General features: G+C 46.2%; 1 protein-coding gene across 1 annotated transcript; it reads left to right on the forward strand.

Annotated features, from left to right (window-relative positions):
• The first annotated feature begins 15,508 nt into the window (after positions 1 to 15,508).
• Positions 15,509 to 101,428, forward strand: LOC144819167 (uncharacterized). Its single transcript, XM_078677139.1, has 5 exons — positions 15,509 to 15,985; positions 21,944 to 27,372; positions 44,358 to 44,574; positions 66,931 to 67,091; positions 100,811 to 101,428. Exons 1-4 carry the CDS (start codon positions 15,509 to 15,511, stop codon positions 67,060 to 67,062), a joined length of 6,255 nt encoding a protein of 2,084 aa, XP_078533265.1. The 3' UTR covers positions 67,063 to 67,091; positions 100,811 to 101,428.
• The last annotated feature ends 42,751 nt before the right edge of the window (positions 101,429 to 144,179 follow it).

Genomic DNA, 144,179 nt, shown 5'->3' on the forward strand with positions numbered 1-144,179 from the left:
CTTCTCAGCGACGAGCAGTGCGTAGCAATGGCAGCCTCCTTAGGCTTCTCAGTGCAAGCAGTGTTTAGCGATGGCAGCTGCCACAGGCTTTTCTGTGCAAGCAGTATGTAACGATGGCAGTGGTCACATGCTTCTCAGTAAAAAGCAGTGCGTAGCGACGGCATTGGCCACAGGCTTGTCAGTAACGAGCAGTGGGTAGCAATGGCAGCAGTCACAGGCTTCTCATTGATGAGCAGTGCGTAGAGATGGCAGCGGTCAAAGGCTTCTCAGTGATGAGCAGTGCATAACGTGGCAGCGGCTATAGACTTCTCAGTAACAAGCAGTGCATAGTGATGGAAGTGGCCACAGGCTTCTCAATTACAAGCAGTGCATTGCGATGGCAGTGGTCACAGGCATCTCGGTGATGAACAGTGCATAGCGATGGCAGCAGTCACAGGCTTCTCAATTACGAGCAGTGTGTTGCGATGGCAGTGGTCACAGGCATCTCGGTGATGAACAGTGCATAGCGATGGCAGCAGTCACAGGCTTCTCAATTACGAGCAGTGTGTTGCGATGGCAGTGGTCACAGGCATCTCAGTGATGAGCAGTGCATAGCGATGGCAGCAGTCACAGGCTTCTCAATGCGAGCAGTGCATGACGATGGCAGCTGTCACAGGCTTCTCAGTGATGAGCAGTGCGTGGCGATGGCAGCGGTCACAGCCTTCTCAGTAACGAGCAGTGCATAGCGATGGCAGCAGCCTAAGTCTTCTCACTGTGAACAGTGCTTAGCGATGGCAGCTGCCACAGGCTTCTCTGTGCAAGCAGTGTGTAGCGATGGCAGTGTCCACAGGCTTTTCAGTGATGAGCAGTGCATAATGATGGCAACGGTCACAGGCCTCTCAGTAATGAGCGGTGCATAGCGATGGTAGCAGTCACAAGCTTCTCAGTGATGAGCAGGGCATAGTGATGGCAGCAGCCACAGGCTTCTCGGAGGGGTTATTGTGGGAACAGCACTCAACAGATACCAAAAGGTGAATTACAGAAGTTGTCCAGCTTAGCGAATATCTTTGTAAAACGATAAATACCTTAATACACAGTAAAATTCAATACTGCACATTACACAAAAAGCAGCAGTGTGTAGCAATGGCAGTAGTCATAGGCTTCACAGTGACAAGCAGTTCAGTTCATAGGGATGTCAGCTGTTACACACTTCTCAGTGACGAGTGTGAGAAGTTAGCCTGGCATATGATGTCTACTAGTTCTAGTGGGCACCTTGCACCAGTCTAATCGACCCTTAACGATGCTGATTGTAAAGTCAACCTTATGGAAAGCTATCCTAGGGGTAGCAGTGATGAGCAGTCTGCAGGCTAAGACTTAAGAGAGCGAATTAAGCGAGTTGTTTTACCAATTATAATCCCTTGAGTACCAAATGAAAGCACACCACACAAGGTATATATCAAATATATATGTATGTGTTCTAAACACAACCCCTCTGCACTCTTTATGAGGTCAGAGGTAACAGGACAATACAAGTTACTTAATTAGCATAGGATAAGTTGCACAGTATTCGTTTTGCCCTAGGGGCTTCAAAAAACATATACTAAAATAGTGGTATAAGAACCATGTGAAAATTAGAATGCAGGACTGGGGCCTGTGGATTCGTGGGGGCTACTCTAAACAACCAAAGGTTAGGATGTAGGAGGCTAACCGGGAGACGCATGCAGTGACTAAACACAGCCGCGGGTTACCATTGACTTTCTAGGGGAAACAAATAAGTTACATATATACAATTTAAGGACACTTCTTAATAAACTACGATGGAAACCTTTTGGACTTAGACACTTGGATGGCCAATAACCTTGGGACTACCAGAGTACTAGTGTTACCTCATCACGGAAGCCGGGTGCATGGGTCTCTTTAGGTGTCGGGTTTAGTCATCGATTTCAATGGGGATCTGCAAAGAAGTGCTGCAGGCGACCAGAGGAAAAGTGTCTGGGTGGATCCAAGGGTGGATTGAAGATCTGTAGAAGCTAAAAGCAGAAGGGACAGAGTCTGGGGCACTTGCCAGTGACCCGGGCGGCGATAGAAAGATGCTACCAGATGTCAGTTGATTTCAAGTGAGGAGCTGAATCTTGTCTCTTCAGCCACGAGGACCAGGAGGTGTCGACGACAACCAGGAGCTGGATTCGAGGTGACCCATGAAAGATATATTTGACTGCAGCATCGGGATCCGGATTGGATCCAACAAGCCTTGGCAAACGCAACCCACACAGGAAGTCAAGATGGGCTTCGGTGCAGACCAGCAAGGTCTGAGGCATGTCTCCTTTGCAGGAAAGTTGGAGCAAGCTTAAAGCAACCAGAAAAGCAAGTAAGATTCAAAGAAAAGTATTCGGAGGGCTCACTAGCCAATGGGCAAGGAACTGCAAAGACGCATCAAGCTGAAATGCAAAAGTGGGGCCCACGGTATACTAGTGGAGTGGGGGCCTCTGTGCTTCCATGCAAATAGTGCACGGGTCGGGGGCTTCAAGCACCCCAATGCACAGCTTAAGATACCTTGTGAAGTAGGTGCAGCTTGCAAAATGCAGGATGTCCAGGAGTTCCGGTCCCAAGTCTCTCGTGTCTGCCACGGGTCTCAGCTTTGCTGTGTGCAAAGGAATGTCTGGAAGTCTGTGTCCTTTGTCGCAGATTCTTTGGGATCTGGCAGGAGCCTAAAAAATGCAGACCAGCAAAGTCGGTGTTGGTGCCTGTTTGAATACGAGTGGTCACTCCTTGACCACAAGGGAGATAACTTCTGTCTTCCAGTCGTAATGGAATGTTGAAGGTCCAGGATATATGTTTCAGAGTTTCATCCAGGGTAATCTAAAGTCCTAGGGACTGGGCTCCTATACTTATACTAACTTTAGGGGATGGTCTACCTTTAAGGTCCGGCCTATGGTTGGACCTCGGAAGGGGGTGGTTACACCCCTTTCCCTTTGTCCAGTTTCTCACCAGAGCTGGGGCAGAGTGCCCCAGCAACCAGTTTGAACTGGGAAATGCATGGAGCACCTAGTGTGCCCCAGGCAGTGTCTGGAAAGCATTCACTGAATGCAGCCCTACCTGCCCCAATACACTAAAACCTGCCTGGGGAGGTGCTGGCACCTCCCTGGACAGGAAACCTATTGTCCAGGCCTCCCCTTCTGGAGTTTCCTCTAGCAGCAGGAGGGAAGACTCATGTCTGTGGCAGCAGCATCCATTTTGTGATGCTGAGGCTCTGTTTAACTTGAACCGGGTTTACCAGTAACTACATGTCTTCTCCCTCTAGAAGGGTGGGATGCTACCCCCGCTGCCAGAACTGGCGGGGGTAGTATTTCAAAGTGTTTGACACCTTACACAACATGTTTTGAGAAAGCCAAACCAAAGTTATAATTAACCGCGAGGATTATAATGCACTTAAGAGTATATGGTAAGGCCATATCATAGAACAGCTATAAGGAGATGCTTCCAAAAGCTGCAGAGGGGCTCAGCTCATGCGAGGGCACCCTCTCACCTAAAACCAAGCACTCTGCCTCCAGATTTGTTACGGCCTGCCATAGGAGTGACCTATATGTGCCTATCTGTCTATATGTATATATAGATATAGGTATACTATATCTAAGTAAGGGGTGATTACAACAACTTACCCAGGCTGTGTGTATAGACCTTTGGTGTCAGTTTGGAAGACAAACCAGGGGTGGCACAATACATGCTGCAGCCTCTGGTAGGCCTAGGGTGCACCTATGCCCTGGGTACCTATGGTACACTAACCAGGGGCTCACAAGGGTGACCCAGTAACCAATTTCGTAATGCACCTAAAGTGCATGGTATCAATTTAGAGAGAGAACAGCAGGCTGTGGGCCTGATTAGCAAAGGATTCCTCAGGGATTACGAATAGCCCTCAAACCGATGCTTTGCAAAAATAACAAGAAATTTGTTGAAAAGTGGTATCAAATTCTCAACAAATGTTCATTGGACCTCATTCTTCTTATTATTGTAGAATTAGCAAACGTATTAAAAGAACTTGAGGAGGAACTTGAAGGTATAAAAAGAGAATTGAGCAAACATGAAGATCTCCAAACACTTTTAGAGGATATTAATAAGAAATTGGATAAATACACTAAAGAAGTCAATGACCGAAAAGTGCGGAAATATCGTCGTGACACAATTGACTAGAAACTTGAAGAAGTGTACACGTGGGCAGAAATTTATAACCAGAAGAAATGGCAACAACCTCAAAAGAGATCAAATACTGGTTTCTCGCAAGAAAGCGTAGTATCAGAATCAGATATCGCTCAGACAAAAAAAACAATCTCTTCTATACCGAAACCAATAGAGAAAAAAATACAACCAACTCATTTGCAACAACCAGCTTTTTTAGAAGTAAGTCCCGCAGCCAATGCACCTCCTCAATCAGGAAAACAAGGAGAGGAAAGAGAAACCGAAAAAGAACGAGTCAGGCGAGTTACAAGAAGCCAAACGAAAGTGACTTAGTTATTAACATCTCATCTAAAGAACTCACCGGCAACCAGATTGCGATTTTAAATAAAGGTACCTCATTCGTTCTAACCTACAGATCAAATTTACCCAAAACTGAGATAGCCTTGTTTAAATTTTTCAGAAACTTGAAACTACGTTATTTCTTTAAAGAAAATCAAACAACATCTGAGAACGAACCCGATTTCACTTCAAAGAATTCAGACCCAAGAGTGCGTTTTTTGCACCATTCACTCATAAGACTATTGAAGCCTATGAAAGAACAGTTCTCACAGAACTTCAACAGATGAAATTTGTCAAACCTAAGAGAACAAACCTTTCAACATACGAATGGAACATCCTTAAAAACCTCAGTCAAGACGGTAAACTAACTTTTCAACGCGCCGATAAGGGAGGAGCCCTTATCGTGATGGACACTAATTTTGACATTCAATGTGTCAATCTACACGTCCAAGACGAGCACATTTACATACCACTCGAATCGGATCCTACCAATGACTACCAAAAAACTTTCCAATCGATAACTGATCATGCCCTGGAATTGAAATGGATTAACAAAAAAAACCACCAGTTCTTTGAGACAAAATTTCCGTGGCGCCCTAAGCTTTATATGTTACCACAAATTCACAAAGACTACAAAAATCCACCATTCAGACCCATAGTCTCTGCCTGTGGCTCCATCTCCAAACCGATAGGAAAATGCATAGACTGGTATTTACAACCCATCGTTCAGAAAGGGAGTACATACATAAAAGAAACTACGGCTTTTCTAAATCTTCCCAAGGATGTAACTTTAACTTCAGGATCAGACTATTGGTTGTGCACTATAGATGTTACATCACTCTACACCTCAATCCCTCACAGCGAAGGCCTTGAAGCCTTAGAATGGAGCTTACTAAAAAAAGATATTGAACACACTCAAAAAAAATTATATTGGAACTGATGCATTTTGCTTTATTTCATAGTTATTTTGAATGGCAAGGTAACTTCTACAACCAATGTAATAGAACATCTATCGGTTTTGGGGGGGCTCCCTCATATGCCTGTATCTATATGTCAAAATTTGAAACTGACCATATTTTGAACAACTCTGACTGGAAAGATAACTTGATCATTTTCAAACGCTTTATCGACGACATCTTTATCCTATGGAAAGGTGACAAACAGAAACTAGAAAGCAACATTGCCATCATCAACACACGGAATGAGAGAATTAAGTTTACCCACAATATTGATAATCAATCTATCGTATTTTTAGATGTGAAAGTTAATATTGCTGATTTCAAATTCATCACGAAAGTCCATACCAAACCGACAGACAGAAATTCGAGTCTTCTATACCAAGTTTCCATCCAGATACATTGAAAAAACATCTTCCCACATCTCAATTCATCAGACTCAAGAGGATAACATCTGACCCTAACCAGCTAGAAACAACATTCGATGAACAAATCACTAAACATCAACAGAAAGGATGTCCTCAAGATGTCCTTCAAGAATCAATCAGAAGAGTTCAAAATATGCCAAGAGACAAATTGTTAACACCGAAATTGATTACCTCAGAAAACAAAACAGTCTGTGTTCTAAAATTTTCTACAGAAGCTCCCATTGGGGTTTAATCAACATGGAACCAGACCTTCAAGGTTTATATAGCGACCACATCACATTTGCTTTTCAAAGGTCGAAAAACTTGAAAGAAATTTTAACAACGACAAAAAAACATAAGACTAATTACAAAGGAATGTCCAAATGTTTGAATTGCATACATTGCAATAATGTCATGGTCGGGAACACCTTTATGCACCCTACAAAAGGACATGAAATACATTTACAACATACCAGCACGTGTGATACCAATAACACAATATACGCAATCAAATGCCCTTGTGGCAAAATTTATGTAGGACAGACCGAAAGAAAAATTAAGGTTTGTATAACATTCAAGCATATAACACTAAATCTACGGTAGCCACACATTGGATAGAAGCTAATCATCAAATATCTCAACTTAAATTCACTATTCTGGAGGCAATACCACAACGCAGCGACATGGAACCAGTTAAGCAAAGACTGAAAGCTGAATTTGTCTGGATAAAAATAACTTAGCAACCAACAGGGATTAATGATCGTATTGAATATTCATGTTTTTTATAAACTGCACGATAAGAGGAATATTCCCCATGTCCTTACAGACTTATCAATATATCTGCATAAATATTCCAGAAGGGGTCATATAATTGATTCACTATTGATATATGTAGTTTTTTGATATACATCCTGTTATCATGATTATTCCAGAAAGTATGCACTGTATGAAACGTATAAGCATTGAGATTTACATTTCTCTATGTTATCTGAACCACTTTTTCTCTTTTTTTTCCCTATTTTTGTAACACAACTTTATTGAGACCCTCACTGCTATTGTTTTGTTCGGAAAAATATGTACGTCATATTTCTATATTTCTTGATCACATGTAAATACATTTCCCTAAATTACATTTTATCATTTCCTTTGTTAACACTTCCTTTTACTTCCTAACCTCCATTATATACAATCACACGCATCGCGTCTTTCACCTAGTATTTTTTCCCTCTTTACTGAAGCTGAGCTTCTCATATCACAAGACCGCTCTTTCGGCTCTATTTGACTTCACGCTTCGGCGTAAGTTCCTGTATACCTATCGCTACGAAAGCACCTGATGCTATCCTTCACGTCTATTCCTAGTAAGTTCTGATACTGTTCTACTGCCTTCATAGCTGCTTTTTTTACAGTTGCACCGGTTTACTTCCTTTGCATGCCGCACTCTGGCATTATTTAATCTCTTGTGGATTCATCACTTTTTCGAGTAAGTTCGGACATTTACTTTCAGCTTGCACGGTCCGTTTCTTTTCCGCTGTACCACTTTATATTTCTCGCATGCCGCTCATTGGCACCTTTTTGTTTTTTGTTCACTCGTCACTGTTCATACATATCATTTTCAATCACGTTATCTCCTCAGCCAGTTTAACTCTTTACACTCTGAATGCTGCACCTTACACCTATCGGTTAATACGCACTCAGGGGCATATTATCAAGGGGGTTTATCTCCGCTTTTGTGGCTTTAAAAGCCAAGAAAGTGGAGATAAAATTATCTCCCTATTACCTAGCTGTCGCTAACACCAGTTAGCGATAGCTAGTAGGAGATAGCGACCATCTTGGGCCCCACTTTGCATGTCAGTGATATTTACCACTAATGACATGCAAAATGGGCGTACGATTATGAGATTACCTAAGGAAAAAACTCTTGGATCATTTATTGAGTAACCTGAAAAAATAAGTGAAGAAACTTCAATGTCTCCCCCCTCCACATATTCGTTCTCAGTTATTTCAAGAAACGGCAAGGGACCGTGTGACAGACGTTCGCGCCACAGCTCAAAAGAAGAATACATTTAGAGAGATTCACCTTATGGATCAAAACCTTTTGAAGCAGCCACAGGATTCTCAGTACAAGCAATGTTTAGAGATGGCAGCGGTCACATGTGTCTCAGGGACAAGCAGTGCCTAGCGATGGCAGTGCTCACAGGCTTGTCAGTGATAAGCAGTGCGTAGCGATGGCAGCAGCCACAGGCTTCTCCGAGGGGTTAATGTGGGATTATCACTCAACAGACACCAAAAGGTATAACACAGAAGTTGTCCAGCCTAGCGAATATCTTTGTAAAGCGATAAGTTCCTTAATACACAATAAAAGTCAATACTGAAGATTACGCAAAAAGCATCAAGTGCTCAACGTGTTTGCTGTGGGAATACTGCCTCCTGGGAAGGATGCCCTTTTCTGCCCCTTTTTACTTCCCTTAGTCGAAGGCAACCAGGTGTAATGTTCAGCCTAGGTGCAGCAGTGCCCTCAACCTGTTTTTGTGAGCAACCCACAGTTCCTCTGCAGTAGGCCTCACTCTGGCCACAAGCTCTTCAGTCATGGTCCTCCCACTGTGGGGAGAGAGTCAAAAACCGTAGGTGCATAAAGCTGTTGGTCTACTTTTTCTGAGTGGATGTGGACCTGGTAGGAGTATCCAGAGGCAATGGCAGGTTAGCAGCTGTCTTCACTCAGCAGCCCTTACATCAGCAGCACATGGGCCAAAAGCTTGTACCAGGGCCTCCATCATTCTCAACAGGTTGCAGTTTCGAAGGTGTGGAGACACCAGCTCAGTCACTTCAAGTGCTTTAGTGCCACAAAGGAGGCTGAGTCCAGTTGGGCACACTTCGAGTCTGCACCTCAGCAGCAGCACAGTCACTTGGGCGTACAACGGCTAGTGCTTTGAGGAAGCAGCTTCAATTATAGCAGCTTAGTCTGTAGGGGCACATTTTAGGTTACTGCTAGTGGGACTTTATGGACACATAATGAAGGTCGATAGATGCAACTGCAGAGTTGAAAGGTCAATCTGCTTGGTCACACTTCAGCAGTGGCACAAATCCTCGGCTTTGGTAGCAGTAACCAGCTCGGGATGGGATGCTTGCTTGGCTCTGTTTCATTGTCCATCTCAAGCCGTCTTCCAGGCTCAGCCACTGTCTAGAGTGATGCTGCTAACAATAGGTTTGTCTCTGGCTGGAGTACTCATCTCACAACAGAGACACAGAGTGGTGTGAGCATTCTGCACCTGGATACCACAGCCACACTTGAAAGTGATCAGGAAGAGAAACAAGGGACCCTTCTCGCTCTGATAAGTGGACCTGCAGTCCAACCCTTTGCCTCTGCCATCCACCAAATAACAATATTTAGGGAAAACAAGTCAACAACTCTCTGCAGAAAAAGGAATTATCCGAATTTTTAAGGGGGAGAGAGCCTTCTCTTTCCTAAATGTATTGGCTGGCATGGCTGTTACCTCTCTCTGCTCCCATTAATGTCAACAATACCTATCTACAATCTGGGAGCTAACCTCATCTCTACCATGAACACATGAACAGTCCGGGGGCATCCAAAATGGATCCAACAGGCCTCCTTCAGTTTGATTCCCCATGACATGCATGTACATACATACATACATATATGAGATCAGGCTAATAACACAGAGACCGGATTCACTTGTAGCGGTGTAATGTTACAGGAGTGACCCGGTGTGAGAAGTTAGCCTGGCATATGTTGTCCACTATTCTAGTGGGCACCTTGCACCAGTCTAAACGACCCTCATGGTGATGGTTGTAAAGTCAACCTTATAGATCAGCTATCCTAGTGGTAGCATGAACCAGCAGTCTTAGGCAAAAACTTCAGAGAGCATGTGAAGCCAGCTGTTTTACCATATATAATCCCTTGAATACCAAATGAAAGGACACCACACAAGGTATACATCAAATATATATGTATTTATTACTAACACAACCCCTCTGCACTCTTTCTGAGGTCAGAGTTCGAGATACATTACAAGTTACTCATAAGCATACTATAGTGGAGAAGCGTGGCTCAGTGGATAGAGGCGGCGGACCCAGAAGCTGACATCGACCGTGGACCAGGGTTTGATTCCCCGCCTCGGCGGGTCTCGGGCTCAAAAATTCCACGGACTCGACAATTCTCGCTCTGGTGCCTACTCAACTCACGGGGTCACACTCTGCGACTCTGGGCAATAGCTTGCTTAATCTCCACTACGGCCCCTCGCGGCGGGATGCCTGGCTTTCACCTTGTGGACACCCTGCCGGGGTTTCTCACAGGGGAATACCAGGACGGGTTCCCTAAGCAAGCACCGGGACGCTTACGGGTAGCTGTGCGCTTTACAAGTCCAACACATTTACATTTACATTTACATAAGTTGCACAAATACAATCCTGCCCTAGGGGCCTCACGAACCATGTACTAAGTAAGTGGTATAAGAGCCACTTCAGGAAAGGTGAATAGGCCTAGGGTCTAGGGAATCGCTGGGGCTACACTACAGGACTAAAGGTTTGGAAGTAGGAGACCCTCGGGAGATACGTGCAGTGTGGGAACACAGATGCAGGCTACCATTGACTTACAATGGAGAACGAAGAAGTCACAAAGTTACTGATTAGGGACACTTCCGGGTGGACTACGGTGAAACCCCATTAAACTATGACACTTGGATAGTCAATACACATGGGAGTACCAGAGTACTCGAGTTACCTCACCCAGGGAAGCCGGGTGCATAGGTGTCTTTTCGTGTCGGGTTTCGTCGATGCTTTCAATGGAGACCTGCAAAAGAAGTGCTGCAGGCGGCCGAAGAAATAGTGTCCGGGTGGATCCAAGGTTGGATCAAGGAGCTGAAGAACCTGAAAGCAGAGGGGACAGAGTCTGGGTCACTATCCAGTGACCAGTATGGAACCAAGATTAAACCAGGTGATGTCACGATGCAAACAGGTGAAGAGGAGAAGCTTGTCTCTGCCGCCATGAGGACCAGGAGGCGTCGACGACAACCAGGAGCTGGAGTCAAGCTGTTCCACAACGGCTCTAGTTGACTGCAGTGTCGGTATCCGGATTGGACCCAACAAGCCTTGGTAACCGCAACCCACACAGGAAGTGAAGATTCACTTCAGTTCAGACCAGCAAGGTCTGAGGAGCTTCTCTTTAGGAAGGATGCTGGAGCAAGCCCAGAGCAACCAGGCAAGAATTGAAAATTAAAAGGATCATCTTCAGGGGGCTCACTACCCAATGGGCTAGCAACCGGGAAGATACATCAAGCTGAAATGCAGGAGCGGGCCCCATGTAGCACTCGTGGAGTGTGGAGGGTTGAGCTGTGGTGCAGACGTTGCTCAGGTCTAGGGTTTCTTGTGCCACAATGCACAACTGCAAGTTTCCTCAGGAGTCAATGCAGTTAGCAATTTGCAGGATGTCCAGGGAGTCTGGTCCCACAGATCTCAGCTTTGCTGTGGATGTGGGTCGGAGTCCAAGAAATCTGGAAGTCCAATCCTGAGTAGCTGAGTCATCAAGTTTCATCGGGAGTCTCGACAAAGCAAACTAGAAAGTTACTGGTGGTGCCTGTTTGGACAGGGTGGTCAGTAGGGCTGCGATGAATCTGGCTGATAAGTTCTGTATGATCTGCAGACTCTTCGGGAGGTGTGAGGTGACTCCTATGTTGAGTGCATTCCCTAGTCAAGTTGGTTGATGACTAGGGTTTGAGTGACGGTTTGTCTGGAGCCATCTGAAGACGTTACAGAGCATTCAAAGACTGAAGAAGTAGGCGGAGGAGACTGTGTTGATCAGGATTTTCATGGTAAGCTTGCTGCACAGTATGACACCTAGGTTACAGGCACGATTTGTTGGAGTGGGTGAGGGTCCTAGTTCAGAAGACCACAAGGAGTCGCTCCACAGGAAGGTGTTGTTCCAGAAGATCAGCACTTCTGTCTTGTCAGTGTTGAGTTTTGGGCAGTTGTCCTTCATCCAGTCGGTGACACTTGGAATTCACCTGCAGAAGCTCCCCATCATGGTTGAGGAGTTTCCTGATAGCGAGAGGATGAGCTGCGTGTCGTCAGTTTAGGATATGATGTTTAGTCAATTGGTTCTGACGATGTTAGCCGAGGGAGTCATGCAGGTGTTGAACATTGTAAAGCTGAGGGACGTGTCTTGAGGATCTCACAGGTGATGTTCTTAAGTCCAGAGGAGAAAGTTGTAGACTGACTCTCTGGGTTTTTCCAGTGAGGAAGAAGGAGATCCATTTGAGGTCATCTCCTCGAGTCCAATGTGGTGAAGCCTTTTGTTAAGGGTGTGGTAGGATATGGTGTTGAATGCTGCTGGGAGGTCAAGAAGAATTAGGGCCGCTGCTTATCCCTAGTCGAGGACGGTTCTGATTTCACCTGTGGCAGTGATCAAAGCATGTCTGGTGTTGTGGTTGGTGAGTAATCCAGAAAAAAAAATGTACTCAGTGATTCGTACATCTGCACACACATCTAAACACTTCCCTGCAGATTCACTCATTCATGCTAACAAAGATCAATATAAAACTATTAAATATACTTATACACCTACATCGACATTACACACCAGCACACATCCTATTCTCTTATGCAGTCATCCTACTCGCTTATGCAAACAATTGATCGTACTTACATTTACTCAGCTACATACTTAGTGTGTTAGGAAATCACTATTACAAGTATACAGTTTTCAATACAGTCACTGATACAATCACTGAGTCTTATATATACTTATTTATAAACAACAACTGTCACATACAGTACCTTTTATACTTCTACTTTGTTTGATATTTATCATTGAGAAATATATTTACTCATCAGCATTCTCATAAAGAGATTCAGTCACACAAACAAGTGTTTTCACGTGCAGTCTTAACCTCATATACCTCCTAAAGCAGCTATTTACACATCTTTGGACAGTCACACACCTCCCACTCAACCACACACACACATTCACTATCCCATACAAATACTTACTTAACTAATTAATACTAATATAAACTTTCACACACCTAGAAATCAACTTATGTAGTAGTTTACACAACAACAGATAAAGTAAAACAGAGATCCACACAATTGAATCACTATCCCATATATTTAGTGAGACACTTTAAATTACTCACTTAGACAGTCGATCACAGTGCTACTAAATCCATCATTGAGACACTTATACATCACTCATTCGTCAAGGCTCATTGTTATATATATAATACTTATTTAAATATCGAACCAAACAACATTCACTGGATGATGCCATCAGTGATGTCATCAGTCTTGTCATTTGAGATATCATCAACCACAGCCTGCAATCCTTTTTACAGAGACCGGAGCACGGACCACAAACTGAGTGCTTGAAAGTTTCTTTTATTAAATGTCAGCCATTACGCGGTGGCGCCCTGACAGGCCTTGATCACATGACATGCTCCACAGCTTCATTTTGCCTTTTCAACCCGTTTCTTAAAGTGATAAGTGCACATAGTTATAGTCAATGAGGTCAAAAATAGATTTTTAGTTGAATGTGTTATGACATTTTATCACCTGTTAATTGGTAACGATTGAACATCATAAATTCATGTTTGAATACATACAAACCATTATTAAGTCCTTGTATAAATACAGTAGATTTTCAATTCAGGTTTTGTTAATTCATCCATGAACATATAAAATCATGAGTGAACGTTAATATATGTCCCAATATCTTATATAAAACATGTACATATGTTCATCAGTTAGTCGTTTTGAAATGCCTAAAAAATTGTCGTTTGATGTTATTGATTGCCCATATCTAATAATTTGACCTTTTAATTAGGAAATAACATTTGACTTCTTGTATTCAAAAGTCCATATAGTAAACATCTCAAGTGCTAGTGCAATATGAATAAACCCTCTTCATTAATGGGTCCAGTGCTTCCAAATTTTCTTTATATTTTTTTGGATTCTTAGGCCTTGCTATGGGTATGGATGTGATTCAGAGACAGGTGTATAGATCTTCCGTAATATTCAAACTGCCTGGTTGTTTGTAATCTAGGTCAAGGATATAGCAGGTTTCTAGTTGGCGTAGAATCCTTCCCTGTTTCCTCCTCTCCTGTTAAATTAAAAAATTAAACATTATGTATTTTTTTACAATGTAAGGAAAATATATTACAAACAAAAAACAAACAAAAAAAAATAATATTCATAAATATTGAAAAACAAAAACATTATGATATAAATGAAAGCAATATAAAATAATGCATTAAATATTAAAATAAATAAAATGTATTACAATTAATACATATAAAATTCCGACTACAAATATATAACAATAGACACATTCTTATAGTAATAATATATAATATTTACTATTCCCGCCTCACACAACACAACAGTAATAAAAATGTTCATTAAATAAAGGTAAGGAGGCGTGGCTAACTGCTGAGTATTGCAGCCGCACAGTAAGTGAGCTCCGTGCCAGGACCTGCCTAATCCTAGCAGTTTTGGCTCCTAACTGCCACCAAACCTTCTGCCGAGTGAGCACTTGCGGATCGGGTGGGCACTCACCCGGTAAATCGCTGCTGTGAGCTGCCGGCCTCTCCCAAATACCGAGGAGGGCCTTGCTGTTGGGGCTCGACTGAGGATGAGTGGAGGAGTCGGAAGCCGGGACTGGTGCTGGTGTGACACTCTAAGCTCCCGCTGCCGCTGTGGCGCCCCCGTGACCAAGGAGGGGAGGATGAAGGGGAGGAGTGGGCGATACGGAGAGCGGGCCTGGCCCGCGGGCTTCTGAGGCACTTTGTAAAAGTGACCCTACCCTGTGGCCTACCTGCCTCCCTGCTGACCCCCCGGCTGAACTGGGGGCATCTGAGGTCCTGTGCTGTTTTTCCGCGCCATCTCCTGCGACCAGACCTGGGAGTCGGAGCCAGTGCGTGTGTAGCGGCACCCTGCCTGCAGCTGCTGCTGTACTCCTCTGACCCTGCAGTACCAAGTAAGAGCGACGCTGTTTGGGGGCTATAACCGCTCCTCCGAATCCCCTCCAAACTGGCAACACTGTGTGCACGTGCAACCTGGGAACTGCGGGAGCAAACGAGGCCTGTCTCTGGCGCTTCCACTGCCATCCCCTAACCGAATAGGGGAGCGCCCAGGGGATTGTTGTCGGCAGTACACCCACTATACTGCTGCCGCTGGATGACTGTTGTTGACTGTGTTCGCCGATGGTGTTTGCGCGCTGGTCCAGCCCCCCTACACAATTCCATTCTGGACACTGGGTGCATCATTGGACACTGCTGCTGTGGGGGAGCTGCCATATGCCAGGCCAATCTCAGGGGGATTGATGTGTGAGGACCAGGGCCTGCTGAGCTATCCCTGTGGGAGGGGGACAACCTACTTGAGGCCTGAGACATCTCACTCAACCTACTATGACCCACTGCGAACTCCTCGGCCACACGCATTACCTGCCCCCCCCCCACGACATGGTGTATACTGCTGGAACCCCTCTGCAGGACTAGGTGTGGAGACGGCTCTGGGTGAGCCTAGCCTCAAGGTTTCAAGGGGTTCTCACGTCCTAGGAGTGAGCCTGTGAGGGGCCATCCGTGTCAATGCTGCAACGTCCTATTTGGACCCCTCCACCTGGGTGCTGCCAGGAGGGCGACACCGATGGAACTGAGCACTGTTGGCTGTTGTGAGAATGTGGTGGGCCTACATTCGACCACTGGATGGAGGACCCCCTGGCCGGTGAAGAGAATGCCCATAACAGTTGAGGGCGACCATGCCATCCCCGGCAGCGTCAATCAGCTGCTTCCTTGGGGCCTGCAGTTAACGCTTCATGAACATACTACAATGGGCCATCCCAGGGCCAAGGGGACGCATGCTGGTGCTGCTGCTACTCAGCAGATTGATGACACTACGCCTGCCATGCAGACGCCTAACAGTGTCGACCTTGTCCTAAAGGAGGTGCGCGACTCACGACAGGCCATTGAGCAACAACTTGAAACTGTGACAACGGGGTTCACCCTCCTGAAAGCCGACCATGCCAAGCTAGCTGCGGTTGTCAAAGATAACAAACTCACTCTGTCGGAGCTGGTGCCACAACACAAGGAACACGGTGCACAGATTGCACAACTCCAAAAACAGGTTACAGGAGCGCAAGAGAGGGCGATCCAGAGGGACGTGCCCGGCGCAACAAGGTCTACTGGAGCGATGCGAGGGAACGGACGCTGCTAGATTCATGGAACAGTGGTTCAGGGACCACGTGGCCCTGGAGGGCCTCTCGGAACTTTTCTGCGTAGAAAGGGAGCTCATAATGCTGACAGGCAGACCAGCGGCAGGAGCTCACCCCCCGCCCTTGATTGTCAAAGTTCTGAATTCTAGAGATCGAGACATCCTGTTGCAAAAGGCTAGAGAACTGTCCCAAATACACTATGAGAACCAGTGGATATCCGTGTACCCAGACTACACCGCTCTGGTCCAACGCAAATGTTCCCATTACCAAGATGCGAAGAGGAAACTCAGGGCACTGAATCTCAAATATGCACTGCTGTTCCCAGCTAAGCTGAAAGTGATACACAATCCTTTGAAACCCCTGACAAGGTGGAAGAATGGCTTGAAATCATATTCCCCCAGGCGGATCTGGGCCCTCTTCGCAAACAGTCACTGCCTCTCCGAAGCCGAGGAAAGTCCGCAAATCGAAGCACCTCAGGGGGGAGCTTGCAACAAATCCAGGATTCCCACACCTATCTTTTAAAGGTCATTAGGAGCATTCTTCCTTAAATCCCCTCCTTTCTTCAAAAGTCCACTGCACTGATTTTACCAAAATTAGATTATTGCAATGGACAATATATGTGAACATGCCGCAAACATTATTGGAAAAACTCCTGATCTTACAGAATACAGAGGCACCCTTGATTTTCAGTCTTTCCAAACACCACTCAGCCTCTATGGCACTCCACGAACCCCGCTGGCTGCTTATAAGAAAGGAACCCCTGAAGGCACTCTACGAACCCCGCTGGCTGCCTATAAGAAAGGAACCCCTGAAGGCAGTCAACAAACCCCACTGGCTACCTATAAGAAAGGAACCCCTGAAGGCACTCCACAAACCCCGCTGGCTGCCTATAAGAAAGGAACCCCTGAAGGCACTCTACGAACCCCGCTGGCTGCCTATAAGAAAGGAACCCCTGAAGGCACTCTACGAACCCCACTGGCTGCCTATAAGAAAGGAACCCCTGAAGGCACTCTACGAACCCCGCTGGCTGCCTATAAGAAAGGAACCCCTGAAGGCACTCTACGAACCCCGCTGGCTGCCTATAAGAAAGGAACCCCTGAAGGCACTCTACGAACCCCGCTGGCTGCCTATAAGAAAGGAACCCCTGAAGGCACTCCACGAACCCCACTGGCTGCCTATAAGAAAGGAACCCCTGAAGGCACTCCACGAACCCCACTGGCTGCCTATAAGAAAGGAACCCCTGAAGGCACTCCACGAACCCCGCTGGCTGCCTATAAGAAAGGAACCCCTGAAGGCACTCCACGAACCCCGCTGGCTGCCTATAAGAAAGGAACCCCTGAAGGCAGTCAACAAACCCCACTGGCTACCTATAAGAAAGGAACCCCTGAAGGCACTCCACAAACCCCGCTGGGTGCCTATAAGAAAGGAACCCCTGAAGGCGCTCCACGAACCCCACTGGCTGCCTATAAGAAAGGAACCCCTGAAGGCAGTCAACAAACCCCACTGGCTGCCTATAAGAAAGGAACCCCTGAAGGCGCTCCACGAACCCCGCTGGCTGCCTATAAGAAAGGAACCCCTGAAGGCGCTCCACGAACCCCGCTGGCTGCCTATAAGAAAGGAACCCCTGAAGGCGCTCCACGAACCCCGCTGGCTGCCTATAAGAAAGGAACCCCTGAAGGCACTCTACGAACCCCGCTGGCTGCCTATAAGAAAGGAACCCCTGAAGGCACTCCACGAACCCCGCTGGCTGCCTATAAGAAAGGAACCCCTGAAGGCACTCTACGAACCCCGCTGGCTGTCTATAAGAAAGGAACCCCTGAAGGCACTCTACGAACCCCGCTGGCTGCCTATAAGAAAGGAACCCCTGAAGGCACTCCACGAACCCCACTGGCTGCCTATAAGAAAGGAACCCCTGAAGGCACTCCACGAACCCCGCTGGCTGCCTATAAGAAAGGAACCCCTGAAGGCACTCCACGAACCCCGCTGGCTGCCTATAAGAAAGGAACCCCTGAAGGCACTCCACAAACCCCACTGGCTGCCTATGAGAAAGGAACCCCTGAAGGCACTCCACAAACCCCACTGGCTGCCTATGAGAAAGGAACCCCTTGAAGGCACTCCACAAACCCCGCTGGCTGCCTGTAAGAAAGGAACCCCTGAAGGCACTCCACAAACCCCAGTGGCTGCCTGTAAGAAAGGAACCCCTGAAGGCAGTCAACAAACCCCACTGGCTACCTATAAGAAAGGAACCCCTGAAGGCACTCCACAAACCCCACTGGCTGCCTATAAGAAAGGAACCCCTGAAGGCACTCCACAAACCCCGCTGGGTGCCTATAAGAAAGGAACCCCTGACGGCACTCCACAAACCCCACTGGCTGCCTATAAGAAAGGAACCCCTGAAGGCAGTCAACAAACCCCACTGGCTACCTATAAGAAAGGAACCCCTGAAGGCACTCCACAAACCCCGCTGGGTGCCTATAAGAAAGGAACCCCTGAAGGCAGTCAACAAACCCCACTGGCTGCCTATAAGAAAGGAACCCCTGAAGGCGCTCCACGAACCCTGCTGGCTGCCTATAAGAAAGGAACCCCTGAAGGCGCTCCACGAACCCCGCTGGCTGCCTATAAGAAAGGAACCCCTGAAGGCGCTCCACGAACCCCGCTGGCTGCCTATAAGAAAGGAACCCCTGAAGGCACTCTACGTACCCCGCTGGCTGCCTATAAGAAAGGAACCCCTGAAGGCACTCCACGAACCCCGCTGGCTGCCTATAAGAAAGGAACCCCTGAAGGCACTCCACGAACCCCGCTGGCTGCCTATAAGAAAGGAACCCCTGAAGGCACTCTACGAACCCCGCTGGCTGCCTATAAGAAAGGAACCCCTGAAGGCACTCCACGAACCCCGCTGGCTGCCTATAAGAAAGGAACCCCTGAAGGCGCTCCACGAACCCCGCTGGCTGCCTATAAGAAAGGAACCCCTGAAGGCACTCTACGAACACTGCTGGCTGCCTATAAGAAAGGAACCCCTGAAGGCACTCTACGAACCCCGCTGGCTGCCTATAAGAAAGGAACCCCTGAAGGCACTCCATGAACCCCACTGGCTGCCTATAAGAAAGGAACCCCTGAAGGCAGTCAACAAACCCCACTGGCTACCTATAAGAAAGGAACCCCTGAAGGCACTCCACAGAATCGCCGTTGGCTGCCTATAAGAAAGGAACCCCTGAAGGCGCTCCACGAACCCCGCTGGCTGCCTATAAGAAAGGAACCCCTGAAGGCACTCCACAAACCCCGCTGGCTGCCTATAAGAAAGGAACCCCTGAAGGCACTCTACGAACCCCGCTGGCTGTCTATAAGAAAGGAACCCCTGAAGGCAGTCAACAAACCCCGCTGGGTGCCTATAAGAAAGGAACCCCTGAAGGCCCTCCACGAACCCCGCTGGCTGCCTATAAGAAAGGAACCCCTGAAGGCACTCCACAAACCCCACTGGCTGCCTATAAGAAAGGAACCCCTGAAGGCACTCCACAAACCCCGCTGGCTGCCTATAAGAAAGGAACCCCTTATAGGCACTCCACGAACCCCACTGGCTACCTATAAGAAAGGAACCCCTGAAGGCACTCCACAAGCCCGGCTGGCTGCCTATAAGAAAGGAACCCCTTATAGGCACTCCACGAACCCCACTGGCTACCTATAAGAAAGGAACCCCTGAAGGCACTCCACAAACCCCACTGGCTGCCTATAAGAAAGGAACCCCTGAAGGCACTCCACGAACCCCGCTGGCTGCCTATAAGAAAGGAACCCCTGAAGGCACTCTACGAACCCCGCTGGCTGCCTATAAGAAAGGAACCCCTGAAGGCACTCCACGAACCCCACAGGCTACCTATAAGAAAGGAACCCCTGAAGGCACTGCACGAACCCCGCTGTGCTTGATGGAGCCTCTGTTGATCCTGGAATGCACTAGGAGTGGACAGTGGAGGTTGAGCTGTGCTTGGTGGAGCCTCTGTTGATGCTGGAGTGCACTAGGAGTGGACAGTGGAGGTTGAGCTGTGCTTGGTGGAGCCTCTGTTGATGCTGGAGTGCACTAGGAGTGGACAGTTAAAGGTTGAGCTGTGCTTGGTGGAGCCTCTGTTGATGCTGGAGTGCACTAGGAGTGGACAGTGGAGGTTGAGCTGTGCTTGGTGGAGCCTCTGTTGATGCTGGAGTGCACTAGGAGTGGACAGTGGAGGTTGAGCTGTGCTTGGTGGAGCCTCTGTTGATGCTGGAGTGCACTAGGAGTGGACGGTGGAGGTTGAGCTGTGCTTGGTGGAGCCTCTGTTGATGCTGGAGTGCACTAGGAGTGGACAGTGGAGGTTGAGCTGTGCTTGGTGGAGCCTCTGTTGATGCTGGAGTGCACTAGGAGTGGACAGTGGAGGTTGAGCTGTGCTTGATGGAGCCTCTGTTGATGCTGGAGTGCACTAGGAGTGGACAGTGGAGGTTGAGCTGTGCTTGATGGAGCCTCTGTTGATGCTGGAGTGCACTAGGAGTGGACAGTGGAGGTTGAGCTGTCCTTGATGGAGCCTCTATTGTGTGGGCTCCACAACCATGTAGTCAATGAATAAACCATCTCTACTGAAAACATCAGTCTACGGCGTAATTACTACACAGTTAGTAGAGTGGTTGTCATCAGAAGATCTAGTGAAGCTCACTTTTTCTGAGCCGCTGGCTCCTTTGAGGGTGTCACATGAACTGAAAGAGGAGCAGATGAAGATCTTCTGAGAAAGGGAGATGGTTTAGCCTTGTCACTCGACCTATCAGCACTTAGTTTCCTGGAATGGGATTTTGCCCCCTTTGGATCTTTGGCATATGAGGCAGAATCCTAATCTTTGCTCCTTTTAGAGGACATACAACCTCTTTCATCGCTCTCAGAGTAAGAATTTAACTGCCTTCTTTTCTCTGGAGCCAGAGAAGTAATCTGGCCCCCAGTCTTTGAGAGTTTTCGCTGAAAAAGTACGGCAGTACTTACATTCCTTTGACCTGTATTGAGGGTACAGGCAGCATAAGAACCTGCTTCGTGAATATTCTGAATATCGGCAGAATTTCCCACAGGACTGGCAAGGCCTTAAAGCCTTTTTCTGGTCTCAGACATTCTCCCAAACCTAGAGAAACAGTCTCTCACACTGTACCTAAGAAGTAGCTGGAGGTTCAAAAAGTCACCAAATATCTGACAGGTAAAAAACTCAAAGCTCAGACACTCTAACTATCACTCAATGTGGAGTAAGACTCAGAGGTATGGTGGCACTGCAGAGGAAGAGTGTCTCTGGATCTCTGCTCTGATTGGCTAAAGTTTGGATTCTTTAAAACAAGTTCAATAGGTTAACAATTAATATTGTTTTAATGGGTTTTCTAAGGCCTATCTACCCACAATGCTGTTATACTGCTTTTGCTGTGGGACTCCCACCATGACAACAGGGAAGATTCAAGCTTATGAATCTATGTAAGATATAAAACTGGAGAACTTGATGGTTTCAATTTGACTTTATCGCAAAGTCACCTGATTGGCAAATTCAGAGGGATGGGGGATGTATAAAACCACAGGCTATCATTGAATATGTTTTATAACAAAGTGCACCATTGGTACAAGCACATTACACCTTCCAGTAACACCGAATTATCACACACTAATTAAATCAGCACACACGCATAGTAAGTGAATGATGACTTTTAGACCATATCAATATTTTAAAGAGAAAACAATTTAATATTTAGGAAAGGAGAGAGCTCATGCTAGACTTACAAGGCTGATAAAAAGGCAATCAAGCAGTCCTACTGTTTCGGTGAAAATAGAGACCTGGTTGATGCTATAAACTGATGAGGTAAATAAAATATATTTCTTTTCATTGCAGGAAAAGAACGTTGAGGAGAAGTTTGAACAGCTCTTGCTTGACATCAGCATCAAAGAAGAGAAGGGTATGGAATCCCAGGACATCGGTGACCGGATGAGAACACTACAGCAGTACCTTGTAGCCCAGTTCCTGATGAAGAAGGACATACCCATCTGGTGTCACAGAGGTTTGGACAACGCCTTTTATGTTGAGAATATTTCACTCACTGAGCAGTTGAGTCTCCTTAAAGCAACAATCCAGGTAACACTGAAAGAAGAGGGAATAACACAGTCCTCAAACGAGACAAAAGACATATCCAGCTTTCGTCTTCATATCATAGAGGAACTGTACAACACAAACAAGACCTTAGCTGGGAAACTATCAAGAGCTGTCTTTTCTGAGCTTTCCTGCACCAGCCAAGACTTTCTTGGACACATATTATTCAGTGGAACCTGGACACCAATCCAGGCAGTTCAATTCACTCTGAAGGTGGAGGAGAGCAGCGTTTCACAAGAGAAGGTGGAGGCCATCCTTCAATGTGTGCAGACATATCTGATTGATGTAAACACAACCATTGCATCTTTGAAGGAGCAGGATCCTGTGCTGGTTCTGCGGCAACATGTAAAAAATGAGAAGGACAAGGATTTAAAAACCATACTAGCGGAAATAAGGAAAAACAACTATCCTGAAAAGGTTCTTTCTATCCTGGACCAAGTGCTCAGTGAAGTTGGAGCTCGGCTTCCAGCATTTGAAACCATAGATCTGGATGAAAATATGAAGAAAGAAGGTATAGCCATGACCAGATGTATGGACTTTGAAAATCCTGATATTGAGAAACTGGTGCAAATGTTGATTGGTTTGTGTGTGGCTGTTCAGGACACCACGACGATTGTAACTCATTCAGGAGAGAAGCTTGAGGGCTATTTCCCACGCATGACTCAACTCGCATCTCTGTTGACTCTTCTCATTTCTAAAGACCCTGCATGCAATGGTTGTCTTTTGGAGATCTCTACTGGAGAGGGTAAATCTTCCATCGTGGCCATGCTTGCGCTTGTTCATGCCATCCGAGGGAAGAAGGTTGATGTTATCACAAGTTCACCAGTGCTTGCCCATCGTGATCAAGAGGAATGGATCAAACTCTACAAGATGTTCGGTGTGTCTTGTAGTGTTGTACCACCTCCAAGGTTATATGAATGTACCGACTCACGAGAAAGTGACAAGGCAATTAAAAAGGCGTATGCAGCTGATATTGTGTACGGCACTGTTGGGAACTTTGCTGCTGACATTCTAAAACAAGAGTTTGAAAAATGCAAAACCAGAGGAGATCGGACTTTTGACATATCCATTGTGGATGAAGTGGACTATATGACCTTAGACAGTGGCGTCCAAGTCACATACCTTTCACATGCAGCAACAGGAATGCGACACTTAGAACAACTGCTGGCAGCCATCTGGGCCAAGATATGTACTTGCCAACGCATCCAGGAGGCCAAAACTGGTGACACTCTTTGGGCAACAGGAACACAATACTTTCACAAAGCTGCTGCAGCAGCTGTCATGGGGACAAACACATCAGAGCATTTCTCCTCCCTTGACATTCTATTGCCGGGACTGCAGCTGGGGTTCTTTACTGAAGAGGATGTGAAGAAGCTTCAATCCATCCTAGTGGAGTCTGATCAGCCAATCACTCAAGCTCCACAAGACTCTGCAATCAAAGAACTCATGGATAAACTTGGGCCGGCTCAGCAGCGAGATCTCTTGTCTATATTTCAGAAGGTTCTTGAAGATGCTGTTGTTTTTGAATATTATGAGTTAAAGGATGGTAAAGCATCTGAATTTGCAATCAGTACCACAACAGAAAATAAATCCACATCTGATCATGACAAAATTCGCATTCTTCTCCTGGAACATGGCTGTGCCTGTGTGGTGATGAGCGAGAAGGCTCTGATAGATGGAGCGATCACTGAACTGGAATCAAGAATCAGGTACTCAGATAACTATCAGCCACCAGATAAACAAGAGAATAAGGACGAGACCTTTATTCTCCTGCCAGCCTACCTGAAGGAATATACACAGAACAGGATGAAGGTCTTTGTGGAAAATGCTATGAAGGCAGTCGTGATGGAGAAGGATCGAGAGTACATGATAGAATCAGCCACAGACATGAGTCAAATGAAGTCCACCTCGCCCATCCACGAATACCACTCCATCATCCCAGTGGACTTCAAAGCCACCGGTGTCCTTGAGAAGAACAAGCGCTGGGGTGACGGCTTACAGCAGTTCCTGGAGATGAAGCACCAGCTGGCGATATCTCCACTGTCCAATGTCACCAACTTCATGTCAAATTTCCATTTCCTTCAACTATACACTAAAGGTACAGGCATGTTCGGAGTCTCTGGGACCCTAGGGGATGAAGCAGAGGTTGAGTTTCTTAAAAAACACTACAAAGTATCCTGCTATGTTATGCCTACTCACCGCCATACCAAGAGGACTGAGCTACCAACTCTCCAGGTTAAAGGAGGGCATGAAGCCTGGATCAAAAGTATCTGTGAACATGTGAAGGAGCGCACAAGTCCAAGCCAGTGGGGCAAAGGTCAAGCGGCATTAGTTGTCTGTGAAGATGTAAAAACAGCTGAAAAGCTTCAAAAAGGGTTAATAGAATTAAAAGCTGTTTCCAAGCCAGATAAGGTAACTATGTACACCAGAAGTTATAAAGACAATATTGAAACAAGAATGTTTGATGCAGGAGATGTTATCATTGCCACAAACCTCGGTGGAAGAGGCACAGATGTTAAAATCACTAAAGATGTGAATAAATGTGGAGGACTCTTTGTGATTCTCACACACTTTCCTACAAACATGAGGGTAGAAAAGCAGATATTTGGCAGAACCTCTCGCAAAGGAAACCCTGGCATGGTCCAAATGATAATAAACTATGATGACCTGTCACCATCCTATCAGGACCAACCCATCGAGGTGATGAGACAACTCAGAGCAGAATACCAGAAAACACACATCGCCGAGATGGAGACTGAGGAGCTCTTTGAAGTACAGATGCGAGAAGAACTCTTTCAGAAGTTTTGTGAACATCTCAATGTGTTTCAGGGGAAGTACAGTAAGGCAGAACAACGTGATATCTACAAATCTTCAGATTCATCGAATGACAGTGGCTCCTTTGATTACTCTCAGACAAAGCTAGACTACCGCCCGGCTCTCAATGCGTTAAAGGAGAGCTGGGCTCTTTGGCTCACACTACGTGACAAGGACATAGATGAACATAAGGACATCAACAAGCTCAAAAGAGACCTTGACCAAGTGATTCAGAAGAGAGCAGACAGCCTCCTGCGAGGAGAATCCGATAACTTCTACGACTTCATCAAACAGGCTCTGGATCGCATGTACCTCCACACTCAGAACAAAGCATCGGATTATGGGGCGCTATCATTCTGGCAGAAAGCAGAGAAGACTGATCGGGTGTACCGTGCTGTGTCCCTCTACAATCAGGCCTACATTACAATCAATCTGGGACAGGCAGGCTACATGCAGAAAGCATTGGATCTCTTGGAAGGATCTAAGCAGATGATTGAAATCTATGTATCTGAGGTGTCAAACACCACCGTTTCCTGCCAGATGTCCTGCTTAGCCAAGTTTGAACCTCACAACAGAGACGATCCCAACTTTACTAAACAAATGCAGACGCGCAAGAGTCTATTCAAGTCCTGGATCGACTACATCGATAAATCCATTGCAAAGCTAACTGAGAATAAAAGCAACGCTGTCACCAAGGACCAGGTTGTCTTCTCATTGGCAACTGATCACAGTCCTATAACAACCGATGAACTGAATGTGCTGTATGATTATGGCCTGTCCTTTGTGTTTGAAGTTGAGTGTAAACCAGAATTCTGCATTGATGCTCTGATTTGCTTCATAATTGGAGCTTTGCAGGTCCTCGCTGGGGTCCTTGTGTGTGTTCTCACCTGTGGGACGGCTAGTCAGTTCGGAATGGGTCTGATTTCTGAGGGTGTGTCGGACATGATATCAGGGATCGAAGGGATGATAAAAGGCACCTTTGACTGGGCAGAATGGGCCATATCCAAGGCCATTAGTATTGGGCTATCACTCATAACTGCAGGATTTAGCCTCATTAAAAAGTCAGCACAGGCGGTCGTGAAAGTGACAAAAGGTCTTCTCAATGGAACAAAAACATTTGCATCTCTTGCTGATGACATCATTCGTTCAGGAAAAGGGCTAGTTTCTTCCGTTAAAACATCTGTTACATCAGCCACCTCTGCCATTTCCAAAAATACTCTTTCCAAATCCATCAAAACACTCGCCTCAAGTTCTGCCATGAAGAACAACTTTGTGCAGGCAGTCAAGTACACTGGTAAAGAAATGGCCAAACAAGGAGGTATGCTAGCATTAGATTATGGCATGGATGCAGCCCTCGAAGGGGTGTTCAAGGAAATCTTTGATAAAGCCTTTAAAGGCATGATAGCAAACTCCATCAAGCAGAATCAAGCTTTGAAACAAACAGTTATAAAGTTTACAGTTGTCAATGGGGTGCCGGAGAGTGCCCTAAAAACAGAAAAACCATCGTCTTTTCAGATTCGAGACACCCATGAACAGATGATGAATAGCGCAATGGAAGATATTTGCCAGTCTGCTGTCGATGACATCTCTGAGGATTACAGCACCATGGAAACATTCTTTTCTTATCTTGACTCCATGAAAGATGGGATTCTGGAAATCATGGACGAGGCCAAAGTGAAAGGAGTCATCCAGAAAGGATTCCAACTGAGTGTTGAAGTCGGAAAAAAAACTGTGGAGTTTGTGCGGATGGTAAGTTCTGCCCCAACTCAAGACATGATTGAAAATCGAGTCATTCCTTTCATAGTCCAAGAATGCGATGAGCTAGAATCTGATGCCGACTATGAGGATGATAAACGCCGCAACTTCCCAGCTGTAGAGAAAATGAAAGATCAACTGTTGGATATGATATCCCAAAAGATCAATGATAACTTTGTTGATTTGCTTTCAAGCCGCCTAAACGGGTTTGTGCGTAGACCTTTGCTTGCAGCAGTGAATAAGCAAGCAGGTAAAACTGTCGAAAAAATTCTTGGAAGGAAAAAGACTGAGCGATTCTTCATTGAACAAGAACACAAAGGCAGTAAGAAAAAGACATCAGTTGAGGGAGCAAAAAATACATTAACAGAAGTTCAGCAGAAAGAATTAAATATTTATGTGAAGAAAATGCAGGATGCAAGCTGCCCGGCGACCGAGCTGGACCTGAACGTCCTCACCAAGAGTGACCTGCTGAAGGGGAAAGGCATCAAGGTCATCATGGTGGACGAGAATCAGAAGAAGATCTCCACGGAGGTCTACCCAGGCAAAGACTCCACAGCCGGCGTCATCACCCTGCAGCTGCAGAAAGTAAAGGAGAAAGCTGAAGGGTAAGATGGCTATTGATGATTACTAACAGAACAACTCATAGATATATCTGCTGATTAATATTTAAATATTGTACAATTGCTAAATGCACACTCCAGCATCAGTGGCAGCACTGACCAACGAATGCATGTCGGATGGAAAGAAGATAGGCAGTCGCCAGGAATCACTGATAGCCTGCACTGATAGTCTGACCTAATGACCTTCACTGCTAACCTGCACTGACGGCCTTCACTGCTAACCTGCACTGATGGCCTTCACTGCTAACCTGCACTGACGGCCTTCACTGCTAACCTGCACTGATGGCCTTCGCTGCTAACCTGCACTGATAGCCTTCACTGCTAACCTGCACTGATGGCCTTCACTACAAACCTCCACTGATGGCCTTCACTGCTAACCTGCACTGATGGCCTTCACTGCTAACCTGCACTGACGGCCTTCACTGCTAACCTGCACTGACGGCCTTCACTGCTAACCTGCACTAATTGCCTTCACTGCTAACCTGCACTGACGGCCTTCACTGCTAACCTGCACTGACGGCCTTCACTGCTAACCTGCACTAATTGCCTTCACTGCTAACCTGCACTGACGGCCTTCACTGCTAACCTGCACTGACAGCCTTCACTGCTAACCTGCACTGACGGCCTTCACTGCTAACCTGCACTGACAGCCTTCACTGCTAACCTGCACTGATGGCCTTCACTGCTAACCTGCACTGACGGCCTTCACTGCTAACCTGCACTGCTAACCTGCACTAATTGCCTTCACTGCTAACCTGCACTGACGGCCTTCACTGCTAACCTGCACTGACGGCCTTCACTGCTAACCTGCACTAATTGCCTTCACTGCTAACCTGCACTGACGGCCTTCACTGCTAACCTGCACTGACAGCCTTCACTGCTAACCTGCACTGATGGCCTTCGCTGCTAACCTGCACTGATAGCCTTCACTGCTAACCTGCACTGATGGCCTTCACTACAAACCTCCACTGATGGCCTTCACTGCTAACCTGCACTGATGGCCTTCACTGCTAACCTGCACTGACGGCCTTCACTGCTAACCTGCACTGACGGCCTTCACTGCTAACCTGCACTAATTGCCTTCACTGCTAACCTGCACTGACGGCCTTCACTGCTAACCTGCACTGACGGCCTTCACTGCTAACCTGCACTAATTGCCTTCACTGCTAACCTGCACTGACGGCCTTCACTGCTAACCTGCACTGACAGCCTTCACTGCTAACCTGCACTGACGGCCTTCACTGCTAACCTGCACTGACAGCCTTCACTGCTAACCTGCACTGATGGCCTTCACTGCTAACCTGCACTGACGGCCTTCACTGCTAACCTGCACTGCTAACCTGCACTAATTGCCTTCACTGCTAACCTGCACTGACGGCCTTCACTGCTAACCTGCACTGACGGCCTTCACTGCTAACCTGCACTAATTGCCTTCACTGCTAACCTGCACTGACAGCCTTCACTGCTAACCTGCACTGACGGCCTTCACTGCTAACCTGCACTGACAGCCTTCACTGCTAACCTGCACTGACGGCCTTCACTGCTAACCTGCACTGACGGCCTTCACTGCTAACCTGCACTGACGGCCTTCACTGCTAACCTGCACTGACAGCCTTCACTGCTAACCTGCACTGACAGCCTTCACTGCTAACCTGCACTGACGGCCGTCACTGCTAACCTGCACTGACGGCCTTCACTGCTAACCTGCACTGATTGCCTTTACTGCTAACTGGCACTGCTAACCTGCACTGATTGCCTTCACTGCTAACCTGCACTGACAGCCTTCACTGCTAACCTGCACTGACGGCCTTCACTGCTAACCTGCACTGACAGCCTTCACTGCTAACCTGCACTGACGGCCTTCACTGCTAACCTGCACTGACGGCCTTCACTGCTAACCTGCACTGACGGCCTTCACTGCTAACCTGCACTGATTGCCTTTACTGCTAACCTGCACTGCTAACCTGCACTGATTGCATTTACTGCTAACCTGCACTGCTAACCTGCACTGATTGCCTTTACTGCTAACCTGCACTGCTAACCTGCACTGATTGCATTTACTGCTAACCTGCACTGCTAACCTGCACTGACGGCCTGCACTGCTAACCTGCACTGATTGTCTGCATTGGTGGCCTTCACTGCTAACCTGGAATGATAACTACTAAACTGCACTGATAGCCTACACTAATGTCCTTCACTGATAAACGCTACTGATTGTGTGCGGTGACGACCTTCACTGCTAACCTGCACTGATGGCCTTCACTGGTAACCTGCACTGATAGTCTGCACTGATTGCATTCACTGATAGTCTGCACTGATGTCCTTCACTGATGGTCTGCACTGATAGTATGCACTGATGGCCAGCATCACCAACCTGATGTAAGAAACTGGCTCTATATATACTGCACCAAAGTGAGATACAGTGGGTATAGAGTCCCCAGTCCCCAGATGTTTAGCAGAGGCTAAAGTTAGATAGAACCTTACTCTCTAAAGTGGTAGCTTGGTCGAGCAGTAAGGCAGTATTAGAGGACAGTGATAAGCATTTGATGTACACACTCAGTCAGCAAATAAATTCACACACTCAAGAACTGAACTCTAGGCCAATTGTTGTTTTATACAAATATACTTTTGTTTATTTTTAGAACCATGCAAGCCTGCTACAGATAAGCATTGAATACTTTTCAGTAATAAGTTGCTGAATATAGAACATTAAAAAAAGGCAATAGGAATTGTACTTTGTTTGATTTACAGGGGAGCAGTAGTATGCATTACTTAGCAAATGCAGTACATTGAAATGAATTGACTTTTTCAGTAGATTACAGGTACATTACTTTTACATTACCTTTTCTAACTCAGTGCTGGATGCCTAGATTCAGCATTGGGACATTTCCTGAAAACAGGTGAGTAAATGGGTTTTTGTTATTCGTGCAATTTTTAAAGAATATTTTCAAATTTTAAAACTTCACACTTAGAAACTTTTTGGAGCAGTACATTGAAATGAATAGGCTTCTACAATAAATTGCAGGTAAGTAACTTTTACAATACTTTTTCTAGCTCAGTGCTTTGATGCCTAGATTCGGCACTGGGACATTTCCTGAAAACATTTGAGAAAATACGGTTTGGTTATTGTTACGATATTTAAGGAATATTTCAAGTTTTCAAAACTCCACACACTCGTTTTTTCGAAAGCAAATTGTCAATGTTATTCTACTGAAGAAAAACAGCGTATCTGTTTGCAAGTAAGTAAACGGCTGTGGGAGTTAAGGTTCTGGGGTTACACTCAGGGGTCGCCCAGGGTCAGTGATGCACTGAGATTGCACCCTCAGCGGCACTAGTGACACCGGGTGCAGTGTTGAGGCCCAATGCTATCCTATTGAGGAAAGGGGGCCTCTGGTTGGTGGGTGCTGGCTAGCAGGCCACACAGCTGTGGGAGCAATGCTCCTAGATTTTAGGTCAGGGCAAAGGGGGAAACAAGTAGGCACAAAAAGTACACCCTCAGCGGCACTGGAGCGGCCGAGTTCAGTGTGCTGTTTCAATGTTGGGTGCCCTGTGGTTTTCTACGGCGACCCTCCGGTTGGAAGAAACGCTGCAGGCTCAGGGACGAAGACCTTCTGGGTGCCACCACCACTTTGAGGGGTAAGGTGGGATGCATGGGTTGGTTAGGCACTGTGTGTTTGGGCACAGAAGGTCGGGAAGCATCGGGTGCAGTGGTGCCTTTTCGAGTCGGATTTTATTACCCGCTCTGGTTGCGATAGAGGTTGTCCTCTGGTTTGAGGCTACAGGCATTAACTGGAGGCTTGAGGCAGGTCAGGGATTGCTGGATCTCGGGTCAGGATCGCCGGGTAGACCTCCTCATGGTGTTGGTTCACTGGAGCTCGGGCTGGTGTTGGCGGGTGCAGAGTGTGCTGGATTTGCGGTCTCTGGCTGGCACCAGAAGCTGCATTTTAAACACGCCTGGTGTTCTCGGGAGATAGAGTCCTTGAAGGGAAGGCAGGCTGGTCCTCCGGGTTTTGTGAGGTTGCTGGCAGCAGGACACGCCGGGATTTTGCAAAAGCAGGTTTGAGGGGAGACAGGCCTGTAGGGTTGCGGCCAAGTCAGTGGGCGTCGTCCTCTTGTGAGTTCTGCACGTCTCTTCAGTCCTTCTTCTTATTTTTTTTTCTTGTCGTTTCTAATCTGAGGAAGCAAGGTTCAGGCTGTCCCCTAAATACTAGATGTAGGGGTGTTAAAGGTAGGAAAAGGGGAGGGACCAATGGGTCCTTTCCTGGGGTGGGTAAACCCCCTACTCTGCCAATCTCCTGTGGAAGGGGGGCAGGAGCCTGTCCCTGGTTGGCCGGGTCCTCCATCTTCAATATGGCGGGGACTCGAGGTTGTGCTTCACCTCATCTCCCCACCTGAGGGGTGGAGTTGCAGAGGTGGCACACCTCCCTTCTTCACTTGTTTTTCCTGCGGTTCCCCAGCCCAACGTGGGGGGGTAGAACCAGTGGGGACCAGTTGCTGAAAGCAGAAAATGGTCTGGAGAGGCTCACAAAGGTGGCATGCCTTTGAAGCTTCTCCTTCGGGAAGCCTTGGCACCTCGTCCCGGGATGTGCATTGTTTTAGGCCCCTGAGAGCAGCAGGCTCTCGACCCAGGGGTCCAGAAACATGTCTGGAGGTGGCAGCCTAAGCAGCCACTCAATCAGGTCAGTGAATCAGGTCACTATTTCAGGGGGTATCTCTAAGATGCCCTCTGTTGTGCATTTTACATTAAATCCCAAACTGGCATCAGTGTGGGTTTAATGTGCTGAGAAGTTTTATACCAAACTTCCCAGTCTTCAGTTGAGCCATTACGGTGTTGTGGAGTTCGTAATGACAAACTCCCAGCACCTTATACTCTTAATGGCAGCACTGCATTTACAGTGCCCAGGGATGGACTTGGGCACTGTAGGGGTACAGAGCTCATACCCCTGTACCCTCACCACTTGCCAAGAGCACCCAGCTAAAGGGTGACTGATGTATGACAGGGCAGTGGTTTGTGGGCATCGCACACAGAGAGGTGTGCCATGTCGACTCTTCACTTTGTTCTGCACCAAGACACGCATCCTTAAAAGGCAGTGGGTGAGTGTCAGGGTCAGGACCTCTAAGCGTGGCACAACAAGGGCCGACCCCCGCGCGACGACGAGGTGCCCATCCGGGGACGTCAACACTGCAGCACATTCCGCCTCCCGCAGCAGCGCGGGCACAGAAACGAACGAGACATGCAGGACAACAATGTTTTATACCAACCGAGCCTGAACTGTGAAATCAGCGCTGCCTGATTCTAAAATGGCGCCTGCGGAGGACATAATGCCTCTCGATAACTCCGGACCATCTCAACAGCCAGTTCCTCGCCAGGGAATCCTGTCCTATGCTGCGTCCCCCCCTCTGACTCTACTCCATGGAATCCTGCTCTCTGTGTTCTTCTCCTGATTCTTGACTTTCGTGACTTTTGTGCTTCCCGCCTTGTTTTGTTTTTTGAGATGGTCTCTGTCTATACCCACGACCTGGACCCACCTTTTTGTCTGATGACCCTTGATCGTTTTTCTCTTTTTCCTGGACAGCCTTAAAGTTATATGTAAATATGTATTATATAATTGTCCAAGCCTAATTGCTGTTAAAATGTATTCCTCTGTGAGTTTATTTGTATATATAGAATTCTAACCACTAGTATATGCAGTACACTTTTACACTTACTACCATTCCTACGTGATTTTAGAGTTTATCTGTTTGTTTCTCTTCCTTGAGTGACTTTCAACTTGTATATGTACAATTTTTTTCCCGTTTTTATCTCTTCCTTGTGTGACTTTACACCTTGTACATTTGCAATATATTTTCCTATTTTTCTCTTCCTTGTGTGACTTTACACCTTGTACATTTGCAATTATTTTTCCTGTTTTTATCTCTTCCTTGTGTGACTTTACACCTTGTACATTTGCAATTTTTTTCTGTTTATCTCTTATGTAACTCATGTAATCCAAAGTCCTTATGTAACGCAACTGGGTAATGTTCGCGCCACATAAAATCGCATGAAATAAATAAATACATAAATAAAAAACCCTTAGAGGCCTTCTTTGGTCACGGTGACCTGGGTCCCTATGGTACCATTTACCAGGGGCTGACATGTGCCAGAGATGCCAATTGGGTTTATTTTGGGGAAATAATACAGGCCCTGGGCACCTGAATGCAGGGACCCAGGGCACACCAAGGAAAAGTGCATCAGTAGCCAGGCAAAAGTGTGGGGTTACTGCAACAGAAACTTACTTTCCTACACTGCACTGGCAGCCTGCACTGATTGCCTTTACTGCTAATCTCAATTGATACTCTGCACTTATAACCTACACTGATTTTCTTCACTGATGGCCTACACAGCTAACCTGCACTGATAGACTGCACTGAATAGCTTCACTGCTAACCTACACTAAGGCCGGTACTGGTGACCTCCACTGCTACTCTGCACTGTTGGCCTGCACAGCTAACCTGCACTGAAAGTATACACTGAGTGCCTTCACTGCTAGCCTGCAGTGATAACATGCACTGATAGCCTTAAGTACTAACCTGCACTGATGGCCTGAACTGATGGTCGGAACTGATGGCCTGAACTGCTAACCTGCACTGATCGTCTGCGCTGATGGCCTGAACTGCTAACCTACGTTGCACTGATGACAGTAACTGCTACCCTGCACAGAATTTAAGTACTCACATAGTCAGTCCCCCACATCAGTTCTGTTCCGGCCTCCTCGGGTGAAAAACGTGCTTGCAAGTGAAGTAGACCCTTTTACGAGTGTTGGGCCTTTAAGCTCTGAAGGGCCTGATAGTGACGAGGCCTCGGGAGGATGGCTTGTCTCGACGAGACCAGTAGGCACACCACTCTTGTCAGTCATCCCCAGGAACCCGTGAACATTTTCAGGACGTGTCTGTGCTCTGCTTTCATGGTTCCCAGCTTCTTGTTTTGACACTTTAGTCTCCAAACCTATTGCAAAGCCTAAGAGGGTACCAAATGTGACTTTTTCTTGATTTATTAGAAAACTGAGGTCCTCCAAGAGTTCAGGCACCGACTGCACTTGGGACAAGAAGCCCTCGCTGTATTGTGCCTTGAAAAAGAGGTTGACCCTGAAAGTTTTATCGACCCTGTTAGAACGGGGGGCCTCTAGTTGGCAATGGTATACATCTTTGTCCAAATAGGGACCCTTGCTTATAAGTCAAGTCAGGATAAGGGAATTACGCTCCTAGATAACCCCTGCTCACCCACTTGGTAGCTTGGCAAGAGCAGACAGGCTTTTCTCAGAGGCAGTGTGTTAAGCATTTGTGAATATACACAGTAATACAGTGAAAACACTACAGATGGACACCAAACACGGTTTATAAAAATAAGTATTCTTTATATAGACTTAACACAAGACCACAAACCACAAAAATCCACAATACTGTACTTATAATTGACTTAAAGATGGTAGAAGTTGATTAGTTCAAGTTGGTGATAAATGTGACACAGTTCTCACAAAAGTACCTGGATGCTGTACACAACATAAACAAAAGGCTCGCAGTGTTGGAGATCCTTCGGTTCCGAGCTTCGGGAGAGATGATGCGTCGTGCCTCAATGCTTGCGCAGAGTGCGTTGTGATCTTTACCGAAGCGGAGATGATGCGTAGATTCTCGGTCTGCAGCCTAGTTGTGATGCACAAGATGGCGCCTCGATGTGTTGCGACAATTAAAGGTGTAATGCGATACGATGGCGCCCTTGATGCAACAATACGGAGATGATGCCTACATGCCCTGGCAGCCTTGTGATGACTCTGTACTTTGGAACTGCGACAGGCCCTGTGACACGCTTCTCCAGTGATGCGACAGCAACCCTCTCGATGGCATCAGGCTACTCCGGTGATGCAACAGCAGACAGCTGCAACGAAGACAGGCTTCTGGGGAGATACGGTGGGGGCACGCTTCTCTTCGATTTGATGACTACAGCTGTGGCGGCGACACGCTAATTCTCATTGCGTCGCGCTTCCAGCTCCCAGGGACCCGCAGGATCTGCTGATAGAATTCCCAGCAAGGAAATTTAGAGGGGAGCTGGTGCTGAAGTCTTTTGTCCCTGAGACTTCAGCAGGAGGCAAGCACAAGTTCAAGCCCTTGGAGAAATATTCTGTAAGATGATAAAAGTTTTCTGAATGTTCCTTCTCCTTTCCTTGGCAATTAAGAAACTACTGCAGGCCAACCCAGAAATCACCATACTGTCAGAGGGGCAGTCCAAAGTCCTGCAGATTCCTTGGTTCTTCTCCTTGGCAAAAGGTTTGTCTTGTTCTCAGAAGTGATCTAAAGTTCTTGGGTCTGGCTCCCAATATTTATATTACTTTTCTCTTTGTTCTCTGAAGGCAGAGGGGCCTTTGCCCAGTCCAAACCAGTTCTGGAGCACTCTGTTGACATGACTCCTTCTTTCCTTTCACAGTGCAGGGCACAAACATCAGACAACCCACATGAGGTGGAGCCAGCATTCTGGAGGGAAAGCATAGCCCTGGAACACTTTGTTGACATGATTCCTTCTCTTCTTTCACAGTGCAGGGCAGAGACATCAGCCACACTCCAGGGATTGGAACCAGCATTGTGGAGGGAAGGCACAGCCTTGTTCAGGTCCCATGTGCAACAATTCCCTCCCATCTAGATGCAGATCTCCCTATTTACCACTGGGCTGACTCGTTTTGTCTCCTGGAATCCCCCAGCCCTGTCATTCAAACTCCAGACAAGAAATACACAACCTAGCAGAGTCAGGCTTGGTTAGTTAGACAAGAAAGACCTACTTTCTAAAAGTGGTATTTTCAAACACAGAATGTTAAAACCAACTTCACTAACATATGTATTATATCATTCTGAGTTCAGGCATACTAAACTTGAATTTTTACCATGTTCTGTGAGTCAGATAGGATTATAAGATGTAATAATCTAATTGCCCATTCTGGCCTTGCAATAGTGAAAGACGAAAATGGCTGTAATTCACAATTAGGACATGCCACACACACCAAGGCAAGTCCTACCTTATACTTGCAATGCACAGTGCCCTTGGGCCTACCATAGGGGTGTCTGATATGAAGAAAAGTGAAGGTTTAGGGACTGGCAAGTGGGTGCACTTACCAGGTCAACATGGCAGTACTAGACTGCACATAGGCTCTGCAATGGCAGGCATGAGACACATATTACAAGCTGCTTCTCTGGGTGGACAACCAGTGCTGCAAGCCCACCAGCAGCATTTGCTTTACAAGCCCTGGGCACACATGGTGCACTGTACTAGGGTCTGATTAGTAAATCAAATCACCCAATCATGGAGTCACTAATGAATATATCAATTTAACATAGGGAGCATTTGCACTGTGGCGCTGAATAGCAGTGGCACAGTGCCCAGAGCATCTAACCAGCAAAACATATCAAAAACAGAGGAGGCAATCAGACAAAATCGAAGGGAGACTCAAGCGAATAATGCCAGGTCTAACAAACCCCATTGCCAGTCACATCAGCTTTGATAAACACCCGGGATGGAATATCGCCCAAATGGGAGTAGCTTGAACAACCAAACCTGCTCATTTGACATGAACAGGAGGAACTGCCACCAAGGAGCGAACATAGGGACCGGGCACATCCATAACATTCAGTGATTTGTTATCAAACAGTCACTCAGAAGGCGGATTCCCTTCATCTTTAAACACCCATAACTCAGCCATCCAATGTACTCCATCAAGATTATGATGGGCCTTGTGAGGAACTGAGTTCATGGTTGACTGGGGTGTAAGCCTTGGTCAAGCAGCAACCACAATCCTTGTCAGGGTGAGGCACAAGCCAACCCTATATTATCATGTGCTCACCCCTGGTAGCTTGGCACAGAGCAGTCAGGCCTAACTGAGAGGCAATGTGCAAAGGATTCGTGCAACGCTTCACCTGGCGGGTATTGTGCGAGCTTGGCATTGGAAGTCACTGCGGGGGTTGATGCTGGAGTGTGAACACTTGATCTGAGGCAATTAGCACTGAATCGCAGTGTGAGCGGTGAGGTCACAGTGCTAACGGGCCTGTTCACAGGCGTGAAGATAGCCCAAAGGCTTGAATTCAGCTTCCAGTAAACACACCAAGGATCCCGGAACTAAGGAGCAACACTTGGGGCTAAGGAACTGTCTGCAGTTGGGTCCAGGGGCAGGTGCAGGATGTTGGGGAACACTTATGTCCCTCAAGCTCACAACAGGAGGCCAGTAAACTAGCTGTTGCACTCACTCTGGTGTCCTGGTTTCAAGATGAGTTTCTACGTCCAGTTATTCCTCCCCAGGAAAGAGGGTAGCAGGTCAGGACAAAAGGACAACAGTTCCTTCAGAGTAGCAGTCCAACAGAATGGTGGTCCTTTCTGCAGATCAACCATTATTCTTCATAGCAGTGTTTCCATACATCCAGAAGATGACTAAAGAGTTGGTGTCTGAGGTCCAGTATTTACACACAGTTGTGACTTTGAAGTTGGCAGAAGCTTCACATAATGTACAAATGTACACATGTACATTCGTGTAAGGTCATCCCTTGTGAGATGTTTCTCTGGTGCATGAGTTCTTACGCTGCCTGCTCATGTACATTTGTGTAAGATCGTCCCTTGTGAGATGTTTCTCTGGTGTTTGAGTTCTTACGCTGACTTCTTATGGACATTCGTGTAAGGCCGTCCCTTGTGAGATGTTTCTCTGGTGTTTGTGTTCTTATGCTGACTGCACATGTACATTCATGTAAGGTCGTCCCTTGTGAGATGTTTCTCTGGTGTTTGAGTTCTTACGCTGGCTGCTCATGTACATTCGTGTAAGGTCGTCCCTTGTGAGATGTTTCTCTGGTGTTTGAGTTCTTATGCTGACTGCACATGTACATTTATGTAAGGTCGTCCCTTGTGAGATGTTTCTCTAATGTTTGAGTTCTTATGCTGACTGCTCATGTACATTCCTGTAAGGTCGTCCCTTTTGAGATGTTTCTCTGTTGCATGAGCTCTTATGCTGACTGCACATGTACATTTGTGTAAGGTCGTCCCTTTTGAGAAGTTTCTCTGGTGTTTGAGTTCTTATGCTGACTGCACATGTACATTCGTGTAAGGTCATCCCTTGTGAGATGTTTCTCTGGTGTTTGAGTTCTTATGCTGACTGCACATGTACATTTATGTAAGGTCGTCCCTTGTGAGATGTTTCTCTAATGTTTGAGTTCTTATGCTGACTGCTCATGTACATTCCTGTAAGGTCGTCCCTTTTGAGATGTTTCTCTGGTGCATGAGCTCTTATGCTGACTGCACATGTACATTCATGTAAGGTCCTCCCTTGTGATATGTTTCTCTGATGTTTGAGTTCTAACGCTGACTACTCACGTACATTCGTGTAAGGTTGTTCCTTGTGAGATGTTTCTATGGTTCATGAGTTCTTATGCTGACTGCTCATGTACATTCATGTATCGTCCTTCTTTGTGATATGCTTCTCCGGTGTTTGAGTTCTTATGCTGACTGCTCATGTACATTTATGTAAGGTCTTCCCTTGTGAGATGTTTCTCTGGTTTTTGATTTCTTATGCTGACTGCACATGTACATTTGTGTAAGGTCGTCCCTTTTGAAATGTTTCTGTTGTGCATGAGTTCTTACGCTGGCTGCTCAGGTACATTTGTGTAAGGTCGTACCTTGTGAGATGTTTCTCTGGTGCATGAGCTCTTATGCTGACTGCACATGTACATTCGGGAAACAACCTTTACAACGCAACTTTTAAAACGAACTACCATTACAACGAAATTTTTACAACGCAAAAACTATTACAACGCATGTATTTACAACGCATGTTTTTACAACGCAGGTACCTTTACAACGCATACCATTACAACGTAAGTATTGGTAAGTATATAATTATATTTTAAATTTTATATGTTTGGTTTTTTTTAAGGGGTATTTTTAGGGTTCAGGGTCAGTTTTCAGTTTTTGGGTAAAGGGGTATTTTTAGGGTTCAGGGTCAGTTTTCAGTTTTTGGGTAAAGGGGTTTTTTTAGGGTTCAGGGTCAGTTTTCAGTTTTTGGGTAAAGGGGTATTTTTAGGGTTCAGGGTCAGTTTTCAGTTTTTGGGTAAAGGGGTATTTTTAGGGCTCAGGGTCAGTTTTCAGTTTTTGGGTAAAGGGGTATTTTTAGGGTTCAGGGTCAGTTTTCAGTTTTTGGGTAAAGGGGTATTTTTAGGGTTCAGGGTCAGTTTTCAGTTTTTGGGTAAAGGGTATTTTTAGGGTTCAGGGTCAGTTTTCAGTTTTTGGGTAAAGGGGTATTTTTAGGGTTCAGGGTCAGTTTTGGGTTTTTGGGTAAAGTTTTATTTTTAGAGTTCAGTGTCAGTTTTGGGTTTTTGGGTAAAGGGGTATTTTTAGGGTTCAGGGTCAGTTTTGGGTTTTTGGGTAAAGGGGTATTTTTTTTATTATTATATTATTTATTAAATATAATGTATTATTTATATACAGGGTAAAAATTAAATACAAATAAATTTAAATTACATTAAATTAAATTGATTAAATTAAATAAAATTAATTACATTAAATAAAATTAATTAAATTAAATTAAATTAAATTAAATTATATTAATTTTAATTTACATTAAAAAAAATATTATAAAATTACCAATATTTACGTTGTAATGGTATGCGTTGTAAAGGTATTTTCATTGTAAATACATGCGTTGTAATGGTACTTCGTTGTAATGGATCCTGCGTTGTAAAAACTGCGTTGTAATGGTAGGCGTTGTAAAAGTATGCGTTGTAACGTCATACATCCGTACATTCATGTAAGGTCCTCCCTTGTGATATGTTTCTCTGATGTTTGAGTTCTAACGCTGACTACTCACGTACATTCGTGTAAGGTTGTTCCTTGTGAGATGTTTCGATGGTTCATGAGTTCTTATGCTGACTGCTCATGTATATTCATGTATGGTCCTTCTGTGTGATATGTTTCTCCGGTGTTTGAGTTCTTACGCTGACTGCACATGTACATTTATGTAAGGTCGTCCCATGAGAGATGTATCTATGGTGCACGAATTCTTATGCTGACTGCACATATACTTTCCTGTAAGGTCGTCCCTTGTGAGATGTTTCTCTGGTGTTTGCGTTATTTTGCTGACTGCACATGTACCTTCGTGTAAGGTCGTCCCTTGCGAGATGTTTCTCTGGTGTTTGAGTTCTTATGCTGACTGCACATGTACGTTCCTGTAAGGTCGTCCCTTGTGAGGTGTTTCTCTGGTGTTTGCATTATTTTGCTGACTGCACATGTACCTTCGCGTAAGGTCGTCCCTTGTGAGATGTTTCTCTGGTGTTTGAGTTCTTATGCTGACTGCACATGTACATTCATGTAAGGTCGTCCCTTGTGAGATGTTTCTCTGGTGTTTGAGTTCTTATGCTGGCTGCTCATGTACATTTGTGTACGGTCGTCCCTTATGAGATGTTTCTCTGGTGTTTGCGTTATTTTGCTGACTGCACATGTACCTTCGTGTAAGGTCGTCCCTTGCGAGATGTTTCTCTGGTGTTTGAGTTCTTATGCTGACTGCACATGTACGTTCCTGTAAGGTCGTCCCTTGTGAGGTGTTTCTCTGGTGTTTGCATTATTTTGCTGACTGCACATGTATCTTCGTCTAAGGTCGTCCCTTGTGAGATGTTTCTCTGGTGTTTGAGTTCTTATGCTGACTGCACATGTACATTTCTGTAAGGTCGTCCCTTGTGAGATGTTTCTCTAATGTTTGAGTTCTTATGCTGACTGCACATGTACATTTATGTAAGGTCGTCCCTTGTGAGATGTTTCTCTAATGTTTGAGTTCTTATGCTGACTGCTCATGTACATTCCTGTAAGGTCGTCCCTTTTGAGATGTTTCTCTGGTGCATGAGCTCTTATGCTGACTGCACATGTACATTCATGTAAGGTCCTCCCTTGTGATATTTTTCTCTGATGTTTGAGTTCTAATGCTGACTACTCACGTACATTCGTGTAAGTTTGTTCCTTGTGAGATGTTTCTATGGTTCATGAGTTCTTATGCTGACTGCTCATGTACATTCATGTATGGTCCTTCTTTGTGATATGCTTCTCCGGTGTTTGAGTTCTTATGCTGACTGCTCATGTACATTTATGTAAGGTCGTCCCTTGTGAGATGTTTCTCTGGTTTTTGATTTCTTATGCTGACTGCACATGTACATTTGTGTAAGGTCGTCCCTTTTGAGATGTTTCTTTGGTGTTTGAGTTCTTATGCTGGCTGCACATGTACATTCATGTAAGGTCGTCTCTTGTGAGATGTTTCTGTTGTGCATGAGTTCTTACGCTGGCTGCTCAGGTACATTTGTGTAAGGTCGTACCTTGTGAGATGTTTCTCTGGTGCATGAGCTCTTATGCTGACTGCACATGTACATTCATGTAAGGTCCTCCCTTGTGATATGCTTCTCTGATGTTTGAGTTCTAACGCTGACTACTCACGTACATTCGTGTAAGGTTGTTCCTTGTGAGATGTTTCGATGGTTCATGAGTTCTTATGCTGACTGCTCATGTACATTCATGTATGGTCCTTCTGTGTGATATGTTTCTCCGGTGTTTGAGTTCTTACGCTGACTGCACATGTACATTTATGTAAGGTCGTCCCATGAGAGATGTATCTATGGTGCACGAATTCTTATGCTGACTGCACATATACTTTCCTGTAAGGTCGTCCCTTGTGAGATTTTTCTCTGGTGTTTGCGTTATTTTGCTGACTGCACATGTACCTTCGTGTAAGGTCGTCCCTTGCGAGATGTTTCTCTGGTGTTTGAGTTCTTATGCTGACTGCACATGTACGTTCCTGTAAGGTCGTCCCTTGTGAGGTGTTTCTCTGGTGTTTGCATTATTTTGCTGACTGCACATGTACCTTCGTGTAAGGTCGTCCCTTGTGAGATGTTTCTCTGGTATTTGAGTTCTTATGCTGACTGCACATGTACATTCATGTAAGGTCGTCCCTTGTGAGATGTTTCTCTGGTGTTTGAGTTCTTATGCTGGCTGCTCATGTACATTTGTGTAAGTGCCAAAAAAGAAACAGGTTAACCTTTTGAATGCTATGGGGATTTTTCCCCTGTGCTGGAAAATCATGATCACCATTATTCATGACGAGCTGGGCTCGTCATGAGCGTAGCAGGAGGCTACTGCATGACGAGCCCAGCTCGTCATGAGCGTCGAAGGGGTTAAGCAAGCACTCTAGATTAATTGTAAATACACCATATTTTAATCATCATTTTTGAATCCTGATAAGCTTAAAAAAGCTAATTTTCATGGTGTATATTTTTGATTGGATGAATCAGTACATAAATCATTCAAAGAAAGTTGAAAATATTATATTTTCAAAATATGCATCCAAAGGCTATTGTTAGTATTCCAAATCATTTATTTCATAAATTTAAAAACAAGTATTATGTTTTCCAGCATACATCGCCGACACGTGTTTCGTCTTTTTTATAAGACTTTTTCAAGGCTTGAAGTAAGAAAAAACTTCAATAAGTACTTGTAATTACACAATTATTCATGTCAAAATACATATATACAAGTTAAAAAAGGACAAGTTAACGTAACATTTCATCACAAAAAGCAACATTAAGAAGCTGTAAAGAAAAGGAGAAGAAAAAACCACAAAAAGAAAAAGACAATCTATGAACATACCACTATGATACTAGACTTGACTAAATTTGCTCTAGACAATAACTTTTTTAAACATCAAGGTGATTGGTACCAACAACACTCCGGAGTGGCTATGGGAGCTAAGTTTTCACCTTCTTTTGCCAACATTTATATGGGTTTCTTTGAGGAACATTTCATTTGGAAAAAAGGACCCCCTCACCTTACTGAACACATTGTGTATTGGGGTCGATTTATCGACGACGCATTTATGATCTGGGCAGGAGGAGATGATTTGTTAGATGAATTCCTCATGTACTTGAATGACAATGACTATAATCTTACCTTCACCTCCGAATCCAGTAATAGCAGTATTTCATTCCTGGATGTTACCCTATTTGTAGTGGACAATAAAATAGAATCTAAACTGTACAGAAAAAGCACTTCGTGCAACTCTGTTCTTCACGCCAACAGTGCCCATACTGCATCACAGATTGGTGCTATCCCCTATGGGGAGATGACCAGATTGCGACGCAACTGTAGCACTGAGGAAAACTTTTTGGCGGAAATTGAGATCATGAAAAAGAGGTTTCTTATAAGAGGCTATGACCAAGTTACACTAGACAAAGCTCATAGAAAAATACAGACAGTGCCTAGAGAGTCTACTTTGAAAAGAAAAAAGAAAGGATGTAACAACGTGATAATGACAAACTTGCCCTAATAACCCAGTACAGTGTGAACAGCACCCAAATCTTTAATGCCATCAAAAAACATTGGCATTTACTCCTATTGGACAAAGATTTGGAGAAACATATTGGAGTTAGACCACGTATTATATATAGGAAAGGCCGAACAATTAGAAATCTAGTTAGCCCTTCTATCATTAAGAACCCTATCCCTAGTGGCTTGAAATTCTTTTCTCGCAATTTTTGACACCTGTGGTGGTGGGTGTGAATTAGGAAAGCAGTGCACCTTGTTAGCCTTATACTAAGATCATTACATCAGTAAACTAACACGTTGAATTGTTTTCGGTTGGAGTCTAATTTGCTTTATGTGCGGACAATCTCTCTTAGGAGAGACACTACCACTATATTTTCTATAATACATTTGTGTAAGGTCGTCCCTTATGAGATGTTTCTCTGGTGCATGAGATCTTATGCTGACTGCTCATGTACATTCGTTTAAGGTCATCCCTTGTGAAATGTTTCTCTGGTGTTTGAGTTCCTACACTGGCTGCTTATGTATATTCATGCACGTTCACCCATGCTGTGCATACATTTGTTTCAAACACAGTAGGTTTGGTGTAGAAATGGTCTCATGAATTTATCTTTTCCAGGGATTCAAACAAGACCAACACACTCATCAATCGTGTCACAGAAAAGGAAAGTCTATACAAGGGGCAGTTCAACTTGGTAGCGCCTGATGGTTCTGTGATCCCAACCAAGTCGGGAGACAACTCACTGTACCATGCTCTGGCAATGACCAAAGGGGTCCAGCCGAACCAGGATATCTCAAAGGAGGCGGCGGATTTCAAGCAGAAGGTGTATAAGGAGGTAAGTTAACATTAAATATAGTTAAAAGGGGAGATGGCACTTTACAGGCTGCGTGGACATTTTTTTTTGCCCCTGGGCACTAGTGAATGTAGAGCACAACATTTTGCATCTATCGGGTCACTCCTTCTGGTGTCATTGTGCGAGTGACTCTTCTTTCATGATGCTTCGCCATTCTAAACAATGCTCCCGTCTGAGTAGCAGTCTGCGAGGGTGCTGCGGAAGGAATGCCCCTTGCCCCAATTCCCCAAGTTAATTCCTACAGCTATCATGTTATTAATTTTAATCTGCATGTGTGTGTGTGATTTGGGTGCCACACTCAGAGCCACATCTTTTCTACTCACACCTGGCTCACTCATTTGGATCTACGTGTGTGAGTGTGGCTTGGAAGCATCACTCAGAGCCTCATCTCTTCTACTCCCTCTTGGCTCACTCCTGATCTAAGTGTGTGAGTGAGCTTTGGCAGCCTCACTCAGATCCACACCTCTTGTACATATACCTAGGTACCTTTCTACAACAACTTTGCACACCAGTGCAACCCCTGAGAACTCGTTGCTATCCCACTCACCACCAGAGAGAAACCCACCTTACAGAAAGGACAACTCTCACCAGAAACGACACAGCAACAATCATGTGGACCATCTATTCAGGGGGCCAAAAGGACCCTTGGCCCCATCACATCTACAACCTGGGAACCTCCAGCATGTCCCCCACTTTCCCGGATGAATGGAAACTTGCAGAAATCACTGCCCTAATCCATAAGCCAACCCAAACCCACTGAGCAACTTCTGACCCATCTCCCTGCTCCCCCATCCAGCCAAAGTAATAGAAAAAGCTATCAACAAGCAATGAGCAACCCACTTTGACCTTCACAATCTTCGAGACAACACTCAATCAGGAATCAGGATGCAGAAAGAACCACGCCACTGAAACCACACTCATCGCAGCCATGCCGACATTAGAATCATCCTGGATCTAAGACAAAGAGCAGTTCTCATCCTGGACCTCTTTGCGGCCTTCAACACGGTCTCTCATAACACCCTCATCAGAAGACTCCAGGAGATTGGCATATACAGATCAGCTTTTAAATCGATCTGTTCCTTCCTCAATGGAAGAACCCAGACGGTCAGGGCTACCACCCTTTACTTCAAAGACCAAAAGCCTTGGTATGCAAAGTCCCACAGGGATCATCCATCACCCTTTTCAATATATACATAACACTGCTTGCCAACATCATCTGACCACAAGACATCACCATCATCTCCAACACCGATGACATTCAACTCATGCTGTCCCTGATGGACAAGACAATCACCACCAGAGTCAACTTGACCAACTGCATGATCATGGTAGCAGATTGAATGCAGACCAACTGCCTGCTGCTCAACTCCGAGAAGACGAAAGTACTGGTCTGTGGAAACAAGACCTCCCCATGGGACTCCACCTGGTGGTTGTAAGAGCTAGGACAAACACATGCACACCAAGCAAGAAATCTAGGGATCCTGCTAGGCAATAAGCACAACATGACGGCTCAAGTCAATGCAGTGTGCACCTCCTACTTCTACATCCTGTGCATGCTATGAAAGATCTTCAAATGGTTGCCTCACTATACCAGATGGACCCTCACAAAAGCACTTGACACCGGCAGGCTGGACTTCAGCAACACTCTCTACTCCAGAAACTCCAAACATTGCCTACACGGCTCTAGATCATTCAGAACACCGCTGCAAGACTCATACTGCACCTCCTATGCTACACCCACATCACACTGCACCTCAAGAAGCCACACTGGCTCCCCGTCCCCAAGCGCAGCCAATTCAAACTTCTGATGGACTAAAAAAAAAGCCCTACAGAACACTGGTACATAAGACCTGAAGAGCTGCATAAACTTTCACCAACCCACCAGACACCTACGCCCTGCCTCACTTTCACTTGCACACATTACCCACATCTGTAAAAGCAAAACTGGAGGTTGATCCTTCTCCTACATCACACCCAAGACATGAAGCGGCCTCCCTTAACACATTAGAGCCTCCTCCTCACTTCTTGAGTCCCACAAGAGACTGACACCCTGGCTCTTCGTATAAGCAGATTGGGGACCACGCACCTACACACCTGCCCAAGGACCGAGATACCCTTTGCTGTGAGTGAGCCTTAGAAGCCACACTCAGATCCACATCTCTTCCACTCTCACCTGGCTCACTCCTTCTGGTGTAATGTGTGTGGGTGTACTTATAAAGCGCACTGCGACTCCAAGGAGTATCCTGGCGCTGAAGACCGTTGGGGAACCCATCCTGGTTTTCCCTGTGAGATGGTCCCTTTCTGGGTATCTCCAAGGTGAAACCAGGCATCCCCGGCGTCTGTGGGGGTCCATTGTAGAGATGAGGCAAGCTTAATGCCCAGAGTTGCCGAGTGTGTTCCCTGGTTAGAGTAGGCACCGAGGCGAGAATTATCGAGTCCGTTTTGACCCTGGTCCATGACCCTGCCGCGTCGGGAATTGAACCCTGGTCCCGGACCGTTCTCTGCTTACGGGTCTGCTGCCTCTAACCAGTGAGCCACACCACTCCAGTGTGCGAGTGAACCTTGGGAGCCTCAATCAGATCCACATCCATTTCTACTCACACCTGGCTTACTCCTTCTGGTGGAATGTGCGAGTAAACCTAGGGAGCCTCACTCAGAGACACATCTCTTCTACTCACACCTGGCTCACTCCTTCTAGTGTACGAGTAAACCTAGGAAGTCTCACTCAGAGATGCATCTCTTCTACTCACACCTGGCTCCCTCCTTCTGGTGGAATGTGCGAGTGAACCTTGGGAACCTCACTCAGAGCCACATACATCTCTTCTACTCACACCTGGCTCACTCCTTCTGGTGTCAGTGTGCGAATGAGCCTAGGGAGTCTCACTCAGAGATGCATCTCTTCTCCTCACACCTGGCTCACTCCTTCTGGTGAAAGTGTGAGAGTGAACCTTGGGAGCCTCACTCAGAGCCATATCCCTTCCACTCACACCTGGCTCATCCTTCTGCTGTTAGTGTGTGAGTTAGTCTTGGGAGTTTGACATATGTGTCCTATGGACATAAGACCCACTCCTTCCTTGCACTCCTTTCTAGTTTCATACAAATATTACTCGATTTTTTCACTGTTTGTAAAAAAAAAATTTCATTTCCAAACTTGTTTTGTAGCGAGTTTTTCAATCATTATATTCCATTATTTCTTTGTACATTTCTTTTTGCATTTCATTAAATCCCAATGCATTTCAAGCAAAACAGCTCTTCATCAGGGAATAACTTTCTGAAACCATAACACATCATATTAAGTAATGGGTCTCTTATGTTATACACAATTATAGGTGAAAATAAAATTTTATCATGTTCGTATTGAAAACTGTTGTACCACGTTAGTATTGCTCAGTATATACCTTTACAAATTGTATAAACAAAAACGTGCCATTTACTATTGCAATGTGCCATGAGCGTTTTATGCCTTATAGCCCTTGCCTTAGTGACACTCATGTTTCAGTGACCTTTAAAACTTCGCTTAAACTCCAAAAACAGTCAAGCTGTAAAAAATGAAAGACCTCGGTAAACAGCTACTCCTTCTGACAGTGATTCTGTATTAAATAAAAACTATACTCCGTTCTTACCCGGTGCGTCCTGTCAGTGTTCCTTACTCGCTACCTCGGCGTTCGTCGCTCTATCCTTCATTGCCGGTTACGGCTCTATGATCACCACCCGCTCACGTGACTACGTGACTGAGCGTTTAATGTTTATTTGTGGTTAAAGTGACCATCTCCTCCATAAATGCGACGTGGTGTCATTGGAATGGTGCTTAGCGGGAAAATTAAATGTTTAAGATGTGGTTACACAATGTTGCGAGAACCGTATGAAATACAATAAAGTGTGATATACCATAAAGTGTGAACTGCTAAATGATGTGAATGTGTACTACTTAGTTCATTTGTCTATGGCAATATAAGGGCATGATCTGAATCTTGAACTTTGTACATAAAATAAAATATTATCTCACGGTACATATTTACGGTTTTCATTTACATGATTACATATCTAGTCCGCGTCGTAAAGAGTCTCTATAGAAAACAATTTAAGTCCATCCGTTCATTAAGACCCTTTGTCTGCATGGTACATAAAAAGTTAATCCAAAAAGCTTCTCTTCTTAACAAATAATTGTTATTGTCTCTCCCGGGTGTCATTGCCACCATTTCTAAAATGCAAAATTTCAGCTGGCTTACGTTGTGGTGAGCTTGGTTGAAGTGGACTGCTACTGTAGATTTTTGGTTATTAAGTCTGATGTTACTTTTATGTTCTATTATGCGCATTTTTATTTTTATTTGGGTTTTGCCCACATAGGACAATCCACACGGGCATCGTAACATATATATAACATTGCTTGAATTGCATGTGCCTGATACTTTCAAATTTATGGACGTGCCTCTGGTTGGATGATTGATGGTACTCCCTCTTACGATTGCTGAACCGTTGCCGCAATTGTAGCATGGTAATGTTCCATTGTATTTGCTCACCACTTGTATTTTTGGTTGTTTCAAAAACTCTTTCAAATTTCTTGTTCTTTCATAAGCAAAGATCGGTGGTTTGGAGAATATTCCTTTGAAATCCTCTTCTAGTGCCAGTAGTGGCCAATGTTTTCTAATTGTTTTCTTGATTTTAGCACTTCGGGTTGAAAATTTCGATACAAAAACACTTCTTTTGTCCTCCTGCTTATTTACTGGTTTTAGTAAATGTTGTCGCAGTAATTTATCTGCTCTCTCTGCTGCAGATTCCAGAATGGGTTCAGGATATCCTCTTTTCTTGAATTTTTCTAATGTTGTATGTTTGTGTTTGACGTACAGTTCCTGAGTAGATGCTATTATTTTTATCCTGAGCAGTTGAGAAAATGGTAAGTGATGTTTCAACGGAGTTTGGTGGAAACTGTTGTAATGTAGTAGATTGTTTCTATCCGTACTCTTGGTGTATACGCTGGTTATGATTTTTCCATCATTATTGGTCAATAGTACATCCAAGAATGATAATTCTTTTTTGCTCATGGTAAATGTAAATTGGATTCTCTCATTGATTAGGTTCAACTCCTGTAATGCGTGTTTTAAACTTTCTTCATTTCCTCTCCAAAGGACAAAAATGTCATCTATGTATCTTTTATACACAATTAAATTGTTCCTCCACATTTCATTTTCCTGTATGTGATCTGCCTCGAATCTGTGCATGAATATATTTGCATAGGTAGGCGCGGCACAATTGCCCATAGACGTTCCAGATGCTTGTATATATAATTTATCTTCCCATTTGAAGTAGCTGTGGAACAGCGTGAGATGTAATAGTTCCATAATGAATACTTTGAGGTCTAAAGTTTTGTCTTCATGTACAAGTAAACTCTCAACAGCAGATATACCTAGATCCTGTGGTATTGATGTATACAACGATGTCACGTCTATACTTGCCATTATCATCTCTTTAGTAAAATTTGTTTGCTCTGCTTCCAAAATGTTTAGAAAGTGGGTAGTATCCTTTATATAAGTGCTGTTTTTTTGCACTATGCTTTGCAGATGCTTGTCTATATATTTACCAATGGTTTAGTGTGTTGAGCCTATGGTCGACACTATTGGACGTAGTGGAGGAGTTTTAAGATCTTTGTGTATTTTAGGTGTCATATATATATATATGGAATGGTTGGATTGTTTTTCATAAGATAATCTTTGTCTATAATTGTCTTCAGGATTTCGATTAATTCTTTGGTGGGATCTGTAGTCATGCACATATATGTGTTGGAATCTTGAACATGTGCTTCCACTTTACTTAGATAATAGCTGGTGTCCATTATGACTAAGGCTAGTTTTTGCAAGATCTTTCTTTCTTGTATTGTCATGTTTGATTGTTTAGTCTTAGGGTGTTTGAATATGTCTTCAATGAATGATATGTAGGAACGTATGATGATCCTCATACGTTCCTACATATCATTCAAACCTATTGGAGACAAAAGTTTGCCTGTACAGATTTCTAAGATCATTAAGACTCAGACATTTATTTGATAACGTAATCGAGCCAACACCCACTCAAACCAAAGAAACCACATTGATGGGATTGAAAAGCAAGAGTAAATTCATGGCTTCTGTGAGTCATAAAGTGTTAGACGCATTCGAAAAAGTAGTAATCACTGAAATTGAAGACATATTCAAACACCCTAAGACTAAACAATCAAACATGACAATACAAGAAAGAAAGATCTTGCAAAAACTAGCTAACAACGATCAGATCACAATCAGACAAGCCCTCTCTTCCCCATCTCTCCAGTGTGCTGACGTCTCTTGCTCCCTGCTGTCCACTCTCTGTACTGCTACAGCACCCTCTACCACCACAGGATTGCCTAACACCCCGATATATACCTTCAAGCCACTCCTTCTCACATCACTTCCGGTCTTATCGCTCACGTATTTATTTATTTTATTTATAAAGTTGTATATAGCTGAAACAAGATCCATAAGGATATCAGAGTGCTTTACAGAAAGGATGGAAGGACGGTAATACATATAATATCGACATTAAGTAGTAATAAAAGCAATAATAATCACATAATTACAAGACGCCTGGGTCAAAGTAGAGTAATACAATAAGCAGGTACATAGTGGTCTAAACGGGGGGCACACTATGAGATAAAGATGAGCCGCATCCAATGATGGTCCAGTGGTTGTAGGATCAATGACCTTGAGCAGGTCAACCTAGCCCAATTAAGGTAGGAATTTGTTCATTAACAATCTTTTGACTTCCAGTTTGAAAGCAATCGTTGAAGAGATTCTGCGTATTTCCGGTGGAAGAGTGTTCCATATATTTGGGGCTGCACCGGAGAAGGCTCGCTGGCAAGTTCGAGTTTCGTAGGGCAACCATTTAAGAGATTTTAGGACAAGTGCGCATTTCATTTGGTACCTGTAACTAGTCTGGCCGCAGAGTTCAGAGATGCCATTAGTGGAGCCAAGGCGTATTTGGGATGACCACCAAGCTTTGCACTGGCATAGCCTAATCTCGGTAAGATGAGCTCTTGAACCACTTGCTTGAAATCAGTTTGTGGAAGGAATGGTTTGATATTTCTACGTGTTCTCATTAAGTGATTTGTTCCTCTACACACATTGCTGATATGATTATTCAAATTCAGGTGATTGTCCAGGGTGATTCCGAGAGATTTGGCGGAGTCTCTAATGAGGGGGCTACAGTTGAAAGCCATGAGGTGATTCAATCACAGGTCTAGCTTGGGGATGTGGTTCGGAGTAGAGATGAGAAGGAATTCAGTTTTAGAGGTGTTGAGCAGGAGATGCTTCTCAATTAGCCAATTTTGAGTAGACAATAGCGTAGAGTTGAGTGAGATGATGTTATCCAGGGAGGATATTTTCAAATAGAGTTGCGTATGATCCTCATACATATGGAAGAAAATGTTTGTGCATTTTAGTGATGTGCTAATAGTTCCAAGAAAAAGTTGAAGAGAATAGGAGATAGGGAGGACCCTTGGAGAACAACCATGAGAACTGGGGAGGGCTGGGAGAGAGAGTGGTTTGCATTAACTCTTTGCGATCTGTGGTGGAGTAAGGACGAGAACTATTGCAATACCCGACCAGAGAAACCCATCCTGTTCTTCAGAATGGACAGGAGATTAACGTGATTGACTGTGTCGAATGTAGAGTTAAGGTCAAGGAGGAATAGGAGGCAGGATTCATTTTGGTCAAGCATTTTTAAAATGTCATCCATAACGTGAGTGAGAGACGTTTCGGTACTGTGCCCCTTCCGAAAGCCAGTTTGGTGCTGTTCCAGGAGTTGGAAATTCTTAATGTGAGCACAAAGTTGGAATTGTATGCTTTTTTTCAGGAGTTTGGCTAGGGTGGGGCTGTTGGAGATAGGGTGGAAGTTATTGAGGTCAGCTCTATCTGTGTTAGTTTTTTTTAGTATCGGTGATACCTGAGCTGCTTTTAGACAATCTGGGATCACGCCTTGAGACAGTGAGGCGTTTACAATCCTTGCCCAGGTGGGGATGAGGACTTTCTTGATTTATTTGAAGATGGCCGGGGTCAGGGGGTCACTGAAATGGTTAGAAGGGTTGATATTCTGAAGAATCTTGTTGATGTATTTTTCTCTGAAAGGGGAAAAGGTGCCCCAAGATGTATTGTTCTTGGTGATCAGGCTGATAGGTTTGCGGTTTTCTAACAGGTCAAGGTGTGGTGCAGGCCTAAATGATGGCAGAAATGCCTTCTTGGAGGTAAGTTCAATGTTGATGAGTCTTGATTTCTCAAAGAAGAAAGCAGCCAGTTTGTCACATGAGGATGGCTGCCTCCAGAAACCGAGTTGTTTGGAGCTACCACTGATTGCTGTTTAACCAATTCAAAAGGTTTCTTGAGGCGGTTTGCAGCTTGATCAAGTTGGTGTCTGAAGTAATTTGCCTTAGCGCTCTTGATTTGTCTTTTGTAGAAGCTCCTAACATCTCTGGGAAGTTTTAGTTGGTCCAAGGAGGGTTTGGAACTCCAGGAACGTTCAGCTGCCCTAAGGTTGTGGCGTTCCTTGTTTAAATTGTCGTTTTGGTTATTTTTGTCGAGGCATTTTTTTGTTGGAGTGGGGCAATGTCATCCATGATGTTGGAGATTGTCGAGTTGTATGAGTCGGTAAGTACCTGAAGCTCAACCAGGTCAGCTTGGGAGGAGAGGGCAGGTTTACAGTGGGCTGCTAGTACATCTGCATTTATTGATCTGAGGTCCCTTTTCCAGATCTTTGATTTCTTTGGTTTAGCCTTCCTCACAAACACCACCCTATTTATAAAAAAGAGGATGCAGTGGTGATCGGACTAATCGCAAGAGGTAATGGTGTCCAATGTGATTGTCTGTCCTTTCGAGATGATGAGGTCTAGAATTTCCCCTTTATTATGAGTTGATTGGTCACAGTGCGGAATCAAATATTGGTCATTTAAGAATTATTTGAGGCAAGTTACAGTGTGGTCATTGGGGTTAGACCAGTGAAGGTTGAAGTCACACAGGAAGATTTGGGACACTGACAATTCAACATTGCCAGAGATGATTTCCATTAGTTGATCAATGAAGGGGAGATTGTCTCCCGGGGGCTGATAAAAAATGTGAAGCTTACACACTGTCAAGTTATTACTTGAGATACTGAGACCAAAGTATTTGCGGGAGGAGGCGGAGAGGACTCCAAGATCGAGATTGAGAGTGTGTTCCAATGAATGCAGGGAAGGCCACCACTCAGCTTCCGAGCTCCGTCCAGACTAATAATGTTGTGTGTAGGAGCCACAAGGAGGTCTGGGATAGGAGTAGAGTCGGGATGAAGCTACGTTTCAGTGAGGATGATAATGACTAAATCAGTGTGATGGATGAGGTCGAAGATATTGGAGGCATGATACTGGCAGACCTGTAATTGAGTAGCACCCATTTAAGTTGTATCGGATTGAGTGGGGAAGGAGTCATTATGAGGTTCACTCTTGTGATGTTGTCTTTATTGATGACTTTAAGGTTGTGCTGGGGTTCTCTGCTTGGGTTAGAGTAGATGGTTTGTATTTGTCGCAGAGGAATCGGGTTGGAGTTGGGGTTAGGAGAGTAAGAGTTGTGAAGGTCATAGAGATCATTGGACACCAGGTAGGACTTAGATAATCTAGTTTGGGAAGGGTCGTTAGGAAGGGGTATGTTTTTCGAGATGGAGGGAGCGAAGTGCTACCCCATGCTATCACTAACCCTGGGGGAGGCTCTGGGCAAATTCGCAGAGGTGAGGACGGAGCGGATCAAGGCGAAAATATCATTAGAAAGGGCTTTCAAGTCACGTCGTTCGGTAGTGAGGAGATGCAACTGGAGGAATATATCGTCAAGGCACTCCACCAAGTCTGAGTGTTGGGAGAGGGGTAAAGGGTGTGCTGGGAAGGCAGGCGGAGTAGGGGGCTTCACTGTAGGCTCTTAGGGTCCGGGATGATGATGTGTAGCTTCTGGGGAGGGAGTTGATCATTTGGGACTAGCGCAGTTTCATGGTCTTTGTGTATCGAAGTTGGTACATTAGCGAGGAAGGTATGAACATTGAGCTGGGGGTCAGGTACGGTCCAAACCGGAGAGAATGCTTTTGACCGATCATGGTCGGTGGAGTACATTGGCCTGGTAGGTGGTGTGGAGAAGGGGATGAGGGCAGAGGGATCTATCAATGAAGGCAATGAACGTAGGTCGCAAGGGGCTCTCTCCGCTCGAGGAACGGATAGAGTCTGACTAGCAAGCTATACAGCAAAAAAAATAAAATAAAAATCTCTCTCCATCTGAGTTGGAGGTATAGGGGGTTGGGACCCGTCTACAGGGGACAGAGTCGCTCTTTGATCATCTAAAGGCAAAGAGTGATTTAGATAGAGTGAGGGCCTCCCAGAAGTGGTAGGGGGAGGACTGGTCATGTCCGAGTAATGGTAGGGTTAGTGTGGGTGTCACTGGATTTTGCCAAAGCCGCGTTTTTGATTAACAGGAAGATATTGGCTATCCTAATTAGGTTAACATTGGAAGCTTGGATTAGGATGATGCAATTGTTGTAGCAGGAGATAGTGGCACTGGCATTGAAAGTGGCTGAAGGCGCAGTTGTTAATTTGAAACCATGTGTGTTTTACTGTTAGCTGATATTCGGAGCATAGGTAAAAGACTTTTCGTCAACATGCTCTTTTCCTGGTGTAGAAAATAAGGTTATTAACTCTACTTCTATTGTTAGCACAAGAGTAGTTGTCAGAGATTAAAGTTTTGGGCTTAGCCCTAAGTATGTGATGCTTGTGTTTTTTGGCGGCATATTTAGATAGCTTAGGTGGGTAGTTGATAATGAATGCATTGGATCCTGTGAGATCGGGACTTAGCTCCATTTTGAGTAGAGAGTCCTGGTAGAGGGAGTGACCCTTGACGGGGTTGAGGTAGGTGAGAGCCTGTTTTTGCATTCACAAGTTGGAGGCTAGATTAGCCAATGGAGGACCTAGGGGTAGGCGGAGTCAGTTTGCAGCACTCTGCACGCTAGCCTAATCAGAAACTGGTAGAGTATGGAAAAGTCCCCAGCTTGGTGTAAAGAAGTAGTGGTTGCCTTTGATTTCAGTATTACAGCGTTAAGAGGCTACGATAATGCTTTTTGAGATGAAGGAAGGTCTGAAAACCGTGCGCCATTTTAGGGACAGGCATTGATAACATGAAAATCACTGTGGTGAAGACCACAGCCTTACAATGAAGTGCTCCTAAAAGTCAATAGGTTTCTCAATGACAATAAATAGAGACAATCAAGAAGCTGGTTTGAAACTCAGTATACAATTCAATAAGGATGCTAGGATCTGCAATCAGGCGCCATCTTAGGATCAGGCTCAGCAGACATGAGCGTCATTGTGTAAGAGTGATCGGTCTTGCAAAAAATGCACTTATAAATAGTATTAGGCACCGCCCCAGAAGGATTAGTGCGCGTAATAGGGTTTCAGCATGCGGCCCGCAAGGAGAGGTGAAAAATGCTCACAGTACTTCGCGAGCGGACACCATCTTAGGGTCAGGCCGCTTAAGAACTAACAAGAGCAGGAAACGACACTCCATAAAACAGGGTTGCAGCCGAAATAATGTACCTTTGTGAAGAAAAGTGAGGTCAAGTTGCCTGTCAATAGCTGGTACATGGAAAGGCACTCTTTTCCATTGCTGCTTCCACAGTACCGTCATTTCTTGAAGATGTTATTCATCCCCTCGGTATGGGTACGGGCAGCAATAGTGCTTTTCTAGTGGAACAGATCGTGCGCTGAAGGCATTGCATTCACTTCACCTGCATGTTAAGGGAGACACTTATTTGCTTTCCTCCTCACAGGGGTGTAACACAGGCTCCTGCAGCCCCTGCGGTGCAGCGTCCCTAACCCCTTGAAGGGGGGGTCCACTCATCCACGTGGGATATAGGAGACTCGTACATGCTGCCGGGCTGGGGGCATCATATTTTGTTCTTCCACTGCCCCCTTGTTCACAATAATGTAACTGCAGAGCACACATTGGGGGGGTTAATGTTGTTCTCATTCTCAGCCAATCTTTTCTGCCGCGGAAGCAGTTAGCATCTTACCCTATTAACCACAGTATTATGGATGATGCAGCCGATTCACAGCCTTTCTAAAAGTGTCATAACATGAATACAAACTTCTTTCAAACTAATTTCTTCTGAAACCCATTAGAACTCTTTCCCTTGCTTAAATTCACATTCAAGTTCAGTATTCTTTATTTATTTACTTTTATTGCTTTCTTTACCTTGACTGTGATTTCAAGTCAGGAAAAGAGTTGCAGTGAATATGGGTTAGAAAGAAATACAATCCAGCAGATGGTGGTAACAACCCTCCTGCAGCCGGCACTAAACTGCCAACTACACAACAGGGTAAGCACATGCACCTTTACTGTTCTTACAAAGAGCAAACTAGGCGCTACAGATGCAGCACTTTAAACTGAATTGTAAAAAAAGATTGTTCTTGTCTGGTCTCCATTCTTCGCTCGCATGTTCTCTCTGCTGCTTCTTTACCATAAATCTCACTACCTCCTCGTCTGCATATATCCATCCCATTACTTACTTCGACATTGATCAGACAGTGCCTTCCACAGTACCCTTCCCAAGCGTTGTTTTTCATTCTATTTACTGTAAGTGACCCGCCCCTTTACTATGTAACCAGAAGCCAGTCTTCCTTCTTACTGTTTGTCTAATGTTTGTTCTCATCCGGGTGCATGCTTTCCTCTGGAAGTACGTTGCAGAGATCATGCTATTCTTACATTTGTATGTATCAGCGGCGCATGGGCCACATTACAGAGCAGCGGGCTAGCAGCATCAGGGCAGTGGATTCATTTTGAATTTGGCATAGTTAGAAGTGTTACTCAGCAAATGCGTGGTAAAGGCATGCGTGGTAATTCTCTGAGTGGTAATAACATCCATCCATTGGAGGGGTGTTGTCGCGCACGAGGTAGAAGTGGTACTCAGCAAATGCGTGGTAAAGGCATGCGTGGTAATTCTCTGAGTGGTAATAACATCCATCCATTGGAGGGGTGTTGGCCCGCACTACGGAGCAGCGGGCTAGCAGAATCAAAGCGTCAGACTTGTTAGATTGGTTTTCAGTGCGGCAATAGTATTTTTAATAAAGTAGAATTGTTACTCAGCAAGTTTTATAGGAGTATTTGAAATCATCTGTTTTCTTTATTTTATTCGGGAGATTACTTTTATCCAAATGATTTCGGTATATCCTTGCTCAGTGCTTAGATGGGAGTTTGTTGCAACAAGTACATGATTTTTTAAACAAAATTAAAAAGTTGTCTGGCAGGTATGGTTTTGGGAGATTGAGTGTCATGGTATAAAGTAATACCTGATGCGGGTGAATATTGTTGTTTTTTTGGTGCCCCCCACTAGCCCACGTTGTTCTCACTAGACCCTATGTGAGTTGCGGTGCTGTTAAGGGTAGGGAGATTCACCCTTCCCCCTATACAACCTGTGATCCAACTGATCACATGAACATAATTCCATCAATTCCCCAAGCACACGCCCAACTGTGAATCATATTATGAAAGCAGTTAGAAAAACAGCATTTGTTCCTTTCTTGTGTTCTTTATTTTCTTTCTTCATTTTAGCCTTAAAGCCAACACGTGTTTCGTCATGATGGGGAGTACCCCACAACTTCTTCAGGGGTATAAATATTACAGAAAACACAATACTGGTTGCGGTGTGTAACTTAACACATTACATCACACTGGTGTTACAGTGCACACATTGATATATCCTACTTGGTGGTAATCTGTGGAAACCCATGCTCATTTGCATATTAATCTCTTCCTCATTTCTTGTTTGAGGAGGCCCAAATGGCACCCCTAGTTTTTACGTTGTATTATAGCATAGAGTGGTGCTTACAACTTGTGAACATCTAAGGTTGGATCTTACCAGGCGTGGTACACTACCAAAAAACCACAATCTATCATGTGACATGCATCACCGCACGTTCCATGAGAATAACATGAAACTTTGCCCCTATGAACCCATCATCATTCCTGTCTTTCCTGTAATTAGGTTGTGCATTCAATACTACAGTCAAATATATGTATGTATGTCATATATTGTCGGTATTAAGCCATAATGCAAAGCAAACCAGATCACTGCTATGGTGTGCATCATACCTTCATTCCGGTTGTACTTCTGTCCCGGATACTAGGTGAACACAATCATTAGAAGGTGTATCTGTCAGTAATAACAGTATTCTATTAGATATTAATTGGGCAAAAACCTCAAATACAAGGTATTCACCCTAATACTATGTTATGTCTCACCAGTGATCCGGAGTACATCCGTCATGAATCATCAGTCTTATTATCTTTAGTATTCCTTATTCAAAACCGTGCCTATCACAACATTAGTATCTAAGTAATACTACGAGTAATCGTCTTCCTATTTGCAGTGTTCTCACTTACTGTAATAATGTCCCAAAATTATATATCATGCAGGAACAGTCACCATCTTATCTGTGCCCTTGACCCTGTGACTAGGTAGGTCACTCCCTCTGCCACCACGCAGACCCCCTGTGTGCTGCTGATGCCTCGCTCTCTGAGCTCTGCATTGTCCGCTGCCCCACCACTGCGGACTGGTTTGTTTTGTTCTGTTGTGCTGTGTATTGCTTTTGCCTGTTTTATTTAGTTTTATTTCCTTTTGGGCTCCTGCTGCCCACTTGTGACTCTTCTCCTCCCCCTGTGCCCGCTTTCATTCTGTATCACCTCCTGCCGCTGCGTCCCCTGCGGCCCCACCCCGCGGCTTCCCATTCGCCGCCCCACTCCCGCCTCCCAGCTGCTCCTCCCTCCCTCTTCCCCTCATATGGAGGCCGCGTGGTGGTGAGGACAGCGACCCTTGACCCTGTGACCAGGTAGGTCACTTCCTCTGCCACCGTGCTCGTGTGCCGCTGCTGCCTCACTCTCCGAGCTCTGCGTTATCCCCTGCCCCACCACTGCGGACTGGTTTGTTTTTGTTCTGTTGTGCTGTGTATTGCTTTTGGCTGTTTTATTTCATTTTATTTCGTTTTGGGCTCCTGCGGCCCGCTTGTGACTCTTCTTCTCCGCCTGTGCCCCCTTGCATTCTGTGTCACCTCCCGCCGCTGCGTCCCCTGCGGCCCCGCCCTCCGGTTCCCCATTCGCCACCCCACTCCCGCATCCCAGCTGCTCCTCTCTCCCTCCTCCCCGCATATGGAGGCCGCGCAGCAGTCGCGCCGCTGGCGCGCCGAAGGTGCGCCTAAGGCAAGCCTGTCTGCGCCTGGACCGCACCCAGCGGCAGAACCTCTGGCCCCCACGATAGCTGAAAAAATCACCTGAGATACGACCCCGCCGCCCTCCACGCACTCAACAAGGCCGACTGCCCGCCTGCTACCAAGCCACCCCGAAACGCACCCAGGGACCCTTCACCTGCCAAGCCTGCAAATTCACCTGCCTCCGAACCAGCACCCCACCCTCCGGACCAGGCAACAACAACCACCACCTCAAGTGCATCCTCCTCAACACCCGCTCCGTCCACAAACATGCCGTCGAACTCTGGGACCTCCTCGACACAACAGCGCCGGACGTCGCCTTCCTCACGAACACCTGGATGAACGCCTCCTCAGCCCCCTACATCGCCATCCCGGACGTCTACAAGATCACCCGGAAGGACCGCATCAACCAAACCGGAGGAGGAATCGCCGTCATCTACAGGAACAACATCAGCGTCACGACCATCTCCGAAGACACCCTCACCGCTGCCGAAAACCTACACTTCCAGATCCACACCGACCCCAAGACCACCCTCAGAGGAACCCTCAACTACAGACCCCCGGGCCCACGCACACAATTCAGTGAAGCCATTGCCGACTTCATCAGCCCACACGCCCTCACCTCAGCAGACTACATCCTCCTAGGGGACCTGAACTTCCACTTGGAGAACTACAATGACAGCAACACCACCACCCTACTCGACAAGTTCACCAACCTCACCAACCTTGGACTCAAGCAACTGGTGAACACCTCCACCCACTACGCCGGCCACACGCTTGACCCCATCTTCTCCGCCAGCAGCCACATCACCTTCAGCCACTCCTCCGGACTACACTGGACCAACCACAGCTGCATCCATTTTACCTTCAAGAAGACGACATCCCACCACCACCTGCAGCAGATCCCCCGCAGATGCTGGAACAAAGTTACCACCGACCAGCTAACCACTGCACTGAGCCAGAGCCTTCCTACCGACACTACCGACAGCAACGCTGCAGCCCACAACCTCACACAGTGGATCTGCAACTGCGCCGACGCCCTTGCACCGCTGAAGATCCCTCCAGGCAAGCCCGGCAACAGGAGAGCCACATGGTTCACCAATGACCTCAAAGACTCGAAGAAATCAGGCTGCACCCTCGAGAAAGCTTGGCGCCACAAACAGACGACAGAGAACTTGACAGCCCTCAAAAACGCCACTCGCAAACACCACCAGCTGATCCGCACCACCAAAAGAACATCGCTCAAAGAGCGGCTGGACAACAACACACACAACAGCAAGGAACTCTTCAGCATCATAAAAGAGCTCTCCAACCCCAGCGCCAGCAACAACAACATCACACCATCGCAAGACCTCTGCAACTCTCTCACCACGTTCTTCCACCGCAAGATCACCGATATACACGACAGCTTCAGCACCAAGGCCCCGTCTCCAGCCACCATACCAATGCCCCCTACCTCCACTCTCAACGTGTGGACTCCCACCAGCACTGAAGACACTACCCACGTGATGAACACCATCCACTGCGGCTCACCTTTCGCCCCTTGCCCTCACCACATCTTCAACAAAGCCAATACCATCATCGCACCCCAACTCAGGAATGTCATAAACAACTCCTTAACATCTGCCACCTTCCCAGAGAGCTGGAAGCATGCAGAAATTAGCACCCTACTGAAAAAACACACAGCGAACCCCAAAGACCGCAAGAACTTCCGCCCCATCTCTCTTCTCCCCTTCCCTGCAAAAGTCATCAAGAAGACAGTCAATAAACAGCTGACTGCATTCCTCAAAGCGAAGGGATCCCTCGAGCCATCACAGTCCGGGTTCCGAGTCAACCACAGCACCGAGACAGCCCTTATCGTGGCCACCGACGACATCAGGACCTTGCTCGACAACGGGGAAACTGCAGCTCTCATCCTTCTAGACCTCTCAGCCGCCTTCGATACCGTCTGCCATCGTACCCTAATAACTCTCCTCCACAACACTGGGATTCAAGGAAAGGCCCTGGACTGGTTCACCTCATTCCTCTCCGACAGCGAGTCCACCTCCCCCCCTTCCATGACTACCGAGATCATCTGCGGCGTACCCCAAGGCTCCTCGCACAGCCCTACCCTCTTCAAAATCTCGCCCCCTTGCCGCCATCGCACGCACTCACAACCTCAACATCATCTCCTATGCCGACAACACCTAGCTGATACTCTCCCTCACCAAAGACCCCACCACCGCCAGAATCAGCTTCCAGGAAGGTATGAGAGACGTCGCGGAATGGGTGAAGCTCAGCTGCCTGAAACTGAACTCAGACAAGACAAGAGTGCCTCAACCTAGGACCATCCCCATCCACCTGGGACGACTCCTGGTGGCCCATAGAGCTGGGCACCGCACTGACACCCACGGAGCACGCATGCAACCTGGGATTCATCCTAGACTCCTCCCTTACGATGACCAAGCAAGTCAATGCCATCTCATCCACATGCTTCAACACCCTGCGCATACTCCGAAAGTTCTTCCGGAGGATCCCCACCAGAACCAGAAAGGTAGTCACCTAGGCCCTCGGCACCAGCCGACTGGAATACGGGAACACCCTCTACACTGGAACCACTGCCAAACTACAGAAAAGACTCCAGCGCATACAGAACGCATCCGCATGACTGATCCATGACATCCCTTGCCACAGCCACATCTCAGCCCTGAAAGACCTACACTGGCTCCCTATTGACAAGAGGATTACGTTCAGGCTCCTCATACACGCACACAAAGCTCTCCACAACATGGGCCCCAATACCTCAACAACCGCCTCACATTCCACACGCCAATCAGCTAGCTCCGCTCCACCAGCCTCGCCCTCGCCACCGTCCCACGGATTTGCAGAACCACCACCGGAGGAAGATCATTCTCCTACCTGGCTGCCAAGTTGTGGACCTCCCTCCCCGCCCACCTACGGTTGACCAAGGACCACTTCACCTTCAGAAAACACCTCAAGACCTGGCTATTCAAGTAGTAGCGGCAACTCCCCCTCCCTTCAGTGCCTTGAGACCCGCACGGGTGAGTAGCACGCTCTATAAATGTACTGATTGTTTGAGTGATTTCCATTTAAAATGTTCTATATCCATATGTCCCATCCTGCTACTGTAACATTGACTCATTTATGAACGCTATTATCTATATCAATCTCTTATTACATTTTAGGGAGGAAAGGGAGAAACCACTCATAATTCAATACAAGGAGAAGTCTCAACCCTGTCTTCTTAAACAGACCAGTGCCTTGCAAGAAAATGCTCTATTTCCTTGATCCTAACAAGTTCCACACAAATGTATATGTTGTTAAATTCTATTATAGCTGCTGTTACATGTAATATAGTGTCTCTATCTATATTTGTTGAATTACAACCTATAATATAACAATGTCAGCGATTGTTCTCAACATCTGTCATCCTCCAGTGTGATCTGTATATCATCCACTTTGCTCTGTATGTCATCCCTTTGGTAATCACATATCATCTCACGCAAGGTGGTTACATTGCTATCATGATCGTAGTTCAAACAATCCATGGAACCCATTTATAGAAGTACAGACCCTGCATACATCATCACGTATGACAATCATCTCCAAATGCCTTGTTCGTGCATCTAGTTTAGTTGGCGTCTCCTAGCAAGTACTGCAGTTCATGATCAGTGTTGAGGCCCTGTTCAACTGATTGTAGACGCATCATCCACATGGCTTCTTTGCGTCGCAAGACAATCTGTCTATTGCTTTGTAGAACGTCCAAGAGACTCTCTGGGAGCACACTGGTGGAGAAGCAAATCAGAGGAGAGATCATCATCTTGAAGGCTCCTAACCTGCAGAGTCCCTTCAACATCATTCTCCTTTATTTAATGATTGATATCTTTTTGGATCGAGTTTTGTAGTTCCTCTTTGTAGATGGCTGGCTTAGTATATGGTGCACACTTATTTCAGTGAAGCACCTTGCAGTAATCCAGAAACACCTTATGTTGATTTTAGTGGTTTTAGACAACTTTAGAAAGTTCTCTATGTGTTAGCTGTGGAGAGCATTAACTAATAGGGAGGATGAGGGTCTAAGGGACGGTTTAACGACCTAACAATGCTACTATCCCTAGGAACAGTCACTACAACAACAGATAGCAAGGGGTCAGCACCAATGCACACTAAGTTAGAATCCTACGTGGTGAAATAGAGGGAAAAGAGAGGGGTAGAAGTACTATAGTGTTGTGATAAATACACATAGGGTCTCTCATCTCTGTGAAAAGATTCCCATCAGTCACCACTCGGATCCGCCCTTCATCATCTGGGATCCTTCTTCCTCGGAGGTAGATAATGAGATCCACTGTGGATTGGCAGATGTTGTGGAGCCTAATCCTACAAGTGGTGCCCAGTGTGAGGAGAACACATGATGTATAGTGTGGTGACTGAAAGCAGTGCTCAAACTGAAGTGCAAAGTGAAGTTGTGAAAAAAACTATAAAATTAGGTAGGGAAGAGAAAAAATAGTTTATTGGGATTCTCTTCAATCCTAAAGTAAAAGAGTGCGTAATGGTGTAAACAAATAACCACTAATATGGATGTAAGGTCGACATGTTTCTGCAGACTAATTAGATCCACGTGGTATCTAGCTGCTTCCTCAGGACCATTACCGCTACTGCTTATGAAGAAAAAAGTGAAGCAAAGATAAAATATCACCTGCTTTTTAGTGATACAATCCTTCTCCTGACTGTATAGTTCAAACCAGGTAGTGGATCCATTCCCAACGAGACACACATGTAGGAAAAAAACAAAGTACATACAAAGTTGGATACAGAACACTGTATTGAAACACATCTTTCTAACACAGTGTGATCTCTCAAAGTGATCTCATTTCATGACAGAAGTGTGGTGTCTTGTATGTAAATATCATCCACACCCGTCTCCAGGCACACATATTGTAGCTGCTCACTTACCAAATCGTCAGGAGAGAAAAGTCCGACCTCACCTGGCTACAGCGTAGGTAAAACGGGGCACCGCTCTAAGTAGCGAAACAAACACATGAAAAGAAAATTAGGACACACCAGGCATCGCTCGCCTCCAACGAAAACCATTAAGTCCAAACTGAATTTAAAAAGTGCACTGTTAGATGTTCATGCAGTGCTACCACTTTAAAATGAAGTCAATCCTTAGGGTTTACCCGCATTCATCTACTGGTGACCGTTATATAGATCTTATGTGTAAGCACTGATAGCCGGGTGTGCAGATGCTTCTGGTTACTGAAGCTCTGCTTCATGTATCGACTACGACCCGGCTCAGAAACTCTATTGGGAGGTCAGTTTGTGGCATGTAAAAGATACGTAACACTGACCCAATCGAAAGGCTCCGAGTGTCAAAATGAGAGCGTCCAGCACATCTTCTATCTTTACAGAGACGGCAAACAAAGGAAACTGCTAGAGTGGAGCCAAAGACAGGAATATCATCTATATGTACTGGACTATAGGCTCGCAGGCCTGTGAAAACATTGTTCACCAACCTCTGAAATGTGGCAGGTGCATTTTTCTAGCCAAAAGGCATTACAATAAATTGGTATACCCATTATAGATTGAAAATGCTGTGTCTGACTTTACATCCTCAGAAAGTCTTATTTGCCACCAGCAGGTCAAATGTACTCAGAAATTTGTCTGAGGCCAGAGTATCAATTATCTCATCTGCCCTGGAAATTGGATGGGCATCAGTCCTAGTGACTGCATTGATGCATGTGTAGTCCAAACACAACCTCATCTCTCTCTTACCATCTTAGGTGTGAGGTTTTGACACAAGGACAAGTAGACTAGCCCAGGGGTTATCTGAAAGATCAATGACCCCGAATTCCAGCATCTTTTGGATCAAAGTCCTGATGCAGTAACTGACATCGTCAGGCTGCCTGTAAATGTTATTCTTCACAGGCAGGCCGTCACCTGTGTCCACTTCATGGGTACAAATGACTGGTTTGACTAGGAGTTAGAGAAAAAAATGGATGAACTGATTGAGAACTTTTCTGTAATCAGTTTGCTGCTGGTCAGTGAGGCTGCCTGCCAAGGCTACTCCATCAACTGAGCCATTAACAGGTCCTGTGAGAGGAGATCAGAGAGAGAGGGTCACTCTCTTCCTCCTGTTCGTCATCAGTGGCTATGAGCAAGCTCATGTCAGCCCTGTTAACAGAAGGTTTTAGGAACATGAAGTATCCTGTGGGGCCTTCTATGAGTGTCTAGGTCAACATTGTATGTGACCTCACCATTTTCCTCAAGAATAGTGTGGGGTCCACTCCACCTGTCTTGGAGAGCTGCTGGGGCCACAGGCTCCAATACCCACACGTTCTGTCCTAGCTGATAAACAGTCAGTACAGCCTGTTGGTCATATCACACTTTTTGAAACTCCTGGCTGGCATCAACGTTTTTGTTGCCCTTCTTCATGTACTCAACCATACGTGAATGGAGGCCAAGGACAATGTCCACAATATCTTGTTTAGGAGGTTTGATAGGCTCCTTCCAGCCCTTCTCAACAAGATAATAGTGGATCCCTAACTGGATGTCAAAACAGACATCCAAATGGATTGTAGCCAACCCCCTTCTGAGGAACCTCTTTGTAGGCAAAAAGAAATAAGTCATCCTATTTTCATCTGAGCTTTTCTGGGAGTGCCATGATCATACCCTTGAGAATCTTGTTGAAACTTTCAACAACCCCATTGCACTATGGATGGTAGGATGTGGTAAACGTGTAGTTTACTCCGCAATCTTTCCACATGGCAGTAATGTAACTAGACTTGAAGCTTGTACCTCTGTCTGTTAAGACCTCCTTAGGGTAGCCCACCATGGAAAAGACTCCTAGCAGGGTCCTGGCCACTATAGGACCTGTAGTGGTCTTAAGGGAAATAGCCTCTGGAAACTCAGTGGCATGATCTAATTAGGATCTACGACTTTAAATCTAAGACAGACATTATACTCATGTCTGCAACCTGCCCCTATCAGTGGAGTGATTACATTGATTTTTTTTGTTGGTTTCCAGATTAGACACCGTTTGACTCTTGTGTATGTTTTGTTCCAACTCCTGACAGGTCTCCGAGCACCAGGACAAATATGAGACACTTGTGAAGAGGCAGCTGGACTTTGAGAAGGTGTACACCACCCCCGGAAAGTACACAATCCAGGCAGCAGGGACCTCAGTACCAACCCCGGCTAAAAAATAGTCTTCACACAGAACAGACATGGACTTCAGGTGGGTGATATGAAACAAGAATATCATGTGACAGCATTGACACCCACTTACCTTTGGTACAGTTTTACCCTACAGTCTTTCAGGGAGGTGATTGTTATCTGGCCAGTGATCATCCAACCACTTTTATTACAGATTTTTTTTATCACAGATCCTTTGAAAATGAGCTCACAAATAAATATAGCTTTGCCTTTAAATGCACTATTTGAAGACCGATGTTAGTGGTCCACTGTGCTCTGAAATCCTCAGGTTGGCACACTTCCAACCAAAACAGTTTCATTCACAAGCAAGAACCTCCACCTTGGTTCCATTAGCATTGCTCAGAGGGTGACATGGGTGACACAGACTGGCACAGATGATGTATAGACACTGGCATGGGTGACACTGACTGGCACATATGATGTATAGACACTGGTATGGGTGACACAGACTGGCAAAGATGTTGTATAGACACTGGCATGGGAGAATCAGACTGGCACATATGATGTATAGACACGGGCATGGGTGACACAGACTGGCACATGACGTACAGACACTGGCATAGGTGATTCAAATAATTTTTAGACACGGCCACGGGTGACGCAGACTGGCAGAGATGATGTATAGACACTGGTATGGGTGACACAGCCTGGCACAGATGATGTATAGATACATCATGGGTGACACAAATAATGTATAGACACTGGCATGGGAGACACAGACTGGCTCAGATGATGTATAGACACTGGCATAGGTGACAAAGACTGCAAAAGATGTTGTATAGAAACTGGCTTGGGAGACACAGACTGCCAAAGATGATGTATAGACACTCACTGGCTTGGGAGACACAGACTGCCACATATGATGTATAGAGACTGGTATGGGTGACACAGAATGGCACAGATGATGTTTAAGTGAGAATAGTGCGCGCTACAACCTTGAGTTTTATTGGAAAATTATTTATGCTGTAGATGTTTTATATGTGCTCCTGTGGCAACGTGCCGGTCAAGGACGTTCAATTAAATGTAAGAGGCTGCACATCACTATGTAGATGTGTCCCCCTGGGCACCATTTGTGTCCTCTGTTCTGAGGTTTCGATCCAATTTTAGAAAGGTTTTTATCCAATTCTTCTTAAGGAAAAATCAAAAGACGTGCTTCTTCTTAAGAAAGTTGTATTCACTTTTCTTTAAAGATTTCATCACTCTTATTTTCTTACATGTCTCATTTGTAGTTGTTTCCAAAGCATTTCGGGTTATAAACCCTTCATCAGGGACAAATCTGTAATAGCAACAACTCTGTGAGGAAACAATTCCATATGTTATGGATCGGTTAGCAGTGGTGTAGCATTTAGACATACATAGTTGTTGCGGTTATTGTCAGGGGGCGGAATCATGTTATTAGGATGGTGGTTCAATACGTGGTTTAAAGGTGGTACCCTGTAATCCTCAACGCAACAATGTGAGTTTTTGGGTGTGAAAATGGGAGACTTTTCTCCATGCTTCGAGAAACACAATTAAAGTGAACGCTGCGGACACTGGGGGCTGCATTTTAGCAAACATCACATTTCTGTAAAGATAAGACAACTAAGAGTCATGCTCTACATGGTGAACCGTTATAGCGGCTAAATATGCTGTTAGTATCACTTATATGTCTGCGTCGGTTATGGATTATTCATTGTTCATGAGGCGAGTGAATTTGCAAATGTTTCTTTCGTTGACGTCCTGAGAGTGCCTTTTGAGCTTCTCATGGAAATCTTCTAAAACATTTGTCCAATCATCAGATGACATTGAATTGGTGAGTTCGTTGGTGACCGTGACTATTTCTTTAGATAATTCATCAAGGATGTTAGAGAGTTCTTCAATTATTAACAATATTAAGTTTAGCGAGCATTTATTAAGAATCACATACTAGCTGTCTTTACATTTTTGGGCGTTCTTGCATAATGATAGTTTTAGGGGTATTCGAAGTCCCCTTGGTATTCTTTGTGCTCGATGGTATTTAATCAATGCACTGGCATGAAGGCGTTGGTTGATTTTGTGTCATTAAGCTTCCACGCAAAGGATACCAAATCAGATTACAAGTAACAGCAACATGCAATACTACCAATGTAATATATCTATTGAAATGCCCGTGCGGACATGTTTACATTGGAAAAACTTAACGTAAGATCAAAACCAGGATTATTAATCATAAATCTAATATCCGGACTAATAATATCAAATCCAGAGTCTGCATCCACTTTCAAGAACACCATCATAACATTAGCCAACTCAAATACTTAATCTTAGAAACAGTCCAAAAAATGGAAGGACGAGATAACAACAAATATCTCCTCCAAAGAGAGAATTATTGGATAAGACGAATGGACTCCTTTAGCCATATACAATGAATGACCGTATGGAGTATCAATGTTATTTATAAAATGCTAGCTTACCCGTCGCGCGTTGCTGCGATCTCAGAAGAAATGAAATTCAAGGAAACTCGTTATGATAATATTAAATTTACATTGTGTCACTGTTATTGAAACTTATTCATTTTCTTTTTGAAAACATTTCTAAGTGTGGCTTGAGCAGTGCGTCCTCTATTGGCTTCCAATCTTGATTCTTGTTGCTCTCCTGTTTCATTCGAGGGGGCTTGAGCAGTGCGTAATTGATCGTTTTCCAATCTTGATTCTCACTGCTCTCCTGTTTCATTTGAGCGGGCTTGAGCAGAGAGTAATCAATCTGTTTCCAATCTTGATTCTCGTCGCTTGTTCGTTTGAGAAGAACGGGCTTGAGCATTGCGTACTCGATCAGCTTCCAATCTTGATTCTCGTTGCTCGTTCGTTTGAGAACTACGGGCTTGAGCAGTTTGTATTCGAACAGCTTCTAATCTTGCTTCCCGTTGCTCGTCTGTTTCTGAAGCTCATAATGCCTTTCTCTTTCGTGCTTCTGATGTAGATTGACCAATCGATTTCCGTTTGGGGGTCATAACTGTCAACGATGCTCTCAAATTTGCTGTCTGTTTCAGTATTCGATTGATTATGAGGGTCCTGGGGGGCTGAAACATCAATTTTGGACAGATACCTTCGCGGGAGTGTACTCAACAACTTCCCAAAGTTTCATGGCGATCGGATGAATGGTGTAGTAATGCATAAAGGACAAACAGACAGACAGATATACTTTTGTTTTTATATATATAGATTTGGTTTCTGTTGAACTTTAAGTGTTTACTTCCTGATAACCATAGTTCAAGCCTCATATATATTGAGCTTGTAAATATATTAAGAATGTTATGCAATTGTTTCACTTCTTATATAAACAGCTTTGACATGCGTGATACTGCAGTTTTATTATTATTTTTATTTTGCACCTTTATTTTGCACCTTTATTTTTTCCATTCACGACTATTCCCAACATGGCCGCCGCTTAGCCTACCACTGCAATACAGCTCTAGCGTTCCATACGCATGCTATAACAATGCATGCAGTCCGTCTTCACTTCCGGCCCTAACTACTTCACTCACAGCACGAACATGGAATAATCCACATCGGACGCAAATATGTAAGTGATACTAAAAGCATATTTAACCGCTATAACAGTTCACCATGTAGAGCACGACTCTTAGTTGTCTTATCTTTACAGAAATGCGACGTTTGCTAAAACGCGACCTCCAGTGTCTCATAAGTGTCTCGTAAGTGTCTTTTAGTTTTGGCAGCAACACTACGTTTCCGCAGCGTTCAATTTAATTGTGCGCTCACAGGTCGCAGGCTCTGCCGTGAGAGGAACAGCTTTTCACTACTTACCGGCATTCCATACTGTCATCAGCACTGAGGGAAACGGCTTGGAATCCATTTTGCTCAGGCCCAGCGGTGAGAGGAACGGCACTACAAGAACTATAAGCCCCAGCAGGCTTTGCCATACGCCTGCTGTCGGTGTCATTGCGGCACCAGGAGGCGCGTTAAATCGCGAGCATCCCTCCCGCGGCTTGGACACGCTCACAGGTTGCATTCTCTGCCGTGAGGGGAATGGCTTTTCAATACTTACCTGCATTCCATCCTGTCATCAGACGTGAGGAAAATGGCTTGGAATCCATTTTGCTCAGCCCTCCAGGTCACGTCGTGAGGGGAACAGGACTACAAGAACTACAAGCCCCAGCAGGCTTTGACAGATGCCTGCTGTGGGCGTCATCGCGGCTCCATGAGGTGAATTAAATCGCAAGCGGCCCTCCCACAGTACGGGATGTGCACAGGCATGCCTGTGCAAAGCCCGGGCCAAGGCCGGGCCCGTCTGGGCCCGTAAGAGGCCAGAGGAGGCTGGGCCAATTCCCTTACATCAAATATGGGTAAGCGCAAACATCTCTGTAGTCTGGACCAGGAGGGGTTAAAACCTAAAATGCTAGAAAGTCAAAATCTATCATTTCTTACTTGACTCTCTGCTGTGAATAAAATCAGTCAATGAACATTGTGCAATGCGGTGGAGGATATATTTAGCTCCCGCCTGGAGCCTATTCTCACTGGCATAACCAAAGATATAATTGACACTTTGAACATCTGTGTCGCGGGTATTTTAAATAAATGTGAGCTAATTGATTCCTACATCAGGGACCATAGAACCTTGCACAGCTCAGTCGATCCTATTGTATTATCTGAGGCCTGCCAGGAGAGTGTGCCCAGAGTGGGAGACCCTCACTTTGATAGTCAACCCTTATTACAGGCGCAGGCTAAGCTAAAAACTAGTCATCTGGATAGTTCTGTGCCTGCTAAGAGGTCTCGGGTAGAGGGAGGATTAACCCCTGTTTTTGTCCAGAACCCTTTAAATCCTTTACCCAATGGTATGACTGATGATTTTGATGGGCCCTTTATTAGACAGGGGAGTTGCCTATGCCCTAATTTGTGTAGACTCGATCTACCCCCTGAAGCTACCCCTTTGGTGGCTGTTCTTGTAGTAGTCCCCCTCTCTTGAAGCTCAGGGCAGTGAATCCACTCAGGCAGTATTACAGAAAACTAAAAGCTGGTGCGATCAATATGGTTGTGGTAAAGCCAAGATCGCATCTAATATAATAATGGCTAGACGGGTGGGATGGATTGGAAATTGCCCTAAACAAATTGATGGTGATTGCGTCATTGTCAACTTTAAATAAATGCGATATAGCTGACAGGCTTTTTTGGGATGCCTCTGAGTTAGTGAAGGGAAGCATGAGGGCCCTGCCCTTGGGATTTTTCTACTGCCCTGTAAGACGATTAAACCTGAATGCTAATACTGGTACTGGGATAGATCGGAAGAGGTCTTTAGACAGGGGAGTTGCCCATGCCCTAATTTGTGTAGACTCAATCCACCCCCCAAAGCTACCCCTTTGGTGGCTGTTCTTGTTGTAGTCCCCCCTTTAAAACAATATTATGTAATTGCCTTGCAGGAAAGGTGGGATAGGACGAATATTTTCTGGCTGGATGGTTTTGAATGTTATTGTTTACCTGCACGCCCAGCCATGGCTGGTAGAGCAAAGGGGGGCTTAGTGCTTCTCTTTTCAATATAGTTAAAAGGGACATCAAGGATGTTGGAGTCGGGACCTCACAATTGTTTAATAGCAGAATTATCCACCCCCAATTACCCTAAAATTGTATTTGTGAATTTTTATATTACTGGGGATCGTAATATGGTGAATCAACATTTATTACATTTGGAAAGTTTTTTAGAACATTATAGATCAAAGCAATCCATTTTGTTCGATATTATTGTTATGGGCGATTTTAATATTCATTTGTGTGATATGGATTGCTGTATAAATGACCATTTGGGACCAGCTCACTCAGTAATGCCTCATTTAGAGCATTCGCAACAGGTGGAGGCTTTGGAGGATCTCCTGGCCAGAGCTAACCTCTTTGAACCTGGATTTAATATTCGAACTGACAGGGTCGCTACGTTTAAAGCTAAGGATAGGGACACTATTATTGACTATATTTTTCTGTCAACTCTGTTACTAGCTAAGGTAGTGTCTTCTGATGCTCATAATGATGATAATCCTGTTATCTTAGTGGTTGATGTCTGTTAAAGCTAAATTAAGACGTCAGGTGGGTGAAAGGTGGTTTGACAGTAACTGCTCACAGGCCCATCGAAATCTACTCTAAGAGATAGGGAACACATACTAAACCTGAGTAAATCGTATACGTTGGAGATTCACTCACATAAACAGGAGATTAAAGAAGAAGCTTGGAATGCACTTTTTTCAGTAGAGGTTTTAAAGGATAGTGCGAGATTCTGGGCCATTGTTCCCACACCTTTTTTTCCAGTGTAGAGAATGATCCCATGGAAAGCAATATCACCGAGGTGCTGTGGCTTACGCATTTTGAGGCAATTTATGTGCACAATGTGGATGGGAATCCCATTCTGAGTTCAGCAACTTGCCGGGCCTCACTCCCACTGATATTTGAGGAGGTGGATTTAGAAAAGGCAATCATAGAGGCTTCTAATAATAAAGCACCTGGCCCTGATTGTGTCCCGGCAGATCTGTATAACTGTGATCCCAAATTTTGGGCAAGGATATTAACTAATGTCTATAATGCCTCGGGTACTCAGGGGTTTCCTGCATCATGGGCCCTATCAACAATCATCCCAGTTTTTAATGAGGGCCAGAGAGGTGATCCTCTGTGTTATAGACCTATATCCTTAATTGATTCTAAAATATTGGGCAAAGTTGTTTTGGCCAAAATCACGGACTGGGTGATTGAGGTCCTCTCTTACCTCCAATATGGATTTAGAATGGGAAGAAGTACTTTGGATCAGAGTCTGAATCCACATCTCATAATAAGCAAATATACGTTAGCTATGGAAGGTTCTTTAAATATGGGTTTTATGGACCTCTCTTCAGCGTTCGACCTGGTTAACAGGTCAAAGCTGTGGATTATTTTGCTAGATATGGGCATTGATCCTGCTCTAGTTCATTTTTTGGCTCATCTGCATCGGGATCTTTCTGCAACAGTCAGGGTTACAAAAATGTAAGGACCACTGGTATGTGATTCTTAATAAATGCTCGCTAGACTTAATATTGTTATTAATTGAAGAACTCTCTAACATCCTTGATGAATTATCTAAAGAAATAGTCACGGTTACCAACAAACTCACCAATTCAATGTCATCCAATGATCTGACAAAAGTTTTATAAGATATCAATGAGCAGCTGACAAGGCACTCACAGGAGGTTAACGAAAGAAAAATTTGCAAATTCTGATGTGATACAGTAGATTACAAGTTCAGCAAAGTATATAGATTGGCTGAAGTGTATGCCCGTAGAAGACAGAACAAACCATAAACACAAGATACCGATACATCATCATCTGGTAGCCATATGTCTAATAAACCAAGGCAACTCACGGACCTAAATGGCCATAATCCTCAAGGCAACAAACAATACATACAGAACACTCAAGCTCATCTACAGTCCAGCTTAGCTCTTATCTTCAAACCAATCATTTACTCGATAAAACGCAATATGGTTCCAGAGCCGAACATAACACGGAACTGTCTCCTATTAAATGTATAGAAGAAGTAAGGGAGTCGTTGGACGGTGGAGGGAAGGCTGTATTGATCCTACTAGACCTATCGGCGGCCTTCGACACGGTCCATCAAATGGTTTTGATGGATCGATTGTTGGAGGTCGGAGTACAAGATATGGTGTGGAAACTGCTGCACTCCTTTCTATCAATCAATCAATCAATCAATCAATCAAACAATTTCTATAGCGCGCTACTCGTCCGGTGGGGTCTCAAGGCACTGGGGGGGGAGGGGTCCGCTACTGCTCAAAGAGCCAGGTCTTGAGTTGCTTCCTGAAGGAGAGATGGTCCTGGGTCAGCCGTAGGTGGATGGGGAGGGAGTTCCATGTCTTGGCCACTAGGAAGGAGAAGGATCTTCCTTCAGTGGTGGTTCTGCGAATGTGTGGTACGGTGGTGAGGGCGAGGCTGGCCGATCGTAGCTGGCGGGTGGGCGTGTAGAAGGTGAGGCGGTTGTTGAGGTACTTGGGGCCCAGGTCGTGGAGAGCCTTGTGTGCGTGGGTGAGGAGTCTGAACGTGATCCTTTTGCTAATGGGGAGCCAGTGCAGGTCTCTCAGGTGGGCGGAGATGTGGTTGTGGCGGGTTCCCGCGTAGAGGGTGTTCCCGTAGTCCAATCGGGTGGTGACGAGTGCCTGGGTGACCGTCTTCCTGGTTTCGGCGGGGATCCATCAGAAGATCTTTCGCAGGATGTTGAAACAGGATGATGAGACGACGTTGACTTGTCTTGCCATCGATAGGGAGGAGTCCAGGATGAAGCCCAGGTTTCGTGCGTGGTCCGTTGGTTTGGGGGTGGTGCCCAATGCAGGGGGCCACCAGGAGTTGTGCCAGGCGGAGGGGGATGATCCTAGGATGAGGACTTCCCTCTTGTCTGAGTTCAGCTTCAGGCGGCTGTTCTTCATCCATTCGGCGACGTCCCTCATTCCCTCGAGTAGGCTGGCTCTGGCGGTGGCAGGGTCGTTGGTGAGGGAGACGATCAGCTGGGTGTCGTCGGCGTAGGAGGTGATGGTAAGGTTGTGTTGGCGTGCGATGGCTGCGAGGGGGCTCATGTAGAGGTTGAAGAGGGTGGGGCTGAGCGAGGATCCTTGTGGTGTGCCGCAGATGACTTCGATGGCCGCGGATCTGAACGGGGGAGGCGGACTCTCTGGGTTCTTCCGGCGAGGAACGAGATGATCCATTCCAGTGCCTTCTCTTGGATTCCTATGTTGCTGAGGCACTGTATTAGGGTGCGGTGGCAGACTGTGTCGAACGCTGCAGAGAGGTCCAGGAGGATGAGGGCAGCTGTTTCCCCGTTGTCAAGCAGGGATCTGATGTCGTCGGTGGCTGCGATGAGGGCGGTCTCGGTGCTGTGGTTGGCTCAGAAACCGGACTGTGAGGGGTCGAGGGTTCCGTTCGTCTCCAGGAAGGCGGCGAGCTGTTTGTTGACGGTCTTCTTGATGACTTTGGCAGGAAAAGGGAGGAGCGAGATGGGGCGGAAGTTCTTGAGGTCGGTGGGGTTCTCTGTCGGTTTCTTCAGGAGGGCGCTGAGCTCGGCATGCTTCCAACTCTCCGGGAAGGTGGCGGTGTTGAAGGAGATGTTGATGATGTCACGGAGTTGGGGTGCGATGATGGAGTTGGCCTTGTTGAAGATGTGGTGGGGCAGGGGTCAGTTGGGGTTCCGGAGTGGATGGTGTACATCGTGCGGGTGGTGGCTTCGGTGATGACCGGGGTCCAGTTGCTTAGGGTGATGGTGGGGGGCGTTGGTTCGGTGGTTGGGAGCTGTTGTCCAGCCGTTCTTTGAATGTTGTCCTTTTGGTGGTGCGGATCAGCTGGTGTTGTGTGCGGGTGGCGTTCTTGAGGGCAGTCATGTTTTCTGTAGTCTGGTCGTGTCACCAGGCTTTTTCGAGGGTGCGGCAGTGTTTCTTGGATGTTTTGAGTTTGTTGGTGAACCACGTGGCTTTCTTGCTGCCGGGTCTGGTGGGAGGGTTCTTCAGTGGTGCGAGGTCATCGGCGCAGTTGGTGAGCCACTGTGTGAGGTTGTGGGCAGCTTCGTTAGGGTATGTTGCGCTGGTGGGGGGGTTCTGGCTGAGGCAGGTGGTGAGCTGGTCGGCTGTGATCTTGCTCCAGCTCCTGCGTGGAACCTGTTGCGGGTGGTGGTGGGTCTTGGTTCTCCTGAAGCTGAAATGGACGCAGCTGTGATCGGTCCAGTGAAGTCCGGTGGAGTGGCTGAAGGAGATGTGCTTACTGAAGGAGAAGACGGGGTCAAGCGTGTGGCCGGCTTAGTGGGTGGGGGTGTTTACCAGTTGCTTGAGTCCGAGGTTGGCGAGGTTGTCCAGCAAGGTGGTGGTGTTGCTGACGTTGTTGTTCTCCAGGTGGAAGTTGAGGTCTCCTAGGAGGATGTAGTCCGAGGAGGAGAGGGCGTGCGGGCTGATGAAGTCTGCGATGTCTTCGCTGAATTGTGTGCGTTGTCCCGGGGGTCTGTAGATGAGGGTGCCTCTGAGGGTGTTCTTGGGGTCGGTGTGTATCTGGAAGTGAATGTGCTCGGCGGCGGTGAAGGTGTCGTTGGAGTTGCTCGTGATGCGTATGGTGTTCCTATGGACGATGGCGATGCCTCCTCCAGTCTGGGTGGCACGATCCCTCCGGGTGATCTTGTATCCGTCCGGGATGGCTATGGCGATGTCGGGCGCTGAGGAGGCGTTCATCCAGGTTTCCATGAGGAAGGCTACATCTGGTGATGTTGTGTCGAGCAGGTTCCAGAGTTCGATGGGGTGTCTGTGGACGGAGCGGGTGTTGAGCAGGATGCACTTGAGGTGGTTGTTGCTGGTGGCTGTTCTTTTGGGTGCGGTGCAGGTCCGGAGACAGCTGAACTTGCAGGCTTGTCAGCTGAAGGGTCCGTGGTTGCGTTTCGGGGTGGCTCTGTAACAGGCGGGAGTTCGGTCGGGTTTGAGTGCGTGGAGGGTGGCAGCGTCGTAGGTCCGTTGTGTTGGCTGGCATCGTCGGGTGCCAGGGGTCCTGGTGCTGGGCGCGGTCCAGGCACGAATGGGCGTAGACGGGCTTGCCTTTGGCGCGCCTTCGGCGCACAATCGGCGCACCCGCTGCACACATCCGCTGCGCTCTTGTCCGGCGACCTCCATAAATGGCGAAGTGGGAGGGAGGAGCAGCTGGGAGGCGGGAGCGGGGTGTCCAATGGGTGTGATACAAAAAAGAAAAGTGGGTGGGGCCGCAGGGGAGCAGCGGCGGGGAGCGGGGAGGGGGAGAAGTGGCGGGAAAGGTACACAAGGACGGCGAAAATACAGGGGCACAGCAAGGACAATGAACAGCAGACTGGCAAAATACAGGGGCACAGACTAAGACACAACAAGATACAAAATACAAAATACAAAATACAGGGGCACAGGTTAAGGCGCAGGCTAAAGAAACTGGCAACAGCACTCCAGGCACACGGCTGTAGCGAGGCAGCAGCGGAGGGGTCAGGGGTCCTGGCACTCACGGTGGGGAGCCGCACGGTGTGTGGAGCGACCAGCCCTGCAAGCAGGGACAAAGGTCACTCTCCTATAGATCTCAGACCGTAACCCTAGATAATAACAAGTCCCATCCATTCAGCCCTAATAAAATCCTATGGTTTTAGCTAACCTTGTACGCCGATGACACCCAAATAGTGTTATCATTTAATGAAAGCAAGGAAAAAGAAAGGGAAGTGCATTTTCATGATTGTATGAAGGATATAGGTGGGTGGATGGCATCAAACTGTTTATAACTAAATTCCACCAAAACTGAGATCATTGTTTTCGGAAACAACCCCATGGTGTGACACCTGACTAGTGGCCAGCAGATTTGGGCAACTGCCCGCACCGACACTGAAAGCTCAGAATTTGGGGGAACAGTTGACAGTAGATTGACATTTAGCGATCACATCAGAGCTGTGGTCTCTGCTTGTTTCCTGATATTCGAATTTTAAGGAAAATGAAACCTTACTTATCAGAATCAAATTTCAGGACATTGGTCACGTTACTCGTTATGTCAAGACTGGGCTACTGCAATGGTATCTATCTGAATGCCCCAAAACAACTTATTAATAGGCTTCAGATAGTGCAAAATGCAGCAGCCAGGCTGCTGTCACCTACTCCCAATTTTGTCTCAGTGAAAAAAGAGAAAAACCAGGCTACATTGGCTTCTGGTGAAGCAAAGGGTTCGCTTTAAGGCCGTATGCACAGCTTTTAAGGCTCTTAATGGTATAGGCCCTGACCACTTGAAAAATAAGTTCAAGTGGCATGCTCATTTTAGGACCCTTCGATCTACTGGAGCAAAAAAGGTCCTTACCCCCACTGTTAAAAAGACCAGTTGGGGAGGCAGAAGTTTTAATGTATGTACATCGAAGGCTTGGAATGATCTGCCATTTGAGGAATGCCTCAGACTTCCTTCTTTTCAGGAAGGGACTGAAGACTTGGTTGTTTACCCAATGACCCTCTCCCCACTATGGCTCAGCAATATATAGCGCCAGGACACCCCAGGTTAACCGCTGTGCTTAACAAATTCAATTTAATTAACATACTCAAAAAACTGGCAAACAATTCCAACATTATCTGCATGAAGGCAGACAAAGGAGGAGCTATTGGACCTCAAACACTCAGAGGTATTTCTTTACTTCCATATCTGGTGAAAGTCATGGAAAAAGCAGTTAACAGTCAACTCGCCTCCTTCATAGAAGAAAACTACACCCTCGACCCCTCCTGAACTGGCTTCAGGAAGAATCACAGCACCGAGACACCCATTCTCGCCACGACGGACAGCATCCACTAACTTCTCGACAGAGGAGAGATTGTGCCCCCCGTCCTCTTGGACCTCTTTCCCACTTTTGACATAGTCTCACACTGCACCCTAGCCAGCAGACTCCACGACAGAGGAATCTGGAACAAGGTACTCGACTGGATCCGCTCATTCCTCTCAGGAAGAACGCAGAGTGTCAGACTTGTTCCTTTCCTCTCTTAACCCACAGCGGCCACCTGCGGAGTCCCCCAACGATCCTCCATCAGCCCCATCCTGTTCAACGTCTACATGGCCCCACTTGCATCCATTGTCAGATCACACAGACTCAACATTGTATCGTACGCAGATGACACCCCGCTCATCCCCTCCCTATCCAATCAACTCAACATCTCCAAACATAACTTCCAAGAAGGAAAGGAAGCAGTCCCCAGGTAGATGAAGAACAGCTGCCTACAACTCAACATGGACAAAACAGAAGTGCTTATCATGGGCCCCTCCCTGATGCCTGGAATGACACCTGTTGGCCAGCTGCCCTCAGGAACCCTCCCTCTGCCAAGGACCACGCACGCAACCTCGGAATCATCCTGGACTCCGGACTCAAAATGGACTGCCAGATCATTGCTGTAACCTCCTCCTGCTGCCACACCCTCGGCCTACTCCGGAAGACTTTCAATTGGATTCCCCTCGAACACTGGAAAACCGCCACCACACCCTCATCATCAGCAGACTAAACTACGACAAAGCACTTTATGACAGGATCAACAAGAACCTCACTCACAAACTCCAGCATGTCCAGAACACCCCCGCCAGACTAGTCCTCAACCTAGTGTGTCACTGCCACATCAGCCAACACCTACCTTCACTACACTGGCTCCCGCTCGAGGAGAGAATCACCTTCAAACTTCTCGCCCATGCCCACAAGGCCCTCCACAACAACAGACCCGCCTACATGAACCACCACCTCTCGTTCCACATACCCCAAAGATCCCTCTGCTTGGCCCCGCTCTCTCTTGCAACAATAGAACGAATCAAGAAGTGCAGAACAGGAGAATACTTCTTCTCCCTCTTCACAGCCAAGGCATGGAACACCCTCCCTCTCCGCCTCCGACAGACACCTACACTTTCCAAGTTCATGAAGGACCTCAAGAATTGGGTCTTCAGAGAAACACCGAGATCAACCAGGAGCTGTGTGCCTCCCCAATCAGCACCTTGAGACCCTTTCGGGTGAGTAGTTGCACTTTATAAAAACTCCTGTTTGATTGATTGATCGACTTGTCCATGATCAGTTAATTTGTTACTGCACAAACAAGTCAATCCATCAGAAACTACTGTCTCTTAACAATCCAACACTGGATTATACAATGTAAATTGCAAAAAACATAGAGACATCACAGTTTTCTGTCAAAGAGCTTGAAGAGAAGAAAATTGAGGTGGCGGGGAATGATCGCATGAGAATGAAAATGCAGTTAAAGAATATTTGTCTTGTAGGAACATTTCAAGATCTGCTAAGGACTTCTTTAAGCAGTCTGATGTTTGTTTTAGATGTGGAAATATCCCACATTTTTAAGTCTGGTAAACAGTGCCCTGCTAAAAGTTTTGTTTGTAGAAAATGTAATAAAGTGCGGCATTTTGTAAAAGTGGGACAAAGTGAACTGAACCTGTCTGCCAAAGGGAGCAATAATGTTGCCAACTTAGGTGAGGACACCTGTGATGAGCAATTGGAAAAAGTACAAGAAGATCTACAGGATATGGTTTTGGTGATTGGAGACAATGTATGCACTGGTGCTCCAGTTGATTGCGTGGACCCATCTGCTGATGTGATTGTTGGTGACAGGACTGTTAGGCTGGTAGTTGACTCAGGGGCCAGAATATCAATGATAACCCAGACGATGTACAATTAATTTTGGGCAGGTATGAGTTTCGAACTTCCTGAAAGGGCACCATTCTCTTACAAAGGGAGGCACAATGATTTATCTGGAGATTTTGAAGATAATTTGACTTTCAAGAGTAGGCAAGTTTATGGGAAACTCTATATGGCAGTCAAGGGGTTGTGTATCTTCTACCAATGCCTATTTAAAATAGTGTTGAGGCCTGGAACTAAAGATCAGGTGTCTGTGGTTGGGAAAAGTCTTGTTACAAATGTTACTTCCAAGGGCCCCCAAGTTTTTTTCTGATAAATTGGGCACCATAAATGAGTTTCAACACAAAATAAAGTTTGAAGAAGGGTCTATTCAGATAAAGCACACATTGCAGAGTGTCCAATTTTCTATAAAAGAAGACCTAGAGAATGAGCTTGTAATTCTGTGTGATAGTGGAATAATCAAACCCAATGAAATATTGTTGTGGTTATCACATCTTGTAGTTGGCAGGAAGAAAAATGGTGAATTGAGGGACTGCTATTAGTATTATTTAAAATCACTCGCTATAAAAAAGACAGAAGGAGAGAGCACAAATCACAAGACAAAAACACTATGTCATAAGTAGTGTACACATTCGTAAGAAAAAGCTTTATGGGCTAGAACCTGGTATTATTTGATAAATAAAATACTTGTTGGTCTAGCCACTTGACAAATTGTGTACACTTCAACTGGGCGTCAACGCGTTTCGATGGACTCTTATATCACCAGCTTTTTCAAGACAACAAAGATTTAATGTACTCTCGAAACCAATAAAAATGAAAGTATGATGGATTAAAAAAAGCCTGTTCGTTAAAACACAGATGGTGTGAGTGATATAGAATGAGTGGAAGAAATGTGAATATATAACAGTTACAGGTATACTTCCCCAAAGGATAACATTTGTGTAATACTTTTTTTATCCCTGATTATACAGCTCATATAAAACCTTGACTGGTCTGCTGAAGTAGAATGTATCTTTCAAATGGAACTCCATGTGCCAGGAGTCATTTGAATGGATTAAAAAACAGTTGGCCAGTTCTAGGATTTTAGACCATTTAATCCAGAGCACAAGTGATGTATTACTGTTAATGCATCCAATCAAGGACTGGGTGTAGTACTAACCCAAGGTGATGGTGAAGTAGAGAATACCGGTTATTTTGTGTCAAGGATCCTAAAGTCAGAATATCATTACTCGACAATTGAAAAAGAACTGCTTGCATGCTAGTGTGTGGTAAAAAATTCAAACGTACCTTTGGGGAACAAAGTTTTTGATTTGTATGCATCATAAACAACTTGTTCTGATCTTAACTAGTGAGAAAATCAAAGAATAAATCCCTAGAAGTCTGAAATAGACAACAAAATTATTACAATATCAATTGGAAATGGTAAACAGTCAAAATATCGACTTTAAAATATCAAGATGGCAAAATATACAGTATTAAATATCAAGAGGACATAATATTGACTTTCAAAAATATAGTGGTGCAGAATAAACACCACCCTCCTCCAGGACCCCCCCAGCGCCATTACCAACACCAACTTCAGAGGCAAGAAATTCCACAGCTGGTTCTCTTGCTGCGCCGACAAGCTTGCACCCCTACACCAGCCCGCCAAACAACGCCGGCCGAAAGCCACATGGTTAACCACAAAAATTCAAGAAGCCAGACGCTCCTGCAAATGCCTAGAGAAAACCTGGCAAAACCTAAAAACTATGGATGCATGGAAATACCACAAGAGCGCCCTGAAGGAATACCACCAGCGCATATGAGACACTAAACAAACCTTCATTAGAGACAAGATCCAGACCAACGCGACTAATACCAATGAACTGTACAACATCATACAGCAGCTCGCAAAACCCACCTGCGAAGCCACAGATCACAGACATCACACAGTTCCAGGAACTCTGCAACAAGCTCAGCTCCTACTTCCATCTGAAGATCAAGGCCCTCTACGACACCTTCAGCAAATCAACGACGAGCACCATCCCTCTAGCCACATCCGGAGATAAGCCGACCATCACATCCTGGGATCCTGTGACCGTCGAATTCATCAAGCGACCATGAAGATAACCCACTTTGGAGCCCCTACAGACCCCAGCCCACCACACATCTTCCACAGGGCCGCCACTGTCATCACACCCGAACTAGGATGCACCATCAATGCCTCACTTAGATCTGGCATCTCGACAGACCACTGGAAACGGGCGGAAGTAAAACCCCTTCTCAAGAAATCATCAGCCGACCTAACGGACCTGAAAAGCTACCGCCTCCCTCTTGCTCCTCCCCTTTGCAGCCAAAGTCACTGAGAGACCTATAAACACCCAGCTGACCACCTTCATAGAAGAGGACTCCATCCTGGACGCCTTCCAGTCGGGATTCCGCAGTAACCACAGCACCGAGACCGCCCTCCTCACAGCTGCTGACGACATCAGCATGCTACTCGACCAGGAAAACACCACAGCTCTCATCCTGCTAGACCTCTCCGCAGCCTTTAACATCATCTCACATCGCACTTTCGCAGCCAGACTGCACAACGTGGGAATTCAAAGATTCGCCCTCGACTGGATCCAATCCTTCCTCTCCGGCAGAACCCAGAGGATCTGACCCCCTCCCTTCCTCTCCAAACCTACGGAAACCAACTGTGGAGTGCCCTAGGGATCTTCACTCAGCCCCACACTCTTCAACATCTACATCGCCCCCATCGCCACTATCGTCAGACAGCATGGGCTCAGCATCATATCCTACACTGAAGACTCCCAGCTCATCCTCTCGCTCACGAAGAATCCAGGAGACACAAGACTATGTTTCCAGGAAGGCATAAAGAATGTGGCAGCCTGGATGAAGGTCAGTTGCCTGAAGCTAGACTCAGAGAAGACTGAGGTTCTCATCCTCGGTCCCTGCACCTCCGCATGGGACAACACCTCCAGATGAATGCAGTCACCTCCACTAGTTTCAACTGCCTTTGCATCCTCCGTAAGACTTTCAAGTGCATCCCCTCTGACTGTCACCCATGCTCTCATTACCAGCAGACTGGACTATGGCAGCGCCCTCTACGCCGGAATCAACAAAACTCTCCTGCACAGACTCCAGACCATCCAGAACACCACAAACAGACTCATCTTCGGGACACCGCCCCATGAGCACCTGACCCAACACCTATGAGGCCTCCACTGGCTCCCTGTCAAGAAGAGGCTCACCTTCAAACTCCTCATCTACACAACAAATCCCTCCACAACACCAGACCCAAATAACTCAACAAGAGAGTATCCTTCCACGTACCCAAGAGTTACCTCCGCTCTGCTGACCTCGCCCTGGTAGAGGTCCCCTGCATCTGCAGAACCAGTACCGGCAGGAGATCTTTCTCCTACATCGCAGCCAAAATGTGGAACAAGCTCCCTGTGAACATTAGACGCTCCCCGACACTGCACACGTTTAGGAAGGCCCTCAAGACCTGGCTCTTTGATGGAGAGCCCTCCCCCCAGCGCCTTGACACCCTCACGGTGAGTCGCGCGCTTTATAAACCCCTGATTGATTGATTGAGGGTGGAAAGTTATTATTATATATTAATTACAATTTTTTTTAATTATTTAATGATGTTAATTAATTTTTGCGTAATTTTATTCTGTAGTGGGTTGTGGTTTTATAGGGGAATAGGGTGGGAAGTAATTTAATTCAAATTAATTCATTAATAAATTAATTAATATTTTTGTATTTGATAATGTATATTGTTATTTGTTTTGAATGAATACATTTTTAGTTATACATTGATTAATAATAATTAATATATTTTTGGTAATTATGTTAATTGTGTTAAACAACTTATTAATTAGTTATTAATGTGAGAATGGATTATTAATAATGATTTTTTTTAGTATGTTAATTGTGTACTTTTTTAGGAGTGGGTTGAGGGTTGATAGGGGAGTAGGGTGGGAAGTAATTTAATTTGTATTACAATTTTAAATATTGTTTATATATTATTTATTTAAAGTCATTTTATAGTGCTAATTGTGTGAATTAATTTATATTTGATGGTTATTCATTTTATCGTTAATTGTTACTAGTAAATAAAATAATTGATAATTAATTATGTCAATTTATTAATATTTTACAATATTAGTGGTGACGTTTATTGGGGAATATGGAACGAGGTAAATTATATTTTTAAATTCATTAATTGTAAATTAATGTTAATTATATTGCAGGAGTGGGAATACTAAATTAGTCCCCCACGCTATCCAACACTATGCCTACTGTTACATTTGTTGGAGTGGGAGTAGTAATGTTATCCCCTACACTATGCAATGATTTCACTACTGTTATAATTCATGTAGTGTGAAATATTATTAAAAAAATATTGTTTATATGTAAAATGTATTTTTATATTTATGTTACAGATTTATTTAGATATTTATGAAATTATACTTTTTATTATGATTTAACATTATATAATTAAATGTAATAATTATTTATGAATATTATTAAGTTAATATATATAGTAAAAAAAGGAATTATGCAAGTTTCATATTTTTTACATTATATTTATTGTTAATTAGTGGTGCTGGGACCGGCTGCACTTGGTGCAGCAGTCCCGCATCGCCAATTAGGATGTGACCGCCACCCTGGTGGTCACATCTGGCATATATTGCATTGTGGCAGGTTGTGCTATAAGCAGAACCCGCCACAATGCAATATATGCATGTTGTGCATTGGCATGCACAACGTGACAGGTGCCTGCCACCTTGTGTATGCCAATGTTGGGGGTACCCTGGGTACCCCCAAAGTGCACCCCCTAGATCCCCCCACCACCCTGGGGACCCGCAATGGGCCTTCAAAGGAAACACTGCATGCCTTTCTATGACGGAGTCTCCAGCATGGAAAGGCATTACACCGCCACAATCGTAATATGAATGGGGGTGCCTACAAGGCACAGCCACCATATTACAGGTGTTTTCCGCCCAGTAGGCAATCGTGACGATTGCCTACTGGCGGAAAAGCGCCGGTCGGTCTTTCCATCCACCGCGGTACACCCCGCCATGATAATGTGGGGAGGGTAAAAGGCCGTCCGGTGGGGGGTGTTAGCGGGCAGATCGCCACCGCCGGTAGGGCGGTGGTGATCGCCCTCCATCCTAATAGACCCCTATGTTTTCTTTAATTATATTAATAATTTCATTAATTTCATATTCATTTCAAGACATTAAAAAAAACAATAGTTTTATACAACTATATTTTTAACAATGATATTTTGGTATTGATATTTTGGCACTTACATGTATGGAGATAGGAAGTCGATATTCTGGTACCTCGATATTTTGACTGACGATATTATGTCAGTGATCCGTTTGAAATATCACACATTTAAGGTACAAAAAAGCAAAAAAAGTTTGAGCAAATTTTTGGTCTGGGTTTGCTTCCACTGATGACAGTACGAACAAGGGGGATGAAAAATTGAATGAAAATTGCTTGATTGCTGCAATGGATCTGGAAGAGCTCTGTGCAGTGTGTGAGGAGGAGTGGAAAGCAGAAATGGGTGGAGAAGAAGATATTAAAAACTGGTTATATGAGTTATGTGAGTACAGGTTGGCCCACAGAGAATCCCTAGAAAATCTGTGTCAATCTTATTGGAAAATTTATAGCGAGCTCACCATTGAAGATGGTATTCTAATGAGGGGTGACAAGTTAGTACCACTGGAGGGTGTCAGGTGTAATATGATTTTTATAGCCCACAAAGGACATGTGGGAATGACTTTCACATAACGCAGGATTAGACTGACTTTGTGGTGGCCATCCACGGACAGAGAGGTCGATTTTGTTGTGGGGGAAAGTGTTTCGTGTGCTAGTGCTGAAAAAGACATAGTAGTGAAGAAGCCTCCTTTGCAGCCGACTGAGTGTCTTTCTAGAGCTTGGCATATATTTTTGCTGTCCTATCTAATTGCTTGCCTTATCAACTACACTATGCATTGATTTTGGTTGACCTCTACTCAAAATTACCAAAGGAGAAGTTTGTGACAGAAAACAAGGCTAAGGCTGTTATAAAATACCTAAAGGAGATTTTTCTTTTCGAGGGTTTTTCCAAATTCCTGATATCAGACAATGGGGTCCAATTTGTGAATAGAGAAGTGGATGTCTTACTAAAATCTTTATCATCACCAAACCAATGGTCAGGTGAGCGAATGAATACATTGTTGTTGCAGTGTGTCCAATGAGCTATTGCTAATAAGTGTGTGGTTTTGAATGCGGATTGCTCAAAGCTATGGTTCTAAGTCCACATTCTACTACGCAGGTCTCCCCGTTTGAGCTTTTGGAAGGGAGGAAGCCCTTCACCAAAGTCTTTCCCAAAGGGATGAGCAGTTGGGTCAAATTTGGTGTTTGAGTGGATGAACATGATCCTAGGGTCATGAGAAACGTTGCTGATAATAAACGTAAACAAAATAAATAGTTTGATGAAACAACCATGGGCGAAAGGTGAAAGTTGGAGATAGAGTCTGTATCGAAAAGGGAATCCATGTCAAAACAAGTGGTAAGAAATTTTGTGATCCGTTTGCTGCTGATAAAGTGTGTGGAAAAGCAATCAGAGTCAACAGTTCCAAGTGACAGATCTTAAGAAGGGTTGTTAAGCGTGGAAGTAGGGTTGACCAAGAGGGAGGTTTGGTTCCCAAGCAGAGTACTTAATCAGTAGTGTCAGATGAAGGTTCTAAATCTGAGAGCGGTTCTGCTCCAGAAACAAGTGCTCACACAATACTCCTGGCATACCTTGATGCCTGACTTCTGACTCTGGGGGCTACTGTTGGGGCAGTACTGTTCCCCTGTGTGGTCGTGCACGCTCACCCCCGCCGCCGCTTTCATCATCCTAACGCGGATGCCAGGAGGGGGAGAGCGCGAAGGGCACCAGACTACACTTCCCAGCACTCATCGCGGCCGGAAGACGCACACCGGGGACCCATGCCAGGAGGAGCTCAAACTGCCGCTGCACTCTCCGCAACGCGGGAGCGTGTGGGCAGCGCCGGGCTAAGCCCGGGCAAAGGGCGGGCCGTCTGTGGCCGTCAGGGGCAGGAGGAGGCAGGGCAGTGCCGGACCATTTACACCTACGCATGGGTAAGTGCAAGAAAAATGCTAATACTGATGAGGGGGGGAGTAAAGCCAAGGTGCCAAGACAATCAAAAACCATTATGCTGTATCTTTCATCCGCTGTGGGGGCATTAACTAAAGAGATTGCAAACGCAGAACACGAACTGGGATTGATATCCCCTTCTCTTCCTAATGTATCTAACTCGCAGGAGACACAGTTAACTGTCGCTGCTGACGTCCCCCCTAATCCTTTGGACGCAGTGGTTATTATTTCAAATCCTACCCCCCCTGCCACATCGGGCATTGGCCCGACACAGGACAATACTCCAATACCGCACACACCACCGAGTACCCAGTTTAATGGTCTACCTCCATCGAAGCAGAAACGGGGGAAAAACAATAACGCACCAGGCATATTCATTACACCATCAGACGTACTGGGAGAAAAGCCTCTGCTTTTGGGCATCTCTAAAGACATTGTGGACACATTGAACACTTGCTTGGAAGGTCTCCTAAAGAAGTGTTCTTTGATAGATAGACTCGCCAATGTTCATATCCCGCTCCTAGAGGTCCCTAACATAGGCAGAGCAATACAGGGAGATGGTTGTATGGAGGTGGTCAGTCCCAGAGGAGCAGATCCATCATCAAGTGGGGCGGTGCTTGTTGAAGATGGACAGCGGGTCCTTAGAGCCCCTCTCCTGAGTCGGGAGGCAATTGTTCCCAACCTTATAGACTCAGTATGTTCCGGGAACCAGCATAGCACACTTACCTACAGGAGGGCGGTGGCCAGCAAATCCTATTTAGACCTACCCCCGGAGGCTGCCCCATTGGTCGCAGTTTTTACTGGTGTCCCCCCACTCAAAGAGGGAGAGCGGGAATCTGCTGCTGACCTTATGGTTAAAGCTAACACCTGGTGCGCTGATGCCTGCTGCGGGGAGAACATTTCTAATAAGATTATTTTTGCTAGGAGGGTTATTGTTATTGTTATTGTTATTGAGTTTTTGTAAAGCACCTGAATCACCCGGGGGCATCTTCGCGCTGCCTAGTCCTTTGTCCTGAGAGCGAAAGTTAGGATACCATAGTGAATCAACAATATAGGAAGGCTTTAAGATATTTCCAATATTTAGGGCCTACATACGAAAAGGTTTTACCTCCCAGGCGATTACGGTGGATATGTGGGACCGCTAGTAGGGCTTTACCATTTGATCTCAAATTACAAGCTGATGTCCATTTGCAAATTTTGTATTGTAGATATTTTGGGCCAATTTCCCTCATAGCTTTAAATACCAGGCAGCAGGTCTTGAAAAAGGCTCTCTTCTTCACCGGCAACCAGTGCAGTTCCTTCAGTAAAGGGAGCGATGGGGTACCTGGTGGGCGATTCAGGATCATCCTTGCTGCCGTATTTTGGATCACTTGGAGCTTTGCTAACTGTGTGGATCCTACTTCGGCCAGCAGTGCATTCCCATAGTCGACCCTACTGATTACTAGGGTTGAACTACCGTTCTGCGATGGCTCAGGGGCAGATATGGAATAATTTTCTGCAGCAGTCGTAAGCTGTAATAGCACGAGCTTACAATGTTACTCGCATTGTTCTTCATGGACAGGTTCTCGTCAAGCTGTATACCTAAACTTTTCACAGAGTTTGAAGGGACTGGAGCGGCCCCCAGTTCTGCAGGCCACCAGTCGTCAGCACGAGTTCCTGTCTTTTTCCGAGAAACATCAGTTCCGTTTTCTCCGGATTTAGTTGGAGACAGGACTCTGCCATCCAGCTTGCGATGGCCAGCATTCCTTGGGTGAAGCGCGTTCTTTCCTCCACCAGATTTTTCCCAATCGGGAAAATCAATTGAGTGTCGTCTGTGTATGAGACGACTTCAAACCCATAATGCCACACTATTCTGGCTAATGGGGCCATGTATATATTGAAAAGGGTCGGACTTAGACATGAGCCCTGAGGGACCCCTCTCTCCAATAAGTACTTTGACGATTTGAATGAACCCATGATGACCTGTTGCTTCCTATCCGCCAAGAAGTGGACCAGCCACTTCAATGCCTGATCCCCGATACCGCAGTCCTGGAGCATCTCCGCCAGCAGACGATGAGATACCGTATTGAATGCTGCGGAGAGGTCCAGCAGAATGAGCATCACCGAACTCCCTTCATCCAGCGTAAGCCTGATGGAATCCGTGACAGCCAGAATAGCAGTCTCAGTGCTAAAACCCGGCCGAAAGCCGGACTGCGATATGGGTTGGATTGGGAAGCAGCCAAAGAATATCCAGGGGGATTGTGTAGTTATCAGACCGGTTCCCCTGGGGTTCTTTTATCCTCCCAAAGTGTGGAGACTTGGGAAACATCGATACCCAGTGAGAGGCCAGGTTTTGAGTCCAGCCCAGGGATGGGGTAGCTCCCGTGGGTTTACATTCCCACTTTCTCCGAGGCCTGAGATTGCTCCCCAGGCACTACACCCCCGGGTAGCCCATAGATTGATAGAGGGTTGTGGACCGATTCTGAGTAATCCTTTCACCCCTCTGTCAGGACTTGAGGAAATCGATTGACTACCAGACCCGATGCTGCCTCCCACGGACGGGACTCCTGACCCTGAAGAGGATGCAGCTTGTAAAACCCTTAGCTGGAACGTGGATGGAACCAGAGCCAAAAGAGAAGATGAAGAATGGGTTGGCTTTGTTACCCGTCACGAACTCATAGCATTCCAGGAAACATGGGATACCACACCCAGTTTTTGGTTAGACGGTTTCACCAGCTTTGTTGTCCCTGCAGCCCCCAGTAATTCTGGCAGAGCCAGTGGAGGCCTTAAACTTCTCTTGTCATTAAAACTTAAAGGGACCTTAAGAATGGTTAGAATTCCCTCACCAAATATTTTAATAGTGGAAAGTGAAATCACTCCTATTCGGAGAACCATTTTCATTAATTGTTATAACTCGTGGAACAGGGAGAATGGCAACAATAATATCGCCACCCTGGAATCCTTTTTAATCACTGCCAGTCAAAATAAACATACTAATTCTGAGCTCGCCCTTTTGGGCGATTTTAATATTCATCCCTATAGTGACCTGTGTGGCATAATTAAATATGAGTGGTCAGCTGGGCTAGAGGCTCCCCACTTTGAGCACACCAAAGCTGGAGAGGAGCTAGAAGACTTGTTGGCCAATTGTAATTTATTTGAGCCAATTTCTTCGGAAGGGGTGACAAGAACAATTACTTACAAGGGCTCGGAACTCGGTACCATTATTGATTATATATTCCTGTCCCCAGGCATTTTAAGCAGGGTTACCACCTACAGAACAATTGCCTCTTCACAAAGTGACCATAACCCTGTTGCACTTGAGGTGCTCTGGGGGGACTTCATGGGACCTAGGCCTTGCCTTGCTAAGTCGAGGCCTGCCTTACGCTCGTTGGATCAGGGGAGAAGGCTAAAGTGCGCAAATGTGGTACCTAAAAACTTTTATGATGAGCTCCTCCCAAAAATAGAGGGACATATGGCGATTTGTCAGGACACTAAGGCCTCAGATTACGACATAATAGGTGCCTTTGAAGCAATTTGTAGTCAAATCTCGTACGATTTGATGACGAGAACAAGGCAGGGAACCAAAAACCATTGTCGCTGGTTCGACTCTAACTGCTCTAAGGCGCATAGAGCACTAATATTAGCCCTAAAACATACACTGAGGGATAAGGCGGTTATTACCGCCTTAAGGAAGGAGTACAAGCAAGCACTTAAAGTTAGGAAAGATGACATCAGGAAAGCCGCTTGGGAGAATTTACTTTGCTCGGACGTCCTGCGGGACAGTAGGCAATTTTGGGCCATAATCAACCAGCCTTTTTTTTCCGACTCGGCTAACACTGATATGGATTGTGTCATCCTGGATGACAAATGGCTGGGCCACTTAAGAGCAGTGTATGGAGACACGGCCACAGATAGCTATGCAAATCCTATGTTAGCCCCTGAGGCTGGTCCTATGTGCTTTAATCAGAGTGAGGTGGAGAAAGCCATCTTAGCCACAACGAAGAACAAAGCCCCGGGCCCCGATGGCGTTCCTGCAGATTTTTTATAAATACTCGCCAAAGCTATGGGCTAGGGTTCTAGCTAACGTTTTTACTGCTGCAAATGGTAACTCATGGCCTACCACCTGGGCAACCTCTATTATAGTCCTAATGTTCAAGAAGGGCCAGCGTGATGACCCGGGGTGCTACAGGCCCATATCCCTTTTAGACTCTGCAATTAAGATATTAGGCAGAGTCCTTTTAGTCAAATTGAGGGATAGTATTGAGAGCTGTGGTGCGTTAGCTAATATCCAGTATGGATTTAGAGAGAAGAGAGGCACTCTGGAGCAGTGCTCCAATTTGCACCTGCTGATCTCTAAATACACGATAGCTAAGGAGGGGTAATTATTTTTGGCATTCATGGACCTCTCCTCAGCTTTCGACCTGGTGAACAGGGCCAAATTGTGGGCTATCCTTTTAAAGATCGGGATAAACGGGGCACTGGTCAAGTTTATGGCGTCTCTCCACCAGGAGCTGTTCGCTGCCGTCAGAGTTACCAACGAGGGTAGGTGCACGACTCGATTTAAATCTCTGCGAGGGGTATGGCAGGGCTGTATCCTGGCCCCCCTCCTCTTCACTATCTATATTAACAGACTGGGCAGGCACTAGGAAGAGGTGGAAGGGAACGTCCCGCGTGTAGGAGATGTAAAGATCCCTGCTCTCCTATACGCAGATGACGCAGCCCTCGTAGCCCGTACTGGTATCGGTCTTGAGCGTCTGTTGGATGCGTTCGGAGCTTTTATGGACCAACTGGATTTAAAGATGAATGCGAACAAATCCCACTCGATGGTGGTCGGATACCATAGAAACATGGGCAAACCAAAAACTTTCAAGTGTAAGGGCGAAGTGGTTTCTAGTGTGGTAGTTTTCCCCTACCTGGGGCTGCTCTTCGACGAGAGGGGCTCGTGGGGTCCCCAGGTTAGGGCAAAAAGTCTATCTGTGGCCAGGTCTTCCGCGGCCCTTATGGGTTTCTCAAAAAGGTTGGGGGCTAGACTGATGGAGGCCCTACTGAAAGTTTTTAATACCAAATGTATTCCACTAGCAATGTATGGTTCACCCCTATGGGGTTATGCACATCTCGAACCAATCCAGAGGGCAGAAAACAGGTTTCTACGCTCCCTATTGTCCGTCCCCCAGTCCACCCCAACTTTTTCAATCCATGTGGAGGTGGGTCTCGTTTATATTACGGATAAGCTTAATCTGGCACCTTTAATATTTTGGCTAAAGACATGGCTCAACAAGGAATTAACCCTTAATCATGCAATTATGAATGATGCCATGTCCCTAGATTATTCTAAAAAAGTTCCATGGCTGATTATTTGAGGAAGTACTTCGAACAATTGGGTCATCCTGAACTCTTCACATCTCCATCGTGCATCAGGAAAGAGGACGTAGAATTGACTAAAAAGCACTTTAAGATGAGGGCAAGACTAGGCCGGGAGGAAAGGGAAATGCAGAAAACTACTGTCAGATCACATTATCTGTTACTAAATTCCACCTCGCTTGAGCCTTACCTCAGCATTGTTACCAGGCCATTTCACAGGTTTTTATTGATTAAGTTCAGATTTAATTTGATTCATTTTTACCTGGGCAGTTATCAGTCATGGGTCAAACCAGAAATAGCCTCACCTTGCATCTCTGATAATTGTTCAACCCAAGACACCATGCATTTTGTTATGTTTTGTGGTTTGTTTTCAGAGATACGGAAAAAATATTTGTTGCCAATTTTAAGGGAGGCAGGCTTCCTTCCAGTGAGGCCGGCATTACTCTACCTCCAGTCATTGAGCAACACTCGTATCATATTTTGCATGGCAAATTATCTAGTGGTGGCGTCTGAGTGTATTGTATGAAGTTTCTATTAATTGCATACCTCATGTAGCTCAACTTCTGACCCAATGTATTGATTGTAACCCAATGTACTGATTATAACGCAAGTGTAATATATATTTTTTATATGTACATAAATGTTTTATACCTTTTATGATTTTAATGAAATCGAATAAAGTATTTTGACTGACTGACAAGTGCTAGGTCAAAGGTCCACGGGAGCAGCAATTCTTGGTGTCGGCCTCTTAGGTTCAGGAAGTAACCTATGCTTTTTCTTTTCACTCCATGTTGTTTTTCAAGGGACCTTGTTTCTCTGGTTCGGTAAAATGTTCACTGTTTTATTTTTGACCGTGTTGGTAAGTCCAGAGAAGAAGAATGATCAATTGGATTGATTGATTTTTTGTTGTTGGTTTTTGCCTTGTATTTGTTATGTTCGTTTTTGTAAAGAAAGAATGTAATGTATTAAAATGAAGCATTGTCATTGGGTCAAGGGAAAGGTAATGTAACGGGTAGTTCTGCAGTGTGGGCAGAATGTTGCCAACATTTGATTGTTGCATGAAGACCAACACGTTCTTTGTTAGCTGCTCGGAGCTGTCAGTTCTAACAGAACGTGTTTTGTGGTAGGTCCTTAAGACGTATTAAACTTACCATTTTAACATGAATTCTCTGCTCTTTCTTACCTCCTTTTGGTCAACCACCACAGAAACCTCAGTCGAGCCCAGTGAAAGCTCAGTGGAAGCTTAGTGGAAGCTCAGTGGAAGCTCAGAGGAAGCTCAGTGTAAGCCCAGTGAAAGCTCAGTGGAAGCTCAGTGGTGGAAGCCCAGTGGAAGCTCAGTGGAAGCTCAGTGGAAGCCCAGTGAAAGCTCAGTGGAAGCTCAGTGGAAGCCCAGTGGAAGCTCAGTGGAAGCTCAGCGGAAGCTCAGTGGAAGCCCAGTAGAATCCCAGGCAAAGCTCAGCAGAAGCTCAGTGGAAGCTCAGTGAAAGCCGAGTAGAAGCCCAGGGAAAGCTCAGAGGAAGCTCAGTGGAAGCTCTGTGGAAGCCCAGTGAAAGCTCTGTGGAAGCTTGGTGGAAGCCCAGGGAAAGCTCAGTGGAAGCTCAGTGAAATCTCAGTGGAAGCTCAGTGTAAGTTTTGTGAAAGCCAAGTGAAAGCCCAGAGAAAGGAAGCCTGAACCTTTTGCTTCCACAGGGTCTGAGCGACGACAAGAAAGAGCTGAGGATGCAAAGCGTTCAGTCTCCACCTTTGTTTTTCTTCAAGTGATTCTTTTTCCACATAGACACATGCACACCTTGGCCCTCACTGACAAGTGTGTAAAAAAATCGTAACAGTACGGGCAGCAAATCTATGTGTAATAATACGGGGGTCTTTAATGACTAGCTCAGCTCTGCTGTGTCTGCTCGTTTCTTTACAGGATGACGTTGTTCAAAGTGTTTCCAAAGCAGTCTAATCCAAAAGAGTAATTTTCTATGAACCCTGTGATTCAGTAGTATATGTTTAAACTGTGCCATTAGGAGACATTGTACGGCTCACCCGCAGCAATGTTAGGGGAGATGGGGCAGTGTCTACCAGAGTTCTTGCCGCTGCCTTCCCGCCACAGATGACAAAGGCAGGTCAGCATTCCACCCTCGCTGTCGCGGTTCCACCCACTTCCCAGTCAAACGGAGGTTTGCCGAGCAGACGCGCGCAGCGACGCGCCGAAGGCACGCCAAAGGCAAGCCCGTTCTGCAACAGACCGACGCCAGACGCCAGACACCCTGCCCTTTTTGTCCTCTATCTCCCCTCATACTTCTCACTCCCTGCTCTATGTATGGCGATCTTTAAATATACTAGTCAAGAACTACGCCTTTTGAATAAAGCGTCTCCTTGTGCCCAGAAGAGCTGTCAGCGTAACTCTCTCGGATCCGCAATACCATACCTGACTCCCACCCACCCAATAGACACTCTATAACCACTAATACTCTCAATAAAAACAACACTAACCTGAGTATTAGCCCCCATCGAGGCCTCCCCACCAAATCGCTTTATACTGCAATGCGCGCTCCTTACCCAAGCATGCATTGGAAATCTGGGCCCTACTGGAGTAGGAAAAACCCGATCTTTTTTCATTATCAAGTCCTGGCTACAAGATTCCTCTTTACCCGACATAACAACAGCCCTCCCTCCCGGCTATCATTTAATTGAACAGGACAGGAAAGATAGAAGAGGTGGAGGACTAGCCATTGCCTTCAATAGCAAAACGAAAACTCACATAATCGAATCCCACAAGTCAGATGGGGCGAACTATGCGTTTTTACCAGAGCTCTCAGATAAAGAGTCTCGGAGAGGGGCCCTCCTTTACCGTCCTCCTGGCACAAAAACTCAATTTATCAGCAAACTATCTGAAATAATCGCTCCTCACATCCTAGCCACCAATACCTTCTTTCTACTAGGAGATTTCAATTACCACACGGAGCTTGTGTCAGACCCTCATACCATAGATCTCATCACCAGCCTAAGTTCTCAGGGGCTGGAGCAATTGGTCATTGGCCCCACTCATTCAGCAGGACACTCTCCAGATCTCCTATTTTCTAGTCTTATGGTCAGATCATTATGTAAGTTTCTGATCTACGGGTCACAGACCCACTCTCCCCCTGCGCCTAAATGTAAACAATGCCGACCCTGGTGAAACATTCTAATAGAGCCTTTCTCTACCCATTTCTCCATTATCCTCATTGTCGGAAACCACCCACATTGACAAAGCCACTAAAGACTTGGAAACCGAAATCAGCAACACCCTGGACATCATCGCCCCAACAAAAACTACCAAGAGTACTGTCAAACTTTCACCCTGGTTCTCCCCTGAATTAAAGATCGATAAACTTATTACCCGGAAGGCAGAACACAAATGTTGACATTCTCAAAATAAACTAGACAAACAACAGTACAAAAAACTGCACAAAATATACATAGGTCATATAGACTTAGCCCAAAAAATGTACCTTGTTAGCAGAATAGATCAAGCTTCCAATTCACAGAAGGAACTTTATAAAATAGTCAAAGAATGTACCTGTCCCGCAGGATGTCAAACTCCTGTCAAGGCCTCCCAAGAATGGGTTGACAACCTATCATCCTATTTTAAAGAGAAAATAGATATAATTTATAGTCAAATCCCCTCAACCACCACTCCCCTACCAGAGAATGACATATCTCTCCGCCTGTCCACCCCCTCTCTCATGCAATTTTGCACAATAACTGAGGAAGAAGGAGGTCTAGCCTTGAACAAGATAAAATCAGGCTCCCCCGACGACCCAGCATCCGCCCAGATTAGTTCTAAAATTGCTCCAGTCCTTGTCTTACACCTCACAGATATCTTCAACCTCTCTCCCAAACAATTCACGGTCCTTAAACACTGGAAGGAAGCCACTATCCAACCAATTCTAAAAAAATCCACGGCCAACCCAACAAAACACACAAACTATCGCCCCATGTCCCTTTTATCCTTGTTTGGAAAAACAATGGAATCATTGATTAATCGTCAGCTCTATTGATACTTGGAACAAAATAAACTACTGGATCCATCCCAGTCTGGCTTCCTGGCATGTCATAGCACCGAGACTGCCCTCCTCGAAATCGTGGACAATATCAGGCTCTCCCTCGATGCCAAGCAGTCCTCGATCCTGATCCTGCTCGATCTTTCTGCGGCCTTCGACACCATCTCCCACAGTACGTTTTTATTACGCTTGTCGGAGAGTGGTGTCGGAGGCCCAGCATTAGGCTGGATCAGGAGCTACCTGACTGATATGTCCTCCAAGGTCCAAATAGGCCCTTTTGTGTCCAAAAAACAGAACATCGACAAAGGAGTTGCGCAGGGCTCCATATTGAGCCCAACACTCTTTAATCTTTACGTGCATCCACTAGCAAAAATCATCTATGACTACGGGTGGGACACAGTGTCATGCGCTGATGACACACAACTCCTAATAACACTCGGGGCAGACCCCAGTGACACAAAAGTCAGATTTACCCACTGTATGGCTTCGGTCAGTGACTGGATGGCAAACAACCAGCTGCTACTGAATGTCAGCAAAACAGAATTCCTCCTCTTCGGTAACACGCAGAAAATATGGACCAATGACTGGTGGCCATCAGTCCTAGGCCCTTGCCCCCCCCTAAAAATACAGTACATAATCTAGGTTTCATCATTAATGACAAACTTTCTATGACTGAGCACATTAACACCACAGTTCGCACCAGTTTTGGCACTCTGAGAACCCTAATAACAATGAAGAGGGTCAGAGGGGAATATTTATTGACCATACAGTGATATCGTCCCCTATTACGTAGTACTAACATAGATATCAGTAGGTCAAGGAAAACGGTAAACTATCTGGAATTATGTGTTGATTACAGGGTACAGTCACAAAGTCCATATCTAAATGATACGTGGCGACAATCAATGACTCCCATCAGATACCCAACCTGTGCCGCCCTACATCATTTGGGATCCTTCAGCCGAAGGAAGTGAGGTACAACCACTATGGATTAGGTAAACTGTAGCCTAATCAAGTGGAAAAGAACTCAAATGTAGTAGCTTAGTTTGTATGGCATAAGGAGGGTAAAACTGACTAGCAGTGAAAAAAGTGCGATGAAGTAACAGTGCTTGATATTAAAAGTGAGTGGGTTAAGATCGGGTTGTAGAAATGGAAAAAAAGTTTTAATAGTATCCTATCCTCACCCAACGTTAAAACAGTGCAAGGTAGTGTTATGCAAATAACTACTCAGATGAATTAAAGGTCAACATGTTTCTGCGGTGGTCGTGGAGTCTCGAGATCTCCTCCTGCTTCATCAGGACCTTCTGGTAATGCTACTGCGTATTGTGAACTACTCATAAAAAGTGAAAAAAGGTATCACCTGACTTCGCCCAATTTATGGGGAATATTCGCCCCACCTCACCTGGCTACAGCACAGGTAGAAATGGAGCACCGCTCTGTCCGTCGGTACTCCGGACATCCGTCAGTGCTGTCATGGAGGGAGGTGATTGTCATGGAGAGCCTGATATTGTCCACGATTTTGAGGAGTGCAGTCTTGGTGCTATGGCATGCCCGGAAGCCAGACTGGGATGGATCAGTAGTTTATTTTGTTCCAAGTATCAATAGAGCTGACGATTAATCATTAATTCTCAGAATCTGGCCCTTTTGCGAGCGCATTTCGCTTGATGAATCAGGCTGTAAGCTACTACATTTGAGTTCTTGTCCACTTGATTAGGCTAGAGTTTACCTAATCCATAGTGGTTGTACATCACTTCCTTCGGCTGAAGGATCCCAAATGATGTAGGGCGGCACAGATTGGGTATCTGATGGGAGTCATTGATTGTCACCACGTATCATTTAGATATGGACTTTGTGACTGTACCCTGTAATCAACACATAATTCCAGATAGTTTACCGTTTTCCTTGACCTACTGATATCTATGTTAGCACTCTGAGAACCCTTACATTCTTTTTACGTGGATTCCTCTTTCCTCTCGGATGCCCCTTGTCCAAGGCCACATAATTACTTGTTTAGACTACGGCAATGCGCTACTTGCAGGCATCAACGAGGAAGACTTGTCTAAACTCCAGGTGCTGCAAAACACAGCGGCCAGAGCGGTCCTTAATCTCCCACCTCGCTCTCCCTGAGCCCCTTCTCTAAGGGCCCTACATTGGCTTCCCTTGAAAAAGTGGATTATTTTCAAAACCTGCTGCGTGAATCAAAAATCCCTCAACAGCAATGGACCCAGGTACTTAGCCAATAAACTGATAAGGTATGAACCGGCCGACGACTCTGCTCCTCATGCAAACTTCTCTTAGCCCTGCCTAAAGTGCGCACAGTCAGATCTGGAGGCAGAGCGTTCTCCGAACTCGGTCCGAAACCTGGAACTCCCTTCCCTTTCATCTCAGCGCTGAACATTACCACAAACGTTTTTGCAAACTATTGAAAACATGGCTCTTCCGGCTCGAATGAGTTACCTGCTACAGCCCTCCTGTACTCCGCTGGTGCTGCGAGACCTACGGGTGATACACGCGCCTAACAAATACCAAATACATACATACATAGAGTGAGGTGCATGAAAAGACACTTGTTTATTTTCGGTGCCCGCCGGGCCCCTGCATGATGTCTGACTGTTTCTTCTATTCTGCTCCTGTGCATGTTTGTTAATTTTGGGAGTCAGCCGGTGGCCCCTGCCTTATGTCTGCCTGGGGCCCCTGTATTATGTCTGCCTGGGGCCCCTGCATTATGTCTGCCTGGGGCCCCTGCATTATGTCTGCCTGGGGCCCCTGCATGATGTCTGCCTGGGGCCCCTGCATTATGTCTGCCTGGGGCCCCTGCATGATGTCTGCCTGGGGCCCCTGTATTATGTCTGCCTGGGGCCCCTGTATTATGTCTGCCTGGGGCCCCTGTATTATGTCTGCCTGGGGCCCCTGCATTATGTCTGCCTGGGGCCCCTGCATTATGTCTGCCTGGGCCCCTGCATTATGTCTGCCTGGGGCCCCTGCATTATGTCTGCCTGGGCCCCTGCATGATGTCTGTCTGTTCATTGTATTTCTGCTCCTGTGTATAATCTCCTCTCCATGATCTCATCCTTCTGTTTTCATCTCTCTTGACAGACATCGAGCCACGCCCAGTAATCCACCGATGATGAAAGGAGGAGCACCTGCGCAGTAACAATAAATAGAGGATTTCTAAGTCAGCGCCTTCAGTGCCTGTTAGGAGCACGGATGTGTTTATCGTGACTCCGCATTTCATGATTGCCTTGCGGGTTTTATCAGTTGACTTGGTATTTCAGCTCTGCATTTCATGATTATTTTATGTTATTATAAATGTCTTGCTCGCTGCTTCTTGTTGGGATTGTTATAAAATGTGCCACAGCTCTGGGAGACTCTTATAATGCATAGGAACATTGAGACCTGGACTTCAGAACTAACAGATTATTGTAGGAACATTCATGGAAATGACTTAAAGGACGCCCATCACCTGCCCATGGAGCAGTCACTACTTTTAGTGAAAGAACCAGTCGCCTCAGTAGGAGAGAACCGACCCCTGAACCAGGTGTGCGACAACCCCCACCCGGGACCCACACTCGGACCTCATTCCCTTGTGTTTCTACCAGTTTTTGGTTTGTTCCTTCTCCTATCCATGAGAGAAAACTAGTTTAATTCTACTTTCAGGAGGAGTAAATCCTTCACCGCCCTCAGAGCGATAAAGTTTATAAATACACAAAAACTTGTGCCGTTTCAGGGTTTTTATATAGCGCAATCTTGACCCAAAGATATCAGTGCACTTTACATGAGCACCAGTTCGTTACAGACGGACGGACACATTCTTTAGGTCGAGCATCAGCGATGACCTGTTGTATCTCTCTGTGCGGCTTTGACAAAGCCACCCATTGCTATTGGCTGTTAGCCGCAGCATTCAGAAATGCTGGTTTCTTATTGATGCTTCTCTGTTAAAGTCCCTCCTTTGCGTGTTTAGCTCTCTTTCTGGCGATTTCGCTCAGAGAGCATTTTGGTCGGCCATCTCGCTATTGCAGGTCAGACTTTTTTTGTGAGGTTTTATATGGCGCAAACCAGACTCAATGGTCACCAGTTAAGGACACATTCATTATTACATAGGCACGGGGAGATTAAGCGATTTGCCACGGTGCGTGGACCAACCACAGCTCTGCAGTGCCGTGCTGCTTGCACCCACGGCTGGTTTATTGACTCAGATGGGCCGGGTTCTTTTTTGGGACTGCTACAGTTTTTAGGTCTCGCCTAGGCAGTGCATGCGCTGTCTCGTTGAGAGATGCTGTATACAGTATAGTGGGAAAGCTCTGCCCACTTTCTGCCTATCTTTTTGATTGGCCGATATGCTAACTGCTGCATTCTGATTGGTTTTCAGGAACTTAATCCCGCCTCCTGACGGCCATGTCGTCACTTTTCTCCTACCAAGGCTATCAGCCCCTTTACTTCCAAAACAGTTTTGTTCCGATGCCTCTCCCCGTTCCCTCCTGTAGTCCATGACATCTTGGACCACCACCACTCACCCCACCCCCTCCCTTACATGCCTTCTTTCATGTCCACATTTCTGTTGAAAATGCAATAGGTCTCGGGTTAATACGAGTCTTATTGCATTTTCAATTCTTTTTTGTTGTGTGATTGGTGGATGAATTTGCACTCTTTGTCTTGCATGTGCGCGATGCCTTACATCGAGACAAAACAGTGGTGTTTTTCCAATTTATGGTGCCCCAGGCATCTACGAGCAGACAGCGTGCCTGTTGCTGTCAGAGAGTGGCCGCGAGGGAGCACGCAGGGTGAAAGAGAGCAGTGGGTGCCCTGGGGCCGATCCTCCTGAGACCAGTAGGCTTCAGCCACCACGCGCTGCACCGCCTCTCAGCCCGGGTGCTGTACCCAGCCTGTGCCCATGGTCGCCGGCCGGACCTGCGTAGTCCGGCGGGTACAACAGCGTGAATGAAAGATTGCTCTGATTTCAGGTAAGGAACTTTTAATATCCCTGTGTCCATGCACTTGTGACCGCGAAGGGTCGAGGCCCAGCCAGAGTTAAACACCCTGGCCAGCTTTGTGTGCCCGTCTCAGCACTGGAAGAGCTGTCAGAGGAGAGGGGGTCGGGGGATGAGTGGAAAGGCATTATCACCGCTGTTAGTTGCAGGCTTCTGTCAAAGCTCTGCCAGTTGAATAATGTATCCGTACCTCTCCCGTCCCCAGGACTGCATGTAACCCCAGCCCTGCACCTGCATGCATTATTTAGTGCTGCACCCAGAGCCCAACTTACAAACCTGGCTGCTTCCTAGTGCTGCAGTGGGAGCTCTGCATGAGAAGCCCCCTCATTGCCCCCCTTCCTTTCGGCCCCCTCACCGCCCCCTTCCTTTAAGCCCCCTCACTGCCCCCTTCCTTTAAGCCCCCTCACAGCCCCCCTTCCTTTGGGCCCCCTCACTGCCCCTTCCTTTAAGCCCCCTTACAGCCCCCCTTCCTTTGGGCCCCCTCACTGCCCCGCTTCCTTTGGGTCCCCTCACTGCCCCCCTTCCTTTGGGTCCCCTCACAGCTCCCCTTCCTTTCAGTCACCTCACAGCCCTCCTTCCTTTCAGCCCCCTCACTGCCCCCCTTCATTTTGGCCCCCTCACAGCCCCCCTTCCTTTCGGCCCCCTCACTGCCCCCCTTCCTTTGGGTTGCCTCACTGCTCCCCTTCCTTTCAGCCCCCTCACTGCCCCCCTTCCTTTCAGACCCCTCACTGTCCCCCTTCCTTTCAGCCCCCTCATAGCCCCCCTTCCTTTTGGCCCCCTCACAGACCTCCTTCCTTTTGGCCCCCTCACAGCCCCCCTTCCTTTCGGCCCCCTCACTGCCCCCCTTCCTTTGGGTTGCCTCACTGCTCCCCTTCCTTTCAGACCCCTCACTGTCCCCCTTCCTTTCAGCCCCCTCATAGCCCCCCTTCCTTTTGGCCCCCTCACAGACCTCCTTCCTTTCAGCCCCTCACTGCCCCTCTTCCTTTGGACCCCCTTACAGCCCTCCTTCCTTTTAGCCCCCTCATAGCCCCCTTCAATTCAGCCCCCTCACTGCCCCCTTCCTTTCAGCCCCCTCACAGCCCCCCTTCCTTTCAGCCCCCTCACTGCCCCCCTTCCTTTGGGTCCCCTCATAGGCCCCTTCATTTCAGCACCTCACTGCCCACCTTTCTTTCAAACCTCACCAGTTGCTTAGCAAACTGGCACTAAACACCAGGCTGCGTCCCCCCTGCATACCTGGCTGAGGCTGGCACACAAGGCGGCGTCCCCCGTGCACACCCAGCTGAGGCTTCCACACCAGGCTGCATCCCCCTGTGCGCACCGGGCTGAGGCGGGCACACCAGGCTGCGTCCCCCGTGCTTACCGGGCTGAGGCTGGCACACCAGGCTGCGTCCACCGTGTACACCGGGCTGAGGCTGGCACACCAGGATGCGTCCCCCGTGTCCACCGGGCTGAGGCTGGCACACCAGGGTGTGTCCCCCTGGTGCACCCGGCTGAAGATGGCACACCAGGCTGTGTCCCCCGTGAGCACCAGGCTTAGGCTGGCATACCAGGCCGCATCCCCCGTTCGCACCGGGTTGAGGCTGGCATACCAGTCTGCATCCCCCGTTCGCACCGGGCTGAGGCTGGCATACCAGGCTGCGTCCCCCGTGCACACCAGGCTGAGGCTGGCACACCAGGCTGCATCCCCAATGTGCACCTGGCTGAGGCTGGCACACCAGGCTGCGTCCCCCGTGCATACTGGACTGAGGCTGGCACACCAGGCTGCGTCCCCCGTGCGCACTGGCTAAGACTGGCACTCCACGGTGCGTCCCCTGTTCGCAACCAACTGAGGTTGGCACACCAGGCTGCGTCCCCCCATGTGCACCGGGCTGAGGTTGGCACTCCCGACTGCGTCCCCCGTGCGCACCCGGCTGAGGCTGGCACACCAGGCTGAGTCCCCCGTGCGCACTGGACTGAGGTTGGCAGACCAGGCTGCATCCCCCCATGTGCACCTGGCTGAGGCTGGAACACCAGGCTGCGTACCTGGCTGAGGCTGGCATACCGGGCTGTGTGCAGAGCGGTAAAGCGCGCAAAGTTGGTGCAATCAATAAATGTGCTGCGTCGGCCAGGTGAGGGCTCAAGCTCTCGGGACAGAGGAGCACGGCCCCTGGGGGCCTGGGTATCAGTCTGCATTGTAGCTTCAGCAGACCCGGGGCTCCTCTGCAGTGCCCTAGAGCTCTTCATGTGCAAAGCCTGCCAGGGCCCTGGATACACCGTCCCCTCAGACCCGAGGCGATGGCACAGCCAGGATTGCCAAAGTAAACACTTTAAGTACCTGCTGTGCTACAGTCTCTCCCGTGGTGGCCACATTTGTTCTTGGCTTCTTTAGAAGCACATTTGACGCAATGTCTCTAGTCAGTGATGTCATTTGCTACCCTCCCAGCCCCATCCTGGGCATGGTAAGCCTCCTAGAATGATGCTCAGTTTTCACTTCACTTCACTGCTTGAAAGGGATAAACAGAAGTGCAGATAGTCTCTATCAGACGGAGAGTACCTGCTTGTTTCTGAGCATTGCAGGTACCCTACAATTAAAAGTACTAAGTCTTTCTTGAGAAGTGCAGGTACTCTGTATCAGACTGGGAGTACCTGCTTGTTTCTGAGCATTGCAGGTACCCTACAATTAAAAGTACTAAGTCTTTCTTGAGGAGTGCAGATACTCTCTCTCAGACTGAGAGTACCTGCTTGTTTCTGAGCATTGCAGGTACCCTACAATTAAAAGTACTAAGTCTTTCCTGAGAAGTGCAGATACTCTCTCTCAGACTGAGAGTACCTGCTTGTTTCTGAGCATTGCAGGTACTCTACCATTAAAAGTACTAAGTCTTTCTTGAGAAGTGCAGATACTCTCTCTCAGACTGAGAGTACCTGCTTGTTTCTGAGCATTGCAGGTACCCTACAATTAAAAGCACTAAGTCTTTCTTAAGAAGTGCAGGTACTCTGTATCAGACTGGGAGTACCTGCTTGTTTCTGAGCATTGCAGGTACCCTACAATTAAAAGTACTAAGTCTTTCTTGAGAAGTGCAGGTACTCTGTATCAGACTGAGAGTACCTGCTTGTTTCTGAGCATTGCAGGTACCCTACAATTAAAAGTACTAAGTCTTTCTTGAGAAGTGCAGGTACTCTGTATCAGACTGAGAGTACCTGCTTGTTTCTGAGCATTGCAGGTACCCTACAATTAAAAGTACTAAGTCTTTCTTAAGAAGTGCAGATACTCTGTATCAGACTGAGAGTGCCTGCTTGTTTCTGAGCATTGCAGGTACTCTACAATTAAAAGTACTAAGTCTTTCTTAAGAAGTGCAGATACTCTGTATCATACTGAGAGTACCTGCTTGTTTCTGAGCATTGCAGGTACCCTACAATTAAAAGTACTATGTCTTTCTTGAGAAGTGCAGGTACTCTGTATCAGACTGAGAGTACCTGCTTGTTTCTGAGCATTGCAGGTACCCTACAATTAAAAGTACTAAGTCTTTCTTAAGAAGTGCAGGTACTCTGTATCAGACTGGGAGTACCTGCTTGTTTCTGAGCATTGCAGGTACCCTACAATTAAAAGTACTAAGTCTTTCTTGAGGAGTGCAGATACTCTCTCTCAGACTGAGAGTACCTGCTTGTTTCTGAGCATTGCAGGTACCCTACAATTAAAAGTACTAAGTCTTTCTTGAGAAGTGCAGGTACTCTGTATCAGACTGAGAGTACCTGCTTGTTTCTGAGCATTGCAGGTACCCTATAATTAAAAGTACTAAGTCTTTCTTGAGAAGTGCAGGTACTCTGTATCAGACTGAGAGTACCTGCATGTTTCTGAGCATTGCAGGTACCCTACAATTAAAAGTACTAAGTCTTTCTTAAGAAGTGCAGGTACTCTGTATCAGACTGAGAGTACCTGCTTGTTTCTGAGCATTGCAGGTACCCTACAATTAAAAGTACTAAGTCTTTCTTGAGAAGTGCAGGTACTCTGTATCAGACTGAGAGTACCTGCATGTTTCTGAGCATTGCAGGTACCCTACAATTAAAAGTACTAAGTCTTTCTTGAGAAGTGCAGGTACTCTGTATCAGACTGAGAGTACCTGCTTGTTTCTGAGCATTGCAGGTACCCTACAATTAAAAGTACTAAGTCTTTCTTGAGAAGTGCAGGTACTCTGTATCAGACTGAGAGTACCTGCATGTTTCTGAGCATTGCAGGTACCCTACAATTAAAAGTACTAAGTCTTTCTTGAGAAGTGCAGGTACTCTGTATCAGACTGAGAGTACCTGCTTGTTTCTGAGCATTGCAGGTACCCTACAATTAAAAGTACTAAGTATTTCTTGAGAAGTGCAGATACTCTGTATCAGACTGAGAGTACCTGCTTGTTTCTGAGCATTGCAGGTACCCTACAATTAAAAGTACTAAGTATTTCTTGAGAAGTGCAGGTACTCTGTCTCAGACTGAGAGTACCTGCTTGTTTCTGAGCATTGCAGGTACCCTACAATTAAAAGTACTAAGTCTTTCTTGAGAAGTGCAGATACTCTCTCTCAGACTGAGAGTACCTGCTGGTTTCTGAGCATTGCAGGTACCCTACAATTAAAAGTACTAAGTCTTTCTTGAGAAGTGCAGGTACTCCCCCTCTCAGCACTCAGTACCAGCCCATTTAAAGCACTGCTTCACTCGTACGAGTGAGGACTGTGCTTGCTTGCAGAGTGTCTGGGGTAGGTGCTCTGTAGGTGGCACTGTGTCGAGGACAGTATCCCATGTTCGCGGTTGGCAGATTCCATCTCGATTGTGCTTGGATATTTGTTGGCCAGCTTCTGTTTACGTCTGTATTTGCACGGTGTTTGATCTGTGCTGTTGGGTTTTCACCAAAGTGAGGGATTGTGCACAATTAGGTGTCCTTCCAGTGAGATGGACCGTGTTAGAGTTTGTTCGGTCACAGGTGTGTCTCCCAGTACATTGGGCGGTGTTCCTCTTGGGCCTGGCCTGGGTCTGCGTGGACCTGTGCTGGAAGTTGTTTCTGTGCGCTGCCTCTGAAAGGATTTGTGAAAGTGTGTGTACAGGGCTCTCCAACAGAGTAGTGAAGGCAGTGAAATCAGTGGGCCACTGCCCAATTCTCTTTTGCTTTAAACTGTGGCCTATCACAAGCAAGCATTTGCAATGCAATAGGTCTCGCATTTACGCAAGTTTAGACCATTGGCGTTGTAAATGACAATGCGTTTAACTTATGTTTCAAAAACCAAAACATCAATAAAAGGCATTGTCATTTACAATGCCAACAGCTCGCATAAACACGAGACCTGTTGCATTGCAAATGCTTGTTTTTGTTCGTCAGGGGGAGATGAAGTGATTTGCCCAGAATCACAGGATTTTGAGCGTCGCTGCCGAGACTTGTACACGGTTCCCCAGCTTCGAGGTCGACGGGCCTAGCCGTTAGGCCCCTTCCTCTCCCAAACAGGCACATTTTCTGTGCTGACAGCTCCTTGTGAGTTCATTCCAGTCGGGTCAGCTCCAGGAATTTCAGGCCTCATCAGAATTAAAAGACCAGGAAGACCCCTCAAATCTGTTTACTTTCACCCAGATATTTCAGCTGATGGAAATGAAGCGGTGCTTGGGATGGGACCTGGATTCACCCCGGTAATCCCTAATTTCTCAGGGGATTCTCAGTGTTCAACTTTGACCCCCAGATCTAATGGGACCCCTGGAACCAATAACTCTGGGGTGGGATGAAATATTACCCACATCTGGGGCATAGGGGCCAGCTGAGTGCGGAAATACATTTGTCAATCAAGATCTAAGAGAGACAACATTTTTCTTATGTAAAAAACAAAATTCAACAAAGTATGGTTAACTATTGAATAACACTGCTCACATCAAAGGTTTACCATTGTGTTTCTGCTGCTACACTGGCCCTGCCTGCTGAGGAAGGGTTTATGGATAAGCGTGACTGGGGGGGGGGGGTCCAGCCCATTCATGGAGTAGATTGAACAGGACAGGATTTTACTCCTGATGTTGGTTGAGTCGTAAGGCGCCTCCATCTTGATTAACCATTTAGACGCAGTGGCGTTCATTCTTGCGACAACCCCAGGTCCCTCCACAGCAGCGTCACCAGCAGCTGGAGATGAACCTCCTCAAAGTTCCTTCTTTGTTGCCTGCCGCAGCCTCCTCCGCGGTCCCACCTCAACGCTCTCTTCCCAGAGTCCTTTGTGTCACTGCTAACAATGGTGTCCAGGGCCTTCCTGGACAAAGATCCATCTGATTGGTGTATATCGATTCCATAGCGCCCAGAAGCCAATAATTGACTCATTCTATGCGATGATTTAGCCCATATATAGACTTCTGTGCTTGCTTGCTGCCAGGAAACAATGACATCTTGCCTAATGATAATAAATATTCATGTTTACCAATACATCTGATTGTGCTCTCTTTTGTGTGTCTGGCATTTGTTTCAAGTGTGTAACTGGCTTGTAAGTAACAGCACACCCCCTCCCCCAGCACCTTGAGACCCTCACGGGTATGTAGTGTGCTTTATAAATGCTATGATTGATTGACTGATTGATTGATTGATTAAAGTGTGACCCTAGCTATGGTGCAACAAAGCCTGGTATTGGGCCGCCAGGTTTAAACGGCAGGGGAAGAGGGAAGCAAGGACATTTGTTTTCAGCACCCCTGGTGAAATGCTCCCGACATGGGTGGACTCTCTCGTCATTTCCCACATTTCGTGTTACATTTGATGCACGAATAACAATGCAAGCCCATCAGAGTGGCATCTCGATAAGTGCGGCACAACTCTTCAGGAGTTTCATTTGTGGCAGTTATGGACATTCCTCACAGGCCCAGCTTTCAGTTCTGTCCTGCCTAAAATGAGGTGCGGTTGGTGAGACGTACAGCGCAGCTGTTGAGGTTCCTCTCAGAGAGACAGCCTTTCATCTCTTCTTGTTTGCAGACATTTGCCATGAGCACAAAATGCTTCTCTGTGGGACTCAGTCTGAAGCAGGCTTCGGACGCCTAGGATTGGATGGAGTCAATGAGGACTCTTAGAATTGGATGGGGTCAATGAGGACACTTAGGATCGGATGAAGTCAATGAGGACCGTGAGGATTGGATGGGGTCATTGAGGACACTTAGGATTGAATGGGGTCAATGAGGACACTTAGGATTGGATGAGGTCAACGAGGAGCCTTAGGATTGGATGGAGTCAATGAGGACCCTTAGGACCCTTAGGATTGGATGGGGTCAATGAGGACCCTTAGGATTGGATGGAGTCAATATGGAGTCACTGAGGAGCCTTAGGATTGGATGGAGTCAATGAGGACCCTTAGGATTGGATGGAGTCAATGAGGACCCTTAGGATTGGATAGAGTCAATGAGGGCCTTTAGGATTGGATGGAGTCAATGAGGACCCTTAGGATTGAAGGGGGTCAATGAGGACCCTTAGGATTGGAGTGGGTCAATGAGGAGCCTTAGGATTGGATGGAGTCAATGAGGACCCTTAGGATTGGAGGGGGTCAATGAGGACCCTTAGGATTGGATGGGGTCAATGAGGACCCTTAGGATTGGATGGAGTCAATGAGGACCCTTAGGATTGGAGGGGGTCAATGAGGACCCTTAGGATTGGAGGGGGTCAATGAGGACTCTTAGGATTGGAGGGGGTCAATGAGGACACTTAGGATTGGAGGGGGTCAATGCGTTGATCTGTACAGATAGAAAAAGACTCAAAAGTGTGACATTGATTTGGTATTTTAAAGTGTTTTTTATTACCCTGCAAGAGAAAATATTTAGAAATTACTTTCATTCTAGAATTCCTTTTGATAACAACGTTTATACTCCTTTGGCGATGCTATGTTTACATGGCAATGTCTTTTAACTAAGAAAGTTATCATTGGTGCTAACTGAGTTGTCGATTTATTTGAGCTTCAACGGGTTTTCCTTGTATAAGGACAGCACCTTCTGAAGGGGATGGAACATTTTTCAGATTTGTTTACGGATGCGTTCCTTCAGATAGATGGAGTACCATGAGTTGATCTGTGGAGAAATGTTAGGAAGATATGGAGGTATAATATTTTTTTCTTTTTTCCCTATGGATCTATGGTTTCCATAACACCTATAAAAGAGATAATGTATTTGCTCTGGTTAGATTTTACTTGCTACATTTACTGAGGCATATGATTTTATTTTGTTTAGGTAGATTTTGATAGGAGCAATTTCATATCCCATTCACATATTGCTGCAGATTTTGGTACTTTGTGGAATTAAAAAGTGTATAATACAATTTTTATCTGTTGGGTTCTTTCATTAGTCTTAAAGAGTTTGGAATGTTTGATTTCTGTTCTATTAATGTTTTGGAAAATTTAACTTCTATGGTAGAAATTCAAAGGTCTCTTTAAAAAGGGTAATATGAGTTACTATTTATTATTCGTACTTTCTTTTTAGGTCTTGCCTACGCAGCGTGCATGCGCTCCATTGGAGACCTTTAGCCGTCGTTCAGCTCTTTTTCGAAGCACATACCTGTGCTTGTGGTGGCATATATTTTGTGGGAGCGCACAGGGGTGTGCCAAAAGCACGAGTATGAGCTTTGAGAAAGAGGATACTGCGCGCGCATGCACCACTCCCGGGCAAGCAAACACATGCGCACGCCTCTCTCCTCACCCACTTACTCACCATGCCCTCTTCTTCTTCTTTTTGCCTCTCCATTGACAGGCCAGTCCCATCCCCCAATACCTGTCTCTCCCCACAGGCATTCAAGTAATCCTTGCTCCTCTAGTCTTCTGTGTTGCTGGTTTAACTTGTGTGGCTCGCCTAACTCGACCTTGACTGCACACAACATATATTTAAAAGCGGAGCGACTCGTTTTGCGGCAGGAACCAGCAAGGATGCGCACCCTGCATGTTCTCTTTTGTTAAATATATGTTAGGCTTGTCTCCCTGTCCTGTGTTTGACCTCCCCCACCACCCTACCGTGATAGCTGTTTTTTTCCTTCCAGCGCACAAGCAACTTTTTCTTTTTTTTAACAAGCAGTCATGGCGGCTGCATGTCTGCTGCGCGCCAGTCGTCCAAAAATATACCTTGATGTTAATAAACCATTCTATTCCATTGATATTTTGAAAATCAAGTGCAGCTCGAATCACATTACTATGTGGGGAAACCTATATAGGAAACACGCTTTTCTATAGCTTTCAGTAATTGCCTGTTCCTTTCATGTTTTACGCACAGCTTTTTAAAACTTTTTTTTTTACTTTTACACTGGCACTCCAAAGATATCAGAGCGATGGCTCAAAACCGGTTCCCTCGCATCAAAGGTGCTCGCTCCAGCCATTACATCAGACCCTCTTCATTGCCCAGTTCAACCTCATCCCTCCTCCCCGTGCTAATTACAGGCATAACGGGGTCAGCATTTGGTAACTTTTCTCCGTTGGGCTCATACTTCTGTGGAGGAGAAACATTTTTCACCCTTTATTTCTAGTGGGGTTTGGAGATCTTTGGATAGATATGTGGACTTAGCTTCACAAGGCATGGTGGAACAATATCCCTTTGTGTCTTCTCCTTAATGTTTCCCTCCCTGTTGTAGCAGGGTCTCGATCTTTTCTCTCTTTCTTTCTTTCTTCCTTTCTCTCTTTCTTTCTGTCTTTCTCTGTTTCTGCCAGACTATCACAGAAACACTCACATCCGTGTCACTCTGCACATGTGTACACTTCCACTTCTAAAATTGGATGTGCCATGCATTTGGAACTTTTGTTTTTGTTTCTGTACCAAAACCTCTGCCACTTCTAAAGATATTTCCACACAACTCCCACCGCTAAAATAGATGTATTCCTGCTTTTCACAATGCTACATCTAAAACTTTTTTTTAAGTGGGAAACATCCTGCTATAACATCCTGCAATAACATTCAATTCCAAATGACCAGCAAATGTGTGGCTGTTGACCAACTTTTGAAGGCGCGCCCACAAATCTGCACACGCAAAAATATTTATTGGAAGTAATTACAATCTACTGCTGGGGTTTTAAGTAAGTAAATGCAACCGGTGACATTTTTGCTTAAGTGACACCTCTGGAAGCTGAAATTGTTTATTTCTCTCTCCTACTAATTCTAGCTCCCTCGCGGCAATTTAATTTTTAGTGTTGTCATGTGGAGCCAGTACTGTATACGTTGGATGTTGCAACAAGAGCTGTGCCAAATACAAATAAAAGAGATGTGTGTTTGCTGGTGACTTGTGACTGCATGTTTTTATTTTTTTTATTTTTGTACTCCCAACTTCATTCACACTCCCCGTTCAAACTTCCAGTCCTCATTATAGATAATCGCCCCTTTTTAACGCTTCCCCTCATGAGAAAGTAAACTGAACTGCAGCTCAGCAGAAGGGTTTATGTACTTTCTTTTGTGCTTACTTTTTTTAATTCATTGTGCTCACACACCTTTTCTGAATCCACTGTGAGCAGAATGTGTTTGCTAGGACGGACTGTGGGTGCATTTATAGCCTCTACCCCCTTACATCCAAGGGTTCTTGTGAATTCAGTCCCATGATGTACATCTCATCTAACTGCAACGCCCTGCTCTCATCTATGTTTTTATATTTTTATCAATCGCAATTCCCCTTTCTAATAAATTCAAGAACAATTTCCATCTGCGGGGAAAACTATTGATGAAGCTAAAATGTACGTAAAACATATCTCCACGATGAAATCGTTTATTTCCAGAATGAGCGGGTGTGTGGGGGGCAAACTTGAGGCAAAGAAGGCTCTGTTCATTTGGAGAATCGCACCCGGCTCGCAACAGCACAGCCTCTGTCCATTTGTCCTAATCAATATTCGAATTTGTAACATATATTTACCCAAAATCCTTCACACCTAAACCCCTCTTCATTTACCTCCTCATTCCACCCAGTTATACTTTATGTTGTCAACACCCCTCGAACTGCACTGACGCGATATATATTCTTTGGTATCAAAACCTTTATTCCAACCTCACCCCAACTTTCACCTGTTTAACCTCATGATCACGTCCTACTCACAGCAGCCACCATGGGCAGCATGTTCAGGTTCCATGTTATTTTACATTCAGTCATTTGTTATTCATGTACTACATATAAAACCAGGATAACAAAACATAAAACTAGATAATGAAATGAAATGTGTTTTCTGTTGCAGTTGTCCATACCCTCTGCTTCCACAGCTATGCTTTACGGTGCTGATGTTTATACCAGCAGAAAGAACCCACACCAACTTATGCTGCATTCTGTGCCCACTCTTAGGACTGCTCCCTCTCTGAGCTAGCATTGGCATAACCTTATAACTGTTTAGCCATGACACAGTTGATGTTGCACCAAGGATACTGTGCTGCGTAACTAAATACTTATAAGGTCCCAAAAGCGAGACGTATTAGCTATGCCAATGCTTGTTTATGTTTAGGTTCACTTGTTCACATTCTTTAAGGACATCACTCATAGGAGTACTAATGACCTGTCAGAGTGTGAATGATAATTTTGTTCCCCACCACTATCCAGCACCCTCCCTGAGGCAAACACCGATTGGAGTAGGAATATTAATCATGTCCTCCACCACAATCCAGTATCTTCCCTGAAGCAAACACAGATTGGAGTAGGAATAGTAATCATGCCCTCCACCACAATCCAAGTTATAAATACAACAGGGTTGACCCTGTGTCCCTCAGAACCTGGGTGCTTGGTAGTTCAAAAGAAATTGGTTCTGTCGGGTGCAAACAACAATTACTTATCTAAGAGTATTTGACTTATTTTTGATTTTAAACTGAAATAACGCAACACCTACAACTCAGCCCCCCTCTGAAAAGAAAAGAAAAAGAGGCAACTTCTTACAATCAATGAGAAGAAAAGCCTGTAAGTGACTATGTATTCTGTTTATGTTTGTATAAGTCACACTCTTACAAGAACTTATTTCTATATAAGGACTGTCAGTATCTGCAATACAGTGCAAAACAGTGAAAACAGTGAATAGTGATCACGTGACAATATATACAAGGTTAATCCATTCAGATTAAACAATCTGTACAAATATACAAAAATTACAACATTTCTTGTTTCGCAAAGGACATCCGATGGCCTTTGCACTGCTTTAGCACAATGATGTAACTGTTTATTATTGTCACCATTCTTATAATACCAATCACTCTCATATTCTTCTGTCTCTTAATGACTGCAGCACATGTACTCTATACAAGCAGGGCTCAAACATTTGTTAATAGACCTGCAGGTCTAGTAACTTAAAAATATCTACTGGACATAACTGTAATGCACTTGACTTCTGTCTCTGAAAGCCAAGCAAATGTGACAAGTTAACAAGATTTAAAGGCATTTTTATTGCTCATTCACTTTGTAAGCAATAAAGATGCCTTTAAATCTTATCTTGCAAAAGAATCAATTGATGGACTGAATGCTGGACAGTGCAAACATTCACCGCCAGTCACAAAGGTCTGGGTTTAATCCATCATTTTTTTGCATACTACACCACCCAAGTTTGGACCCAGCCGTATGCAAATCAGTCTTGACCCTGTTCGTTGTGGGAACAGTCCAGCCCAAACTGCCAAGCCAGGTCCTCCCTGGACCATAAACAAGCATCCTGGGACTGGTTCCAGGGCATCACCATTCATCAGCAAGGCTATCTTGAATCCAGGGGTGTAGTGAGCATGGGACCCATGTCTGGGCATACCCTTCCCACTTAGGGCTACATATGCAAACAAAACAATTGATGGACAGAATGCTGGACAATGCTAACATTCACCCCCAGTCACAAGGATCTGGGTTTAATCCATCATTCTTTTGCTCACCACACCACCTCAGTTTGGACCCAGCCATATGCAAATCAGTCTTGTCACATTTGCTCTGCTTTCAGAGACAGAGGTCATAAGTCAGTTTGTCTTCCTACTTGCCAGAAAGTGCAAGCAGGGCCTAAAGAAAGCTTGTCCTAATTAAATCTGGCTTGCAAATGTGAGTGGGCGAGTGGATTTCTCGAGCCCTGACAATGATCACAATGTTTTAATAAATATTGAAGCGCCTAATTGTGTACTTCCTGTGTATCTTTGGGTTGCACGTGTGACTGTGTTGAGAGATTCTACATCTATTACCATGTAATCAGTCTGGCACAATCCCAATGTTTATGTTGGCCAATACATGCACAGTTACCACTGAGGAAGTGTAAGTCATACGTCGCCAAGACCAGCAAAAAGGAGAACAGCAAAAAGAATAAGGCAAAAAGTTTGGGAGAAGCCTACTCTACGACTGACATGCCTAACAGAGTTAATGTTAGCAACCAACTTACCTAGGTTCATAAGGTGAACACTCCCTTTCTTAATACCTGATTGAAGACTTTGACCAAAAAAAGTCACAATCTGATCCAGGGTAAGTTGTAGAAATTTAAGTGGGCAGGGGTCATCAGGTGAACCTGATTTCATGTTCAGGAGAATCATTTTTACATGCAACTGTCGGTCCGCAACAAAACATGCCTCGGACATCGCGGCCATCGTCATTAGTCAGGAAATAGACGTAACAATCCTAACAGAAACATGGCTCACGGAATCTTTGTAGGATCAACACTATCCCCGTCACTATTCAACCTTTATGTCGAACCCCTCACATAAATTCTTCGAGACGCATGCATATCTTTTCACATGTACGCTGATGACACTCAGATGTACATCAAGATAACGTGACTGGAAGACATAAAGAAAATGAATGAGGCCTTACAAATGTCATTACACTGGCTAACTAGTAATCATCTGAAACTAAACGCTCAAAAAATGGAATTCCTATTAATATCACCACCGAAGAAACCCACAGAATTGAAAGAATGGACCAAACTGATCACAGCACTAAACTGCACCCTGATACTATAAATAGCTTGTACGTGTATGGGGTTAGTTGGCGCTCATAAAGTAGTATACACTATTTTCTCCTTTCAAGCTAAATCAGCTGGTGCATCCAAAATTATTGGGAAGAGAACACCCTACTCCCCTATACTCAATGCATATTGAGAGTCTCGAACAGCGATGTTTTTGGAGCTCACAGATACATATAACAACTAAGTGCGTGTAAATCACAAATACACAAAGCGAAAATAAATAAATGGTATGTCTTTGTCAATTCTTGTCTTTATTTTCGTCAAGTTCCATTCCCTTTGCCAACGCATTTTGCTGTGGTTGGGTTAACCTACGGCTTCGCCAGGGCTGGAAACAATACAGAATAATGCATTTGTAATACACATACCATTCCTCAATTCATGTTGTTAAAGCCCACAACATTGCAACCACATGCAAAGGAACTATTCAAAATGTGCATTGTGTAAATATTACAGAATCACTTATCATCACAAATTTCTGGTCACTTCACCTATATAAACATAAGCACGGGGCTAAAAAAACAGATATCATTGATAAAAACAAGTAATCGTATTATCATTTTACCAGCTTATTATTGGGTGACATTGTGAATTTCAGGAAAAACCTCATTGACCATAGTGTGTTTAAATTGATCAAACCCTAGTGCAAAGGTGTATGAGTTGTGCATCACACTCGATGCCATTACCTTAGATTTTTTGGCGATGTTCAGTACCTAATGAAATGAAGGATAAAATCCTGTCATTTATTTAGAGCATGCGAGGCATGGTGTCAGGCGAAATATCTAAAAAAAAGCCCATAGAGATATGGCCTACCTCGCAGGAGTCCTTGTCTCCAATCAGTATTATTAGCTTTAAGAAAGTCACTGCTTCACAATAAATTAGAAAGTTTCATAGGCGGTCATATTATATGTCCAAATATCTAGAAAGTAATTGGGTAGACAGTATCCTGATTATTATTTATCCTCTGTACACATTTTTTTTAACTAAGATGTCTCTCGTGAGACATCTCTCACAAATGCAATATTCTGTATTGCACCCCGACACTAGTTGAATCCGCAAAATCATTGGGAATAATGCTTGATAAGAACCTAGACATGAAAACACACATCAAATTAATGATAAAAACTGCACGGTTTCACCTGAACTATATTAGAAAAATGAAACCTCTCATCTCTATGGCGGACCTCAAACTAGCAGTCCAGTCCTTAGTTATCTCTAGGATTGAATATGGATGTACAACTCTGGCAGGTCTCACAAAGATCTCTACAGCCCCACTAAAAGAATGTCTAAATGCGGCAGCAAGACTCATTACGGGATCCGAAAAATACAACCATTTCTCCGCTCACCTGAAAGCTTTAAACTGATTACCATACGAAGCCAGAATTCAATTCAAACAGACATGTACTACACACAAAGTGCTCCACTACAAAACTCCAAGGTACCTAGCTCAAAAAATAGAGCTTTTAGGGGAAGCAGACCAGCCAGGAGTGCCAGGGATATGCTGCCGAAACCACCCATCTTTCGGAAGAAGAAAACATACGACAGAGCTTTCTCCGGAGAAGCCCCCAGAAACTGGAACTCACTCCCTCCAAGCATTAGAAAAATTCCAAACACAGCAACATTCAAGAAGGAAGAAAAGAGATTCCTAATGAGCAAGTTCCTTCCATAAGGCAGACGATTCTTTAACATTAAGGCTAATACCCAAACGTCAACCATGAACCATTCCTGTTGTAGATCCAACAGAAAGCACATCAAAACCACGTGTAAAGATATAATGGTACTGTACTAAAACGAATAAGAATGGCATATACAGGAATATTGTATATAGTAATGATGCTGTTTTTGTTAAAACAGATAAGAAAATCATGTACAGGAAATATATATAGTTATTCGCATTATATCACAAATGTCCATATGAACTGTTAAGCTCTCTGATACCCAAGGGTCAAGTCCGCGCTATATAAAACTCTATAAATAAAATAAATAAAGGAAGAAATGGGAGAAGATGTAGCTGGAACTGAGGGGTATCACCAGTCAGAATCAACAGCGTTGAACAGGGGGAAAGGTCTGTTCTCATTGACAGTGAAGTCAGAATAGATCTTCAGGATCTTGTCTCTGAAGTATACCACCACACTGTTACATAAACTCTGTGAGTACTCCATGGACTGTTGGACCGGGGGAGTAGAGCTCTTTTACCACCTTAAAGAATTCATTAGAGAAGTTACTGGCAGACCTAATTTTATTCACATAGTAGGAGGAGTTGGCGTCCCCAATGGCACGTTTATATATTAGTTACATGACGCTAACTGGTCGAACTTCGAACTCATGTCCAAAATCGAAGTATTCAATATAATTGCAAGCTTAAAGCCTACTTCCCACACTATGGACCCCTTCCCATCCATAACAGTAAAAAAAACTCAACCACATCATTGCCTCCTTCTGGACAAAATCATCAACTCCTCTCTCACATCAGGTTGTGTCTCAGACTCCCTTCAGCTAGGACAAATCACACCTCTACTCAAGAAAGCAGGGGCCGAACCCAACAAGCTCAACAGCCTCAGACCTATCACCAACCTTCCGTTCCTAACTAAAACATCGGAGAAGTGCATTCTCCAACAACTTACCAAACATATTGATGACTTCAACCTCCCCAACACCATTCAATCGGGTTTTAGGAAAGTTTGTGACTCCGAATCAGCGATGCTCAATATTGCTGATGATATCCACAGAGCGTTAGATGAAGGTGAAGCCTGTTTCCTCATCCATATTGACTTATCAGAGGCATTTGATGCTATAAACAATCCCGCTTTACTTGACACTCTGAAGATGCGCTCTGGCGTTAATTGAACAGTTCTAATATGCTCACTTCCTTCCTTAAGCACTGTTTGCAAGAAATTAAAATCAATTCCTTCCTCTCCGTACCAACACAAGTCAAACTTGGAGTAACACAAGGATCGATCCTCGCATCATCCCTCTTCAATCTCTTCATGGAACCCCTTACAATTATTCTGAAACAAGCAAGGGTTCAATACCACCTATATGCAGATGAAACACAAATATACCACAAAATCAAATCACCCAGTGATGTCCGAAACCTCAATGTCACGCTAACCAAGATCCAAACCTGGTTTAACACAAACCACTTAAAACTGAACCCAGACAAAACGGAATTAGTACTGTTCTCTCCGAAGAGTAATAATATCAAACAACGAAAGAGTACCAAATAAACAAAAAAAGAACAAAAAAAGGAAAGTTAGTAAAAAAATTCAATTACCACAACCACAAATAATAAGGACTGGGTGGAATGAGTCCGTGCACACTGAGAAAAAGGAACCCTCAGGCACCAACGAATTCAGTAGCCAGTTTTCATCATTGGGTTCTTGTTACAGGTATGTGCATTAGTACCATATAGTAAAGTGAGTGAATTATAAAAGGAGGTGTAACTGTTCCCTAATTATTTTTTTGTAAAAACTATTTTTATTGGCAATCAGGTTTGACAAGTGATTAGTACAGTCGGCAAAGTGATGCAGCGATAAGTGACATTCCAGGATAATAACACTTCTCATACATGAAGCCATTTATATATAACAATCCCCGAAACAGTTGCCGCCCTGTGTCCCACCCCCCCTGTCAGTGTGCCTTATGTCCTCCCTTAGTGAGCTCATAACCAACAGAGATTCCCCTTCCTGTCAAAAATTAAAAAAAAGGAAAGTAGACCGTGTCAATGGGGGAACCGATCTCTCAGAACCCCTGTTGTGTATGTAGTAATTGTGTGCTTCGTTGGAAGTGGGGTACTCACTAAGGTATCACTCCTACGGTGCTGCCGCTTCCTCATCTTCACTCAGTTCGCTCTCAGGCCGCTGGAGTGCTATCACCAAGGCCTCCCACGCTCTAGCTACCTCCAATGCCTTGTCATTGTCTAGGCGCCTGGCCTGTTAAAATCGCAATGCGCTCTCAGCTCTTGCCCATCGCAGCAAAGCGGCCCTCCAACGCAAGTAGCTAGGACCCTGGTTGGATTTCCAGTGCATGGTGATCTCTCTTTTGGCTAGAATCAGGCCCAAATAATAAAACTTACTAGTAACGCGAGTACAGGGGGTGTGAGGGAACCATAACAATAAGCAAGCGCCCATATCCGCGTCTATCTGCCGGTCCGTGACAGCATTCAGGCAGGCCATCACCGCCTCCCAGTAACCAGTTCGTTCACCACAGGACCAAAACATGTGTGCGAAATCTGCTCCCGCCGTCCCACATCGAGGACAGAGCGACGATGCACCCTCAAAATAGTGCGAAATCTTAACTGGTGTTAGGTACGCACGGTGTAGAGTAAAGAACTGGATCAATTGGAACCTGGCATTCCTAGTGCCCTTCCACGCGCGGCGCACCAGCTGTGGCCATGTCGACTCAGGAATCGGTCGCCCCACATCCCATTCCCATTTGGCTCTCAGCCCATCCATGGGCTGTAGGGCTTCAGTCGACAGCCTCCGGTAGAGGCAGGTGACGGCCTTGTAAGTACCAACCGCCATGACCACATATTGGCAGCACTCAGATGTCGGTGGCTCGCTGAGCCCCCCCCTCCAGTGTCTCCAAATACCGGCCACCAGCGCGGCGTGCAGCAGGTAGTCGCCTCTTGGGAGGTCGTAAGCGTCTCGCAGCTCTTGGAATGTGAGAAGCGTACCATCTTTGTAAAGATCACCGAGCACCTGCAAACAGAGCTCCTCCCAGGTTGCCAGCGCCGACCAGTCACCTCCATGCGGGAAGGCCGTGCACATCCCCAGTGGAATCTCAGGGGCATATGGGCGAGCAGTACCTGAGCGCCTATGGCAACGAAGCCAACAGCTACGAAGCGTACGTTCCTCCAGAGTGAGCTGGGTAAGGTCCAGCTTCTGGCCCAGGATTATAAAAGAGATGACGTGTCTGGGAAACAGTCTGCCCTGCATCTCCTCTGGGCCCCGGTACTCTAAAGCCACTGCCTGGGTAAGCCATTGCAGCTGCGCCGCCAGATAATACCACTGAAAATCCGGGACCGCAAGCCCCCCATCTGCTCTGGGACGCATCAAAGTGGCCAGCGCAACACGCCGTCTACCCGATCCCCAGATGAACCTGGATGTTAGAGAGCGGAGTCTGCTAAAAACCGATGCCGGGATCCATATAGGGAGAGTGCGGAACAGATACAACAAGCGGGGAAGTGCTACCATCTTCAGTAACGCCACTCGCAGTGTCCGCCAGAATCCCATGGAGCCTCTCAGATTCCAGATCGCTCTGTCGATGTTACCCTCTAGGAGGGCCAGCGAAGAGTGGTAGATATGTGTACCTAGTTAGGGGAGGCAATGGTACTCCCAGCGCAGTTCGCCCTCCGGTTGGGAGTCTTCCGTCCTCAGTGCCAGCGGGAAGAGACAGGATTTCCCCCAGTTGACTCGTAGTCCCGAAAGGTGGCCAAAATCTAAGAGCAAGCGTTCGGCTCCACGCAGGGAATCGCCGGTGTCCGCTATAAACATCAAACAGTCGTCCGCATAGAGGGAGATGTAATGAGTATCACCTCTCAGTGAGAGACCTTCATAAGCTCCGCCCATACGGGTGTGAGCCGCCAGAGGCTCGATAGCGAGCGCGAATAGTAGAGGGGACAAGGAGCACCCCTGTTGTGTCCCCCGACCAACCCTGTATGCGGCGGAGATGGTAGCACCTGTCTTGACTCGATCAGTGGCCGCGGCATAAAGCAAGGCAGTCCACTTCACAAACCGCTCACCCAGTCCAAAGACCCCCAGTACCCGGAGCAGGTACGGCCACTCAACGCTGTCAAAGGCCTTCTCGATGTCAATCGAGAGGACAGCGGCATCAGGGAGGCCGTCAACATTGCTCCCCATGACCCGAAGCAGCCAACGCACACAGGTGGCGGTGGTGCGCTGGGGAATAAAGCCCGCCTGATCGGGGTGCACCAAAGTGCGCATGTGAGCAAGAAGCCGCGTCGCGAGAACCTTGCTCAGGATCTTGTAGTCCGTTGTGAGCATGGATAGCGGGCGGTAGGCCGAGCGAGAGCTGGCATCGCCGCCACGCTTCAGTAAGGGTATCACCAAGGCCTCGTGAGTGGTCGCGGGTAAAGCCCCGGTGTCCCAAGCCTCCCGGTAAACCGCCTGCAACCGCGGGATCAGTACATCCGCGTAGGCTGCATAAAATTCAATCGGTAGACCATCCACGCCAGGGGTCTTGCGGCGAGCCATGTGCTTAATAGCTACGCGTATCTCCCCTTCGGTGATATCCCCGCCTAAGCGGTCCACATGATCCGGGTTAAGTCGGGGAAGCCGCGCCGCAAACAGGAATTCATCAAGCTCCACAGGCGCACTCAGCATCTCACTCCTATAAAGGTGTGCATAATATGCCAAGAATTGGGCGTTGATTTCTGATTGAGTGTAAACCAGGTGCCCCTTCGGGGTAGCCAAAGCCACAATCGGAGTGCCTCGAGTCCCAGGATTAGCCAGCCAGGCCAGCAGGCAGCCCACCTTGTCACGTTCTGCTTGAGCCCTAACAAGAAACTCCTTGTAGTCAAAGCAGCGGAGCTTCTCCATCCTCGACACAACTTCTTCTGGCGCAGCCGAAACCGCTCCGTGAGCCTCAGGAGTCGTGTGACTACGTCGCTCCTCCGCGCGTAAGTGATCTTCGCTTAGCGTGATGTCCTGCAGGAGGGTCTTACGGACTCCAGCGGTAGCCGAAATACAGACTCCCCGAATTACCGCCTTAAAGGCGTCCCACTCCAGCGCCCTATTCGATGCCGTGCCCTCATTAGCAGCGAAATAGCCTTCCACCCCAGTTCGTATATCAGCCTTAAACGCCGCGTTCTCCAGCGCCAATGGGTTCAACTGCCACGTAGGAATAGCTTGGCGTTGCCGTGTCCATTGGACCACTACCGAGCAAGGGTTATGATCGGATATCGTTTTTGCCAGATATTCTCTTTGGCGGACCAAACACTGAGCGTCCGGTGAGCAGAGAATGCTGTCAAGGCGAACATGCAGAGCATGTGGGGGGAGTAAAAGGAAAAATCCCTCTCAGTAGGGTGTTGAGTACGCCATGCATCGACCAGGCCCCAGCTACTTTGCCACTCTCTCCTACTCTTCGCCAGCCTGTGAGCTGCTGATTGTGCCAGCGGTGGGTGAGACCTGTCTAACTCCACATCTAACACAGAGTTAAAATCCCCCCTAGTAGGACCGTGTTAGCCAGGACTGTCACTAGTTTCCCAGATAATCACGTGAAAAAGGCAGGCTGCTCCACATTCGGGGCGTAAACACTGCAGAGCGTTACATCCCTCCCATCCAGTCGGCCCTGCACAGCCACAAACCTCCCCTCAGGATCAACCAGTCATTAAGGGCTGGAAGGGAACCCCTGCTCTTACCCAGATCAAAACTCCCCTTGCAAAGGCCGAGTACACAGTGTAAAACAAATGCCCCCGCCATCTGCGCTGCAGAGCCCTCCCCTCTGTCTGGTCAATATGTGTTTCCTGCAGGAAAGCTACCTGAATCCCCCTGCGAACAAGATAGGCATGCACCTTGTGACGCTTCAGCATGGAATTCAGTCCCCGCACATTCCAGGTTAAACACTTCAGCTCAGGTAAGGTCCCCATTCACAATAGCAAGTACAGTTCTGAGTAAAGAAAAAACTCCAGGCACACTGACAACACCCCAAAAACCTGAGCCCTAAAACCACCCAACAAACCTGTGTCCCACCCATCCCCAGAATAGGCCCCAAACTGTAGAAACACATCCAAAGGCAAAAGTCCCAATAAGAACAGTCTCAGGTAACTACCAGAGTCTCACAATAGGTGTGAGAAAGGGGGGGGGGGCTCGGCACCACTTCCAACAGACCGCGAGCTACATATGCCACCCGACCGGCCTCCCCCAGTATTTCCTAGGAGTCCCACATCCCCACCTCGTCAACGGCAGACGCCATGAAGCGTACGAGGCAGCCGCCCAATAACTCCTTGCCAGCCCGGGATATATGCCTCCTCCCCTAGCATAGATCAGGTACACATCAGCATATACAATACCACTTCGGGGGGGGGGCACTAGAGTCATTCGTCTAGCAAGTCATCTGCAGTCCCAGGGGTGACATGGGGTGGCACGGGGCCGCCACCGCCCGAACCCTCCGACGTCCCATCCTCAGAGCCCCTACGGGAGCCCGACTCCATCGCCGATGTCGACTCCACTGTCTTGGAAATGGTAGAGACTGCCCGGAGGGCCTCTTTGCGTTCCAGCTCGGTCTGAGATATGGAGGGGGTCCGAGCATTCGGCGGTCGTCTCCTGTTCCGCCTAGGTCTCGGTGCGGCGCTCCGCGGCTCCCCAGAAGTCAGATGAGCATCCGCACCGGCCCTGTACAGTTCCAGCCAGTCCCACACTTCGTCAGGAGAATTGTAGAAGGAGGATTTGCCCTCCAACATGATCCGCAGGCTTCCCGGGAACAAGAGAGAGTAAACGGATACCCTCCTCACGGAGAGCCTTCTCAACTGCCAGGAAGGTGGAGCGCAGCCTCTGAACCTCAAGAGAATAATCCGGGTAGATGGAAACACGGGCATTGTCCACTTGATAGGGCCCCAGTGCTCGCGCCTTTTGTAGGATAATATCTCGGTCCCTGTAGTGCAACAAGCGCGCCACCACCGGCCGAGGAGGTCGACCAGCAGCAGGAGGCCGGGCCGGCACTCGGTGGGCGCGCTCCAGGGTGTAAAACGGTGCCAGACCCTCCGGGACCACCACGTCACGCAGCCAGGTTTGAAGATAGCCCAACATGTCAGAACCTTCAATTTTTTCAGGTAGGCCAACCACGCGTATATTATTGCGGCGATTGCGTCCCTCCGCATCCTCCGCCCTCTGGCCCAGCAAGTGCACCCGTTGTTGCAGCTCACCCAGAGAAGCCTCAGATGCCTTGACCGTGGGTTCCAGTGCGTCCAGCCGAACTTCAGCCTGTTTGACCCGGTCTGCCAGTTTGCCGTGGTCTGCCCGCAAGAGCCCCAATTTCATGGATACCTGAGCGATGTCGTGCTGTAAGCCCTCTCTGGTGTCAGTGATGGCTTTCAAGATCTGATCCAGTTGGCTCTGCGGTAGGCCCGCCGTCGACCCACCGGCCAGAGCAGAGTCCTGACCGCTCACCGATTCCTCCGCAGGGTCAGGAGGAGGTTTCAGGCGCTTCCCCATGACGGCATCCGGTCTCAGCCCCCGGTCAGCAGGTGCTGGGTGCTCCCTCAGTCAGATCCACCAGGAGTCTACGCTGCGCTGGCGGGCCAGAACACAATCTTGCTATCCCAAGGATCACTCCCCTGGTCGCGCACGTGGCAGCACCGCTGTTGGTCCCCAGGTCCAGCACATCACTCCCAGCACTGGGCGTGCGTGCCGCGCAGCCCAGGGCAGACGTCGTAAGTAGGCCTCGATGTCGAGCCGCCCCCTCGGACCCACGAGCAGGAGATCAGGTGCGTGGCAGCAAGTGCGTCCACCTGGCTGCGACGCCAGCGGTAGATGGTTCCGGCCCCAGCCAGGGGGGGTCAACTCCCCTGCGCGCCGGTAAAGAACTGTTCCCGGGACCAGGCCCCGCTAGGCTCTCGTGCACCCCATCTGGGCCCCAGCTCCCCGCACCAGCAGCAACCGGCAAGGCTCCTCAGGTCTTGGCCGCTTCAGGGGCTCACAGCGCCGACCCCTCAGGCCCCCCGCAGTCGGCAGGGCACACCAGCCCCACAGGTCAACTGCCCTGTGCGAGGTAACTGTTCCCTAATATAGAGAATTCCTTTTAATAGAGGGACAGTTCATCTCCATTAAAAACAAAGTGAGAAAAGGACAAAAGTTGGTTAAGTCAATTTGAACCAACCATGTCCTAAAAAAAGTTAGAAATTGGTCAAAATGTTTCTGCTATCACGAGCCATGTCAGCTCAGCATTCATCAGGACCATACATACCCCAGCCGGTGTTCGGCGCACGCTAAGGCGCAAACTCCAAGATGGGGAAATCAACTAACTTAGTGAACAGACTCACGGAATTCCCGTGTAGGAGCCCTTGTAAATATAGGGGGGATCCAATGGAATTCCCGTGTAAGAGCCCTCGTAAATGTAGGGGGGATCCAATTGTTTTAGTTCGTTATGAATACAACGTGGGCTCGTGGCAGGGGAAACCTTCACGCCCAGAATCGTTCTTTCCGAGCGACAACCCGCTGATACACCTACTGCGGTCACATCCACGGCCCAAAAAGTAACCACCGACCAATTCAAAGCTGGCTCAAGGAGCTGGATGCTCTTAATCCCTCCTTTGTCCTATCCGACTCGGTAAAGTCACTAGGCATTACCCTGGATAAGAACTTGTCAATGGAGGACCACATCAAGAACTCTACAAAAGGTGCGCTTTACTCTCTAAAAAAACCCGTAGAAGAAAATTAAACTTTCATTCCCCAAGATGATCTCAAAACAATAGTACAATCCCTAGTCCATTCTAAACTGGACTATGGGACTGCCATCCTAACAGGGTCACCAAAAACTCACCTAGCCCCATTATGGTCAGTCCTTAACAGTGCAGCTCGACTCATAACTGGAGTAAAAAGATTTGAACACATCACACCAACCCTCAACGCACTCAACTGGCTTCCCATGGAAGGTAGATGTATTTAAAAATTGGCCTGCATCACACACAAGGCCCTTCATGCCCAATCCCCCAACTACTTAAACAGCAAACTGGTAACAGCCGTAAAATCCAGAACTCTACTCTGAAAATCACAAACTCATGTCTTCTAATCCCTCCAAAACTGAAAAGGAAAACGACCCAATCAATCAATCAATCAGGACATTTGTTAAGCGTGCTACATACCCGCGAGGGCCTCAAGGCTGTGGGGGGGGGGGAGATGCGCTACTGATCAAAGAGCCAGGTCTTGAGAAGTCATCTGAAGGCCAGGAGGTCTTGGGTCTGCCATAGGTTGGTGGGGAGGGTGTTCCAGGTCTTACCGGTTAAGTGGGAGAAGGATCTGCCACCGGCGGTTGTTTTTCAGATGCATGCCACTGTGGGGGGGGGGGGCGAGGTCGGTGGAGCAGAGCTTGCGGGTAGGGGCGTAGAAGCTGAGTCGTTTGTTGAGGTATGCTGGGCAGGCGTTGTGGAGTGCCTTGTGTGCGTGGGTGAGGAGCTTGAAGGTTATCCTCTTGTTGATGGGAAGCCAGTGTAGGTCTCTCAGGTGGGGTGTGATGTGGCTGTGGTGGGGGATGGTGAGGATCAGTGATGCTGAGGTGTTCTGGATGAGTTGCAGCCGTTTCAGGAGTTTGTTCGACGGTCCTGCATCGAGGGCGTTTCCGTAGTCCAGCCTACTGGAGACGAGAGCCTGTGCTACTGTTCTTCTCGTTTCGGTGGGGACTCACTTGAAGATACTGTGGAGCATTTGTAGGGTGTGGAAGCAGGATGAGGAGACGGCTTTGACCTGTTTGGTCATGGAGAGGGGAGTCGAGGATGAACCCCAGGTTGCATGCGTGGTCCATAGTTGTCGGGGCTGTTCCCAGCGATGTCGGCCACCCGTAGTCATCCCATGCTGAGGGAGTGGAGCCGAGGATGAGGGCCTCCGTCTTGTCCGAGTTCAGCTTCACTCTGCTGTTCCTCATCTATTCGGCGACGGCCTTCATTCCTTCGTGGAGGTTGGTTTTGGTGGTATGAGGGTCTTTGGTGAGAGAGATGATCAGCTGGGAGTCATCGGCATAGGAGATGATGTTGAGGTTTTGCTGGCGGGCGATGTAGGCCAGGGGTGCCATGTATATGTTGAACTGTGTTGGGCTGAGGGAGGAGCCCTGGGTTATGCAACAGATGATCTCGGTGGCGGTGGATCTGAAGGGGTGGAGGCGGACGCTCTGTGTTCTGCCGGTGAGGAAGGATGTGGTCCAGTCCAGAGCCTTCTCTTGGATCCTAGCGTCATGTAGGCATGTTGGTAGTGTCTGATGGCAGACCGTGTCGAACGCAGCTGACAGGTCCAGGAGTATGAGGGCTGCTGTTTCTCCATTGTCGATCGGGGTCCTGATGTCATCGGTGGCGGCAATGAGGTCGGTTTTGATGCTGTGGTTGCTGCGTAAACCGGACTGGGATGGGTCCAGGATGTTGTTGTCCTCGAGGTAGCGCGTTCATTGCTTGTTGCCGATTTTCTCTGAACTTCACCGGAAACGGGAGCAGGGATATGGGACGGAAGTTCTTGAGGTCCTTGGGGTCCGCCTTGAGTTTATTGAGTAAGGCGTTAATCCTGGCATGCTTCCAGCTCTGTGGGAAGGTTGCAGTCTTGAAGGAGGTATTGATGACTTTCCAGAGGTGGGATGCTATGATTGTGCTGGCTTTGTTGAAGATGTGGTGAGGGCAAGGGTCTGACGGAGATCTGGAGTGGACGGACTTCATGATTTTGATGGTGTCATCGCCGTTGACTTTGGACCATGCGGTCAGGTGGCAGGTGATCACGGCGGTGGGGGTCTCGCGGAGGTTGGCGGGGCGATCGTGGCATTGAAGCTGTCGTGGATGTGTGCAATCTTGCGTTGTAAGTAGGTGGCCAGTGAGTCGCACAGGTCCTGCGAAGGGGAGATGTCGTTGTTGTTGGAGCTGGGGTTGGAGAGTTCCTTCACAATGTTGAAGAGCTCTTTGCTGTTGTGTGCATTGTTATCTAGGTGGTCCTTGAATGCGGTCCTCTTGGCGGTTCTGATGAGTTGATGGTGTCTGCGGGTGGCGTTCTTGAGGGCCGTGTGGCAGTCTGCTGATCGTTCACGGAACCAGATCTTCTCCAGTTTCCGGCAATTATGCTTGGAGGCCTGAAGATCTTCAGTGAACCAGGTGGCTTTCTTGCTGGTGTGGCTGTTGGAGGGTGTCTTGAGCGGGGCGAGGGTGATGGCGCAGTCATTGATCCACTGTCGGAGGTTGAGGGCGGCGGTGTCGAGTTCGGTGGGGTCGGCTGGTGGGCTCTGGGCGAGGGTGGTAGCTAGCTGCTCTTCCCCAGCAGCGACGAGGCATCTGTTGTGTGTGGCGATGTGCATTGGGCTTCCTAAAGGTAAAGTGGACGCAGCGGTGGTCGGTCCAGTGGGGTTCGGTGGTGTGGGTGAAGGAGACGAGAGGGCTAGCGGAGAAGATGGGGTCTAGCGTGCTGGCCGGTGGCGTGGGTAGGTGTTGTCATGAGCTGTCTGAGTCCAAGGTTGGCGAGGTTGGCGATCAGGGTGGTGGAGTTGACATTGTCGTTGTTCTCGAGGTGGAAGTTCAGGTCCCGGAGGAGGATGTAGTCTGTGGAAGCGAGGGCATGGGTGCTGATGAGGTCAGTGATGGAGTCGCCGAACTGTGGTCTGGGTTCAGGGGGTCTGTAGATGAGGGTCGTAGATGCTAGTCGAGACGCTGAGGGTGTTCTTGTGGACAATGGCAATTCCACCTCCTGTTCCATTGGTGTGGTATCTGCGGGTGATCTTGTAGCCTTCCGGGATGGCTATGGCGATGTCAGATGCTGAGGCGGGGGTCAGCCAGTTCTCCATTAGGAAGGTGACGTCTGGGACGGTTGAGTCGAAGAGGTCCCAGATTTCGACGTTGTGTTTGCGGGCAGAGCGAGTGTTGAAGAGCATGCACCTCAGGTGGTTGGGTTCATTGGTTGGTGGTTTCGTGGTTTGGATACTGATGAAGCTGCAGTTCCGGAAGGTGAAGGGCCTTTGGGTGCGCTTCGGGGAGGCCCGCTAGCAGGTGTGTTGTCGTCCGGGGTTGAGTACATGGAGGTTGCTCGTGTCGTAGTGTAGTCAGGTGTCGTGGTGTCTTCGTGGAGGCAGCGGCGGGAAGGAAACGGGACGGCGAGATACGGAAGGCAAAAAGAGGATGGGGCAGGGGAACTAACAAACAGTCAACAGTGCATGGCAACAGAAAAGAATAATGAGGCACAGTACAATTAGGAGAAAACCAAAATACAAGGACAGTACAATTTACCAGCGGAGGGGGGGCGGCGAACTCACGATGCGGCAGCAGCTGGCTCAAGGCAGGAACAACAGAGGCGGAGCTGTGCGGTGAGGAGGCGGCCTGACCTGCAAGCAAATGTAAATGTAAATGTAAATGTAGTTGAGCTTATATAGCGCACAGCTACCCGCAGTGGGTGTCCCGGCGCTTGCTTAGGGAACCCTTCCTGGTATTCCCCTGTGAGATAGCAGGGTATCCACAAGGTGAAAGTCAGGCATCCCGCCGCGAGTGCCGTTGTGGAGATTAAGCAAGCTATTGCCCAGAGTCGCAGAGTGTGAACCCGTGAGTCGAGGAGGCACCGGGGCGAGAATTATCGAGTCCGTGGAATTTTTAGCCCAAGACCCCGCCGAGGCGGGGAATTGAACCCTGGTCCAAGACCGATCTCAGCTTCCGGGTCTGCTGCCTCTAACCCCTGAGCCACACTTCTCCAAGCAGCAAGCAGTGCCGATCCTTCTCTGGTGCTGATCCAGGATGTGGAACGCACTCCCTATGGACCTCAGATGCAATCCCTCCTTCCCTTGCTTCAAAAATGACCTGAAACTCCTTCTCCTCAACCAATACTTTACCGACCAAGTCAACCAACCAAGGCACCACTAACCTAATGGACTACCCCCTCACTTTGACCTTCAAGGATGGTGGTTATCTGACTGTTTCAACCACCTGCTTCTTTCTCCCCTCACTGGATTCATAAGTATTATGTCTTTGCTTACATTTTCATGAATCCGCATGTCCGCATAAAAGTAGTATGGGTCACCTTGTTGGAATCCTGAGAACACAAGAGGAGACTTACAATTTGAATCCCCTACCAAAAGCATCCCATAAAACAGGTCTAGTTCCCCTCTTGGTCTGGCTCCACTGCCTCCCTTGCTACACATCATTCTTTTCACAGCACTCACAACCTCCTTACACAATACCCTTGTATAGAGTAGCCTAGCTGCCTCATGGGTGCACTATTCCTTGAATATCCCTTTGCCTGGGCTCCACATACCTTCACGCACCAGGTTGGTAAATGAGCAGGGTTCCGACCACTGCCAGTGTTATTTCTAAGGGGCGTGGTCTGACAGTGGTTTACCTAGGTATCTTGTGTGTGTCATAGTAGGCTGGAGAGAAAGGTGCAAAGGATTCTGTCAAGGTGTTAAATATAAAGTGTGCGATTGATAAAAAAGAATTGTATTGTATTCATGTATATCGCTGTTGTGGCCATGCCATACATCAGACAGGTTCCAACCCACAATCCATTGCTGCAGTGTTTTCGCCTGCTTCTCTGCCCCAGCGCTTGTTAAGGGGGGTGTGAGATTGATCTAGGTTAATATCTAGTACTGCATTAAAGTCTCTCGCTGCCATCCAGGGATATTAAGCCCAATCCGTGAGGCGGATGGAAAAGTTTGACAAAAAGACATCATGATCCCTATTAGGTGCATAAATGCTCCAGAGCACTACTCGTGACCCATCCACGATACCCTTTGGTGAAAACGCAGGCCAAACTGTAACAAAAACATGCAAATGAAACAATACATGTGCATTCGCTCCTGCAGTGTGTGGCTCCACATCAGTAAATACATCGCTGCTGGGATGAGGGTGTCGGAGGCCAAACCGGAACCACAGGAGCCGGCGAGGGCCCCCTCACCTCACCACCAGTGCACCTCCCGAAGATTATAACTTCCAGGCAGTACACTAATAGGGGGGAAAGGGGAAGTGGATAAAAGAGAGAGACTGCCTGGTTCCTGTCCTCGTCTGCACGGTGGAACAGCCTAATAGGAACACCTTCTGGATTCTGTGCCTGTAGTGAAGGAAAGTATTATAAACAACAATCCTAGCTAACTGTGAATTACTTAGACATAGAAAACCTTCAGAAAACACTCAATTACCCCAATGGCTACAGGCTTTAGCTTCTCTCTGCAAGTTGATTTAACTGTAGATTGGTTACACCTGTAAACGAGATATTAGATTACTAACATAGTTTTATCATTTAGACCTTATGTAAATTGTTACCGTGGGTTACTAATTACCCTGGATAAGTACGGGTGAATCCTTGAACCTAGTATCGTATTTGTCTAATCTTATTTCAATATTTACACTATCAGAATCAAGCAATACAAAGTGTTTTTCTTACGGAAAAAGTCTTTAAGTAAGAACTGTAAACAAGCGACAATTGGAAACGTGTCCATAGACACCTCTTACCACTGCCACTACTGGAGCAACAAATTAAATGAACTCAATCCTTGAAACAACGTCTTCGTTGGTGAAGTTCCTCGTTGTCCACGTTGCGCATGCGTTGGTGATTCTCAATTCCAAAAGACTGGTAAGTGACTCCAAAGAAACTCTGGATACTGAGAATAAACTCTAAGCTAAAGGTTTAACAATTCTACGGAGCATTAACGAACGCAGCTTGCTTCGTTAATTCAACAGTTGAAGTGCGCAGTTCAAAAGTTAGCTCGCGCTCTTAGCACCTGTGTGGTTCCTTGAATTCTGAACCTGTGTTTTAAATATCATGATTCTGTTATGAATTTGGTAACAGCAGACCGTAAACAGTGAGTTCAGCAAGTGCAAGTGTTTTCGTCATGTTACACCAATGGATTCACTGTGTATTTGAAGGTTTTGTTCTGAACCCTCGGGTTCCATCTTGTGCATAGCAGCCATTTTGTGGATTGGCCTTACAGTAGGCCCTCACTGTGGCAGAACAAGTATTTAAGGACATAACCTTAGCATGGGTTTGTGCTGACTCCTGCATGACCTGGCGAAAGCTGACCCTGTTGCTTGAGGCTAACCTTGCCAAGCCAGTTCCTGCCCTTTAGCTGATCAAGATTATAGATCAGAGCACAGGACATTGTAAAGATTTACTACACACAAACGTGCCTATCTTACTTCCATCTGTTCCTGTTCCTGCATCCACGAGCTATTTGTGACATGGGCTGTGTACTTACTGTTTTGGGTTTATCCGGCCTTGTCAGCTAGAGAATGTACGCATTATGTGGACATTGTTTATGGCCTGGACTTATCTTGAAAGTGGGTTTGTCATCATACAATGCTTTGTGTGCACGTCCTGGGAGTGACCAACAATAATGTACTTCAAAGAGAAAATGTGTGCCTAGGGCATAATAAATGGTATAAAAGGTCTGTGCTGAGACCATTCAGGAGGCTGCCTCATTCAGTTGCTTTAGGGGTGACTGGGCGACGTAGCCTCACAATTAATTGTAATAAAGATGTCTTTTCATATTTCAGATTCTCTGCTGATTTCTTTGCTGCTTTTGAATGGACTACTTATTGGTAAGACCCCTGAGAAGGAGTTTGAGGATTTCTAGTACATCACCTGGCTCACCGCGAACTGCATGAACACTAGAGAGCTGACCTTCTACTCTGATGGGAGGGGTGGCAACCATATTAGATTGTTGCAAAATCAATAGACATTGTTTCAAGAAAAGTTTGGTCACTATTATTTTGAATAGTTTACCATAACGTTTCTGGGTAATTTGTTTTTTATTGTTCATGAGTCTATGCTGTATCTGACCGATGGTGACAGTACCTCCCTCTAAAGGGGGTCCCTCCTCTTTGGGCTTGGCTGGATTATTTTTATGAAAGTTCTTTAACAGTCTGGGAGCATGTACATTGGTGGATGGTTCCCAAGACCGTTCTTCAGGACCGTAACCTTTCTATTCTACCAGATAGTATAGTTTCCCTCTGGACCTTTTAGAATCCAATATCTTGCTGACTTCATATTCCTCATTCGATTCTACGGTAATAGACATTGGAAGCTTCTTAAGTCTTACATGAGGTGGGTTTTTTTTAAGAAGGGAGACATGAAAGGCTGGATGAACTTTTAACTGTTTCGGAAGTTGTAATTTGACCACTACAGGGTTAATTTTTTTAATGACTCTGAATGGGCCAATATACCTAGGCTGAAACTTCCTATTTCCTTTCAACCTTAAATGTTTAGTGGACAACCATACCCGATCTCCCACCTTAAAATCTGTACCTGCTCTTCTTTTTTTATCTGCCTGTTTCTTCTAGGACATTTTGGCCTTCTGCAAATTCTCCTGAGCTAGTTTGTGTGAGTGCTCTAACTGGGATAGATAGGTTTTAAACGAGGGTACTGAGTCATCCTTTCTTCCTGTCATTAACTGAGGGTGCCTACCAGAATTTAAATAGAATGGAGTAAAACCAGTGGAATCATGAATGGCATTGTTGTATGCAAACTCAGCAGTCCACAACAGATCCGACCAATCCCCCTCCTGTTCCAACAGATAGAGCCTCAGGTACTGCTCTAGTTCCTGATTGACCCTCTCCGTTTGACCGTCGGTCTCAGGATGGAAACTGGTGGAAAACCGTGTATCTACACCCAAGCTCTGCATATATTTCTTCCAAGATTTGGACACAAATTGGGTCCCTCTGTCAGAAATAATAACTTGTGGAACCCCATGAGCTCAAATGACGTGTTGATTGAATAGTGGTATTAACTGCATTGCTGTTGGAAGGGACTTGAGTGGTACAAAATGACTCATTTTGGAAAATGTGTCTACCAACACTAAGATAGTCGTGTAACCCTGACTAGGCGGAAGATCCACAATCAAGTCTAATGTCACTGTGTGCCATGGGTGTGGGGCATTGGGAAGAGGTTGTAACAACCCCTGTGGAGCTTGTCTGCTTGGCTTCCCTTTAAGGCATAGTTCACAGGTCGACACATACTGCGCCACATGAGCCGCCATGTCAGGCCACCAAAAATGTCTCTTGATCAAATTTAAGGTCTTTTTTTATGCCCTTATGACCAGCCATTGGTTCATCATGACAGTGGCGTAGAGTCTTTTCCTGCAAGTTCTTAGTCGGCAGATATAATGCTTCGTTCGTAATATGGAAGGCCTTCTTTAATTGTTTTCTTTTCATCGTTTTGAGCCCAATCCTGTAATTTCTGAGGCGGGTAATGATCATGTATTTCCTGAACAAATTCTTTTAAGTGAATTACACCAATGATTTTTTCCTTGGGGATAATTAGTTCGTTGGGGGGCGTCTTCACTTCATGGGGTACATTCAATCTGGTTAACGCATCTGCCTTTCCATTTTTTGCCCCTGGCTTATATGTGATCACAAAGTCAAATTCAGAGAAATACAACGACCATCGCAACTGACGAGGAGTTAATGTTTTAGCTGTTTTTAAAAACTGCAAATTACGATGATCGGTATATACCGTGACGCAGTGCTTGGCTCCCAACAAATAATGTCGCCAATCTTGTGCTTCTTTTACCGCTAACAATTCTTTATCAGCAATAGAATAATTGAGTTCTGGTTCTGTTAACTTTCGGGACCGATAGGCAACTGGATGAAGTTGTCCAGTATTTTTGTCCCTCTGAGACAAAATTCCAGCAGTGGCAAAGTCGGACGCATCAGTTTCTACAAAATAGGCTTGTTCTGGATCCGGATGAGCCAAAACCGGAGCTGTGATAAAAGTCTCTTTTAGAAAACAAAAAACCTTCTCAGCATCTTCGGACCAAACAAATTTGGCCCCTTTTTGCAAAAGCTGCATGATTGGCGTAACTTTTGTGGAAAAATTAGGAATGAACCTCCGATAGAAGTTAGCAAAGCCTAGGAAACTTTGGATCTCTTTTACATTTCTAGGGGACGCCCAATCCTGTATAACTTGAACCTTGGCTGGATCCATAGCAACGCCATCTGCGGACAATACAAATCCCAGGAATTCTAATTGTTTGGCATGAAATTAACACTTCTCCAGCTTCACAAAGATTTGGTTTTCTAATAATTTCTGCAGGATGGCTCGAACATGTTTCACGTGCGCCTCCATGCAGTCAGAAAAGATCAAAATGTCATCTATGTACATGACAGCCACTCTGTCCAGAAATTCCCGAAGGACGTCGTTTACAAAGTGCTGAAAGGCTGCTGGAGCGTTGCTCAATCCGTAAGGGATTACCTGGTATTCGAAGAGGCCAAATTTTGTGCGAAACGCTGTCTTCCATTCATTGCCCTCGATAACTCGGACTAAGTGATAGGCCCCTCTAAGGTCGAGCTTAGTATACACTTTGGCTCCCTTGACCTGATCCAATAATTGAGAAATTAAAGGAAGAGGATACCGATTTTTTATGGTCACCAAATCTAAGGCTCTGTAATCAATGCACGTGCGAAGGGTTCCATCCTTCTTTGGCCGGGAAAATAGCGGTGACGAGACTGGTGATTGGGAGGGTCTTATAAACCCGATTCTCCGATACTCCTCCAAATATTCCTTCAAAAATGCATTTTCAGTTTCAGTGAGAGCATATATTCGACTGCACGGTAATCTGGCCCCGGGCTCGAGTTCTATCTTGCAATCATACTCCCTGTGGGGTGTTAGACGCTCAGCATTTTTTTGTCAAAGACGCTGGCCAGATCTCGATAATCGATTGGAATTTCTTTCAAATCAACAACGCATAGTTGATGCTTGATATGGGCTAATTCTGTAGCTGGAGATCTGGAGGGTTTTTCTGGATTCCGAGCGAAGCAGTTTTTTTGCAGTACTCTGAAGACATTTCCATAGTTTTCTTTTCCCAATCGATCCTTGGGTTGTGCTCTGATAACCACGGCAATCCCAGGATTAACTGAACTTGTGGGGCATCAATTAAATTAAATCGAATAAACTCATGATGACCTTGTAACCCAATTAACTCTAAGGTTTCAGTTTCTTCAGTAATTGGACCAGACGTAAGATTGGAACCATCGCTGGCCTTCACAATTTTGAAATGTTTCTTCTTTATGGCTCGGAACTCCATTTCCTTAGCGTATTCTATGTCCCAAAAATTACCAGTTGCGCCCGAGTCTATCATGACAGACACATCTTTCACCTCCTGGACTCCAAACCGGACGGTGCAAGACACAGTTAAATGTGGCACTGCTGCTTGTAAGGTGTTAGCTAATCGCTGCGATTCTTGAGTTGACTGTTTGCTCAATCCCACCAGGGCAACTCCCTCTACTGATGGGATCGATCTTTTAACCCTTAATTACCCTTGGGTTTTTTGGGGCATTCTTTTACAAAATACCTGGATCCTCCACAGTATAAACACAGGTTTTTAGATCGCCTCAATTCTTTCTCGTCCTTTGAAAGTGGGACACGAACAGAGCCAATCAGCATTGGTTCTTCACCGGTGGAAGAGTCTGATTTAACAGTCTCCGACTTAACTCGATCAAATCGTGGAACATAAATACGATACTCTTTTTTCCTTTCAGATTTTATTTTGACTTGACGGTGTTCAAGTTGAAATACCAGATCAATTAGTTCCGAGATGTCTTGTGGTCGATTGGGTATCTGAGCTAATGCATCTTTTAACTCATCTTTTAAACCACGATAGAAGATGGCGGCGCGTTTGCATTCAGGCCAACTGGTCTCAAAAACAAGTTTGTTAAACTGTGCAATGTACGCTACCAATTCACGGTTCCCTTGTTTTAGGTCAAGCAACTCATTATCTGTGGCTTGATCCGCGGTTCTTCGGTCGAATATTCTCAAAAATTATTTTTTGAATCATTTATAGTCAAATAGCGCTGGGTCATTCCGAGAGATCATGGGCATTGACCATGCGGCCGCATCGCCACTCATGTAGGACAGCATGAATGCGACCTTAGTCTGATCCTCTGTGAACATAGCAGGTCGGCACAAGAAATGCTGGGAGCATTGGGTGAGGAATATTTGGGCCTTATGTGGGTCGCCTGAAAATCTTTCTGGGGTAGCTAAAGGAACTACAGAATTTATGACTTGAGTCGCCACCTCTGAGACCGACCTTCTATCAGAACCAAATTGGGGTGCAGAAGAAGGTTCTGACAGCAGTTCTTCCATTCTTAACCTGATCTGTTGTGTCTCTTGTTGTGATCTTTTAACTTCTTCTCTTAGACTTCTATTTTCTTCTGCCGTTTGTGTTAACTGAGTTTGTAACCCATCAAGGATACCAGCTAAAGTTTTTAAATCTAGACCTTCTGCCATCTCGACTCGGGTGGAAATCAGTTGGCACTTAAATCTGTCAGAGGCCAAACCGGAACCACAGGAGCCGACAATGGCCCCCTCACCTCACCACCAGTGCACCACCCGAAGATTATAACTTCCAGGCAGTAAACTAATAGGGGGGAAAGGGGAAGTGGATAAAAGAGAGAGACTGCCTGGTTCCTGTCCTCATCTGCACGGTGGAACAGCCTAATAGGAATACCTTCTGGATTCTGTGCCTGTAGTGAAAGAAAGTATTATAAACAACAATCCTAGCTAACGGTGAATTACTTAGACATAGAAAACCTTCAGAAAACACTCAATTACCCCAATGGCTACAGGCTTTAGCTTCTCTCTGCAAGTTGATTTAACTGTAGATTGGTTACACCTGTAAACGAGATATTAGATTACTAACATAGTTTTATCATTTAGACCTTATGTAAATTTTGACCTTGGGTTACTAATTACCCTGGATAAGTACGGGTGAATCCTTGAACCTAGTATCGTATTTGTCTAATCTTCTTTCAATATTTACACTATCAGAATCAAGCAATACGGAGTGTTTTTCTTCCGGAAAAAGCCTTTAAGTAAGAACTGTAAACAAGCGACAATTGGAAACGGTGTCCATAGACACCTCTTACCACTGCCACTACTGGAGCAACAAATTAAATAAACTCAATCCGTGAAACGACGTCTTCGTTGGTGAAGTTCCTCGTTGTCCCACGTTGCGCATGCGTTGGTGATTCTCAATTCCAAAAGACTGGTAATTGATTCCAAAGAAACTCTGGATACTGGGAATAAACTCTAAGCTAAAGGTTTAACAATTCGACGGAGCATTAACGAACGCAGCTTGCTTCGTTAATTCAACGGTTGAAGTGCGCAGTTCAAAAGTTAGCTCTCGCTCTTAGCACCTGGCTCACCGCGAACTGCATGAACACTAGAGAGCTGACCTTCTACTCTGATGGGAGGGGCGGCAATCTTATTAGATTGTTGCAAAATCAATAGACATTGTTTCAAGAAAAGTTTGGTCACTAATATTTTGAATCGTTTACCATAACGTTTCAGGCTAATTTGTTTTTTATTGTTCATGGGTCTATGCTGAATCTGACCGATTGTGACAGAGGGCCATTTAGGTCTCAGACTTCACTTGGTCCGAGGGCCACAAATCAAACATCTAAGGCAAGTGGGTACAGCAACTAGGCTAGCAACATTATGAGGCAGCGCAACCCCACGGGCCCCCTTGATGTTTTGTATCGGAAGAAGAGTAGCCCCCGAACCCAGGTGTAGACCTTCATAATGATGGCAGTGCAATCTCCATGGTTGGCAGTCTAGCACGTGTTCCATAACAAAGAAAGGGCAGTGCCCTACAAGCACCAGTACTCATGACCGTTAGCCCAGGAGATCATTGACAGTTTATGGGGTAATCAAAGGGAACAGTGCATGTTGTCGCCAGAGTAAGAGTCTGAGGTGTTGCCATATGAGGACCTGGCATTGGTGTGAGACCGTATGTCACAGAGAGCGGTTAGGGACTTGAATGCAGCTCTGTGGCCCTCTAGATTCCAACTCAGCCTCCTCGCCATTGATGGAATGGGATGCTTTCAAAGTGGTGGTGCGTGGGACATCCATTAATGCTGTAATAGGAGCCTCAAAGACGGTCCTCTTCACCTCAATATTGATAAATCGTACACCTTCCCCTCCGATAATACATATGAAGAGTCCTTCTTGCCTTTTGAGGACATAAACATGCAGGTGGCACAACACATTTTCCATTATCTGGGAGTTCAGATCTATCAGGAGGCGTTAGCCCTAATGGAGGGAAATGCCATGAAAACTATTGTATCCCTCGAATTCATAAACATACATTCAGATACTCCACCTCCGCCTATCCTGACGTTTTCTGTTTGATCTCCAACCCAAAATGCAATGTCTGCGCACATATAAGGATATGTTTTAGTAGTAAACTTGGAAGGGTGGGAAAGCTATTATATATAACTATCATTTATCTGTTTAGTTCACAGTTTTTCTTATTTAAACTTCATAAACAAGGAACAAAAAATTCGAGCTCTTCTCTAGTGCAGTACATTCCTACTGCCACCGGTGCAATGAAAACGAGAAATGTGTGTCTCCTTTCGCAAGTTGGACTTGTCAAAGCATAGCACAGGCCAACAGCAACTACTTCCTCTCGCATTCACCCGGCAACCAGGGGATGGGCGTCTGAGGACAGTTCACATCCTACTGCATGAAGAAGAGCCTCTATCTGTCATTGCCCTGCTCAGAGAAAGGGCACCTGTGAGCATCCAACCAGGACCCACATACATGCCAACATTTTAGAAGTAGGGAATTTAAATAATTATTTCCCTCGTTGACTTCTACCGAAGAAGAGGCAATTTCAGGGGGGAGCCAGACAAAATAAAGCCATTTTTGGCTTAAAACAATCGCCCGCCTGTATCGGGTCTATTGGCAGGAATGAACAAAGACACATAAAGAGCCGAGTGTACCCACGCTCAGAAGAATTCTGTAGAGTGTTGTTTCTCTACCATGCCTCAAACCTCTAGACACAATGCCCTGCTGGGTATGCCACTTACCAAGAGCAGTGAGGGGGTGACTCCACGGGGCTCAGCCCCGACAGCATACCTCAAAGACGTCCGCACTAGCTTCATCGGTCTGTGACATCTATAGAGAAGACAAAGGAATATTTTAAACAGGGGAGGTAAATAAGTGAATAAAAGTTACACATAGTTTACCATATATAATAGCTGTAGGAGAGTAGGGTCTGCTTCCTATGGTCACCCCCACTTTTTGCAGTGATTCTGTTTTTTTGATGTTAGTGTGGCAGTGGGCCTGCTAATCAGACCCACAGCCCAGGTATCTCTCTCTAAATTGATACCATGTACTTTAGGTGCATACCAGATTGGTTACTGGGTCACCCTTGTGAGCCCCTGTATACTGTACCCTAGGTACCCAGGCCATAGGTGCACCCTAGGACTACCAGGGGCCGCAGCATGTATTGTGCCACCCCTGGTTTGCCTTACAAACTGTCACCACAGGTCTGTTCACACAGCCTGGGTAAGGTGGTGTAATCACCCCTTACTTAGATATATTATACCTTTATCTCTAGATCTATATAGACACATATACACCTATAAGCCGCTCCTAAGGCAGGCCTTAACAATCCGGGAGGCAGAGTGCTTAATTTTATGAGAGAGGGTGCCCTACCATGAGCTGAGCCCCTCTGCTGCTTTCGGATCCATCTCCGTATAGCTGTTCTATGATATAGCCATACCATATACTCTAAGTGCATTATAATCCTTGAGGTCAATGCTAACTTTGGTTTGGCTTTGTTGTGTAAGGTGTCAAACACTTTGGAATACTACCCCCATCTGCCATTCCTGGCTGCGGGGTAGCATTTCACCCTTCTAGAGGGAGAAGGCATGTAGTTACAGGTTTACCCGGTTAAAAATAAACAGAGCCTCAGCATCACAAAATGGATGCTGCTGCCACAGACACAAGTCTGCCCTCCTGCTTCTGGATGAAACTCCAAAAAACAACAAGTGATGGACTGAAACTCCGGCATGGGAGGCCTGGACAATAGGTTTCCTGTCCAGGAAGGTGCTGGCACCTGCCCAGACAGGCTTTTGTGTATTGGGGCAGGGAGAGCTGTATTCAGTGAATGCTTTCCAGACACTGCCTGGGGCACACTAGGTGCTCAATGCATTTCACAGTTCAAACCGGTTGCTGGGGCACTCTGCCCCAGCTCTGGCACGAAACTGGACAAAGGGAAAGGGGTGTAACCACCCCCTTCCCAGGTCCACCCATAGGAGGGACCTTAAAGGTAGTCCATCCCCTAAACTTAGTATAAGTATAGGAACCCAGTCCCTAGGACTTTAGATCACCCTGGACGAAACTCTGAAACATAAATCCTGGACCTTCGACATTCCATTTCGGCTGGAAGATGGAAGACATCTCCCTTGTGGTCAAGGAGTGACCACCCTGTTCAAACACGCACCAACAGCAACTTTGCCGGTCTGCATTTTTGAGGCACCCACCAGATACTGAAGAATCTGTGACACAGGACACAGACTTCCAGACATCTCTGACCCCTGACCATTGGCGGACACAAGAGACGTGGGACTGGAACTCGTGGACATCTTGCATTTTGCTACCTGCACCGACTGCCCGAGGTATCCCTAAGTTGTGCATTGGGGTGCTTGAAGGCCCTAGACCCAAGCACCATTTTCACTGAAGCTCAGAGGCCTCCACTCCACGAGTGTCCAGTGGGTCCCACTTTTGCATTTCAGCTTGACGCATCTTTGAAGTTCCTAGTCCATTGGCTAGTGAGCCCCCTGAAGACTTTCCTTGGAATCTAACTTGCTTTCCTGGTTTCTCCAGGCTTGCTCCAGCTTACCTACAAAGGTGAAGCACCGCAGACCGCGCTGGTCTGCACCGAAGCCAATCTTGACATTGTGCATGGGTTGCGTTTGCCAAGGCTTGTTGGGGCCAATCCGGATACCGACACCGAAGTCAACTAGATCCATTGTAGGATAGCTCAAATTCAGCTCCTGGTCATCTTTGACACCTCCTGATCCTTGTGGCTGAAGAGACAAACTTCACCTTTTCACCTGAAATCACCCGATATCTGGTGGCATCTTTCTATCGCTGCCCTGGTCACTGGACAGTGCCCAGACTCTGTCCTCTCTGGTTTCAGGTTCTTCAGATCTTCAATCCACCCTTAGATTCACCAGGACACTTTTCCTCTGGTCGCCTGCAGCATTTCTTCGCAGCTCTCCATTGAAATTGACAACGAAACCTGACACCAAAAGACACCTATGCACCTAGCTTCCGTGGGTGAGGTAACACGAGTACTCTGGTAGTCTCCAGGGTATTGGCCCTCCAAGTGTCTAAGTCTAAAAAGGTTCCATTGTAGTTCATTTACAAGTGTCCTTAAACTGTAAAATTCTAACATGTTCGTTTTCCATAGAAAGTCAATGGTAATCTGCGTCTGTGTTTAGACACTGTACGCGTCTCACGTGGGCCTCCTACTTCCTAACCTTTGGTTGTTTAAAGTAGGCCCAGCAATTCCACAGGCCCCAGGCCTGCTTTCTAATTCTCACGTGGTTCGTAATCATATACCACTATTGTAGTATATGGTTTGTGAGGCCCCTCGGTCAAAACGTATACTGTGCAACATATTGTATGCTAATTAAGTAACTTGTATTGTACTTTTACCTCTGACCTCATAAAGAGTCCAGAGGGGTTGTGTTTAGTATAAATACCTATATGTTTGATATATACCTTGTGTGGTGTGTTTTCATTTGGTACTCAAGGGATTATAATTGTAAACAACTTGCTTAATTCGCTCACTGAAGTCTTAGCCTGAAGACTGCTCATCACTGCGACCCCTAGGATAGCTTTCTATAAGGTTCACTTTACAACCACCATCAATAAGGGTCGATTAGACTGGTGCAAGGTGCCCACTAGAACTAGTGGACATCGTTTGCCAGGCTAAATTCTCACAATAGCCATTGAAAGTGTGCTGGTTCTGGCCATCCTTATTGCCACGATAGTAAGAGGGGTATACAAGAGGGGCAGACAGAGGGCGTTTCTTTTACTTTTTGATTGGTCCAGCTGAGCCACGAGGAGCCAGGATACAGAGCAGACAGGATACAGAGCAGACAGGATACAGAGCAGAAAGGATACAGAGCAGACAGGATACAG

Source organism: Lissotriton helveticus, chromosome 2_1 (assembly GCF_964261635.1).
Source record: "Lissotriton helveticus chromosome 2_1, aLisHel1.1, whole genome shotgun sequence".
NCBI classification, from domain to species: domain Eukaryota; kingdom Metazoa; phylum Chordata; class Amphibia; order Caudata; family Salamandridae; genus Lissotriton; species Lissotriton helveticus.

Bases quoted from the DNA above. Each gene is read 5' to 3' on its own strand.
- LOC144819167 (XM_078677139.1), top strand. From the start codon at position 15,509: ATGGAACTGAGCACTGTTGGCTGTTGTGAGAATGTGGTGGGCCTACAT. The intron at 15,986-21,943 runs GTTACAGGAGCG...TTTTCATTGCAG, and splicing joins TTGCACAACTCCAAAAACAG to GAAAAGAACGTTGAGGAGAA. The intron at 27,373-44,357 runs GTAAGATGGCTA...TATCTTTTCCAG, and splicing joins GTAAAGGAGAAAGCTGAAGG to GGATTCAAACAAGACCAACA.